The sequence below is a fragment of the Barbus barbus genome, assembly GCF_936440315.1.
Source record: "Barbus barbus genome assembly, chromosome: 17".
Taxonomy (NCBI): Eukaryota; Metazoa; Chordata; class Actinopteri; order Cypriniformes; family Cyprinidae; genus Barbus; species Barbus barbus.
In genome coordinates, this window is record NC_136745.1 from 22,913,749 (window position 1) to 23,057,927 (window position 144,179).

General features: G+C 37.4%; 8 protein-coding genes across 10 annotated transcripts; 6 read left to right on the top strand and 2 right to left on the bottom strand.

The window, feature by feature from the left end:
* Positions 1 to 8,566: 8,566 nt before the first annotated feature.
* Positions 8,567 to 13,367, top strand: LOC306883372 (putative palmitoyltransferase ZDHHC24). The gene is made up of 4 exons (XM_079438574.1): positions 8,567 to 8,711; positions 8,917 to 9,317; positions 9,460 to 9,737; positions 11,597 to 13,367. The coding sequence occupies exons 2-4, from the start codon at positions 9,013 to 9,015 to the stop codon at positions 11,887 to 11,889; spliced, it is 876 nt and encodes a 291-aa protein (XP_079294700.1). The 5' UTR covers positions 8,567 to 8,711; positions 8,917 to 9,012; the 3' UTR covers positions 11,890 to 13,367.
* A 212-nt stretch (positions 13,368 to 13,579) lies between these two features.
* On the top strand, positions 13,580 to 30,098 carry LOC306883373 (sodium/potassium/calcium exchanger 3-like; the record flags this gene model as incomplete). The annotated part of the gene is made up of 17 exons (XM_079438575.1): positions 13,580 to 13,733; positions 17,081 to 17,176; positions 18,953 to 19,029; positions 19,735 to 19,809; positions 19,887 to 19,971; positions 20,050 to 20,153; positions 20,231 to 20,305; positions 20,387 to 20,412; positions 20,509 to 20,562; positions 21,618 to 21,760; positions 21,848 to 22,014; positions 23,446 to 23,731; positions 26,657 to 26,823; positions 26,904 to 27,018; positions 27,132 to 27,244; positions 28,238 to 28,303; positions 28,410 to 30,098. The coding sequence occupies 17 exons, from the start codon at positions 13,580 to 13,582 to the stop codon at positions 28,518 to 28,520; spliced, it is 1,914 nt and encodes a 637-aa protein (XP_079294701.1). The 3' UTR covers positions 28,521 to 30,098.
* A 2,962-nt stretch (positions 30,099 to 33,060) lies between these two features.
* LOC306882992 (uncharacterized protein) lies at positions 33,061 to 34,327 on the top strand (the record flags this gene model as incomplete). The annotated part of the gene is made up of 5 exons (XM_079438033.1): positions 33,061 to 33,163; positions 33,657 to 33,758; positions 33,866 to 33,906; positions 33,988 to 34,093; positions 34,296 to 34,327. 5 exons carry the CDS (start codon positions 33,061 to 33,063, stop codon positions 34,325 to 34,327), a joined length of 384 nt encoding a protein of 127 aa, XP_079294159.1.
* On the bottom strand, positions 34,161 to 41,215 carry LOC306882991 (chloride intracellular channel protein 2-like). The gene is made up of 6 exons (XM_079438032.1): positions 40,877 to 41,215; positions 37,441 to 37,550; positions 36,906 to 37,031; positions 36,171 to 36,271; positions 35,512 to 35,681; positions 34,161 to 35,408 (listed from the first exon to the last, which is right to left on the bottom strand). Exons 1-6 carry the CDS (start codon positions 40,928 to 40,930, stop codon positions 35,250 to 35,252), a joined length of 720 nt encoding a protein of 239 aa, XP_079294158.1. The 5' UTR covers positions 40,931 to 41,215; the 3' UTR covers positions 34,161 to 35,249.
* A 4,309-nt stretch (positions 41,216 to 45,524) lies between these two features.
* Positions 45,525 to 51,185, top strand: LOC306883721 (protein eva-1 homolog C). 2 transcript variants are annotated; one of them, XM_079439141.1, is made up of 8 exons: positions 45,668 to 45,791; positions 47,576 to 47,778; positions 47,889 to 48,012; positions 48,285 to 48,437; positions 48,622 to 48,765; positions 49,042 to 49,113; positions 50,052 to 50,132; positions 50,527 to 51,184. In XM_079439141.1, exons 1-8 carry the CDS (start codon positions 45,698 to 45,700, stop codon positions 50,910 to 50,912), a joined length of 1,257 nt encoding a protein of 418 aa, XP_079295267.1. In that variant the 5' UTR covers positions 45,668 to 45,697; the 3' UTR covers positions 50,913 to 51,184. The 2 variants fall into 2 exon arrangements, with proteins under 2 accessions (XP_079295268.1, XP_079295267.1); XM_079439142.1 differs by lacking the exon at positions 50,052 to 50,132 and having other exon boundaries at positions 45,525 to 45,791; positions 50,527 to 51,185.
* A 282-nt stretch (positions 51,186 to 51,467) lies between these two features.
* Positions 51,468 to 73,019, top strand: LOC306883657 (inositol polyphosphate 5-phosphatase OCRL-like). 2 transcript variants are annotated; one of them, XM_079439029.1, is made up of 24 exons: positions 51,468 to 52,025; positions 53,256 to 53,335; positions 57,640 to 57,731; positions 58,008 to 58,046; positions 58,467 to 58,580; positions 59,614 to 59,763; positions 59,885 to 60,095; positions 60,173 to 60,331; positions 60,413 to 60,514; positions 60,998 to 61,112; positions 61,255 to 61,371; positions 61,610 to 61,791; positions 61,913 to 62,024; positions 62,263 to 62,372; positions 62,483 to 62,618; positions 62,692 to 62,802; positions 63,319 to 63,484; positions 65,061 to 65,296; positions 65,858 to 65,881; positions 67,234 to 67,350; positions 67,436 to 67,520; positions 67,929 to 68,056; positions 69,021 to 69,132; positions 69,217 to 73,019. In XM_079439029.1, exons 1-24 carry the CDS (start codon positions 51,984 to 51,986, stop codon positions 69,339 to 69,341), a joined length of 2,865 nt encoding a protein of 954 aa, XP_079295155.1. In that variant the 5' UTR covers positions 51,468 to 51,983; the 3' UTR covers positions 69,342 to 73,019. The 2 variants fall into 2 exon arrangements, with proteins under 2 accessions (XP_079295155.1, XP_079295156.1); XM_079439030.1 differs by lacking the exon at positions 65,858 to 65,881.
* LOC306883658 (desmin-like) lies at positions 71,740 to 85,233 on the top strand (the record flags this gene model as incomplete). The annotated part of the gene is made up of 10 exons (XM_079439031.1): positions 71,740 to 71,840; positions 73,140 to 73,281; positions 73,565 to 73,723; positions 73,885 to 74,004; positions 76,080 to 76,175; positions 76,721 to 76,858; positions 78,588 to 78,722; positions 83,065 to 83,175; positions 83,248 to 83,372; positions 85,135 to 85,233. 10 exons carry the CDS (start codon positions 71,740 to 71,742, stop codon positions 85,175 to 85,177), a joined length of 1,170 nt encoding a protein of 389 aa, XP_079295157.1. The 3' UTR covers positions 85,178 to 85,233.
* Positions 85,234 to 101,638: 16,405 nt separating this feature from the next.
* LOC306883425 (apelin) lies at positions 101,639 to 123,293 on the bottom strand. Its single transcript, XM_079438673.1, has 3 exons — positions 122,929 to 123,293; positions 110,417 to 110,589; positions 101,639 to 105,703 (listed from the first exon to the last, which is right to left on the bottom strand). Exons 1-2 carry the CDS (start codon positions 122,993 to 122,995, stop codon positions 110,423 to 110,425), a joined length of 234 nt encoding a protein of 77 aa, XP_079294799.1. The 5' UTR covers positions 122,996 to 123,293; the 3' UTR covers positions 101,639 to 105,703; positions 110,417 to 110,422.
* Between the last annotated feature and the right edge of the window lie 20,886 nt (positions 123,294 to 144,179).

Consider the following 144,179-nt stretch of genomic DNA (forward strand, 5'->3'; position numbering starts at 1 on the left):
AAAATTAGATATGATAAAATAATTAGGAAATATAAAATAAATAGAAAGCATATAGGACCTAAAATGTCTCTTGACAGTCAGAAAAAGAAAACTAAATCGTAAATGATATGTATGGGCAAACAACCTTGTATGATAAAATCATTAGATAATATAAAATAAATAATAGGAATATTATGCATATTAATTCACTAGTAAATGAGTTAGAAAAAATAATAGTAATGGCATCAACATGTCTTTAAACAGGCATAAAAACAAACAAACAAATAATAGCTATAATGAAATAATATAAAACTAATAATATAGGGGGATAATGTATATTAATTTACTAGTGAATGAGTTTGAAATAAAACGCATGTGTATGAAAAAAATGTTATATAAATTACAAATAAAATAAAATTATATGATAAAATTAATTCATACAAAATTTAATTAATTAAAAGTAAATTAGATATAATTTGAAAAAAAAGAAGCTATACTTATGACTCTAATAGATGTCTCTAAACAGGCAGTAAAACCTGCATAACGGCACAAACCCATTAAACTAGGTTAGTGTCCAGACATGGCTTGAGATTTTGACTGTTTAGTGCTGTTGGTGTGGTGTCTCATGGACTGAATGCTATAGCAGGAGGAAGGTTGTGACCCCCTTCATCCCCTCCTAGCCTAACCTTTGATTCCTGGGTAAGCAGGATTGTGTTTGAGTGTATGAGAACAATAGGAAGACACTGGTATTAATGGTGGACCTCCCCCCAAGCAGTGTCTTCTCAACAATGGGACACAGGGACACCCACAGCGATCTGCGCAGAAGCCACAGACCCCTCAGTGTGTGTCCGAGATTCAGAGAGAGGGCGAGACGTGAGGAGTTCAAGAGCTTTTGGGGCTGTGATCCGTTCCTGCGCAGATTATTGTCTTTAGGAGTAGGCCCGTCAACAGATTCTGCTGTATGATGATATATGATGGATGACTGTGCCGTGGCTTTCTAAATATCTGAAGAGTCTGGCTATGTGTGTATTCAGTTCTTAGCATTACAAGGGTGTGAATGTGGATTTGTAGGGTGTGAAGATGCTGTCTGCAGGTCATCAGCAGGCCAGCTGTGGATGCAGACTGTGAGGGGGATGGGGGCAGGAGGAAGGGATCTGCTGCCAGGTGACTGTTGCTGAAAGGTTTCAGTTCAGTTATTCTGATTAGTCTCATTTACCATAAATGTATAAAGTGTTGAATTTATGGTATCAAAAACATGATATTTATATTAATTTACAGTATTATAATTAAAAGAAGACTGCCAGATAGTATCTGCCAAAATCCATGTAATTTATTGAAATTACATGAATGTACACTAGCGTTCAAAATTTGGGGGTCAGTAAGATTTTTCTCTTTTTTGAAAGAAATTAATCCTTTTGTTCAGCAAGGAGACATTTAATTGATGGGTTACTGTACTGTAATGACATTTTTAATATATAAATATTTAATAATTTTAAAATATTTATTTATGAGTAAACGAATTAGAAATAAAAATACATATTTATAATACTAAAATATTCAGACAGGCAGTAAAAATGTATACATTGTAAATTAAATTAGATATGATAAAATAATTAGATAATATAAAATAAATAAAAGAGCATATTTAAAGAAGGTCTCTTAACAGGCAGAAATAAGAAAACAAAATAAATGATAAAAAAATATATATGACAAAATTATGATATATTATACATATTAATTTACTAGTAAATGAGTTCAAAAATAAAAAATAATATCAACATTAAATTGATTGGTGACGGTAAATAAATATATCAAAATTAATATAAAATAAATAAATAAATAAAATGTAACATAGATAAGCACATTTGTATTAAAATGAAAAGCTGTTATTTTATTGTAATGTTTATTATACTAATATTTCACAATACTACTGTTACTGTTAAAAAAATGAATAAAAATACATCTTACTGACTCCAAACCTTTGAACAGTAGTGTGTATGAGAAAGAAATGTATTAAAAAATCTTAATGAAATAATTTCATAAAAATATTCATAATTTATCAATTAAAAATAATACATTTAATTCAATTCTGTGTATATTTATGTACTGGTCATCATTCCTTTTAAGCTTCACACCATTTCTAATTACCTTTTTGCTTTGACTATAGTTCATTTTAAATGCTCCTCTGTTGTAACAATTTTTAAAAGCACAAAAGAAATCTGGTCATATAGGTCTGTATGCACAATAATTCTGTTTCAAACAGTACAGCATGCCACTCTGCAGGACATGTCACATCCAAAAAGTATCAACGACCCAAACGCAGAAGATAATATTTTATTTTATAAGCATTTAATCAATGGCTGCTTAAAACATCTGATGGGGGTTTTGTTCCGTTTGTCAAAAAGCTGGCATGTGATTGGCTGGAGAGTGGAAGCTGCCCTGTTGGCATGGCAGCGGCCGAACAGACTAGGCCATGTTGTTTACACAGTGGCCAGCTTTTTATTGCCTGTCTGTGCCTGCACGTCTCCGTTAGTGTCCCTCCGTCTCCTTTCACAAGGGCTCGGGTAAATATGCCTGTTCAAATAACCATCAGTCAGAGGCAGTGACAGGCCTGTACTTCTTCCCACTTCCCCCGAACCCCCACTCATCCCCCTCGCTTCAGGCCACGCTCCCTATCTGAATGAGAAAGCGTTCAAACTCTTGCTACATTTAAATTAATTCCAAAGAACTTGGGGCAAACACTTTGACTCCCTATAGGACATAAATAAAACATTGATTTAGATTTAAGAAACACTTTCTGTTTTAGAAAAGTGATACTGTTCCAGCTATCCGCTTATAAAATCTATAACTTGGCTTCTCTCGTTTAACGTCATCCACTATTCATCTCCTCTATTATTCTCTCTTCATCTCTGGATCCACCTGTGTTTGCAGAGTGACAGTGGTGCGGTTCTTTCAGGACAGTCAGATAATCTACCAGCAAATAACAAAAAAAAAAAGATGAGGGACACCCAGCATCTATTTATCCCTTTCTTTCCTCTTTCATCCTTTTGTAATGTGCTTCCTCTATTCATTGCTCGGCCTTGTGGCTCTCTGGCTGGTCTGAGCTGCTGTTTAGGGTGTGCACCTTGCTCATTTTCTGAAAGCATCCAGTTATTGCAGCTTCCGTCCAGTGTATTCATCCACGGTTGGTTTTCTCTTTCCATTGTTTCCCATCTTTATGTTCTAGTTTCTGGTTTAATCATAGAAGTGGTCAAACTCATCATCACACTCCACTATCTCATTTGTGGCTGCAGGATGGCTCTTCTGTGGTAGATTTTCTTCCTCTGAATCAGAGGGTTGATCTGGACAAAAAAAAGCTAATGCAAATAATACAAGTTCACTAGCCAAATTTGACCAATATAATGGTGGAAATTAGGATAATAAATAAAAAATAAAGCACATTCCATTTTTTGTTGGAGTAGATATGACTCAAACTGCATTAAATACGAGTTACATTTGACACTGTGTTGAGTCACCACTTGATGTCCAATGTAAAATCTGGGTCTTGAAGCAAAATGAGTTGAGAACTCTGTTCTAGAGCACATTTTAGAAATAAAATTCATCCATAAGCAGTCTTGCATACACCAAATAATGTCAAATTTAGTCTACGCCACATTTTCAATGAATGAGCAAAAATGGTAGTGGCAACAAATGTTTTTTCTATGTTGTGATGTGCATCTTAATGTAGTGGATTACTGAAAAAAAAAAAAAAAAAAAAATTTTAATAAAAAGGTAAGGCTGGGATTTGGTTCTACATCACCAGGGAGAACTCGGTTATGGTTTTATATTATATGATTTATAATATAACATCACAAAATAATTTTGAGTAAACATTACAAATCCAAATTAAAAAAATGAAACATATTTGGAAAATTTAATTATCATTTATGCTGACTTTAATGCGTTTTAAGTCAATTGAACTCAGGTACTGTAAATCTCAAATGACAAATCTCGTACGATTTACCAAATTTCATCCTATAGTTTGCATGTTTTCACTGCAAATCAGCAAGATTTAATGAGATTTATTGTACAAAATTGAACAAAATTTTACAATTTTGTAAAAAAAAAAATACATTTTTTACAAAATTAAACATACCATTTGATTGGTCTGTCTCCTTCAAATCAACCTCCCTATGTGAATAAATAAAAACAGGTTAGAGTCCCAACGAGCAATACCATATAACAAAACTCACTGCTGTGTTTGGGAGTTGACAGGGTTGAGAAGACCTTCAATATCATCCTCATCATCCTCGGGGCATTTTGTATGATCATCAAAAGGGTCTCTTGACCAGGGGTATGCTTTCTCAACCACAACCTCATCATCTTCCTCGTCATCATCTTCTATTTCTTGATTGTAAACCTCTTACTCTTCAGACTCCTCAAGACTATGCAGAAAGTCAGTATTAGTACAGTAAGTAGACGATTCATATTAAAAAATAAGTGATGAATATTCAAGAACAGTGATATTTGCATAAATTTAAATATATACCTGTTGTGAATTTCTCTCTCATCTTCTACATGTCCTTCGGTCTTTCTAGTCTCTCTTTTATTTTGAAAACTGTTATCTCTCTCCTCTCCCTCCATTGTCTCTCCTCCATCTTCACTATCTGGAATGTCTTCTGGAACATCTTCTTCCTTTTCCAGCTCTTCTCTATCACTGGGTTCAGTCCCATCTCTCTTCTCATTCCCTTCTTCATCACCTCCCTGTGCTTCATCATCCAATCCTGCTTCCTCATCTTCATCTGTGCTTTCCTCATCCTCTTCTTCAGCTTCTCTGTTACTTATTTTCTCCTCTGCCACAATGATGTTATGACTGTCATCTCCTTCATTAGAATCTTCTTCCTCTCTAATATTGAGTCCTTCAGATCCATCTTTCTTCTCAGAGTTGACTCTGATCTTGCTTTCGTCTTGTTCATCTTCATCTTGCATCACTGCATCAACATTCTTCTCTGTGAAAACGGATTCTTTGCTGTTACACTTCTTAAATGGCTTTTGCTGTATTTTGCAGATTTTTGTGTCCGAGTGACTATCTGAAGCATCTTGTGACATAGTGGAAGAGCTAAAACAGATAAATGTTGAAAGATGTTATAAAAAGATGTGTTTTGACACTGTTTCCAAATTTTAGGAAGATCTATCTCTAACATGAGGATGCATTGCAAATGGAGAGAAAATTTAAAATTTTGTCTGCATGGACTAGTAAAATTGTGAAAATGATTCTGTTCATGTGGCATATCCTTGAGATTCGTTCCTAAGAGTTTAATTTTGTCCCATCTGGTTTTTTTCTTTCTCCGTTTTTGCATCCCAGAAACTGTGACTGTAGAGAACACAGCGCTACCTTCACTACTTTCTTCATGGTTGATTGATAGACGCTCTTCAAGAATAAACATACACAGATTGTTTAGATTAGACTAATATTGTGTAAGATTTTTCCCACAGAGAAACAAATCAATGTAAATTCACCAAATTTCACAAAACAACTAACCTGGTCTACAGTCTAGCTCAGAAGAGCGATCACTCTCTTTCCCATTTCTCCTGTGTTTTGGCTTTGGTTTTGCCAGCTTTTCCTTGTCTGTCTCACTGCATTGGATTCTTTCCTCACTGGGGTCTGGTACATCCATCATACCCCATGCCATGGGGTTAAGCACAGGAAGTCGTGGCCAGGAAGCAGCTGTAGGCATAAACCCTTGCCTTATACCAGCCCATAGATGGTCCATTGATGGTGGCTGTTGCTGGACTGGAGAATGTGACTGATGGACTAAATCGCCAGGTAAAGAATAGTAAGGTGGCAAGGGATGATTTAAGGCTTGAGTGTTCTGAAGGTTTTTGTAATCCTTTGGGATATTGTTTTGGGGGAATCCGGAAATAGAAGTCTGTGAGCCAGTTAACCAAGTGGGTGGAATGTAGGGATGATGGTTGCATCTTTCAGCATTTTGCTTGATGTCTAAAGTAAGAGGGCCTTGTTAACAGTTTTCTCAAAAAAGGTTGATATGGATCATGAGAAATTGCTCAGCACATTACCTTTCACTGTTTGATGAGTGTTTAGCATGGTGTGAGAAGGCTGAGATGGGTCTGGAGAATTGGAGGACAGAAGGTGGGCACTAAATTCAGACCTGTGTTCAGACTTAATACCTTCTTCCTCTTCCATCTGCTGAATATAGCTCTTTAAGTGCTGTTGTGGATAAAAAACAGACATCACAGTCAATACAAGTGTGCTGTTTTCCATTCACTTATCAGTAACATTCAGAAAAGACCCATAACCTACAGTTTTGCTCATGTTTGTCATGACTCCTTTAAAAACGCATCACTTTCTCTTAAAGAAGCACCTTTGACTTTTCAGACACTCTTATGTCTTTGAGCCTTTGTTGCCATCGTGGGAAGTTCTCTTTCAGATACTGTTCATACTGAACCTTTTGAAGAAAAAATGTGTAGTTTAGTTCAGCACAAACAAAATACTCATGTATATGCAATGCCAATATGTAACAAATCTATGTAGAGGACAAAATCAGGTCATATGATGGATCTGCATATCAATGCATAATAATACAGGGCACATTCTCAGAAAAAGCAACGTGCAAAAATTGGACTTTTAGGGGTGCAACAGATTGTCACCCCTGCTAAACAGATTTCTCCCTGAAAGCTGCATAGTACCTTAAAGTGATCTTTTCTTCCTTATTGTGACGTAAATAAGTGAAACGGCTTCTTGAATAAGATTAAATGTAGGGTGGAACTTTGATTTTGTCTTTCAGGAACTGATTGGATTATTGTATGGTTGTTGTTTGCTAATTTTTATTTCAGGGTGACTTTAAGGTTAAATATGACTGGGTACTAATATGCACCTTTCAGAGCTAGATAAGGTATAATGTCATTCCTTTAACGCCCAGTACTGCTCCAGTAACTGACAAACCCCTGAAAGTACAATTTTTTGCACTTTTTTCCCCTGACAATGCATTTATAATCATGGAAGGCAGGAAGATTTGTGTGTTAGCTTACCCGTATAGTGTGCATGGCTTCGGTGCAGGCCACCATGTCATTGAGCGTGTCCTGTGCTCTCTGAAAGTCCTGCAGCAGCTTTTGGTTCTGAGCCCTGTGCTCCTGCTCACTGATCTCCAACCAGCGGCCCTGCAGCCAGGCAGCCCTGCTCCTATCACTACAAACACATCATAAACTCATTCACGGATGAAAAAACTAAACAAAATGAATACCAGAATCCTCCAAAATCAAGAAGAATCCTCAAAAACAAAATACAATTATTCTGAAAACCTAGAAAATTCAGTTTATCCTATAGGATATTATTATATTATTTATTTATTATTTTTCTTTGATCCTATTTTTTTTTGACGTTACATTTCAGCACAATAATACCACATAACAAATTTAATTTATCCTCAAATTCTGAACTGAACAAATATCGATGTTAAGATGTTTAATGGTTTCTTACAAGCGATTGAAGATCATTCTGGAGCTGCATTCTCCTTTGCTGACTGTATTATTATTAGACAGAGATAACCATGAGTGATGTTAAACACACATACCCAGACTTTTCTCAAAAGAGCAGTTTACTGTCATTTTGTTCCAAATCTGTATGGTTTACTTTGTTGTTATATAGGCCTATATTATTATATTTTTACTAAACAATGAATGCTGGACTATCATTCTATCTACATAGCCTACTACATCTTATACAGGCAATGTTGTTTCTTTCTTATAGGTTTCAAACAACAGGAGGTTGAGAAAATAATGACAGAATAGTCAGTTTGATTTTTTTTACAACCCTTGTGGACAGACAGACAATAGCGCCCTCTCATGGGTTTATACCTTTCTTTGGTGCTTGTCATGGTGCTCCTCCTCACCCTTTGTAAAGGATGTCATTTTAAACTCGCTCTGAATGGCAGTCTGCTCTCTCAACAACCAGCAGTGTGGATTATGAGATTAGGGATTATTAAGAAAAGGGGGTCAAAATGAAAGGGGTGGTCAAAGGAAAATCGTGGTAGTCTGTATTTAAAGATTACGTTTTACTATTAACCTCACGTTGTTTTACAACCTTCGATTATTTCACAGATACCATCGTCACACATAGAGGATTACTCAGAATACATTTTCTGAAATCTCTCCTTCAAACTAAAATTCCAATATTACTTTCAAAAATAAAAATGAAAATAAGACAATGAAAATGCTTGCATATACAGACTTTCAAAAATAAACTTTAATAAAATTCACTGGAATGTGACAACTAGCCCCGGTCTCCCTGTATTGCTTGTCGTCCAGTTCTCAGAAGGACAAGACACTGAAATGCAAAATGAAATTTGTCAGGGAAAGTCTTAAAGCTCATATTTATTTAAATAGTAAATAAAAAAAATATGTTCCACCTCGTATAAATGTGATTTTGATATTATTGTCTTTATACAATATTTGTCTTTTTAAAATATATTTGCACAGTAGTCAGATAGAATTTATAGTAATATATAAGACATGCATTATTTTATTTGCAAGGCGTTACTGTCTCTTATCTCCGTGTGGAACTCTTGTACAGTGTCATGTGTGTTAGAGGGACTGTTTCAGCTGCAACACAGACCTGTCAGTGCCAAATGTTGTTAACCTGCAGCACTAGTTCATTGTTACAGACAACAGCCAGCCAGCAGGGTATCGTTTGTTCCGCATTTATGGTCAAAAAGATATTCAGAATGGAATGACAGGTCAGTATGAATTAATAAAAATAAATCGTCCTAGCATTTTGTAGTTTCGGAACGTTCAATATCAGTTAGACGTGTCCCATTCATTACTAGTTTCAGTTCAACTTTCTATTTGTTGCCGTTTCTGTAAATGTCGTGTAATGAAACAGGCTTTTGAAGGATTTTTAATGCCTTTCTCAATTGGCCATCTGTTTGTTTTTGTGTTCAGATTCGAGCAAACGTGAATCGAGTGGATTTACAGGCAGGAAACAGGTTGAGCAGGTAAGTTAGAGTCTCACGCAGCGGATGATTTAAAGCTGAAGACATGGCACGGTTCATGAGTAGACTATGGTGTAAGGTGGAGTCATCTGGTCGTCATCTGCCTATCGTTCTGAACGCCGTGCTGGTGTTCTCCATCACTGCCGAGGTCAGTTACCTGGTGCTGGTGGAGGCTCCCCTTGAGCCAGAACAGAAGAAGACTGACTGGTCCACCATGTGGAAGGCCCTGCATCTCTTCGCTCAGTACTTCATGTTGGGAAATATAACCTGGAATGCATCGTTGTTTGTCAAAACTAACCCAAGTATTCGAGGAGTGTTTCTTGGAGGGGATACGTTGGGTCAAGGGTGGAGGTATTTGATTTGTTTTGATTGTAAAGTGTTTATTTATCACCTATTTGGGCTCTTATATCATCGTTTGAGCTTTTGTACTGTTCATGAATTCAAGAAGTGTCAGTAAACCATTATAATTTGATATTTTCCTCTTTTATGACAGGTACTGTTACAACTGTGAGATACACACTCCTCCACGATGCTCACACTGCTATGACTGCAACGTGTGTGTACTGCGGCGTGATCACCACTGTGTGTTTTTTGGCCAGTGTGTCGGTTTCCACAATTACCGGTATTTCCTGACCTGTCTGCTCTTCATGTGGGCAGGGCTGCTCTATGCAGTAGTCATGAATGCTGAGGTCTTCATTGTCATCCTGAAGGAGGGTGTAACATTTCACAGCATCATGCTTTTGCTTATGCCCTGGATAATGCTCGTCTCTGGTAAGTATGCGATTTCTAATCAGTGTTTGCTCTGAGAAATAAGTAATGTCATGAGAAGTGAATTTTTCCTCCCATCTTTTGAAATGAGAGTTGAGTGTGCTGTGGAAATAATACTGTAGATTTTATTACTCAAAACTTTCAAAATACTCAGTCTCAACAATAATGATGGTCTGAGGCCAGTGTGAGAGAGTGGTGCTTTGTTGGCTTCACATATTTAATTTGTTAAATTTTTTATACTATACAGTGGTGTGAAAAAGTGTTGGTCCCCTTCCTGATTTTTTTGCATGTTTGTCACACTTTTAAATTTAACAAATTTAAATATTAATCAAAGTAAACACAACATGCAGTTTTTAAATGAAGGTTTTTTTTATAAAGGGAAAACAAAATCCAAACCCACATGGCCCTGTGTGAAAAAGTGAAAAAGCCATTTCTAAAGCTTTGGGACTCCAGAGAACCACAGTGAGAACCGACGACTCATCCAAGAGGTCACAAAAGACCCCACAACAACGTCTAACGAACTGCACTGTCCGGCCATCTGTTCGTGACCTCAAGCTGAAGCGAACTTGGGTTCTGCAGCAGGGCAATGATCCAAAACACACCAGCAAATCCACCTCTGAATGGCTGAAGAAAAACAAAATTAAGACTTTGGAGTGGCCTAGTCAAAGTCCTGACCTGAATCCTATTGAGATGCTGTGGCATGACCTTAAAAAGGCGGTTCATGCTCAAAAACCCCCCAATGTGGCTGAATTACAACAATTCTGCCAAGATGAGTGGGCTAAAATTCCTCCACAGCGCTGTAAGAGACTCATTGTAAGTTATCGCAAACGCTTGATTGCAGTTGTTGCTCCTAAGGGTGGCCCAACCAGTTATTAGGTTTAGGGGGCAAGCACTTTTTCACACAGGGCCATGTGGGTTTGGATTTTGTTTTCCCTTCATAATAAAAAACTTAATTTAAAAACTGCATGTTGTGTTTACCTGTGTTATCTTTGATTAAAATTTAAATTTGTTTGATGATCTGAAACATTAATGTGTGACAAACATGCAAAAAAAAATCAGGAAGGGGCCAACACTTTTTCACACCACTGTATGTGTTGTGATGCCTTGCAAACCTAAATACTGTCTGTAGTGTATTAAACAGAGTACTGTTGTCGAATTGTGCTGAGTTTAATATTCCAACATGGTAATATTATCTTGGCCAACGTTTTTGATATTGCTCAATTATAAGTCGCTTGCATAAACACATCTGCTTATTTAGTAAATGTAAATAACAAAAATTTGGATATTTTAAAAATGCAAGAATGACTTTATAGACTTTGGAATTGGGAAAATGTTATTAATTTTATAAATAATTTAATATTTATATTCAGCAAGGATGCTTTAAATTGATTATAATGTAGCAAAACATATCTATTTTAAATAAATACTTTTTGATCATCAAAGAATCCTAAGTATCATGGTTTACACAAAAATATGAAACCGCACAACTGTTTTCAACATAATAATAAATCTTTTTAAGCAGCAAATCAGCATATTAGAATGATTTCTGAAAGATCATGTGACACTGAAGACTGGAGTTATGGCTACAAAAAATTTAGTTTGGCAATCACAGGAACAAATTACATAAAATTAAAATAGAAAATTGTAACCTTTAATGAAAAAGGTCTTACTGTCCCCACATTTTTGAATAGGTGCAGCTACTACAAGAAATTGTAAACTCTAAGGGCCATAAAGGTTGTGGAAAAATGGTAGTGAAAATTATGATTTTTGGCAAAAAGTAAAATTATACTTAATGTATTATATGACCCCCTTTCAAATTGTAAAACAAATAACCATTAACATCTGTTTTTCTCCAATAACAGGACAGGTGACGGCACGAGCGTTTGCCTTTGCATTCATTGCTGACACTTGTGTAGTGGGATTCCTGTTGGTTGCTGCCTTCCTCTTCTTTCATGTGGCTCTGATGCTGAGGGGACAGACCACACGTGAGTGGTACTCCACACGGCAGCCGTACAACCTAGGAGCGCTGGCCAACATCAGGGAATGCTTGGGCAAGTACTGGTACATCAGCTGGCTCTGTCCTTTGATACCTTCCCCACTGCCTGGAGACGGCATAAACTTCAAGGTGACTGGTTCACTAGAGTCCATGAAGTAGGGTGTGCACTGATAGATATTTTCTCATTGCAATTTTAATACATTGGCCCAGCTGATGCAGAATGAGCCTGAAGCAGCGGTTGCATGCTGTGCTCACACCAAACAATTAGCAGCTCTTACCAGCTATTTTTTTTATCTGAAGAACCAGCAAGACATGCTGATTTCTGATTTCACTTTACAATTGTTTTTGTTTATCAGCAGTCATAAAGTTTTTAATTGGTGTTAATTTGGTGCATGTAAAGTAAATATTAAATTTTTTTCTTACTTGTTCTATTGTGTAATATTTGCTTTTGTGAAGCAAACAAGTTTTTACAAGGGGGAGGTTTTTTTTCTGAGTGAATTGTTTTACTTGCTCTTTTTTTCTTTTCTTTTTTTTTTTACATCCATTAATGTGCCAAATAATCTGTTCAAACAAATGTGAATGTGCTACATGCGAAGCGGTCATTTTCTTTTGTCCTCAGTTATAAAACACAACTTTTTTTTTTTTTTATTGTATGGAACTGAATATTGTTTATCTTAAATCATGTTATATTTGTTATTTTGAATCAGTACCAATGCTTATGCTATCTTTCTTTAAAATAAATGACATTTGGTTTTATTTTTTATCTATTGCAGTGATATTCATTTTTTATATGTTTTAAGGATCACCCAAAAATTAAAATTTGCTGATGATTTACTGTATTTCAGGCCATTCAAATAGAGGAATCTGTTTTTTCACCAGAACAGATTTGGAGAAATTTAGCATTACTTGCTCACCAATGGATCCTCTGCAGTGAATGGGTGCCATCAGAATGAGAGTCACAATAATCCACACGACTCCAGTCCATCAATTAACATCTTGTGAATCAAAAAGATGTGCGTTTGTGAAAAACAAATCAATTTATTGATTGGAGTTTTGTGGATTTTCCTTTTTGGGTGAATTATTCCTTTACATGTCAAAGAACAATTCAGACTGTTGACTGTCACGATGAATTTTCAACACATTTACCAAAATGATTGTCAGAAAACAAATATTTTACTTTAATGTCAATTACCTATAAATTAATCAATAACTACAAAACATAATTTCAGTTATTTTCAGCTATTACTTATTACTTTTTTTACATGTCGATTTAATTTTGTTTAGTGTTAATTGAATGTAATGCAGACATTGCATCACCTACAGTAGAGTTACTGCTACTGCTCCTACTCACGAGGTGTAAAAAAAAAAGTAATTTTAAGAGTTGCTGGCCCTATTTTGTATCCTATTGGTGGAAAGTATCCTAAATACTTTTGAGGTCGGTGTATCTAGCCTTGAACCACTCCTCTGGGCTGGTTAACCCTAGCTGGATAAGGGTGATGTTATTATTGTGAACCCTGCATGAGGGCGCAGTTGTGAGTCTGGGAAGCAGTCCAGCGCCTTGTGGAGGAGGAGAGAGCGCGAGGAAGAGGGACACAGATGGAGATGGATGTGATTAGAATAAACTGAGACGATATGTGAAAACATTTGAATAATTTCGCGCTCAGTGACAGTGGAAGATATTTTCGTTGCATCTTGACATTACTAAAATTCCGGCAGGGGTAAATATCGTTGAGTGAAAGATGATAGTGTATCTATTGAAGCGATAGGATGCTGAGGCGACAGACGTGGCTGAATTTAAGCAAGCTAGTCCGCCGTATGTTGAAAAGAAAGGCCAATATAGGTGGTGTGAATGAAAGAAGAGGGCTTCTCTCTTGGATGGACATGTTTTGAGAGGTGTGGTGGAGGGATGAAGGTGGTGTTGGCATCCAGAAGGCAGCGGCTCTTCATATGTGCTGTCGGGCTCATCGCCGTCTCCTGCTTCGCTCAATTTCTTCATGTAACAGGTGCGTTTATTTATTAACAAGTCTTTACGGTGCTAATAATGATGTATATTTTGTTAAATGTTTGTGCGTATTTCCCGTCTTACCGCGGTGCATTATATAGGTTATATTTCTATATGAATATCATTGTCGTGGTGGAGATGTGGAGCATTCATGATTAATTAACGAGTTTTTATTATATTAGCCGGTGCTTACTTTATGCAATATGGCTGTGAGCAGCAATAATAGTGTGCATGATCAAACCAAATTATAAGACCCACTAGGAATCAAGAACAGGGTGGGAATAGCGTGAGTGCTTTCGCCAGCGAGGTAACCATAGCAACAGCTCGGCGCTCACGCGCATTCTTTTAGAGAACAGTGAGCGATGCATGACCCTGGAGCACAAGACCAGTCATAAGTAGGTATATTTGCAGCAATAGACAACAATACATTGCATGCTCAAAATAATCGATTTTTCTTTCATACCAAAAATCATTAGGATCCATTAAGATTTTTGTACATTTCCTACCGTAAATATAGTAAAACCTAATTTTTGATTAGTAAGATGCATTGCCGAGACTCAAATGTAAATATTCTAATATTTTGAGATACTGATTTTTGACTTTCATGAGCTGTAAGCTCTAATCATCAAAATTAAAACAAAAAAACGTTTGAAATGTTTTACTTTACATTAGGGCTGCACGGTTATGACAAAAATCATAATTGTTGATTATTCCCTTGAGATTGTAATTGCGATTATTAATAACGATTATTTTGAACAGATTTATGCCATTGTTTGAAGCTGCATGTCATATTTTTATATAAAACATGTATTTAAAAAAGGCTAAAAACACTCTTCCTGAACTTTTATTGCTTTTCTATTACATTGAGCCTCAAATGTCAATTATACATTGGTTTAGTTTCTTCTTTAAACAAAAATAGGTAAAATTATGCATGGTATAATAATGTTGTACTAAAACTAAAAGATAAAAATGGTCTACTAAAGCTATATATTTCATTTACAATTAAACATACGAAATTTCAAATTACAGTAACATATTACAGTACAATTTATATTATCAGGGCTCCAGACTAATATTGGAGAGCAGTGGCACCAGCATCTGATTTGGTAGCACTGAACATGTAATATTAAAAGTTTTGTCTTGAGTTGGGATGCAGATGTACATTTGACAGTACCATTGTGAAAACTGTAACAGCCTCATCTTTTATACATTATTTTTTTATCAGAATTCTGAGATATAAACTTGCAATTCTGACTTTTTTCTCAGAATTCTGAGATATAAACTCGCAATTCTGACTTTTTTTCTCGCAATTGCGAGTTTATATCGCACAACTCTGACTTTCTTGCACCATAGGAAGTGACTCTCCGTGTAAGGCTTTGCAGTGCTTTGTTCAATTTGTTATAGATGAACTATATATTGAAGTAGATGAATGTTGCGTCTGAATATGATTTTTGAACAAACATAAAAATGACTCATTATTCTCCATTTCTGTGTTTTGCACTCGCGGTTGGACAGGACCATTACCTCCGGGCAGGGTGCGGGAGGGGTGACGGCGCGCACAGCTTTCAGACACAACATTCTTAATTTCTTTATAGTTCTGAGAATGAGGAAGCTTCTATCGCGTTATTTTAATAACAGCTGTCAAGTCAAAAACGTATTATTGTAACACTATTATTGATAGCTCATCGGCAGCTTTATTTCCAGAAATCCCTTTATGTGCTGGTACAGCAGAATCCGACTGTCCTTCAAGAGCATTATACTTCATTCACCAGAACTTTTCTGAGTGACTTGCGAGTAGATGTTGTTACTGATTATGCCAAACCAGAACATCACTAGGCCTACTCTGTATATGTTATGCTTTATTTCATCTAGCCATAACAATCCTATAATACTTTAATAGTAGCCTAACTCGTTTTATACTGCAAAGTTTAGCATAAACCCAAATACACACGGTTCAGCTATAAATCAGAAATAAAAAATAACAAAAAAAACAGTGTTTTTGAGCAGGGTTGGAACTAAACTCTGCAAGGCTGTGGTCCTGAAAGAACTGAATTTTGCACCCCTGAGTTAGATGGCATTTATCTGGAATATAGGCTGTAGGCTTCCTGTGTTTGTACATTTTCATAAACGTTTTCCTGAATATGCGATTTTACACTACCTAGTTTACAGCCAGAACTGCACCCAGAACGAGAGCAACTTGCATTATTATTGTCTATAGCCATGATAATTTAATCACAGAAGTATATATATTATATATTATATAGGCCTGTAGCCTATATGAAGAGTTCAGATGCAAAAGCCTCTAAGTGCCACGTGAAATTTTCTTCGCAGGTACAGGTTCTTTTCATTGTCATTAAAGTGAAATAACTGAACATAAACGAACAATGCTAATTTTAGAAGAAAATTTCAGATGGCATTTAGGCTTTTGCATCTGAACTCTTCATATATAATTGACAAAAAAAAAAACGTATTTAAAAATAATGAATCCTTAATTTATTTACAATTTTCATCGGGGATGTCTTGCTTGGTCGATATCTTACAACATTAAATACAGGAGATAAGATAATTCTATAGCAAGAACATAGAGATGAAAGCGAGAGTGAAGGAAATCCACAACAGAGTGAAAACGACTATCAGTTAGACAAAATGTCTTTTATCCAGTGTGTTTGAGTTTATTAAACCTCGCGCTGCAAACACATCTTAAGCACACAGAATAATTCAAGTGGGCATTTTTAATTGTTTATTTTTGTAATTGCGGCTTTGAACGATTATGTAATCGTGGCATCCATAATCGATTAGAAATTCGATTAATTGTGCAGCCCTACTTTACATGTAATGAATCTAAAATGTATGAAAGTTTCACTTAAGTTACAAGAAAAAATGAACTTTTTCACGATATTCAAATTTTTTTAGATGTGCCTCTAGACCATAACATAACATCGCCATCACTGCTGTGGCATTGTCTACATGTTTACATTCTGTCTACATATTCTAATATGCAGGCAGTTAGCCTATCGCAGTTATATTTGGAACTGATTAGTTTGCATATGCAAATGAGAACTATCTTTGCCATTTGGTTCTGGGGTAAACCACACCCTCTCTGGGCTCAAATCCAGTTCCACACCACTCATTAATCACTGCTTTTGGATCAGGTTTCCATGGGAACTTGAGAGGAGGGAAGGAAGCATTCTGATTGCCTCAATCTTTTGCCTATTTTTAAATAAGTTGGGGTTCAGGTCTGATACAGCGTGTCTTGAGCACCAGCATATGTGCCAATGTAATACTTTTCATAAAAAAAAAAACCTTGACCACTAAAGATAAAGGTCTATGTGTTATGAGTTTTTACAGCCCATTCCAAAGAGGATTCGGACCTGACTTGGGCCCGGCGTAAACTAACCCAGCAGATCGTAGAGGAGAACCAGACATCCAGTACACCCAGAGCTGGTGAGTGAAACCCTGAGCAATTCTCTCTCTCTCTCTCTTATTATTCGCCTGTCTCTCTGTATCACATCTCTCCATATCTCGCTATCTTTCCCCCTGCCTCCTCATTCTGTGAAATGATGCAGACAGGTGCCCTCTTCATAGTCAAGCCCCCTTTGAGGCTTGTGTTACTAAGCAACAGAATCCCTCATTTCAGAACAGAGTATAGTCTGTTTTAAGCATTCAAAGTGTGCTACTTTAGAGAGATGCGTCATATGCTCATGCCCTTTTTTCCTTCAATCAACTCCACAAATCACTCATCCCCAGCTGTTTCTCTTTTTCATTTATTAAATTTTTTTCTTATCCACTCTCCCTCTCACTCACTTTCTCATCTTTAGAAATGAGAGATTTCACAGGTTTTAGTGATCAAAGCTTGTGACAGTTCTGATGTCCCACAACCCTTGTGTGGGACTTTTATACATGATAATATAGTCTGTGATGTTAATTAAATTGCAATAATTTTTCAGACTGCATATGATTCACTTTAATAATGTAAAACATTTTTCATACTTTAATGCAGAGAAAAACATTGCCAATGGTTATTTGCTTGCACTTTTTTTTTTTTTTTTTTAAATTGTCATTTAATAATTCATCTGTATATGTTGTTATCCATGCTTTATATTATTTATTATCCATATATTATTACTATTTAGTGAAAGTTGTTTGTAATGCTTTTTGGAAAATAAATGTTTAAAAATAAGATGTCAGCGGTAGTGTAGGCTGAGCAGATTGATTTTGGATGACAAATGTAATAAAATGTAATGCTCAAATCATTACACCCCTTTAATTATTTATAAATCCTGTTGATTTATGAAATTCAATAAGGAAGTCCTTGGTAAATTTAATCTTAAATGTAACTGAGCAGCTATTGATTCCAGCTATACATCAAGATAACAGATTTAATAGTGTTGCTCAGATTAATCAAGACAAATTTTCCATTGCATTTGACAGTATCTAGTGAAGTAGCCTTTAAAAATAAGCAAATGATATGTAAATTCTATACGAGAGAGCTTTAAAAACAGAAAAGCTGTGATTGTTGGGTGTCATTTCCTCCCTCTTCTCTTTATTTCATGGCTGTGTATTAGACAGCTGGCCTCTTTAAGGCAGTCAAAGCAAGAACCAAGTCTTTACGCTGATTGCATCTCAAGAAGCTGTGGGCTGAAGTATTACCAGTCCTCTGATTTAACTAGGCCCACTCTTCCTGGCCTCTCTGCACTATTACAGATTAGCTAAAAGGCTGGTCAATTCAATTCCCACTTAGTTACCATAGACAAAGGCTTCGTAACAACCTTAAGTTAAATGGAGCACATTGCCTTGATAAGGACTACTTCAGTGAAGTAAGGAAGTACAACACTAGATAGATCAGTGTTCTCATAGATTAAATACAGTTTGCTTTGCCTTTTTTGATTGTTTGTTTGTCTATTTGTTTTTTCCCCTTCCACAATATACATCTGAATATGTGGTTAGATCTTACCATGACAGTCACATTTTTTAGGGTCATAAGAAATGCTTTGTTAAGCAGAATAAGGTTTAATAGCAACTGCGCTATCAGATGTGAAACTTTTATCTTATGTGACCTTTAATGTAAGCATTAATGTGCTAAATGTTATTATGACCATGCAGAGCTGTCAAGTTTGTCTCATAGTGTTTGAAAAGTGCGCAAAGTGTTAGCCTTGCTTTATTGATTGCTTTATATTTCTGGTGGTCTCTGTTCACAAAACTTTTCACTTTTCCACTCAGCTATCCATGAATTTCCAGAGGACATCTTCACTAAGGGACAGAGGAGGCATGGGGCAATTCTACTGCATGTGTTTTGTGTAAGTATACCATAGTACAGTGAGAAATATATACAGAACTGTATGATGCAGAGACTACAACAACAACAAAAAAACTTTTAGCACTTTGCATTATTTAGTCAAAGTATATGTACATAATATGAGTTGCACAAAAATAAATAAATAAATAAATATGCAGCTGTTTTCAACATTAATATAAATATGAAGTGTTTCTTGAGCACCAAACCAGCATATTAGAATTATTTAATTTTAAAGGATCGTGTGACAGTGAAGACTGGAGTAATGGCTGCTCAATATTCATTTTTTTCCAAATGTATTAAAATAGGAAATAGTTATAATTCATGGTATAACGGTCTGTTTTTATGACAATATTACCATTATCACTTTTTTTGATCAAATAAATCCAGGCTTGGTGAGCATCATAGACTTTTAAAAGAGTTAAAAAATACTATAAAAACGTTTGAACGGTAGTGTACATTTCCTTTTTTATTTTAAGGGTTTTAGTTGAAGTTTTTATTTTTACTTGAATTCTAGTTTCACTTGTAGAATTATTGTAATTTGTTTACTTGTAAGGATGCATAGCAATATTCAAAATAATGATATTACTAAAAATGAAAGACATTCAGTACAGTCTTTGATAGCACTGTTATTGTTATCTTGTAAAATTGGTGTTTGTAAAGGTTAAATAAAGATTCTCTGCTGCACTGTGTGCTCTTGTGACCACAGGCAGTTTACATGTTCTATGCCCTTGCTATTGTCTGCGATGTCTACTTTGTCCCCTCTCTGGAAAAAATCAGTGAGGTGAGTGTACTTTTATACTTACTGTTCCTTACTGTGAAATATCAGAGCATATGCTGAGGTTGAGTTTGTATTTTCAGAATCTGCACCTCAGTGAGGATGTTGCAGGTGCCACTTTCATGGCAGCAGGCAGCTCCGCCCCTGAGCTTTTCACATCTTTGATTGGTCAGGCCTTTAGCAATGTTTTTCAGTAAGTTGTTGCTGTAAATAAGTCATCAATAAATAATTGTCTCTTCATATCAGGTGTGTTCATCACCAAGGGGGACCTGGGGGTGGGAACTATTGTGGGATCGGCTGTTTTCAACATCTTGGTCATCATCGGAGTTTGTGGAATATTTGCTGGACAGGTAGAATATGCATATTTATTACATTAAATATGAAACATTACAGATTCTCGTGACTTTCCACCGATCCTGCTTCACAGACCATCACTCTGACCTGGTGGCCGCTCTTCCGTGACTCTATCTACTACATCCTCTCAGTGTTAGCCTTGATTCTGGTAAGCATGAGTATGACTGTCTGAATGTTGAATTTATAGTCACACTTAATTCATTTTTGTGTTTGTTTTTGTGCATTTCAGATCATATATGACGAAAAAGTAATTTGGTAAGTGTGCTGAAATCATAAAGGAGGTGTAATAATGCTCACTGACATTTAAATGAATTGAGCTTATAGCATAATCATATAATATCACTGTTGCAGGTGGGAGACTATAATGCTCATATCAATGTATGGAGTTTACATCCTTATCATGAAGTGAGTATCTAACATGTTTATTTATGTTTATTCACAATAACAGTCAAAATGTAATTTATGTTAATATGTATATAATATATATTTATGTATACAATCACAGGCCACTTTATTAGGTACACCTTGCTAGTACCGGGTTGGACCCCCTTTTGCCTTCAGAACTGCCTTAATTCTTCGTGCCATAGATTCAACAAGGTGTTGGAAACATTCCTCAGAGATTTTGGTCCATATTGACATGATAGCATCACGCAGTTGCTGCAGATTTGTCGGCTGCACATCCATGATCGAATCTCCCGTTCCACCACATCCCAAAGGTGCTCTATTAGATTGAGATCTGGTGACTGTGGAGGCCATTTGAGTAAAGTGAACTCATTGTCATGTTCAAGAAACCAGCCTGAGATGATTTGAGCTTTGTGACATGGTGCATTATCCTGCTGGCAGTAGCCATCAGAAGATGGGTACACTGTAGTCATAAAGGGATGCACATGGTCAACAACAATACTCAGGTAGGCTGTGGCGTTTAAACGTGTGCCAAGTGTGCCAAGAAAATATCCCCCACACCATTACACCACCACCACCAGCTTGAATGGTTGAGAAAGGCAGGATGGATCCATGCTATCATGTTCTTTACTCCAAATTCTGACCCTACCATCTGAATGTCGCCGCAGAAATCGAGACTCATCAGACCAGGCAATGTTTTTCCAATCTTCTATTGTCCAATTTTGGTGAGCCTGTGCGAATTGTAGCCTCCGTTTCCTGTTCTTAACTGACAGTCTGGCACCAACAACCATTCCACGTTCAAAGTCACTTAAATCCCCTTTCTTTCTCATTCTGATGCTCGGTTTGAACTTCAGCAAGTTGTCTTCACCACATCTAGATGCCTAAATGCATTGAGTTGCTGCCATGTGATTGGCTGATTAGCAATTTGTGTTACCAAGCAATTGAACAGGTGTACCTAATAAAGTGGCCGGTGAGTATATATTCATTTATTTCTTTATTTTTAACATACTTGCATGTAATTTTCTCATGATATAATATGTTTGTGTGTTTCTTTCAAGGTTTAACAGTCAGATTTGGGGCTGGGTGGAGCAGAGGTTTGGTATTCCAGGTCAGCCGTGTTTGGTGAGCAGTCTGTGCAGAGATGTGTCGGTAGGAGAGGCAAGCCCACACTGTGACACCTCCATGATCCTCTTGAAGAAAGGTGCGTGTGGGTGGAGGGTGGAGCTGTGTGGATCATACTGAGCGCTTGTGCATTTTAAAGTATCACGTCTCTCTCTCTATCTCTCAGGTCAGAATGCGGGTGGCCAGGACTCCCCGGTGGTGATGGTGGATGAGTTGATGAGTCTACACCCTCACCAGTTCTCTTTCTCAGAGGCAAGCCTCCGTGTCATGATCACGCCCCACTTCTCCCCCCGCACTCGCCTCAGCATGGCCGGACGCATGCTCATCACTGAGGTACTGGCTGGATGCTTGCTCGCTTTGTGCACATCTGGATCGGACAACAGCACCTCCGTTTCTCAACCAAGAATATAAACTATCAAGCTAGGTTGATGTACAGTATGGATTATAGGAAGCTATTAGAGTTCCTATATGCTATTAGAGTTCCTATATGCTAAACAAAAACTATAAAATTACAGTAAAATATCTTAATTTAAATAAAGTGCAAAAACAATAATTTTACAGAAATTTTTCTTAAATGTTTTACAGAGGAAAAAAAAACAGTTATTTTACAGATTTTTCCTTGTGTCAGTTACAATAATTTACTTTAATTTTCCAGTTTTTGTTTGGCAGCCATAGCTGCCAGTCATTTGACCGTTTCTTTACAGGACTTTTTTTTACAGTGATCTTTACTGTCACTTTTAATCAATACAACTTTTTATGAATCCTTGCTGAGTATTTCTTTAAAAAAAAAAAAAAAGCTGACCCCAAATTTATAAACAGTAGGTTATATATTGAATTTTTTCTTTCTCCATTAACAAATAGCTTTTCTTGTTTTAAGCATAAATCAAAAAGTTCGAGAAAAACGCTTCTTGAGGTTTATGCTTAAAATGAGAAATTATTGGTTTTGAGATAGGAAAACACATTCAATACACATTCTCATTAAGTCTTATCTTTTACAGTTTCTTATCTTGGACAGTTTTTAATATCTCAAATAACTTGTTTCTTGTTTAAATTATGATTCATATAGATTAAGAAAGACAATCAGTGCATCTAAAATTAGGAAACATAAAAATGGACACAAAGAGAATTGATCACATTAGTAAGAAATATGAAATACGATTTTTGTTCTCGAGAAAAATGTGAGAAGCAAGACAGTCAGTTTGAGGTCATTTAATGTCATTGCTGTCTTGGAGAATTATTAAAGAGATTTCATTTATGGTTTCTCCTTTATAACGACCCTTCTGCTGTAACTTCTGCAACAGGTAGGATTTGTGACTGATTCAATCCTGATTCAATCATCTGCTGTCATTTCCTGTATAACTGAAAGTTTACTCCTCAAATGTCAGCAATAATATTTCTTCCTAGGTGTAGGCATCCTCTGAAACTACTCCTGATTTCTTTTTTTGTTGAGACCCCTTTAACCTTATGTAGCCATTCTGTTGTTTGTTTGAGCAAATGCTTTATTCCATCTACAGTTGTTCACATGACTTGCTTGTTGGCTTGACTCTTGCAGCTCTTGCATGTCATCTCTACGACACTCTAATGGACTGTGCTTTACCTTGGTCTTGCGATGTGTTCAGCCAGCTTGATTCTGAAACTCTGTTCTTCCCATTTCTCATCTAACCGAATCTCATTCATTTGAAGGGGTTCACATTGGGCCTCCTCTTCTCCAGCTCTGCAGTGTTTGACTGTGCATCTCTCACATCTTCTGTCTGTCTTCAACAGAGGCAGAGACTGATTAGAAACAGGAGTCCTGGAGACAGCAGTGGCAGCGGAGCAGGGGACACTCCTGGCCAAGATTGTCCAGGCATGGAGGGGGTTCCTTGGGGTCTGGAGAATGGAGGGGCCCTTGAGAGTGAAATGCAACCCCTTGAGGAACCTAGGCAGAAGGGCCAAGGAGGGGATTTAGAACAAGTAGCAGACATAGAGGACACACAGCCTAAAGATGACGAGGAAGAGGAGGAGGAAGAGGCAGATGAAGAACAACTCTTCAGACCTCTTACTGTGCCAGGTGGGTGAATATTAAACAATTTTGGATCAATCATAAATAAATAAAAAATGTCATAAAATAAAGTCATGAATATTTTATTTTATTAAATTAATATTTTTTACATACGTGTGTGTGTGTATATATATATATATTACGAATTACAAACCGAACGATTCGTTGGACTAATCCTATTACAGCATTTTATCCTATTAGGTTAGACTAGTGCGTGTGCGCATAGAGTGCATTCTTTCACTGCATGATTCATTCTGTTAAAATGCATTTGGAATGATCTCAAAATTCAAGATATGGAGGCAGAAAATGTATAGATTTACATAATTTCATATAGTTAATCAATATCACAGAAGAGTGCCGTTTTTTCTCTCCAAAACTCAGCATGATAACATTATTTGTACAACGGTTCAATAAGCAAGAAGTTAATTAATAGACTTAAGTTTTAGACAGCATATTGCCCGTTTTTGCTCAATTTCACCACCAAAAATAATTCCAAACACAGCCACAGCACTGTTTTGCGTCTCTGAGGAACATGACAGTGTTTTGTTCCTGCATGAATCACCCGTTAAATGATTCGGTTCAATCGTAATGACTCACTAACTTAACATTGACTTGCTGCCACATACTGGCGGTTTTAATTTCACATTTAAAGTATCTTTTTTAATTTTTTGATTAATTTCAAACATCAGTTGCCAACGTTTTATGTTTAAAATATCAAAACATTATTAATGCATTTGTAACTGCAGGTTAAAGCATTGCATGTCCCGCTGAGCTGCATTAAACCGTGTGTAAAAGCATCTAAATGCCATTCAGATGCAACTTCTATGTTTCCTCTGCATTGCAAAGATGAATTTTGTCTTCATTTGCTTGGTAAGAGTCCAAATGTCTTATTGACTGATTAAATGTAATAAATTTACTCAAAAGGTGATGCACTCTTTATTAAAAAAAAAAAGGCTTTATATGACAATAGGCTACATCAGCTGGAATACTTCAAACCGAAGATGTTTATATATATATATATATATATATATATATATATATATATATATATATATATATATATATATATATATATATATATATAAAAATAAAATTGTAGTCAGTAACATGATCCATTACATTACACATTTTGGGTAATATAATCCGATTACTTTAGGATAATCTTGTACCGTAATTATATAAAATACAAAGAGAGAGAAAATTCATTTAATTTTAATTAACAACCTGAAGTGCATTAAACATATTACATCAAGGTTTCCCAAACTGGGGTTTGTAAAGGAACTGCAGGGGGTTTGTGAGTTTAATGAAAGGCAAACATGTAATTAAATCATAATGTAAAATTAAAATAGATAATTTTAAAATAATCAAAATAATTCACTTCCTAAAAAAGAATAAATATTTTGTTTACCTGCACGCCATTTGACCATTAACCAATGTCAGAGAACCGTGAACATGCAAATGTCATACTTAATTATTAAAATATTTATTTTAAAATCTCAGGGCTACTTAAAGGGGTCATTGACTATGATTTTTAACTTTAGTTAGTGTGTAATGTTGCTGTCTGAGCATAAACAACATCGGCAAAGTTACGATGCTCAAAGTTCACTGCAAAGGGAGATATTGTCTTTTACAGAATTGCTGATTGACCACCCCTTTAAAGTAAATGTATCAGGTGAAAGAGGTTCAGATGACAAGAAGTATGAAAATGTCTGCAAATAAGAAATAATGAGAATTTGTGCATTTTAATGAATTTGAAAGACAAAAGCCTTTCAATAATACATAGCCTAATAATACATGCTTAACCTACTGAGTGATAATTTAAATAAAAATGAATGTGTTCATCAGTAGTTCATCATGTAATATTGAAACACTTTTTAAACATGAAATGATTTTTGAAATCTGAAATCCATTGGTGAAATGCAGTGTCGCCACCTGACTAATGATGACTAGTCTATGTGTGAATGTCCACAAAATTGGACTTTCTGAGAGTATATAAACGATAGACTGTTTTAGAAAGGAAAATTTAAAAGATAAAAAAGAGGAATTGGAGAGAATTAATAAATTGATTGCTATTGTGTGAATTATATGTAATCATGTAATCAATAAAAACTCTTTACTGTTGCTGAAAAATTTGATTCATCCAATTTAGAATTTGATTACGACTCTCTGATTCAAAAACAAATTGTATCATAAGGGGCATAAAGTCTCCCACCCTTAGTGGATATGTTTATAAATGGTTCCAAAACATGATATAAAACCATAATTCAGAATAACAGGACAACACATTGAGTTTATTGTGGTTCATCTGTCTCCAATTTTTTTCCACATCCTGATTAGAAGAATGGCCCTCATTTTTGGCCCCTTAAGGACCATAATCCATTAGTCTGAGAGCCATTTCTAGATAATGGGGGCATGCATTTTAGATTCATGCTCTAGTGTTATGATTATAGAAAAGTGATGAGAGGTCTCAAACCTCTCGGGGCTGATGTGGCTTGCAATCAGATGAACTTCATCACTGCTGAACAATTGAACATCTCACTGAAGATGACATTAAGGGTGAAAATTGCTATTTGAAGAGCTCAAAAGGAAAACATTTGAATAACAAAAGGCAAATAAAGAGAGTTCATGAATACTGAATTCAAGTATCATTCGTCAGTCTTTGTTCTGTTGGTGATATTTTGTATATGTATACACACAGAAAAAAGGTACAAAAGCTGTCCCCGTGGCAATACGCTTTACCTTAAATGTACATATCAGTTCCTTAAGTGTACATATTAGTACATAAATCGTATATAATTAGTAGCTTTTTGAAAAGGTACCGCCCTAGTGAAAGGTTTTATCTTTTTACGTATATGTGATACTGTCTTTGTCCTGTAGGTGGTGTTAAGGAGCCTAGTATGAGGTAATGATTTAATGAAGTACTTTTATCCACAGAGGGGCGCTGGGAGCAAGTCAGGTGGGTGTTTTCATGGCCCTTAGGCTGCCTTCTGTACTACACTGTCCCCAACTGTGTTTTGCCTCGCTGGGAGCGCTGGTTCATGGTTACCTTTGTGGCCTCAACACTCTGGATTGCCGTGTTCTCCTACCTCATGGTGTGGATGGTGAGATCAATGCTTTGTCATGTGGGAATGTCTCAGGATATGATAGGGTGGGCTGTTAACACACATTATCTTTGTTCAAGGTCACCATTATCAGTTTTACACTGGACATTCCAGATGTTGTCATGGGTATTACGTTTCTAGCAGCAGGCACCAGTGTCCCAGACTGCATGGCTAGTCTCATAGTTGCCCGTCAAGGTGCTTAGATCACCCTACACTTCCTCTTCCTGAACACATATAGATGTAAAAGATCAGTGTGTTTGTAAAGTTGAGTTGATTGGTCAGATGAATGAATGTGTCTGGTGCTGCAGGTATGGGAGACATGGCGGTGTCCAACTCGATTGGCAGCAACATCTTTGACATTCTGCTGGGTCTTGGCTTCCCATGGGCTTTGCGCATTCTAGTGGTTGATTATGGGTCAACGGTGAGTTTGTATTTATTTTAACTAGGGACTGGTCATAGTGATCACTGAATGTATTCCAATTATTTTTCTAATCAATAAATTAAATTAATTTAAAAAACAAACAAAATAAAAAAAATCAAATTAATAAGATCTGCTCTGTTCCATTTCTTTTCTTTTAATTTTTGCTTTCTATGTTTTTATTGACCGTTTAAACGCAACATATTTTGCGTTTATGTAAAGTGTTACCTTAGAATTATTTATAGAATATTTTAGATTTTAATAATTTTATTTATATGGTATTTATTAAAATTTTAGTTTACCTTTTATTAGTGTTTTTAAATATTAAGTTTAGGTTCAATTTATTTTTATTTTAGTTTTCTAACATTTGTGATTCAACTTCAACCTATTTATGTCTAATTTTCTAATCTTTGTTTAAGTTTTTTGTTTATTTCAGCTTTATTATTAATGAAAAATAGTAAATTAAAGCAAATTAAAGTTTAATTAAGCAAATAAATATATTTACAGCACTTATAAAAATCATGAGATCACTTTTGTTTCATCCCTTACCTTAATTTACTATTTCTTTCCTTTTATTTTTTTATCGGTTTTTATTTTAGATTTTTAATTGGCCTTATCAATGCACCATTTGTTGTGTTTTATGTAAAGTGTTATTTTGGTGTTACTTATAGAATATTTTGTCATATTTATATACTTACAGTAATTTTATTAATATTTTGTTTAATTTCAGTTTAATTTGTAAGACATTTTAATCTGTTTTATTAGTTTCTTTAAATATAAAGTTTAGGTTTCATTTATTTTAATTTATAGTTTTTATCTATTTGCAGTTAATTTTAGTGCTTCATTTTATATTAGCCTATTTTTCTTTTCTTTTTTTTAGTTTTGGTTTTTATTTTAATTTTAGTTAAAGGCAATGAATCTGGTTCTGTGTACTAAATTCAAGTGCCCCCAAAAGATGAATTTGATTCTTTGATTCTTCTCTTGGTCTTCCTCCAGGTCTTCATTAACAGTAAGGGGCTGGTGTACTCAGTGATTCTTCTCCTTGCTTCTGTTTTTCTCACTGTAAGGTTATCATTTGAGAAATCTATCTTGATCTTATATTTATGCTTGTACATATTTTGTAATCTTTGTCTCGTGTCCTATTTTCTGTCTGCCATTGTTTGGACAGGTACTGAGCGTGCACCTGAACCACTGGAGGCTGGACCGGAGGTTAGGCCTCTGGCTTATGTTCCTGTATGCCATCTTCCTGCTCTGCTCCATCTGCTTTGAGAGACTCTAGATCCTGCTTTCCTTGTTTTGCTTAGCTGTAGGGTAGATCTAGACCTAGATAGCCAATTTTTACCCCCAGTCACTGCCTTATTAGTAGCGGTTATTTCAGCAATGGTTTGAGGCGGGAGTAGTGAGTGTTAGATTTTAAATTGTGACTCTGCTCCGGACGGTTCTACACACACCTTTAAGCCAGTCACCTGCAAGACAGTGCTGCCAAACTCAAGGAGACTCTACTTCATACTGTACCTCTGAAACATTTCTACTTAGCATACAGAGCTTCTTTAAGAGAACAAAAATCAGTTTCAATTATAAGGTGTGATGAATTTATACAAGCGGTATTAAATGTTTACAGCACACAGGACACTTCCTCTAGCCTCGCCTTTTGTATTATATTCTGAAATCTTAGTCACAATCAAGTATGATATGAAGAAAAATATGACATTGCAAAAGTGTTACTACTAAAACGAGTTCTACTAACTCTTGTAACAGAGATCACTCAATTTATTGCATTATTTGCCTTATTTATTTTTGACTTTAGGTCTGTAAAAATTTGTGCTTTAGGGTTCGAGGATTTTCCTGTTTCAGTATATTTAAGAGCAGATTGTTATTTTTTGTGTTGTTCCTTGAAAAAGAAAGTATTCTGGGATTTTGGAAAGTGTTTCTTGTAGTACTACTGATTAACCAAAAACATCCCGTCTTTGGTAAGTGTTTACATACCAAACATACATAGTTTTATATTAAGTCCCACTTAGAGGTGTCTGTTGCACATTTTGATATGTTGTAACGAAGTGACTTTTGTGCCCTGCTGCAACACTATGAATATGAACATGAGAAAGTAATAATCAATTACATCTTTAACAATGTGTAACCATTATTCACAAATAACTGCTTTATACACAGGCCTTTATCACGTTAAAAGCACCAAATGAAGATGTTTGGAATTTCAATACATGTTATAATATATTTTTTTCCAATGATCATAGATTGCATACTGTTTACAGGACAGATAATGAATTATAATATAATTTAAATTCATAATCAAAGGTTTCATAATCAAAGAATTTGGTACAGCAGTGTTTTAATTGTTGTGAAGTTATCTTTAAAATGATTTTTGACACACATTTGCTTATGTTTTAGTTCTGTTGTATATTTATTTTTTTTAAAGACATGTATTGCTTAAGTCCCGCACAGAAAAATTTAGTTGCTTGTGGTTTGCAGTTCTCTTAGTACTAATGAGCAAAATGTCAATTTCATTTGTCCAGAATATTTTCATTTTACCACTCACAATAAGAAGTGTTTTAATTAATGTAAGAAATAAATTGTGAACGGCAAGTTACAGCTGGAGTAAACATCTTATGTTCCTGTTCAACATCTTCCCTGTTTGTTTTCATTTTAGAAGTCACAATCAAGCAGCTCAATATCTCACCATTTGTTACAGTTCTGTCTATATTCTTAAAGATATTTGTATGTTGTTGAGTGCAATAAAACAAGGTCTGTGCAATATCCCCAAAACATCACTGTAAGGAGTCATTTGCATTCTTCCCCTTGAACTTATGGAAGTATCACAAATAAAGTTTCATTTTGTGAACATTTGAGATGCTGAGTTATTTTTAGGAATCAGTTAAGCATCAATTGAGAAACACGTTTTTAGGAAAGAAAGTTTTGTAATTTTTACATTTACAATGGATTAACATTTACTACAACAGCTTATATCTTCAATTTGTGCTCTTCAGTCTAGCAATGTGTGTTGACCTGGTCCTTAAATAGGCCCAATAATTAATCAGAATTGAATCTTGAACTTTCTATTTATCAAAGGATTCTAGAAAAAAAAAAAAAGTTTCCACAGAACGTTAATCAGCACAACTGTTTTCAAATTGACAATAAGAAATATTTCTTGAACACCAAATCAGCATATTAGAAGGATTTCTGAAGGTTCATGTGACATTAAAGACTGGAATATTGATACTGATAACTCCGCTTTGCATCACAGGAATAAATGGCATTTTACTGTTTTTACTGTATTTTTGAACAAATACATGCTGCTTTGGTGAGCATAAGAAAAAAAAATGATTAAGAATCATACAACCCTAAACTTTTTAACAATAGTGTAAATTTATTGACATTTATTAACAAAACCAATGATCACCCCAACCATTCACTGATATATAAAGGTTAAATTTAGTATAGAAGAATTTCAGTTCGCTTAACATAGTTTGAGGAAACGTTGTCATCAAAATCTTATATAGCCTATACACTCACTTTATTAGGTACACCTTGAATGGGTGTGTTGTGGATGGGGTCTTTAAAACAGGTCTATTCATTTATACTGTTATCAGCACATGTTGAAGTAGTCTCTTGTCGTCTCTGAGAGAATATGCGCTGTTAATGCAGAGAGTTTTTTTTTACTTCCACTTTCTGTATGACTGAAGGACAGTCACCGGCTTAACTATTGCGCAAAGTTTGCACGTTGCTTGTGTGATATCAATCGGCTCGCCTTTATGGTTTAAAACAGAAATATTTCCAGTATTGCGACGTAACCGCAAACCCCCATGCATATGTATCTCAAAAGCAAGGATACAGAGGAAACAAATTGGTATGCCAGGCTGTCTGAAACATGTCTCTATGCTTGTGAGCGCTGGTCCTTATATCACGGATCAACTGCGATCCGTTTAAGCCCTAATAGTCTATATGACAGATCAGAGCAATCTTTTATTTACTAATTTAACATGAAATCGTCAAATTGCATCTCCATATCAATAGCATACAACGAAAATACAGAATAGTTAGAGCAATCATTTACGCACAATAAATAAACAGAGCGTCATATCTATACACATTTTCACCGAACGTTCTCGCTACCCGGTAGGAATTCTTCCACGGCCCGGTAGTGGGTCGTGACCCGGTGGTTGGGGACCTCTGGTTTAAACGATGCTCAATTGGTACTTAGGGGCCCAAAGTGTGCCAAGAAAATATCCCCCACACCATTACACCACCTCTACCAGCCTGAACCGTTGAGACAAGGCAGGATGGATCCATGCTTTCATGTTCTTTACGCCAAATTCTGACCCTACCATCTGAATGTCGCAGCAGAAATCGAGACTCATCAGACCAGGCAATGTTTTTCCAATCTTCTATTGTCCAATTTTGGTGAGCCTGTGCGAATTGTAGCCTCTGTTTCCTGTTCTTAGCTGACAGGAGCGGCACCCGGTGTGATCTTCTGCAGCTGTAGCCCATCTGCTTCAGGGTTCGACGTGTTGTGCGTTCAGAGATGGTATTCTGCATACCTTGGTTGTAACGAGTGGTTATTTGAGTTACTGTTGCCTTTCTATCATCTCTAACCAGTCTGCCCATTCTCCTCTGACCTCTGACATCAACAAGGCATTTTCGTCCACACAACTGCTGCTCACTGGATATTTTCTCTTTTTTGCACCATTCTCTGTAAACCCTGGAGATGGTTGTACGTGAAAATCCCAGATCAGCAGTTTTTGAAATACTCAGACCAGCCCGTCTGGCACCAACAACCATTCCACGTTCAAAGTCACTTAAATCCCCTTTCTTCCCCATTCTGATGCTCGGTTTGAACTTCAGCAAGTCGTCTTCACCACATCTAGATGCCTAAATGCATTGAGTTTCTGCCATGTGATTGGCTGATTAGCAATTTGTGTTACCAAGCAATTGAACAGGTGTACCTAATAAAGTGGCCGGTGAGTGTATTTGCTTTTCTCCAAAGTACACCCAAAATAAACTATGTTCTTTACTATGTTCTTGTTGTTTTGTTTCTTTCTGTTTTTGAACACAATGTTTCATCAAAGACGGTGGAAGTTGAGAGATGTTAGTCCAATACTTCCACCTGCAATTTCGGGAAAAACAGAGACACATAATCCATCACCGTGCTACACTGTTTGTTCATTTGGCACCAAACCTTTGTGTCACATTACATACCTTTCACTTTGATAAATACAGCAAAAGAGAAACCAGTAGCACTGTCCCAGGACACACGTCATCTGGTGCGAAAGAGGGCCTCTTGAGTATTCATGGACTGCTGTGCATGTGTGACAGTATCTAACTTTGAATATCACTGAGAACAGAATTTTCCAAAAATAAACAAAATCAAATGCTTGTTATGCAATTAGCTCGGTCCACTTAATAAAAATGCACCGAGTCATTAAACAATTGGGACTGAACAATAAAACATCTGACCAAATTTAGATAAAAAATAATACAGCATTTTTAAAATACCTCATGCAACATATGATGTCAGACATAAAGAATCTGAGGCAGAGCAGACACTGATGGAAAGTGAAGAGTAAACATTTGTTAGGGGTCTCTGTGCAAGCAGAGATAGGCTCTGTCTGAATTGACAGCACAACCTTAATTGTGTCTATGACGAAGGAACCATCACGTCAAACCATTAAGACTGAGATGGGGTGACACAAGCAATATTGATCCCTTCAGGATAGATGGCCTCTGAAGATATAAAACTGAAGATCCTGGCTGGGGTGAGAGTACTGGAGACTGTGAAGACTGGAGTCACCTGCCAACCTCTCAACATGTTGTCACTGGCACTGCTCTACATCCTGGCTGTGGTTTGCTCTGCGCGGAGAACTCATGCACTGCCTCTTTATTCAGACACAGCACTGCCACAACAGGAAGGTAAGATTAGCAGTGTGCTCTTGATAAGTTGGCAAGCTCATGTTTTTTTGTTAAGGCTGAACATCAGGCTAAATGTATGGCAAATCCATGTGTAATAGACATTGGGCTTATTGCTCAACATGCCTTCTGCTTTCAATGTAAATGTTAAAGGGAAAGTGGTGAATGCAGTATGGGAAGGATTTGAGAAAGACCCATAAGTTTGATCAGCGATAACTCGATTCTTCTGTAAACATAAACAATTAACTTTGAAACAGATGAGTTTTTGGTATATAACACTATAACATTTTCAAAGTTGTAAATAAACAAAGATTATTAGAACAAGAAAATAGAGTTTCAGTATTTCTATTTCAATTCAATTTCATTTCTATTTCTATAGTTTTTTGTGATTGTGGCACTGACTAGCAATTTCTCTGAAAATTGTTTCACCACCGACTTTTTTTCAGAGTAGTTTTCAGTTTTTGTAGTTAATAAATGTATTTTTTAATCTTTGCAGAACTGATTCAGAAACTGGTGGCAGAGGTGGAGGACAGACAAAATAATGACTTAACGGAGCAAAGGGACATTAAAACTGTGCTCCCTGTCTTGCTTCAGAGAGGTGAGACTCTTGGGTACTTATTATTACATAACAGTTGTCATGTTATAGAATGGATACAATTTTCAACTTTACGTTGCTTAATCATGTTTTTTTTACTTTCCTTCTAGGTGCAAAAGAGACTTTGCAACAAGACAAAATAAATAACATGGTATAAGCCTAGTCTTTGTTCTAAATGTACAGTTCTTCACATAATTAAAAGTGATAATGAATGAGTATGTTCTGTCTTTAGGTGGATGATTTAAAAGCAGTCGTCTTGAAACTCGCAGTAGCTGATAACCTGCGTTCTCGAGGCTATCTACGATCTGAGCAAAACTTACCCAAAAACAATAAGAGAGGTGAGCAATTAAAGTATCTAAGCAGAAGTTTTCATATATGTAATGCAAAAAATAAAAAAAATCAATGAATGTTTAAATTTTTTAATTGTAGATAAGTACATACAATTATGTAATGCAGATAAAAAATGTAAAAGACAATACAATGGCTTTTTATTCGTCTTATATTGCATTACTAAATCAATTTTTGTCCTTCCTTTTACAGCCTGTTTTTGGAAATATTGTGTTACAAACTAGGAATTAATCTGCTGAGATGAACAGAGGACCAGCCTAACACACCTTATGTACAAACTAAAATGTATGCTTTTGTTTTTCCCCATAAAAATTCCACCCAGCTGCTGTTTGACATTGTGAATATTGTTTTATATATAGTAATTTAACAGGAATATGAATGTATTTTTTATCATGAATGAAAACTGACCTAGAACTTCAACTGTAAAATAAAAATATAGTCTGGGTAAAACAGATGAGTTGTAAGATTTATGTTTTTAAACCCATCTTTCATCAAAGCTCTGGAAAGACAAACGTGTGATGTGCATGATATTAATTTTATTTGTAAGTCAAATCTGAAAGAAAGCAGTTTAATCTCTTTCTTAAACAATCTAATAATGGTGTCTGTGAGACTCATACATCCATCACAATAACCCTACAAAACAACCATTACTGCCACATGACTCACTGACTCCAGTTCTGCGCATGATTTGACTAAACTTTTATCTCTACAGTGTTTTCAGCTCATTCTTCTTCCTTCGTTCATCCTTTTTAGATATACATTACATATAACCGAATACACCCTAATGAATGTAAAATACATATATACACAAATACGCACAAAAAAATATGCAGTTAAAAGCACAACTCTGTTGACTGTTGTGCTCAAGATCATTTGCAAAGGATCCTATAACCTCTAAAACTACCAGAATAAAGCCTCTTTGACAGTAGCAGTCACTCAGAAGTATTCTAGTGTATCTAATGGGCTTTGAGATCACAGGCACAATGAAAGTACATTAGCAAACTGTGTGTGGTGTGTGTTTTTTGGCTTCACTGTAATAGATACCCACACCTGTGAACTACAAATATGTAGATGGCTATAAACTTAAGAACTTGTATTTACACGATTTAAATATTTTATCACACTGTTGCTATATTAATCTGAAGTTCAGTTCCTGTTGGCCACACTCAGATAGGCTCTCTCAATTTCAATTTCAGCTGGACAGGTCTGGCTGAACTCTTCTCTCTCATATGCATTCTGCAGGTAACGCCACACTCCAGTGAACGGAGCAGGAATCTCAAAATTACAGTACTTTTTGGCAGCAACCTATAAAACCCCAAAAAAACAGAACACATTTATAAATATGTATTTAAAATGAAGTAGCTTTATTAAATCACCTGTGAATGTATAAACTACAGAGGTGTATCACCTTGATGACGTGCAGCTTTGGTAACAAGTTGCAGTCTGCCAGTGTCAAGCGGTTGCCATCTAGGAACTTTCTTTTGGATACGCTGATGTTTTGATCTAGCTCATCCTGAAGCGGAGTGTTCAGATAGTCATCCAAGCGCTTAAACTCCCTCAGTAAGGCTTTTCCGTGGACTAAGGAATCAAAAAATAAAGAGAAAGAACATTTAAGAGTGATATAGTAGCTGCTACATAATAACCTTATTGTGAAGCCACAATGTCTATATGCACAGGAATACTTAGATACTGATTATGTAGGCCTAAGTGTCAAGTAAATTAATAATAATTATGTAGCTAAATATTTTCTAATATCATCTGGATTCAGCTTTACTTATACAAACAGTGAACATCTTCATAAAACTGTTTATTACAGATCACCCACTGTCTGTACTGGGCAGTTCTAGTCAGTCTGTTTATTAATGGTGTGGAATTTTAATGACTCTTTTTGCAGGTCACATCGTTACAACAGTAGGTGCTGACAAATAACAGTCTTAATGAGTAATTCAACCATTCATTCTTTGAACCGATTCGCTTCAAAAAGCTGACTCTTCTAGACTGTTATTCTGAACGAGTCACTGAATTATTCACTGAACTGATTTTTTCAAAACACTGAATGAAACTTACAAGCATTGTTTGGGCTGTTCTTGATGAACGCCGAGAATTTGGCAAAAATGTCAGCACCAACATCAAAAGACTCTTTGTAGCGGGGGCTGAGATGAGGATAGCTGATAGGATCAGAAAAAGAGAGAGAAATATTTATAACTTCACGCACCCAAAAGAAAAACATTCACACAAAAATACTGACATTTAAAAAAAGCTTGAGCTTGTTTATACACATAATACATACATAATTACATAATTTAATGTTAAATATGCCATAGGGTTTTAAAAAATATTTTGTCATAGGCACACTATTCAAAATTTTGGAGTCTGTAGGAAATTTTAATGCTTTTGACAGAGTCTCTTATGCTTATCAATACTGTGTTTATTTGGCCAAAAATACAGTAAAAATACAGCTATTTGATCATAACTACAGTAACACGGTTTCTTTGATTAATAGAGAGTTCTAAAGAACAATTTAATGCATGTTTGCTGAATAAAAGTTTCTTTCAGTGCTGAAATTCTAATATCTTTGGAACCATCAAGATAAAATAAGTTAGCAAGAACTATTCTGAAAGTCTTTGACGTGGATAATATATTACACAGGAATGTCAATACATCAGATATTACTTAAATAAGTGTAGCTATTTGACTTTATGACAGAATAACACTAGAATAATATGTTTATGAAACTTTTTGTCAAAGTGAAGACCATATGTTTAATATGGCATTACATGAGCTGACAGACATGCACAGTACCGGGGAGGGGCGAGGGTGGTCTCCAGGAACTCTTCGATCTTAATGAAGTCAGTCTTCAGTGTGCCATTGTACAGGAGGAAAGGTGGGTTGGTACCTGGAGCTAAGTCTTTTAGCTCTTCTGGCTTCCTAAACAACACAGGGTGGATTGAAGCAGAGGGAGTGTAAACCACAGGGTGCGGACATGGTCAATATGAAGTCATTTATTGTATACAGAGAGTCTTTGAATGAGACCTAAAGTGATTAATGCTGCTTTAAAACAATATTAAACTCAGTTTAATCACTCAAAGCACACGGATATGGGAGTGTCCAGCTGGTAAATGGGTGAAAGCTGCATTTGCTTTAGATGGGAACAGTGCAGTTGGAAAGTTCTCACTGCCTTGATCATGTTTGTAGTACATTAACCGCCCCCACCCCCAGTGTTATCAAATTGAGTCTGGTGCTGGCCCACAGTTCCTCAGATTTCTCTATTTATCTACTGAATTCCATTCCATTATCATCATGTTTCAGAGATATAAAAGTTTAATTTGACACTCACTTCCTCATGTCAACAGTGGTTACTGTGAACCTGACTCCTTTCAGCCAAAGAACCATGAAGAGTCTCTGACAGAAGGGACAGTTCCCCACATTCTCTCCATCGTGACCGGCCTTGAGACGAAAAAAAAGAGAAATCCACAGTCAGTACATCACATATGCACAGACTAGACAAGTCCCATATATGTAGACAGAGAAGCATACACTGTAAATTTCCTTAACCCTCATGTTCTCTTAAGATTAACTTAGTGTTTTTTTATGTTTGGAATCCAAGAGACTCGGATTTATAAAAATAGTAATAACCCATTTGAAATTAACCTTTATTTTCCCTTTAAATATGATTTTCTGATTTAGATCACCCAAAAAAATAAGTCTGTTGTCATTTACTAACCCTCAAGTGATTTCAAATCACATCTTTCTTCCTTTTGTGGAACATAAAAAAGATGTTAGTGTACAAGAAGAATGTATCAGTGTCAATGAACCTAAAGTCAGTGGAGTTTTTCATTTTCTGGAAAGACATAAGGGTGAGGGTGAGTATCACATAATCCTTCAGAAATCATTCTAATATGCACTCAATTCTTTGATGAATAGAAAGTTTAAAATAACAGCATTTAACATTATGTCTTTAATCAATGTAATACATCCTGTCCTGTTCCTTAGGAAAAAAATGCTAACTCCAAACTTTTAAATAGTACTTTATACAAGTGGTTTGCTTTCTCCACAACTTTCCATTTCTTTAGTCGCAGGTTTTATCCACGCACGTGTACTCTTCAAAAACGTGTAAGAATGTCTTACATGAATTTACATGACAGAAATCCAGGTTTGTTAAACTGTTTGAGAAAAAAAATAGGAAGAAAAACAGAAAGTTATTGGCAGGTACTGGTTTCCAGCCGGGACATTATTCGGACATTAAGTTTTTGGTCATTTCCTTTAACCCTAAAACACAACACAATGCAATTCATCACTCAAAATACCGGTAAAAAAAAACTTGTGAAATTTTTTTTTTAGAATGTAGCATAAGGAAACAGCATTTGTGTTTACATATTTTTTTCCCTGCACTTCACACCAGTTGAGATCCAGTTGCCATCGATTGCTGAAAGATTGCTTCTGTCTGTCGTGCTGCATGAGAGGTTTACGATTGTAGCTCCGTGTAGCTTCGCTTTTCTGTTGAATCTCTATCTTACTTTCACTCTCTGTTGTTTAAAGTGATAATATATAACTTAATTCCCACCATATTTCTGGTATTATCTATCAAACTAATTTGATCTTTAGCTTTTTAAAACCGTGAGTGCAGCGCATCAGCCAGTTAGCTTGTCACTCGCAGTTCCATTCGCGTTTCTATTAGCGCCTATTATTGTTTTCTTTTTTCTCGCTCTGTTTTTCATGAGTTCATCAAACAACAGTGGTAAGCGAATCATTCTTCAGTCACGGTGAGTAATGGCTTCTTCTCCTGCTATTGTTGTTTGCACTGTTTCCCACATGTATAGTTTATCTCTGTCTGTCGGTGACGAGGGATTCACATGTGATAAATGCAGGGAAATAGTTAGGCTGACAGAGAAGATTTCAGAATTAGAGACACGCATCCAAACTTTAGTTGAGGACAGTAAGAATGTGAGGGTTGTAGATACTGCTTTGGATGCGACTAGCTCAGGAAATCCTGTATATTGTTCGGCTCAGGTTGAGCCCGTGCAGCAGGGCAGCTGGGTGACTGTGAGGCGGCCTAGTCGTGGGTCAAAACACCGCTCTTCCGTTCCGATCAGAACATCAAACAGGTTCTTCCCACTCAGTGACGCACCCACTGAGAAACCTGATGAAAGTGCTCTAGTTATTGGCGATTCTATTGTACGGAACGTGAAAATAGAGACACCAGCCACCATAGTCCAATGTTTACCGGGAGCCAGAGTGCCTGACATCTTGGCAAATTTAAGTGCTGGCTAATGCTAAACGTAAATTCAGTAAGATTGTTATTCACGTCGGCGGTTATGATGTTCGACTTCACCAGTCGGAGATCACTAAATATAATGTTAAAGATGTGTGTGTGAACTTGCAAGTACGATGTCAGACACTGTAATATGGCTATTACACACAGGCTCTGGTCCGCTCCCTTCTTACCGGGGTGATGAAATACATAGCAGACTGTCGTCAGTCAATGGCTGGATGTCTAAGTGGTGCCCGCAGAATAACATAGGTTTCATAGACAATTGGAAGAATTTTTGGGGCAGACCTGACCTGTTGAAAAGAGATGGTCTTCATCCCTCTTGGGGTGGTGCCGCTCTTCTCTCTAGAAATATGGCACATAGTCTTATAGTTCATACTTGACTAACTGGGGCCCAGGTCAGGAAGCAGACAGACTGGCTAAATCGACCGTCTGCTAGCCGCCTCACGTCACAGAAGTCAGTTAATTCTCAGAACATAGAGACTCTTTCAAGCTTTATCCAAATAAAGGAAAAGCAGGAATTGTCTAGAAGAGGGAGATAACAGATCTGCACAATGCTTCTATCGGCCATGATGCACATCTTTTCAAATAAGAACATAAACAAGTGAATTATAAATAACTTGGTGACCATCTTCAAAGCTTTGATGATCTTTGGGATCTAAAGGTCACCACTCATCCATATCCTACTCATTTAGTTCATGAATTGTATCTAGACTAGTAAAGCATGGTAATGGGATCTACAGGACAGGAAATGCAAGCATGTTTATGGGTGTGACGACAGGGAGCCAAGAGCTGTCTTTCTCTGTGTGTGTGTGTGTGTGTGTGTTTGTGTTGATAAGATGACCTCAGTCCTGTCTGTATGTCAGATAAAGAGCAGTGTAAGAGAGAACAGTTATATATCAACCATACTATCCAATTTTCAGTAGTACATGTGTTAACTGAGTTGACTGTGAGATGTCAACCTCTGATTTATGGTGCCAAAATGAAAACCTTCCCAAACAGAAAGCACTGATAGAGTGTAAATCCACCATTAAACCTATTTTGCCAACTGGCTCGAGAAGTCACAAGCAATATTTTTTATTTAGTCTGTAAGAGTGTGAATTACATTTTTCCCTTGTAAATCAGAAATAAATTACACTGATTACATCATAAGTGGACAATAAGTGGCGAGATGTACATAAACTATTTTATTAACTACAACAATTCAATAAAAAGTTAGTAGCCTATAATTCAATGAGTTGAGGATTACATCACAGTTTACACGTCCCCACCTCAATATTCAGATTTAAATGGTTGATTTTTAAATTCTTATTATTATGAATAAATTATATATTTTTTATTTTCAAAATATATATTTTTTTATATATTATAGATATTATTTTACATTTATATGATATCATTTTACATGATGTAATATTTATATTTAATATAATTTGAATTTGAATATTATTTTAATTAGCAATAACAGTATCTGACCAACTAAAACTAAAGTTAAACAACTGACCTTTATGAAGAGCTCAATTCGTGTTTCTTTATCTGAGTCTTGTCTGAGTGCCATTTTCTTCAGCAGGAAAACGACTTTAGTTAGTCCAGACCTCCGTGAAAAGTATTCCACAAATTACCAGAGGGTTGAAGATCCCCGAAAGATTGGTAAGCAGCTGTATTGTGTGAAAGTTAGTCAGACTCTTGCTGTTTGCTGTCTCCCTCCGGCTACAGACTTTAAAAGTCAGGAGGGAGGGAGGTAAGAGAGGATGGGCGTGACCCCAACTATATAACGCTGCCGCCAGAATGTGACAGAGAGCTCAAAAATAGCTTTTCATGTTATCCAACATGCATTTACACTGGGGAGAAACATCACAGTGTTATCTCAGATGTGAAGCAGGGGCCACTATTAACACTTAACACAGATGTGTGTTTCTGCTGGAACTGACCTCTTACTAACATTCCTCCCTCCTATATGTTCAATCACAATGTGCTTCTTTCAGCGGTGTAATGTAGGGGCTGTTTTACTATAAATCAGTTGATCCACTTTAACTTCCACTTTAAAGAAAACTTATAATTGCTTTCAGATGTCAGACCACAGAATAATGCCACTTTCTCTTCTCTGTGTTTGAAAGATTCAGTTCAGTTCAGTTGTGATTCTGACTCATACTATTCTTTCATATTATCTTCTCTGGAATTTTTCTAACTTCCAATAACCCCTGGTAAAACTTTCAAAAACAACCCGATGTGAAACAACTCAAAATGTAAAATACATCCCTTGGGGAACATTCAGGGACGTGCTCAGTTGGAATAATGATTCATAAGACACACATACACACTGCGGTAGTAGGGTGTATGGTACAGTTAGTCTATAAATAGTCCAAATATATATAGTCCACTGTAAAAAATCAAAAGTTGAGACAACTTAAAAAGTTTAAAGCAACCAGCTTTAGCAGATGTTTTGAGTTTTCTCAATTTGTATTCAGTTTATACAACTAAAAAAATCTCCTACAAAAAAACTCAAAAATCTGCTGAAGCTGGTTTCCTTAAACTTTTAAGTTTTCTCAACTTTTTTTATTTACAGTGTAGTTTATATTAAACAACAAAGTCTGTTACTCAGATACACAAAGTTGTGTGTTAATGGACAAATGAGGGTGTGGGTATGTGATCACTCTCAAGGGATTGGTTCTTTTTAAACAAATAGGTAGTTCCCCTCATTCCCTGTGCAGTCCTCTTGAGTCACAGACGCGGTTTGAGTCAAAGGAAACAATTCTGTCATCTCATAGCTTCCCCTCATAACTGCGCATATTAACATAGAAACACTCAGAATAACTTACACCATAAAATGAGTCTCTTATACCAACTGACTAGAAATTCATCTAAATTATAGTGACTGTCTCATTCTTAAAAAAGGTTACGTATTTGTTTTGAACCTCTTAAATAAACACTAATGGGAAAGAGTTTCATTTCCTTATTCAGGACACAGATGTTATATTAAGGGTATGTATTGCATCATTTTGGGGAATTCACACTAGTTTGAAACAATATTACCATAAAAAGCAGACACCTAACTATTTTATGTAAAAAGACCCCAAGAAAGCAAGAAGATGTTTTGTTCGTTCTTCACAAAGACTTTTAAAAGTGGACCATTTTAAAGGGACAGTCACCCAAAAATTAAAATTCATTGTTTAATCACGCTCGTGTGTTTGAAACCTATATGACTTATTTAGTAGAATGTCCATTCTGTTTTTTTCCCATATAGTGAAAGTAAATGACCACGTTTGTCTAGCTAGAATTTTAAAGCCTAATTTTTTTAATATAGCCACCTTATTTTTATTGTATAAGCGGACGCAACCATTTGTAACTTGAATGTCAGGCTTCTGATATCATCCGCTTCCAGTTATTTTTAGCTGTACAAAACAGCTTGTTATGCTGCTTTACATTTACATTTACTTGTATTTCTTATCATATTTTTTTATGTATTAGTGTAACTGTAAACACATTGGTTTGTAGTGCAAATCATTTTACCAAGCGTCATTATTCTTCTAGATATTTAGCTAGTTATTAGTTGCTAATGAATCAGAATACAAGTAAGATCAAATAAGGTGAATAAATAATATAGTGTACAACTAACTGATAATATTAATGATGAAGCTTGTCAGCCCATGATCCCTGTATTTGGAAGATATTTCAGCTCTGACCTTTAGATGAATATCCTTTTTTTTGTTCCACAGAAGAAAGAAATATGTTTTCAATGCCTTAAGGATGAGTAAATGATGTTATTTCTTTCATTTTGGGGTGAACCTTTCCTTAAAGTATAAAGAGGCTGCATGGTGATAATAATGTACTGTATATATACAAAATAAGAGCCTGACATGGAAAGTCCTAACAAATCCTGGAAATTAAGTGAGTTCCACTTCGGCCAGCCTAGGAAATGAGCCATGCCAGTTTACCCAGTGCACTTCCTCCTCCTGGAGCCAACAGGATACTATGAGTAACAGATCCGAGCTGTGAGCTGTTTAGTGCACACTAGCATCTCATTCCCGTTATACTGCAGCGCTGCAAAGAATTTACCACCAAACAAGAAATCACTATGGAGATGATGAGCTGTAAGGATGCAAGCCTAAGCCTCTAATCTGATGTTACTGTCGCAATCACTAAGAAAACATGTCAAAGGTCAGCACCTTTGTACAGCATTTAATTCACAAACATTCCTATCAGGCACTAGACCAGTCTCATATATGGGGGTGGAACTTTCTTTGACTCGGGGAGGGTGTTTGTATTGGCAGATTGCTGAGAAAGCTAAGACACAGCATATAGAGAGTCCTACACGTTTCTGTCTTCTGCTGAATAGGCAGCACATGTTCAGATAACACACTGTCCTTATAGCAGACTGGCACAAGACTCATATTTCCAGCTATATGTATTTAGTTGCTATGGAGACAGAGTTGCTTTTTCTGGTGTTTCTGGGATACAGAAATGTGATGCACTCACTAACCACTGACCTCTCTTCTCCCGGCGGAGAGAGGAAGCACTTATCCTGAGATGATAGGCTATCTACAGGACATCCAGCAGCTGGGAACACACAGTTGGAAAATCCTTGTTTATCTCCCGAAACAGGACCCCTAATGTTGATTATGAGAGCCCACTGCTGTCCCCGTACATCAGCACAAGCAAAGAAAACTAAATACTCAAGCTCAGCAAAGATCATTTCTTGTTTTCAGTTTTTTTTCTTGGAGAAAAATCTGATTTAATGCATGACAAAAATGACCCCCCCCCCCCCCCCCCCCAAAAAAAAAGAAAAATTAAAACAAGATTCACTCAAGAAACACAAGTGTGTAAGACAATAATACTTATTTTCAGAGAATATTATTTTATGTACATTACCCTTCCAAAGTTTGGAAAGATTTTGTAATGTTTTTGAAATGCAGCAATGTTTTACTGTATTTTTGGTCAAAGAAATTATATTTTATCAAAAATACAGTAAAAATAGTAATATTGTGAAATATAATTACAAATTAAAATAACTGTTTTCGCTTTTAATACATTTTATAATGTAATTTATTCCTCTGTTGGCAAAGCTGAAATTTCAGCATCATTACTCATTTTATTTAAAAAGAAATCATTTGTAACAAGTCTTTACTGTCACTTTTGATCAACCAAATGCATCCTTGCTGATAAATATACATTTTTCTTACCCCACTAGCAAATGTTTTTTTTTTTTTTTTTGGTTTTGTTTTAAGTATATCATTTTAAGTCAAACATTATATTATATTAAATTATATTTCAAAAAGACTAAATATTAGATGCATATTTTGTATTACGTATAATATAAATGTATTATATTATTAAATACATTTTAAGATATATTAAAACATTTGAGATCAAAAGTTCAAAAGTTTGGGATCAGCAAGATATTTAATGTTTTTTAAAGAAGTATCTTTTACTCATCAAGGCTGCATTTATTTGATCGAAAATAGAGAAAAACAGCAGTATTGTGAAATATTATTACAACAGTAATGAAATAAAACAAAAACAACAGTTTTCTATTTTATTATACAATATACAACATTACAATTATACAATTTACAATAGTTTTCTATTTTATAATATAAAATAAAATTTCACACATGTCTTTCAAAAATCATTGTGATTTATGACCAGTATGCTGATTTATTATCAATGTTGGAAACAGCTTTGCTGCATCTTTTTTTTTTTTGGAACCTGTGATACTTTTTCAGGATTCTTTGATGAATAAACAGTTCAAAAGAACAGCATATTGAAAATAGAAATCTTTTCTAACAATATGTATCACTTGTTTATCAAACATATCTTTGCTGAATAAAAGTATTAATTTCTTTAAATTCTTAAAAAAAAATTTGAATGGCAGTTTATGTAAAGTCTTAATATCTTACACTAATGTTCTTTTCTCGTTCATTTAAATTGTAACAGATATTTTTTTACTTTTATATACATAACAGACTAGACTTCTGATTTAGACTGCATTACAGTATTACTGAACACTAATCTGTGCTGCACTTTTGACTGGAAACTAAATTTATTATCATCAGGGTGGTTGCTTATTAAAAACAGACGTGTGAACTCAGTCACCTCCAGAAAGCCCTTTTGATAAATAAATGGAAAACAAGCATGAAAACTGTCTAATTAGTGCAATGACACAAATGTGTGTCAGTGTCAATGCTGTTGAATGAGCTCTTGTTCTCCTCTCAGCACAATGCCACCATTGACCCCTTTCTCCTGGTCAGAAGTCAGAGGGCAGTAAACAGCCAAACAACTTCTCCTAGTTAAAAATCACAGCGCTTCGTAATGTGCGTTGTGCACTATGTCTCCATGGAGCTCTTGTTGGTATTGGTGTTTCCTCTCCTTCGCCCTAGCTGTCAACACACGGCAAACCTCGTCAGCTCCAGATTTCTCTGGTAAGTGTTTTTTTCTGATTTTGTGGCTGTGATAGAGGAAATTCAGCATGTTGTCTTGGAGCGAACCTCCGAAAGGAAAGAGAACATTCTGTATTTTGTCTTTCACACAATCCTTGTCAACAATCTGTAGTGTATCAGCTTAAGAGAGACGGGTGTTAGGGTCACAGAACTGTCCCATCCTCCTCCATTGTTTGAGGACGGTCCATATAGGAAAGGAAGGCAGTTATTTGCATTAACCCATTCTGAACCAAAGACAAACATTTAGTGTAGAATGTAGGCTGAAGGAGTGCAAAATACACTATATTTTGAGCTTCAAAAGAAATCATCAAATATGAAGCCAACTGTGGTGTTTATGTGTCATAGTACCATAAAAGTCAGCATTTAAGTGTCCCTGATAAATGTTGGCTTCGTAATTCAGTTGTCCTTTATAGTGGCTTCAAGTAATAATCAGGCAAGAATAGCTCATTGTGTTTATTTGTGAGTGTGTCTGTGCTTGGCACTGCATAACAGTGGGCTCTACAGATGCAGAATGGCCTAACCCGAGAGAGCGAGAGGTACAGGCCAAACATTACAATTGCCATTGATCCAGTTCCTTCTCACTGAAATGCTTGTGGATATGGTCCAGTGAAGGAATGGACACATGCATGTTTAGAACAGTCTAGAAACCTATGCTGCGTGGAAAAGTGGAGGATAAGAAAGAGAAAAATGGAAATTTTCTGCAGTATCCCTCATTTATGTTTTCCACTTATGTTCTCCAAGATTTAAATCCCAAGTTCGCAGTACAGTGAACAGGAAGACCTCTTTCAAATCCTGTTGGGGTCATTTCCTCTGACTACATGGCTGTCTTTGACCTCTGCCTGTCTTTTTCAATGCAATTTTCTGATAAAGTTCCTAATAGCATTTTTAAAGGAAACATGTCCTTAACAACATAATTTAAGATAAAAAAAAAAAAGAAATTCCTTTTCTTTTTTCCCCGTTATTGATAATGTTGTTTTGTGATTGTCTATAGATCTTTTTAGACTAATCCCCAAAACAAAGTATTAATAAAATAATGCATAATGCATTAATAATAGAAATAAATACATAGGCTTACCAATATTTTTGTTTTATTTTATTAGTTATTTACCATTTTCTTCACCCAAATTACATAAATGATTAAAAATTTGTTTTTTATTAATAACTGCATAAGCCCACTAAAGCGATTAACGTTTGTTTTGTCAACTTTCCATTTTCCCATCCCAAATCACTGAAATGTATTATTAATAAATTTGAATTATTAATTATTTTTGTTATTTATCATTTTCTCCTTCAAGATCACTGAAATGTCTTTATTTAAAAAAAAAAAAAAAAAAAGGTTTTATTAATAAGTGCATAGGCCCACCAAGATGCAAAATAATTAACAAGATTTTCATTTTATTTTATTTTATTTTTACACTTGTCCCCTCCAGGGTTCCTGACAAGTTTTAAATCTCTATTATTGTATTTGTAAGATTGAAACAGCAGTTGTGGTAGAAACCTGAGAAGAGCTTTCTGCATCACAAAGTTTTAATGTCAGCCACACCTTGCAAGATTAGATAAGTGAGGGAGTTGGTTTGCCCATTGTCATTCTGCTGGATCTGCACTACAACAGGCTTGTAGAATCAGTGTACATTAGTTATGGTCTACAATGCTGTTTTCTAAATGCATTCACAATGCCTTGTTTGTACGCTGAGCAGTGATAGGCCTTTATCTCGGCAGTTGTGACGTTCAACTGATTGTTTTCTCTGCATATATTTTCCTCTTAGATTACCTCCACAGGATCCTGAAGAACCACACTGCCCATGCGTGTGATGGAAAGTCGCTGTCCATCAAGTGCCCCACCAGAACTTCTGTGGCTGTTCTCTCAGCATTTTATGGACGCCGTGTTCCGAGTCCATATCTGTGCCCACACGCAAACCCAAACATAACAGAGGAAAACACAGACTGTACATCAACCACAGCCATTCAAGTATCTTTGATCTAGATTTACTCATTCTTTAACTCCAGAGACAAAAAAAATATTTGGAACTCATAAGAAATAATGAATTTCAGTCAGAATGTGTTTGTTTTTATGTCTAGAAAGTGATGTCTGAGTGCCAGGATCGACGGGAGTGTCAGATTCCTGTGGTGAGTCCTGTGTTTGGTCAAGATCCCTGCCCTGAAACCAGCAAATACATCATTGTCTCCTACAAGTGCAAGCCTGGTGAGACACCTATATTTGTGCTTCACCAATATTTTGTAATCAAACAGAACATCTACATTTACATGCACCCAAATAATCATATTGATGGCTCTTTGGATTAAAAATGCTTGTAAACACCTCAGTCAACTGAGTTTGATCCAAATGAATTTCGATCTATTTGAAAGTGACCTGAAATAGTCTGATCAATAGGAACAATAATAAACAATAATATTTTCAATCAGATTCGTAATATCTTGTTTTTCACATAGCTAATGAGTTTTTCTTCTCCACAGAGCATCATCGTTCGAGAACGGTGTGTGAGAATGAGCGACTGAAGTTGGCCTGTAAGAATGACACGGTTTTGGCCATCTATTCAGCCACGTTTGGCCACCTGGAGCATGACAGCCTTGAGTGCCCTCAAGAGGCTAAAACAAAACCAGACATAGGTCTGAGACTGAAATAACACACTCCTCCCATCTAGTGGGAAGGTTTTGCAACAACAGTAGAGGCACCAAATGATGTGTTCAAATCCTTTTTTCCTTTGTACAAAGTAGAACAGAGATCATCATATATTTTTAAAATTAGTCATTCATTTAATGAGATTATGCTTAAATGCTTGTTTCCTGCTAGAGTGCTTGTCTCCATCAGCCTTGAGGAGGGTGTCAAGGAAGTGTCATGGCAGGACGAACTGCTCTGTACTGGCTGATGCTCAGGGATTTGGAGACCCCTGTTTCCCTGGGACCAAAAAGCACTTGCGAGTCTCCTTCACCTGCGGTGAGTTTTAGAAGGTTTAGAACAGGGGTCACCAAACTTGTTCCTTGAGGGCCAGTGTCCTGCAGAGTGTAGTTCTAACCCTAATCAAGGTCTTGCTTGGTATACTTGAAACTTCTAGGCAGGTGTGTTGAGATAAGTTGGAGTTAAACTCTACAGGACACCAGCCCTCCAAGACCGAGTGTGGTGACCCCTGGTTTAGAGAAACTACAGTCCAGTACCTTATTCATTAACGTTGAAACAATCATAAAAATATTTACACTGTTGTTGTCCATTTAGTACCACGGTATCTACTAGAAGATGTTGGACGTGGAAACCTAGATCCTTTCTTGCTCTCTGATTATACACATGGTAAGAAATATAATTTTATAGTGCAAATTCTCTTCATTGCTAATCTAATTTGAATTTAATAAGATATCTTGTGTTAAAAATATGTCTTTAACCTAATAACTGAGACTCATTCCATGTTTGAGTATTGCATATGAAAAAACAGCAGGAAAGTTATACAGTTGCAGGAAAGTTATACAGTTGTGGTCAAAAGTTTACAATCACCTTCTAAAATCTTAATAGTTTTAACAAAATAAAAGGGAACATACAAATTGCATGTTTATTTATTTATCTTTTACTCTACAGATGTATACTCTACATCAGGGTTCCTCAAATCTTTCCCTGGAGGGCCAATCTGCTGCAGAGTTTAGCTCCAACCCTGATCAAACTCACCTAGCTGTGATTTTCTAATGATCTTGAAGACTCTGACTAGCATGCTCCGGTGTGTTTGATTAGGGTTAGAGCTAAACTCTGCAGGAGTGGGCCAGATTTGAGGATGCCCGCTGTACATATAGTCCACAGAACAAAATAATAGCTACATTTTTGAAGAAGTTTACGTACTCTTGATTCTTAATACTCTGTTGTTGCCTGGATGATCCATGACTGCATTTTTGTTTTATGATAATTTATGAGTCCATGTTCTGAGCAGTTAAGCTGCCCTTTGTTCTTTTACTTACAAGCATCTTCTCATCTTACCATCTTTTCACACTGTTCACACATAAACAATTATTACAAAAAAGGCAACACAAGGCATTAAGAGATTAATTTTACTAAATAAAAATGCATTTTATTATCCTTGTTATCTTGTGTGTTAACATTTTGCAGATTTAAAAAAAAAAAAAAAGCTATGTAAACTTTTTACCACAACTGCAAATGACTACTTTATATAAGAGAACTGCCAGTCATTGGTTTTTGATGGTCTTGCTGACTGCTGGATCCAATCCCATCTTCCCCCTTCACAGGAGGGTGGTATACTGGTCCCGGTGTGTCCAGACCACAAAACATTTTCACCAACTCTCTGGAAATCTTTTCCCAAATCCAGGGTATGTCAGATGTGTGGTCTGATCCCAGAATGTTCAAATGCTTAGATGCAATTTTTTAGTTACTATTATTCATCTTTCTTTTTTTTATGATCAACTTTTTGTTTAATTTTAAAATGTACACAATCTTATTATATGTAGCATACTTGTATATATTTTATATGCATGTATGGTACTGATACAAGTGCCAAAGCCTTAGAGAACAAATGAGTATATGAATGAATATATATATATATATATTTCATCAGTTTGCTAACATCAGCAGTCAGCAATGGCCTTCTCATATACTAAATGTGGAAGTATCTACTTGATTTATCCTCGTTTTTTCTGTTGTTGATTATATTGTTTATAACATTTTATTTTCTTCATCTTGACCTCTCTTTTCCATTTCTCCAAGGTCTTCCGGAGACAGTGGCTTTATACTTTGTCTCTGGTATCTGTGCTGGTCTGTTCTTCTTGCTGTGTTTGTTCGGTCTCAAATCCACCCTGATTAGAGATCTGAAAGACCTTGCCTCTGAGCTTGGAGATGAGCTCAAGTCCTCCCACAGGACACATGGAGGACTAATAGATGATTTTGATGATGACACCTCCTTACGGTCTTCTTTTCGCCACCTTGCGCGCCCTTACCGCACACCAGACGTGTTCAACCCAGAGATGATAATGACAGTGGTGATGGAGGAGAGGAAGGATGAGGACAAACCTGAGATGCCCAATGGAGACATCTGGCCTCATATCAACTCCAGCCCTTACGCCATGCACAAAATCAAAACCTCATCGGCTTAATTTGAATGCTTTCTTCATATCTGACTGTTTCCCCTATTAAAAGAAACACTAATTATATGATTTAACATGAGTGAAGTCCAAGATGAGCTTTTCTTAAATGTGTGTTGTGAATTGTGACATTGGGATCAAGCCTACCTGCTTATGTTTTCTGAACTGTATTCATGCATTTTCATATATAATTCAGTTTTTTAATGATTGGGGTTGGAAGTCTGTGATCTGATTTCTTTGGAGTGCACATTACAAATAAAATAATAGTGTGCTTATCAAACCATCCAGGTGGAATTTGGTTTGAATTTTTATTATCTAAAAACAATCTGTAATCTGTTCTGGGTGGTAGGCTACTGTAATAATACACGTGCAACACACACACAAACATAATGCAACCAAAAGGACAATATCCATTTTGACATTTAGCAACAACTTTCTATCTGATTAATATCAGGGCGTTTAACGGAAACTCTGCAAAGTCAATATTTAAAGAGTGCCGCATACTGTGTTTACACACAGTAATGCGAAAAAGTTGAGCATCTATGATGTCCCTGAGCAGTGCATAACACCCAGTGATGTTGTTGCGTCCGGGACAGCGCGGTGATGATGACCTCGGAACCCATACTTGACCGATAATGTCTTGCAACATATTTTACCAACGAAAACCCGAACATCACTCGAGATGTCATTGACCTATTAACGCGACAACACAACTGGCATCAACCGTGAACTCTGTTTAACCTCAAATTCGATATAAGTTACACGTATTCGATGGGTGTCGTTTTCTCCGGAGTCACTCCGAACCGGCTCACGAGCTGAATCGCAGCACTCTTGCGTCACTTCACAAGAGTGGGTGAACATTGATAATTTTTTCCCCACCTGTGTTTATTCAAAATCCGTTTTTACGGGCTAAATTCTTCCCGAGCGAGCGATCAATCGTCTCTCAATCGCCCGGAAGAAAGTCCAGCAGCACGGCGCGCGCGGTGAGGGGTGGACCCTGACATGAGAAAACAGTCTCGCTGAGTTTAGCCTGTTAGCTAGCCGCCTGACGGCTTTAATTCAACACATTTAACAACATTCGTGATGGAGTCTTCACTCGGGATATCCGATAGCCATTGCCTGGCCGTATCCTTTACTTGAGAGCTCGGCTGGTCATTTTTATTTTGTATGGAGCAGTAGCTGTCTCTTTTAAAGTCATTTAGCTGTTAGCCTAGCTGTAATGGTAAAAATAACATGCATTTTCGTTTTACCAGTGTGTTAAAGAGCCTACACCGAATACAAATGTTTGCTGTTTTCTCTCTGCTGTCAGACAGAAGTTACGCGAGTGTCTCGTGGAAAGCGTTTTGTTTATCTAAACATAGCTTTATTTCTTATGAATAACTTGTGTGGCAAGCCGTTTTGACTTTTATTCCTTCTCACGATATGAATTCTTGATATCAACAATTCAGTTTTTACTAGTTAAAATGCTAATTCTTGATATCAGGAGTTACATTTCCACTAGTAACAATGGCTATTTTTGATATAAGCAATTACATTTCCACTAGTAACGATGTTAATTCTTGATCTCAATAATTAAATTGTTGATATCTGTAATTGTATTTTCACTAGTTAAATGTCACCGTAGGCTGCCATTCAAAATCAATTGTTGATATCAAGAATTTATTTCTTACTAGTTGAAATTCCAATTTCACAGAAATACAATTCTTACTAGTAAAAATGTCTATTCTTGATATCAACAACTAAATTGTTGATATCAACAATTTAGTTCTTGATATCAACTATTGAATTGTTACTAGTAACAATGTTAATTTCTGATATCAAGAATTAAATTGTTGATATCAGAAATTACCCTCCCAATTGTTGATATCAGAAATACATTTTCAGATATCAGAAATGAACATTGTCACTAGTGACAATTAAATTGTTGATATCAAGAATAGACATTTTAACTAGTAAAAATTGAATTGTTGATATCAAGAATAGACATTTTAACTAGTAAAAATTGAATTGTTGATATCAAGAATTCATATCATGTGAAGGAATAAAAGTTAAAACGGCTTGCCATATAACTTGTATATCATTGCGTGACATTGTCATGTCACTTGATATGATGTGTTTGTAAGGTATGACATTATAGATGCTACAGCGGCAGTTTATTATGTGAATAGCGCTTTTAATGGTTTTTACACATCTTGAAGTATGATAGGGATTGTTTTATGACTTACCTAATGAACTTCTATAAAGTCCAATAAGTTTTTTGATTGGGAGGGAGGAGAGCCATGAGGCGTCACACTTTCCACCCTTTTCCTCTGCCTCCAGCTATCCAATTGAATCCTTGACAGTGATTTTTTTCAGACTGTTAGAGGACATGTGCTCCGAAATGGACAAAAAGAGCCAAGACTCCTGTCCCTGTTAGAGTGTTCTGGACAGTTCAAGTAAGTAGACTCTGTTCGATCTCAGTTTCACATGTTTTTGCTGTTAAACTAAGCAATGTGTAAAACGTGATTAGTTGCAAAAGTTAATTTTTAAGCTTGGGAAACATGAGCATCAGAGCAGTTGTTCATTCTGTCAGGTGGTTCATTGCTGCTGCCTGTCTGTGTTATTACATTGATGATTGTGTTGTCGTTTTTGGCCTTTTTGACATGATTAGCAACCAAACACACCAACACAGGCCATCTAATTGCTAGCTATCTAATGAGCATCTCTATCTTGAGAATGCAGCTGGCTTTTAATAGCCTGCTATTTGTTTTTACATCCGATGGTTTTTACTTTGTCAAGTCAGTATTATTTGTATAGCACTTCTAACAATGCAAATTGTGTCAAAGCAGCTTTACATCGGCTTGATATAAAGCTGGGTGGCTTTATATCAGCTTCACATTATTTAGACGGGGAAATAGTTTGTCGAAATAGTGTCATTCTCCTCTGGCCAGACAAAATCAGCAGTTTAAATATAGGCTAAAGCAGAATCATACTGTGCAAAGGACTCATCTGGTTCCTGTGGTCTTGTCCTGATGGCCGTCTTGGAGACAGGGTCTCCACTGGGGATCAATCTCGGGCTCATCTAGGTGTCCTGGCTGTAGAGGTCATCTCTAGGTGCTGGTCCACCATCTGATCTGGATACAGTCTGGATCTGGGTGGCTACGGTGACCTCGGAATAAGAAAGAAACAGACTAATATTAGTGTAGATGCCATTCTTCTAACAATGTAACAAGTGCATCAGGTGTTTTGGGAAGTGTTCCCGGTTCCGGTTGACCTAATTAATGCAGCCTTTCAATCCTTTAACGGATTTGAATGATAGAAATGCAATAGTGTATTATGTGTAAGCCAGGTTAAAGAGATGGGTCTTTAATCTAGATTTAAACTGACAGTGTATGCCTGCTTCCCGAACAGTGTTAGGTAGATTGTTCCAGAGTTTGGGTGCTAAATAGGAAATATCTTTGCATAAGATATTTACTAGATATATCTCGTTCTTTCAAGCTGATGTATGTTATTCTTGATTAGCAGAGAATTTCAAACAGGAAGTGCAAAGTTCTCACGCAACAGCTCCAAAAGTAGAACAATATTTATTTATGTTCTCACCACAGGTAACGTTTCGAGCCTAAAAGCTCTTCATCACACATGTCAGGCTCAAAATGTCACCTGTGGTGAGAAAATAAATAAATATTTTTCTACTTTTGGAGTTGTGGTGTGCCAACTTCCTGTGTGAAATTCTTGATTAGTAGCACTAAATCTTAAGCAATTCTCAAAGATCTCGAATACATTTATAACAGTATATTTTGTGTTATATTTGCATTAAAATATATTGGGATTTTTGAATTGCATTAAATAGATAACACAGCTGCAAGGGTGTTTCTAATACACTGGCTGAGGAAATGGCTGTAAATTTGACATCTTTCTGCAGTAATCATGCTCTTTTTATTTTTTCCTCTTTTGCTAAGTCGTGGAAACACTATCATGGATTTTTTTCTTTTGCTGTTAAAGCAATTGAGAATGCAAAAATCATATTTGTTGTAGTCTCTTTTTCACTACTGGTTTACCCAACTGTGACAACTTCTGCTTCTGAGAACCCCAGAAATGTGAATGTGAAAGCAATGTGAATTATATATTGCCCTAAATGCTGGTTGCTATAGATTTGAGAAGACTTTGTGAAAGATTGTGCAATGAGGCAGTGTGGCTTTCATTGTGTGTGTGTGGTGGATGCCAGCATGCTGCCCATTATTCTGCATTCCACCTCCGTGTCCTAGAGCCTAATAAGCCTCACATGAGCACACAAACTCTTTAACTGACTGGGCAAGAGAGGTCATAAATGTTATTTGTTGAATCAATGTGTAATGAAAAGGATCTCCTAACAATAAGAACAAAGTACACAGTTGATATTTCAGACCTGCATGAGGAAGCGTTCATTGACTGTGATGTATTAGATGTAAAAGTATGCATTGAAATCTTTTATGTAAATTACATCTGCACTCCTAATTCAACTTCAAGACCTCAAATGTGTGTGTCAGATAAGAAAAACTTCAAAAACATGCAATGTTGGCGTTCTCCAGCACTAGGATTGGGAACCTCTAAGTTAGAGTAACAAATGAAGTCTTTAAAGTGATAGTTTACCTAAAAATGTATTCACATATAAACATTGATCATCGCATGTGAGAACAAACCTCTTTGGTTATTGAAGAAACTCATGCATGCTTGCGTGACACGCAAGTACAAAACTTAATTGGTTCTTGCATGTCAGTTTACCCTTACCATATTTGATTAGTTCTATGATCAGTGTTTAAATGTCAATAAAATGCCCTAAATGATATCTGTTGAAATCTTAGAAAGCAATTGTGTCTTCAGAAGACCTGAATTTTGCCACTCAATTCATATGCCCCCAGTTTCACAGACAAGGCTTAAGACTAGTCCCAGACTAAAATGTAAGTCTGAGCTGGTTCAACTGAAAGAAACTTGCACTGACTGATCTTTAAAAATATCAGTGCATTTGTTTCGTCTCAAGATGCACACCAGTAATGTTTTTTTCCAAAGCACGTTCATAAAAAATACTCAAATGTCCTAATTGAACTATGGCCTAATCCTGGTTTAGCCTAAATCCTGTCTGTGAAACCGGGCCATGGATTACTTTTTTTATCACTTCATGAACTTTTGAAGCTTCAAAGTTATGGTGAAATGTACCTTCAGTAGTGGGACAGAAATCTCCCACGTTTTGGGTTTCTCGCAGGTTTGTGTTGTCTAGATGAACAAAAGTCTTATGGGTTTGCAACGACATGAGGGTGAATAGACAGAATTTTCATTTTTTTGGTTAACTGCCCCTTTAACATGAACTGCAAGAGCATCTTTGTATAGATCATTGAAAGTGTAACCTGCTAATAAAGATATATTATGTTTCATTTAGCCTGACAGACCTTTGGGGTGGATGGGGAGTGCTTGAACCACATAACAATTTTGAGCTGTGTTGTCAATGAAACGTTAATGTGGCAGCGGGTCCCACAGTTAAACCTCAGAGAATAAGGAAATATTTTTGGCATTAGCAGATTATAACCATCATCGCTACACTGGGCTATTATTTGTATTGATTGAATATGAGATTGCTTAGTAAGTCTAGGCCAAATTTCCCTTGCTCATGAGTGCTGCGTTTCCTGGCAACAGCATCCATTACAGCAATTATCGTCTTCTGAGACTGAATGAGAGGGGCTCACTGGCAGCACAGAGGGGTTCTAGTCTTGCCTCCATGCGTTTGCATGGCACACTCAGGCAGTGAAATCTGAAGGTTTTTCCAGTAATCCACTGTAATTGAATTTCCCATGGAGAGAAATGGAGGTATGACCACGTTGAAAGGAACCTGATGCCCTGGAGTTGGCACACTTATTGTCAGAGAGTGAAATATGGTCTGCAATTAGCCCTCCAATATGCATTTAGCCTCCTGCATTTCCATAAGCTTCCCTTCACCCTCTACATTCTGAAGCTACATTTTTGGTGAGATAAGATTATGCTGGACCATAGTGGAAATATGAGAGATATAATAACGTTCAAAAGTTCGAGGTCCGTAAGATTCGTCCGTGTTTTTGAAAGAAGTGTCTTGTGTTCACCAAGGCTGCATTTATTTGATCACAAATACAGTAAAAACGGCAACCTTGTGAAATATTCTTACTATTAAAAATAAAATTTTCTGTTGTAATATATTTTCAAATTGAATCTTGTGATGGCAAAGCTGACTGCTCTGCAGCTATTACTCCAGTCTTCGGTGTCACGTTATCCTTCAGAAATCATTCTAATGTACTAATATGATTTGCTGCTCTAGAAACACTTTTTTTCATTATTATTATTATTATAAATGTTAATCTTTTTGTGAAAACCTTGATATGGTTTTTCCAGAGTTCTTTGATGAATAGAAAGTTCAAAAGAACAGCATTTATTTGAAATGGAAAACTTTTGTAACATTATAGATATCTTGTAATATTATAATGTCTTATACATGTAATTGATTAACAAAAGTATTAATTTATTTAAAAAATAAAATCGTACTGACCCTAAACTTTTGAATTATCGTGTACTATACTGCATCTTAAACATAAAAATGAACAAAAGTGGTGATATCACTGTTTTGTTTTTATTTGTAAACTGAGCGTTTCTTTCAGAAAACTAAATATATAAACTGACTTTATGAACTGATAAAGGAAGTCTTGTGACACAGGTTATGCATTCTTGTATGACATTTCATGAATGAATCTCTTGTTGTTAGGTTGGATATTCTGGCAAACCCTGAAGCAATTGTATTAAGCCCAGTGTCCCAGCTGTCCATCCCCATCAATAACCATTTTCAGATAGTTCGAGGTAAGCTTCTAATGACTATATATAGTTTTCAGAAAGTCTTTGTCACAGTGTAAATGCATTTGCCCTCACTATAATATTTTTCTGCCTGTACAAACTCACCTTTGGTCTCTAACAGTGAGGCTTGGATAATAAGCACTGTTTTGAATGATGAAATCTCCCTCTCCTGATCAAATATTTGAAAATCATTTGTCACCATAGAGGGCAGGTTATATTTTATATTTCCTGGTACAGTCCTCTCAAAATCTGTTTCTGACTTTCTTTAATTTCCTATTTTAGAGGCTGAAGAAGCGCTCCTTATTGACTTCTCGATTAACTGTAAGTGTTAATTAGCCTTTTGTTATAAATTTTTTTTTTTATTCATAACCATTTTACGTCTTATTCAGTTGCATACAGTGTGTTGGGACAGTTACATCAGCATAGAATACAAATCAAGTGTATTTCAAATAATTGTTTCATAACTTGTTTCATGGCTGTAAGGAGTTTATTGTTACAGCATTCAGATTAAGGAGCTTATTGCTACTCTTATCTTATTAATTTTATTTCTATAAATTATATGTAATGGTAGGAGCTTATATGCACATTTTTTTAGCGATTTGTATACTTGGGCAGGTTTCTTAATGCATATTGCTTTAATAAATAAATAATGATTAACTTGAGCAAAGTGCTTTCTTTAAAGAATAAAATGCATAGCTGTGATGTTTGGATGTGAATATATGACAAAATATTTTTCAACAGCGACAATACGGTATCGTCTTCAAGGCGAGCGAACACCAGAGCTTCTGCTGGAGCTGCAGGATGACATTCACACTCAGTCCTTCTTGCAGCATGTGACGAAGGCCAAACAGCAAGGTGATACCTCTTTTTCCCTGCACAGGATGCAGCCACAAACATCAAGCCACATTTCTTATTTATTAACTACTCTAATCATTTATTTACCAGGGTAACCAACACCAAGATTTATTGGTTTGTCTTAATGAATGCTTCCTGGAAGAATTTGACCTTAGTGTCGGGCAGAAAGTTTGACACATAACACTTTAGTTTTGGTTTTCATTGTTACAACCACAATCAAGTCAAAGGTTAGGCCACTTGCTGCATGATTTCTCTGATTTGTTACCTCATTGATAGAAATTCAGCTCAGGTTAAGTTTGTCTTTCAAACTCTTACCTTAGAGGCTTCAATTCTTGACATCGTCCATTAACATTTTACAGGGTGCCAAAGTCTACGTAAGGTTGGAATACACTACACAACGTCAAAATGAACAGATATTAAAACAATAGGCATCATACAATTGCTGACTTTGTAAATGGTTACGTAGAAAACCTGGGCATCACACACTTCCAGACTTTAAAGTTGCTCCTAACACAACAGAAACATTGCCTTTGCTAGAGTTTTTCAAGTTAGTGGTGTAAAATCATTTTGTATTAAGGCATCTGGTTAACTAGATATTTATGAACAGAATTGCTGCATCTTTATTTTTCTGACTTTTGTCCATGAAACTCTGACTGCCCAAAATCAGCAGACTGACTTGGACTTTCGTCAACTAAGCATTCTCCAGGCTGCAAATTGGGACAAACATTGTGTAGTGTATTTCCACCTTTACAAGACACTGTCATTGATACTTCAAAATTATTAATTACTGATGGTAAGATAACTCAAAAACATCATGTAGAAAAAATGTGTCAAAATTGGAATCAGTCAAAGATTTTCATATTCGTTTTATAAGGAGATTTAAAAAAAGGAAGATCATGTCCAGATTAGTAGTAGAGTTGCCTGTACTAAAATTATGACAATAATAAACATTCTCCACTGCTGAAGACATTTTGAAAACCATTCACCAATGCATAAATACATTAAACATCACTGTTAAACGGTCCATCTTTAGCTGAGAAGAGGAGTTCACTGCCCAGAAAGATGGAGCCTGTTGTACCTGTTCCTGTAAAAGACTGCATTCCAGTCCCACCTCAAAGAGGACACTCCAAATCCACCTCAAATAACATCAACAATAGCACTTTAGTAAAGCCCTCAAAAACAGGTATGGAATAAAAAATGGCACAAATACAAAAGGTTACATGGGCAGATACACCAAAGTCAGTAGTTGCTAGTGAATGCTTTGTCACTTGCAATCCTGCTGGTCTGTTCCTCTCTATTTATAGACTCCGCTTTCTCGATGGCCACGGATTTTGGCTTTGAAGAGAAGAAGAACCAGCAAAACCGTATAGTTGCACAAAGAGAGCCACCTCCTCCACCACTGCCCCCTCTTCCCCCGCGGAAGGGCACTTATACACCATCGACTAACCACACGGCAGGCCCAACTACCAAAGAAAGGCCACCATCTGCACCGAACTCCACACCTGTCAGAAATGAGTGAGTGCTACTGGTCTAAAATGCAGAAGCCTGTGGATTTTCAGCCGTGTTGAACTCATTGCTGTTTGTCGTTACAGATTTCAGTCTGTAGACCGCTCCAGTTCCTGGTCTGACAGCCCATCCAACTACACCATGAGACAGGCCATGATGAGCAGCCACACAGGATCAAGGGAAGGCCTTCTCAAGCATCGCCTCAATAAGAAGGAGAAAGAATACGTGGACATTAAGAACTTCAGGTAAATGTGACATGCCTGAAAACGTGTCATTGATTTTGTTTGGACTGATTTCTGGTATTTGATCGAGTCACTATTTTACAGGTTCTTCATTGGCACGTGGAATGTGAACGGTCAGTCTCCTGACAGCAGTCTTGAGCCCTGGCTGTGCTCTGACCCAGACCCTCCAGATGTCTACGCACTGGGGTGAGTGGCAGAACATGGAAGTCCTTTGGAGCATGCAAATTAGAATTTTTAATATTCGTCGAATTAAAAAAAAAAATCCACATTTGAATGCAAAATGTTGCATTCGAATTTTAGATGTGCGTCAGGCATCCTTATCAGTTGTGCACAAGATGCGATGATGTAGGTAGGTCTCATTGCATTTTAATGCTTTTTTTTTAACCTATCCAGTTGAACCCAGCTAAAGCTAAAAACTGAAATTATGCCTTTTAAATTCGAATTTAATTTGAATTTTGATCATTTTTAGGTACAAAATTTTAATGTAGTTTTTCAGCCATTTTGACAGCCTAATGCAAATGCGGCAATGTTTGGGAAACCTGTTTGAAAACATTCATTATAGCTGCAATTTTGTTACTCCAGTGGGACAGACATTAAATATTTCACCCTTAATAGATTGTTGTACATTATTAATTGTCCATTGGTATTTTGATTTTGTTTTTTTGGCAGATTTCAGGAGCTGGACCTGAGCACAGAGGCCTTTTTCTATATGGATTCGTCCAAAGAACAGTTATGGGTTGAAGCAGTAGAGAGAAGCCTCCATCCTAAAGCCAGATACATACGGGTGAGCGAACAACAGTTTTTTTTTTTTTTTTTTTTTTTTCAGCATTTAAAATGAAAAGGTCCTGTGGTCAACTGAAGAAAGTATGTGATGCTTGCTTTGATTTTGTGTGAACCTTTAATGAGGCTCTGCATCCTGTCTTCAGATCCGTATCATTCGCCTAGTGGGAATGATGTTGGTGGTGTATGTTAACAAGGAGCACAAACATCACATTCGAGAGGTGGCTTCTGAGTCTGTTGGAACTGGCCTCATGAATAAAATGGTATGTTTGAATTTGTAACAATAGGAAGTGGTTTGTCAAAACAGGAAGTACTTTTAGCCTATCGCTTGGCATATAATATGCATATTTTATTGTATTTGCTTATTGTGTAATGTTAGAGTGGTATGGATTATACAAATGAAAGAAATGACCACAAAATGAATGATACATCCCTTCTTTCAGTAGATCGGTGTCAGTGACCTGATAAGATTAACCCACTTTTATTACTCCATTATTATAGGGGAATAAAGGAGGAGTGGCTGTGCGCTTTGTGTTCCATAATACCAGCTTCTGCTTCGTAAACTCTCACTTGGCGGCTCATGTGGATGACTATGAGCGGCGGAACCAGGACTACAAAGACATATGTGCCCGCATGAGTTTCCACCTGCTGGAATACCCCCCTCTCAGTATAGTCAAACATGAGTGAGTGTCACCGACATCTAGTTATCCAGTGTAGCCATTTTTGAAGCTGATTTCCTATGATTAGAAAACTAATGTTGGGTCAATATTTAAATAGTTAAATGGTTATGATCTCTTCTCTAAGTGTGGTGATTTGGCTTGGAGATCTCAACTACAGGCTATGTTTGCCTGATGCTGGGGAGGTAAAAAGACTTATCGATGATAAAGAGCTACGGAGGCTTCAGGAGTATGATCAGGTGAGACCTTGCAATGATGCTGCTTTCTTATAATATTTTAGTTTTTTAATAATGTTAGTTATTAATATTTTTAATTAAAAAAAATCACAGACGTGTGTTCATCTGTGGTTTCCTTTACTTATGCACTCCTCTTTTCTTTTTTTCTTGTATATGGCCTTTCTTTCAGTGGTAGCCAAATATTGACTGACTTCCGTTTTTTTGTTCACACTTAATAGCATCTTCTGTTTCACTTTGCCAGCTTAACATCCAGAGAAAGACTAAACGTGCCTTCACTGACTTCATGGAAGGGGAGATTAATTTTATCCCAACTTACAAATATGATGCTAAATCAGACCGATGGGACTCGAGGTAAAGTTCTTGGAGATTAGGACCTCTTCTTTCATACATCATTGTTTGATGATCTTACAATGAAAAGAATTAGGTTTGACACATCATGATTTGGGTTTTGTCGTCCACAGTGGGAAGTGTCGAGTCCCTGCCTGGTGCGATCGTATCCTCTGGAGGGGGAGCAGCGTGAAGCAGCTTCACTACCGCAGTCACATGGACCTGAAGACCAGTGACCACAAACCTGTCAGCTCTCTCTTCAGTATCGGGGTGAGGTTTACTTCTTTCATCATGCTCCAGTAAAGGAGTTGAGAGCATCACATTTATTTTATGTGTGCTGCAGGTGAAGATGGTGATTGAGCAGCGCTACAAAAAGGTGTTTGAAGAGATCGTGCGGGACATGGACAGGATGGAAAATGACTTTCTGCCCTCTTTGTCCCTAACACGACGGGAGGTGAGTAATGACAGAGAACCAGACAGGGGAGTGTATCCTCTTGACAAATTCTCTCTGCATCGATCCACTGGCCTGCCTCCAGTCTTTCTGAGATCCCATTATATATATTTCAGAAGAGGATCGATAATGTTTGCACGATCTTAGCATTTCTCTGGACTGTGAGTGGATTATGGGCTGATTATGTGCCATAATTGCTTTTAGATTAAATTCAGATTGCACCGGTCTGTGTCTTTAAAATAAAAGAAAAGAGAGTAAAAATAAATTGATCTGCATCACCCTGAGTCAGTGCACACTGAGGATATTTTGTAGTACATACATTAATGTAAAATATATCATAACATCCACAAGATGTCAAACAGGACAACTATTTTTAACATTGATCATAAGAAACGTTTTATGGGCCAAATCAGCATATTAGAATGATTTCTGACTATTCAGCTACTCCAAAAACTTTTGAATGGTATTGTATGTTCTTACTGCCTCATTGTCATGTTATACCTGTTCTTTATCCCATAGTTCACCTTTGAGAATGTGAAATTTCGTCAGCTTCAGCGTCAGAGTTTTCTCATCACTAATGACGGACAGGTCCCTTGCACCTTCGCCTTCATTCCCAAACTCAATGATTCTCAATACTGTAAACCCTGGCTACGTGCTGAGCCCAGTGAAGGGGTATTAGACCCTAGTGAGTATCTCATACGGCATCAAATGAAAATTACTGTTGTAGTTGTTGACAAGTACAAAGTATTTGATAATGTCTTCATTTACTTCCTTTTTTTATGCAATTTCATGGCTGGACTAAAAAATATATATATATATATATATATATATATATATATATGTATATATATATATATATATATATATATGTGTTTAGATGAAGTCAGTGTATTTAATTTGTATCCACACATTGCTCATTCCAGAAGGATCACAGAATTTTTAAAAAATGTGAAATTTGTTCACCTGAAATATCAAGAAGCAGCTTAACTTTACTATGACTAGTTAATGGCCTGTGAACACCAAACCTCTGAACAGCAGGCCAAGTTCAGATACCCAAATTTCATTTTCAAAAACTTTATTTTTGTTTGTTTTTCTTTAGCCAAAAACTAATTTCATTTTTGATGAAAAAATTACTTTAGTGCATCCTTTTTTGTTTTGTGAATGAGTCATTTGCCAAGAGAATCAATTAATTCGCTTTTTCTTAAAAGATAGTAAAGTGTCATGTCAGCTGCCCAATTTTTTTTGGAAAAACAACGGTAACACTTTATAATAACTGCCTGCTATGAATCATTAGGTAAGCATTAGTAAATAGTCAGTTTATAAAGCATTGTCCCAAAATTAATAGTCATTAGTAAGCAGTTTATAAATACAGCTATAAATGCCTTGTTCTTGATTTATAAGCTATCTATTACAAAGGAGATTTAAAGGCTCCGTTATCTTCCTAACAGAAAAAAAAACAAAACACAGAGGATACAGAAATCAGAAATTTATTTCAAGATGCAAAAAAACTGTACACTTTATTTTTTTGTTGTTGTTTATTTTTCTTTCTTTTTTATCAAGTGTATAGTTGGACAGTTTCATTTTTTACATCTTGAAAAAATATTTCTGTGTTCTGTATCCCTCTGTGTTGTTTGTTTAACTTTTCTGTTTTGAAGATAAATGAGCCTTTAAATCTGCTTTGTAAATGCTTTATAAGGTATAAATAGTCTTCACTTTAGATGAGCTCACAAAAATAGATGGCTGGCAACTACTAAATGTTTTGTAACTACCTGACTTAATCATGAATTACAGCAGGAATATGTGTAAATAAAGCATTTATTAACACACTGAGCAACTATTATCATGTCTAAATAATACTATTTATAAATGTACATTTCAATAGTTTATTATTCATTTACTTACACTTTCTTATCTTATGAACCACTGACAACTCCTAAATTACTTTTGTAAATAAGATAATAATTTAGAAATGATAAATTGATCATTTATGAAAATACAATTATTAAACATTATAGATATGCTCAAGAACAAAACATTTATAGCTGTATTTATCAATTGCTTACTAATGGCTATTAATGTTGGAACAATGCTTTATAAAGGATGAATTGGCTATTTACTAATGCTTAACTAATTATACATAGTGTGCAGTTATTATAAAGTGTTACCAAAACAACATATGATGTGTGATTTTAAATAAAAATTTTGATCCATGCGCAGACTGAGCATCCTCTACATTGTCTGTATATTACTATTTCTTGCAGATGAGACAATGGAGATCTTTCTGGAGGTGTATGTAAGTAAAGACTCTGTGACGCTGCTAAACTCTGGTGAGGATAAAATTGAGGACATCCTGGTGCTTCATCTGGACCGGGGGAAAGACTACTTCATCACTGTGGCGGGAATCTACCTGCCCAGCTGTTTCGGCACATCTTTAGAGACTATGTGCCGTATGAAGAAGCCCATCCGTGAGATCCCCATCACCAAACTCGTCGATCTGGTGAGACACAGGCCGAAGCTTCTTTTTATTAGATGGATTATAACCACAGGATGGCTGACATTGCAAAAGCGAAAGCTGTCTGCTTCCTTTCCTTGCCAGTGGAAGGTCATGACAAACAGTGGCAAGGAATTTTGCCCCCTGATTTTAGATAAAAGACTTTCAGGTTTGACTTGATTCTAATTTGAGGCTAAAATGAGGAAGTCATGTACAGAAATAAATGTAATGGGATGCAGGTTTTTCAGTAGCAATAGGTCATCATGCAAACCAACCACCCATGCTTTTCGTAACTGTTCCATTTGTGGCTATATTCTCAAATTATGATTAGTTTTTCATTTAGAGAGAAGTCAATCATCTTTAGTTATTTTCTGTTTCTATCTCTCTGCTGCTCAGTGATCACCTTTGATAGCTGAAAGCTGCTTATCTGTGATTATGCAATGCTGGCGCTGTGTTCTCACTGATTACGCAATGTTTCTCTATTGTCTCATCTCCTCCCTTCTTTTACTCTTTTCTTCTCTGACTACTTCTTTCCAACCAATCATTCTGGGTCTGCATGACTCTCAGGGAGAGGATAGCTGCATGGAAAAGGTAAAGTCCCTCTTCATCCACGGAAAAGACTGTTATGTTACACAATAGGACAGCTGCACTTATCATGGCCTACATGTATGATTGAGGGTGACTTTGTCCTGTTTTTAAATGTTTGTCCCAGTGTGACAGTGTCTCGATGTGCTTGCCCATTCCTACAGGTCAGCTTGCTGCAATCACTCTGCTGGTTCAGGCTAATGAAAGTCACTGAGGCTTGAATCTCTCAGCTTGAATTCTGCCCCTCCTTTTCCCACCCTGCTCACTGCTCACCAGCCAGCGTTATTAGATTAGTAGAGAGAGAAAGCAGCTCACAGCATGGTGAAACCAGCCTCACAAATCAGTGTTTGTAATTTGGAGTCGACTGTCCTTGTTGTTTTTGCCTCTGTGGCTCAGCATGAGTTGCGTTCCTACTAATTGCATGAGTCCCCTTATATTGTTCAATGGTCTTGGGGCTGTAACTGTTCTCTACGTTACACGTTTCAGTGTGTATAAGAGAGAGGAATGTTATGTCACCCTTTTTCAAATATCACATGGATGAATTTGCTATGGCTGTTATATACTTTAAAGTTTAAACAAAGTGGTCATTCTCCAAGTTGTACTGGAACCATCTTAACAAACGTGCATTTTTTAAAGCACTTTCCACAAAAGGGTGTGAATTAAAAATAAATAAAAATAAAAACATTGCATTATAAATTTGACACTGTATATAAGTTTTTAACTATAATTATAATTAATGTTTCTTGAGCTGCAAATCAGCATATTGGAATAATTAATTTTTTTTGAACGATCATGTGACAGTGAAGACTGAAGTAATGACTGCTGAAAATTCAGCTTTGCCATCAGGAATAAATTACTTTTTGAAATATATTAAAATAGGAAACAATTATTTTAAATTGTAATAATATTTCACACTATTGCTGTTTTTTTATCAAATGAATGCAGCTTTGGTGAGCATAAGAGGCTTTAAAAAATATTTTTAAAAAGTAAGCATTTAAAAATTTCTAAACCTTTAACAGGTAGTGTATACAGTATAAGTGAATGATTTGTTAGTGTTTTCCCTCTAATATTTAAAAAGGTTCTGCAAATGATGTTAATTCTGGCTGTGAGAATTAGAAAAATGCAAAAAAGCATGCAGTTTCACTTAACTAAATATAATTTCAACTAAATGTCAGTGTTTTATTATTTTAACTGTTGGATACAGTTGAGAGAATCGTTCAACAAAAAGTACACAAGTAAACAAAAGTATAGGATCTAGTGCTTTAAAAAAAAAAAAGTAAATAATGGAACACCAAAATGTGCTGTATTAGTGAAAAGTGCTACAATATATAGATTGTGATCATTTCTCAATTTCGCAGGAGAAATCCCGGATGAATTTCTTGTTGGACAGTGCAGGAACAGATGATAAACCTCTGAAGATTCCTAAAGAGGTCTGGTTGCTTGTTAATCACCTCTACACCAAGGCATGCCAGCAGGTAAACAAAATAAAGCATGAATGCACCAATGATTAACCATCACATCTTAAATTACTAATGAGTTTTTTTTTTTTTAAATACACAGGAGGACCTTTTCCAGACCCCTGGCCTGCAAGATGATCTACAAAGTATTATCGACTGCTTGGACACCAGCATTCCTGAATCCATCCGTATCCTTTCCCACCAAAAGATATATCAATGTGTTTATATATGGAAAGGACAAGTTTTTCCCAGGCCAGCAGATAGATTACTATTTGGTACAAACCTCTTTAAAGGGCTCTCAGAGTTACGAAGCATAGAAATGCTAATGTTTGTCACTTCAGTGAATGTGGCCAAGTGGCTCCCTTTAAAACTGCTCTGACTGGCTGGACTCTCCCCCACAATTCATCCCTGTGCTGCTGAGAAACTGAGAATGTTTCCTCTGTCCTACTGTAATGGTGCTGGAGACATCTCTAGAGACGCTGTGTATATTCTTATCTCTCCTTGCCTTTTCCTTTTTTTCGCTGCCATATTTTCTCTTCCTGATGTTAAATGTGCATTCTCACTGTTCACCGTGGTTCTCCTTGACTGTTGGTTAGCTGGCTCTAATCACTCAGTTGCTGAAGCACTATTGATCTTCTTGGAGGCTCTTCCTGAGCCTGTGCTGTGTTATGAACTCTATCAGCGCTGTCTGGAATGCTCTCATGACAGCCGCCTGTGCAAACAGGTAAACATGCATGCATGGCAGTAAGTATATTGGTAGTTTCAAGACTGTGTGTTTAATATGCTATTTGTGATGGGACTGGCAATCTATTCATGTTCTTGTTTCAGTTCCTATTCACAAGCTCTCCATATGATTCTTCATTCAGTGTGTTTTGATTCTGATTAATTTGGGTGTATTTTGTCCATTTTGCTTATATGAAAGAAATAGTTTCTCAGCTGTTGATGTAACTTATACAGAATTAACAATGGGGTCTAAACTATGCAGTTCAATTGCTGTTTATTTGTGATAATCCACAAAAGTAAACATTAAATAGCATTTCTTTATATAAAACTATTAATATAACTGTGTAAAATTATTATACTATTATAAACTCGGAGATATATAAATCTTACTGACCCCAAACTTTAAAACAGATGTGTAGGTTTTTTTCGTGAAAATTTATACATTTATTAATATTTTTATGCTTTTAATTAGTTAGGGTGCATTTAATTGACCAAAAGTGACCAGTAAAGACAGTATTACAAATAAATGCGGATCTTTTGAACTTTCTATTGAAAAAAATATATTGAATTTTAAAATAGAAAACAAATAAGTGTTTTAAATTTTAATAATATTTTATTAATAAATAAATACAGATTTTATTAATAATAAACATAACCAATGGTTCATAACATAACATAAATATATAAAAATGAAGAGAGCAACTATGTATTTTGCTGCCTTCTTCTGCCCGTCATTACTAAGCAATGGGGTAAACAACTGCTGGCTTGATGACGCAAACAAACTGCGGTTAGGTCCCAAATAAAATAATATGAACACAGTCCAGCAGGGGGGGGGGAGCAGCAAATGAACTTTAGTTCGGACCAGGCAAACGAACCAAATGTGAAAGCACCCTAAGATTCTGAATTTATTTTAAACCAAGAAATAATGTTTAATGATTAATTCTTTGTTTTACTCTAAACGGCAGCTAATATCTCAGCTCCCACGAGCCCATCGCAATGTGTTCCGCTACCTGATGGCCTTCTTGAGAGAATTACTTAAACACTCGATTGACAACAACCTGAACGCCAACCTCCTAGGTGAGTCTGACTTTCTCAAGTGCCAGCAGACTGCAAACATACAGGTGCGTTACTGTTGCATCTCTTCTTGTACCTCTTCCCCAGCTTCTCTCTTCGCAAGCCTCCTCGTTCGGCCTCCTCCCAACCTTGCTGGCAAACAGACGTCATATGACCGTCAGAAAGCCAACGACTTCATACTGGGGTTCCTAATGAGCGGCGATGAAGACTGAAGAGGAGGACCGCAGAACGAGGTGTCATGCCTTTTCTCAGAGGTGTTCAGGTGGAGCAGAAAGACACTTGAGGTGTGTTTGTGGCTGGTCTTCTGGGAGATATTTGGGCCACCTTGCACTAAGATGGCTGACTGCCTTCGTGATGAAAGTTTGGCACTGTTGGATAGTGCCTGTTTTGCACAGACGCTGCCCATTGGTTAAGTTTCGTTATTCTACACTTTAACCCTTAAAAACCTCATCTTTTTGTCTCTAATGCTATGTGCAACCCCACTTTCTTTGGTTTTGTCCTCTGGATCAGAGTGCTGTAATGCCAAATCCAATATTCACGATCAGAATTGACTGAATGTGTTAGATGTGACTCACGGGCACTAAAAAAAAAAAAGACTTTGTTACACTAAAGCAAAGCCATGTTGTGGAGATTGTACTGACTGCTGCTGCCCAGGTTAAACACTCCATCAGAGCACCATTTTCCATCTGTCTCATGCTCTCTTCCTTTTCTCCTTCAAAAATGACCTTCACAGAGAATTGTCTCCTACAAGGTGACTTTGACAATCAACTACCTTGTGGAGTGTAGGAGAAGTCTGGACTATGATCTTTACTCAGTTCTATCTGAGTCATGATGAATCAGCCAGCATTGTCCGTTGTGGTGTGCACATGTTATTTATGTTTTCCTGTCTCCTACACATTTGTCCTCAGCGTTGGGCATTTGGATGTCCTCCACAGATGAATATAAGTCTGTTATCTGTCAGAAACATGCTCTCCGGTCTCCTCCTCAGTCCGTTATGATGGCACAACCACACCCATAATTATTAGTCACCTTGAATAATAGCAACGAGCGGATGAGGTTGGCTTCATTAGATCTGGACTCTGGGTCTGAAACTTATTCTTTTGAGGTCTTACTCTTTTACAGCTCTGTTCTGGATCCTGCCATGCTACAGAGACATTAATGTTTTAATGTGCTCAGTGGGTCTTTTATCTGTCTTGTAATGAAGATGGAGTCGTGGTCCTTCTATTTATATGTATGTTGAGTGTTATACTAACCCAGACTGGGATAATGTTGTGTACGTTTACAGACTTTGTGTCCTTTATTGGTGGTTTCATGTTACATTTACATGTTCTGTTTCCGTGTTGTGACATACTGTTGTACTCGTATTAGTCATCACCCCAATGCTAAAATATTATTGTAGCACAATCCACCAAAGCTGTTTCTCCTCAATTCGTTTGACATTGTTGCCTCTGTCCTTTAGCAGCGTTTCCTCAAAATCTCACAGGAAATATTTTGTGTGAGTCTTGCAACTTGGAAAAAGAGTTGTAAGCAGTTTCTGACCAACTCGTTGTTCTGCCTTCCCTTACTGTCATTAGAAAAAAAGTGCATAAATTGTGGTTTTAGCTTGTGACAGTACCCTTAAAGGAGAAACTTTGTACCTTACCTAATATGTACCTTTTAAGTACCACTGTGCACCTTTAGGGGTAAATAAGTTACAAAGATGTCCTTGAGGTATTGACCCAGTAACAAGCGGTTACAATTTCTGCACATTTTTCCTGAGAGTTGAAAACTCTTAGTAGTGATGTTCTGTGAATGATATTGGCTGTGGTTTGAAGTCATCCGATGATCTCAGATGCCTAAATCTCTTCACATCCTCTGCCATGTTTACAAGCCCCCTGTGTCTGAGATATCTGTTGGGCTTATTTTTTTTTTTTCTAATTTCTGCTTTGGAAAGGGCCATCATGGAGCTTGAATGTCTTATTCAAACACTTATCGCCTGAAATCATTCTTTTCATTGCCAATAGATGATGTTTTTGGGAGGACCTCATTGCAGGAGACTGAATCAGAGGAACAGAAATGCAGATGGCCATTACACAGATTTTTGGTGTGCTGTGATCACCACCCTGCCTGTTTATTGTTGTGACCTGTCTTTCCATCAATTCAGTTTTTGTAATGATGTTTCTGGTACTTTGCAGACGGGTTCTTGCACATACTTTGTTTTATTTGTGGAGAAGGGCCGGGCATCTAATTTATTCAATGAAATAAAGACATTATGATGATATTATGGGCTTTTTGGAATATTTTTTTTTTTTTTGCTTAGTCTGTATTATTATTATTATGGCTCAACCTTGTGCAGAGAAGTTTGTTCAAATAATAAGTAATACTAGTGCAAGCTCTTCAAAGCTGAACTGTCATTGTCCCAGTATAACTGCTTTCTGAAGGAGTGGCCTCCAATCTCTAAATTGTCTCTGCTCCATGTGAAAAGCTTATCTTCTGATGCTGTTCCTCTAGTTAGTCCACCTTGTGTTCAGTGAGAGAGCCCACCGGTGCTTGTGACATTCTCAGCACCTGTATCTATAAAGACCCAAGGTTTGTGTGGTTGTCATCTTTTCTTGCGTTCCTGCTGCTGTCATGGCCCTGCTCAGAGTGTCTTCCTACCGTAAGCTGTTTGAGGAGGCGCGGTGGAGCCAGGCTGCAGGACACTGTGGAGTCCAGGCCCGCTTCACTGCCAGGTCAGTGCTTATAGATCTGAAATGTGATGTTTTAAACCCTAGATTATGAACATATAGTAGTCAGCATAGAATTGCTATTTTGGCATTTCAGAGGATTCCTCCATATAAAGTCCCAGTTAGAGCAGGATTTCATCTTCATTCAAAATGTCTTGCTATGATTCTCAGATAATTAATTTATGGTTCACACCTCAAACCAAGAGTAGAAGTTGTTGTTGTTGTTGTTGTTATTATTATATGTGACCCTGGACCACAAAACCAGTCATAAAAATTGATTTATACATTATACTGAATAAATAAGCTTTTCATTGATGTATGGTTTAAGATTGGACAATATTTGGCTGAGACAACTGGAATCTGAGGGTGCAAAAAATCTAAATATTGAGAAAATTGCCTTTTAAAGTTGTCCAGACGAAGTTCTTAGCCATGCATATTACTAATCAAAAATTAAGTTTTGATATTTACGGTAGGAAATTGACAAAATATCTTCATGGAACATGATCTTTACTTAATATCCTAATGATGTTGGCATGAAAGAAAAATAGATCATTTTGAGCCATACCTACAAATATACCCCAGCGACTTATGACTGGTTTTATGGTCCTGGGTCACATAAGTAAAAGTTATGGTTTAATAGTTTTTTTTTTTTTTTATGTTTTAAAAAATTATCTTACATTCACCAATGCTGCATTTATTTAATCATAAAAAACAGCAATATTGTGAAATATTACAATGTAAAGTTACTGGTTTCTATTTTAATATTGTAAATTGTAATTTATTTCTGTAATGGCAAATGAATTTTCAGCAGTCATCACTAAAGTCTTCACTGTTCCATAATTCTTCAAAAACTAGTACTCTAAACATTTGAATGGTAGTGTATACAGTATGTACTGTAAACTACATAGGAATAATAATAAAAATATGACTTTTATACGTTTTGATATGATATTTACCTACTGATTGTACCAGAATAATTAGATCATGGAACTGGGGGACTCAAATGGCTCTTGAAAAAAGGTTATCTTATAAAACTATGGGAGGGAAATGGTTTTCTTTTTTTTTCTTTTTTATACTGGCAACCAGGAATTCGCATCCATCCAAAATCCTAAACTGAATCATGTAAACAGTGACTTCACTCTTTCTTCTTACTTTGAATTCTAAATAAACTACATAAACATGTTATTAGTTAAGCTTTTTTGTGTGTCAGTATTTCCTCTTTTCCTTCAGTATTATTTGCTTATGCTTGCATAGAAAATAAACAGGCCATTGCAGACATCGGAAAGCTTTCAGTGTGTTTGGCAGGGGTGGAGTTTCAGTGCGTGAATGTCCCGAGCTGGATTTTGCTGCGGCTCGTGTCCTAAACAAGGAGGGTGTGGCTCGATTTGTCTATGAACGCTCTGTCATTGCTGGCCTCAACGATCCCCTAGCCGACCTTATCGACATGGTGAGCCATATGAAAATTTTCACATCATACACACCCAAGGTTCTGCTGGGTAACAACCAGCTGTGCTCATGCTGAATCTAATGGGTTCCCTGTGTGTGGCCCAATTATCATATTTCCATGATGTTTAATGGGGTCAGTCATTTGCCTGAGGGTGTGGAAAATCATATTAAGGCCATGAAGATGCTGCAGTCACAGTGTCCTCTACTGCGTGGTATAATATGATACAACAGCTCTCAAATTGCTCTTATACGTTACATGTCCTCTACTTTTGTGACTATTGTAGGTTCGGTGTCTAGAAGAGGAGAATGAATCTCTAGAGGCTAAGATTATTGAGCTGGAGGAGAGGCTGGGGTCAGAGCGGATCTCTACCACCACCGTCAGCATCAGTGGTCCTGTGGACTACAGTCTGGAGGCTGTGATAAAGAGGCTACGGAAAGAGAAGGTACCTCAGAAACTCCGGCCTGGGTGGTGCTGGATATTTATGCCTCACTTGATGAAATTAAATTTAGTCGTGTGTGTTTTCTCCTCAAATGACATAGTTTCTTTAACACTTGATCTAATTTATTGGTTCTTTCATTGCTGCTAGCCTATCGTTTCCCTTAGGAGGAGATTTTATGCAACACGGAGGAGCTCAAGGGTGAGCTGCGGCGTCTGCAGATGAAATACGATCAGGTGGTTGAGCACAAGAGACTCATCCAGCAAGAGCTAGAAGATGTTTCTGTGGTAATGCCATGAATACTGCAGATGTTATTTGATATGTGGTGTATATACAGGCCCCAAAAAGTATTTGGACATTTTTGCCACATTTAAAGTTGAATTTCACTGCTTTTTATAGATTATTATATCAAATCAACTCTTTTGAAGAAATGATACGCGGCCTTTTCTCAGAACTAACATTTTTACTTTCACTTTTCTTGTTATTTTTGCTATTTATTTATTTTTAGACCAATTGCTCCAAGATCATTTTTAGTGGATGTGTCAGTTTCCCATTTCACACAGAATAAATCACTAGAGTATATAGTATATTGCTGGTATATTTTACTCTATGGACACATTAACTATGGACAAGTTTGACAAACACAACATATCCAGTAGTGTTTTATTTCTATTTACTGATACTACTATTATTATTACTATCATTATTAGCATTTTAAGTTATATTAAGTTTATTTTGTAGAGATTTTGTCAGTTTGTTGTCTGTTTGTCTTTCATTTCTGTTAACCTTTAACTTGTTTTTTTATCTCCGTTTTTGTAATTTGAGTACTTTAATTTATTTATTTTTTTGAAGTTTAAGCTTTTTATTTAATATTTTATTTTAAGTTCAGTTACCAAAAATGGTTTAAGTTAACAATAACAACACTGATTCAATCAAAAATACCCACATACATTTAGTCTTAATTATGTTTAATAAATTAAGTTTAAAATAAACGTCACATGCCTGATTTGATATTTTAATGCATTTGATATTTTCATACATTGAGTGTGGCTTAAGTGTCCAAATACGTTTTGGATGCCTCTTTGCAATTTTGAACAAGATGACATTCAACCTTTTTTTTTTTTTTTTAATCCAAAGCAACTTAATACAGAAAAATGCACTTCTTGCAGGGCAGTAACATTTCTTGCAGTAACCTTGTTCACTATGCCAAAGCTTCCCACCAGATTAAAATCTATACATTAATACACCAGGATACAATTAACTTTTAAATGAACTTTTGCAAAGTTCTACACTTTCCCCACCACTAGATGGGAGTGTTAGCCTGTGTTGTGGGTGGGGTGGGGTGTTCTGACTCCAGTGGAGGTGTGTGAAAGTCCCTGGAGTGGCACAACACAGCTGCTGCTCCCAGATCCGCTCTGGAGAGTCCTGATTACAGGCCCTGCTGACTCCTGGCCAGCGGCCACTCTGAAACCCGAGCTGCTTTCTGTAGAAACCACTCCGTTACCCCACAGATGTCAGAGCACATCTCCAGTAAAAGAGCAGATGTGGGAAAGCTTTCACTGTGCCTAATAATTCACTCATTCAGCCTCTCATATCTCCTAGATGCAACATAGCAGGGCTTAGCTCTCCGGCTGGGCTGAGAGGAGAAAGGAGGGTTGGAGGGAAAGAATAAAACGGGAAGAGAGCCGAAGAGGTAGTCACTAGGATAATATAGAAGTGGGGTTACAGCTGTATAAATAATGTACTTTAGAGACATAAACGTGCATTTTTGTATCTTCACTAGTTTGAATTCTCTAATCTGGTGTTAACTGGCATTTTAAAGAAGCGATGATAATGAGTAAATGAAAAGAAAATGGCATGAGAAAGCATAATTTTAAGCATCTAGCTGGAATGCATCCACCATAGTGAAGTTCAGCCTTTCGGCGATGTGGAATAGAGGAAGCAAATCGGCATCGAAACGCTGTCTAGACTCTCTTCAGTACTGGGCTTGTGTTCACGCTGAGATAACGGGAACAGCGGCGACTGTGCCAATTCTGGGCTCCAGGGAAGCATGTGTGTGCAATGCGCTTCCTCTGCCGCCCAGACCCACCGTCACACTGCAGCATTCACATGCAAATGCTTTCATTCTGAGTAATTGAATTCATCGGCAATTAATCAGGCACTTAAGATACCCAGATGAGCCGAATAAAGCACAGCTTTGTCTGAACGTTGGATGTCGGGCTGCATATGTGGATCTCTTCTTTCCTGCATTGCAGTCTTTGCTGGGGCAAAACCTGGTAGCACTGCTGATGCTCAGGATAGAAGATGTTGAGGGTAAGTGCTTGGTGTTTGAATTGACCTTTATTTCCGTCGCCTCGCTCAGGAGGTTGATGCAATTACCACTGACTGCCTGGCCCTTCGAGAGCAAGTGGCCATCTATAAGGAGCAGCTGGCCGCCATGGAGAGGCAGCACAAAACGGTAAGGCCATGCAGAATATTACGTCAATAACACTACTTCTTGTTACTTCTTAGTTGTGATCAGGAAAGGTAACTTTACCTTAGACCTCTGAATTCTTGGAATGGTCTTCTGGGGGTTTCGCCATTTAAAATGTCTCCTCTGATTGTAAGGGGAACAGGTTTTGCGGAATGGAGACTGACAGGAAACATGGTCCCTCAAAACATAAAATGAAAGAATATAGTATATGGGGAGTCTGCGGGTACTCAAGTACTGGAAGCGGAGAAATATCCGTTGACCTCCCTCTGGGACGTGCGGCATAACTCACAGTTCAGGCGTATGAAATGAAAACAGAAGTTCTTCTTGTTTTATTAACTGCTATTATTATCTTGATACATCTGCCGCTCTCTCATTATTCATGTTGAGGAGAACAAGCTGAGACTTGGACTCAATCTCCTTTTCATGAACACTTCATCAGGCTCAGATTAATGAACGGCTGCCCTTTCTCACATGGGCAGATATTGTTACCTGAGGAGAAACCGAAAGTCGTAATGTTGTTTTGTCCACAGAGGCTGGAGAAATTGTGTGAGCTCAGGACTCCGGATGAAGGTTCTCCTACTGTATCCCTGCAGTTCCCCTCCTTTGATATCACTCCAGCCATCATGGACATCAAGGAGTATTATGGCACACTAGTTGAGAGCCTCAAGGTGAATTACACATAGAGACATAGACTCTGTCAATGACTATTAACACTGTGAGTTCAAGCTAAATTGACAGCTTTTCTAGCAAATATGTTTGTTTTTTTTTGTTTGTTTTTATAAATTTATTCAGCAAGGAAGCACTTTATTAATTTAAAGTGACAGTAAAGACAGTGAGAGTGTTAATAAATGAATGCTGTTCCTTTGAACGTTTAATCCATTTTAATCATGAATTAAAAAAAGTGTCATGGTTTCCACAAAAATATTAAGCAGCACAGCTGTTCTCACCGATAAGAATACGAAAGGTGTCTTAGACACCAAATCAGCATTATTAGAAAGATTTATGAAAGCTCATGTGGCACTGAATACTGGAGTAATGGCTGCTGGAGTTGCCATCACAACAAATTAAATTTTAAAATGTATTAAAATTGAAAACACTTATTTAAAGATGTAATAATGTTTAACAATTTTGTACTGTAATTTTTTTACTTGCGATCAAATAAATGCTGCCTTGACTCCTTTCAAAGAGAAAAGAAGAGTTAGACTTAAGAATTAGAGTAAGGCAGTTACAAGTAAACAAAACCAGGCCTAAATGTGAAGCTCATTATTTTTTAAAACACTTAAATGAAGTAATTAGTTTAAAAATATATTATTTGAGCTTTAAAGATGTCTAAATAAATATTTATATTGTATTTATAATTTTTGCAGTGAGACTATTATTTTGTTTTATTCTGTCAGTTATTTAATAATTATTTTCTGTGGTAATCAACATTTTCACATTCTGTCAGTTGAGTTTTTATAAACTTCAAACATTTCTTTTAAAGGATTGGTTCACCAAAAAAAGTGCTTTATTCCGTGGCACAGAAAATGAGAAATGTAGCATAATGCTCATGCTGCTCTTTTTTCATATTACAAAAGTGAATGGGGATGGACACTATCAAGCACTGCAAAAAGATCTAGAGGGGTCAAAAAGCCCCATATGCCTTGCAAATGATGACAGAATCATCCTTTTGGGTGAACTGACCTCTTAACACATCTCAGTGTAGCTGGTATGCTTGTTTTTTCCTTCCTCTTTCATACTTTACTTCAGGGGACAGTTTTGTTTGACAGAGAACTCTGTCCACATCTAGCACAGAGCACTATTGTCCCCTCTGTGTCGTTTGAGGAGTGAGGGCTGTCTAAAGGTCATCCTACAGCACCAGTGCCTTTTAACCCCATTTACCCCAAGAGTGGCTGCTCTCGACCAGGGTCGCGGCAGTAATCAGAGCTCTGGAGCCCTTCCCAGGCTTCTATGCAGAATGAGTCTGGAGAGGAGAAGAGAGCACTTTTACAAGAAGACACTGGAGAGCCTCTATAGGCTATTAGAGACTTCTAGTGTGTGTTTGTGTGGGTGCAAGATAAGCAGGCCAAGAACAGCTCCTGCTCTTGTGCCAAAAGTTGTACATGCACAAAAAAACGCTCACACTTGCACAATCACATCCTTTATCATCCTTTACGCACAAGGTCCAATTGTTTCTCTCACAATTGATATTGATTGGGATTTGGGGGGAACAGTAATTGGAGGCAGATTTTTGACTGGTTGCACCTGCTCACCTGATGGGCCTTCATTTGCTCTTCTTTCTTCTGGAAATAATCAGGGATTCATCTTCACTGCCTGCAGTCTGCAGAACTTAATGGGTGGTAACTCTTCTTCAGAGATGGAAAAAACTTAAAGCTGTGATCTTTTCCTGCTTTTCAGTTTGAGTTCAGAGCCTCGAGCACTGCCGCCATCGATGCCGCAGCAAAGGAGGAGGAGGAGCAGCTGGCTAAGTTGACTGGAGGGAAAGCGAAGGACGTCTTCAAAGAGACTGATGTGAATGTCCTCAAGAACTTGGTGAGTGAGTTTACCTTCAAGGACACACTTCTGCTTCAGTGACAGCTCTAAACCATCAAAAGACTCTCCAGGGCTCCAAACTGCCACTAAAATGGTCGCAAATTAGACAAACACAACCTTTGGACAATAATTAAAATTTTAGTCACCTTTGGTGGCAATCAACAAAACTTAGTTTTAGTTTAGTTTCCTCTATGAAATAATGAACACCATCTGATTTACGAACACATTTTTTCTTATGAACCAGTACAGAATGGTCTTGAACTTGCATGCGAGTTAGCAGATTGAATCAGACTCACTTAGTGAATCGATCAGGGCTGCGTTTCCCAAAAGCATCGAAAGCCTAAATTGATCGTAGCTCCGTTGGTTTCAATGGGTCTGCGATGTACTTAAGCTTGCGATGCTTTTGGGAAAGGCAGCCGAGAACTGTTACTGAACTCACAAAAAACTATTATTCATGATTCTAAGCGGACTGGGAACAATTTGTTGTAATGAAAAATATTTTGGTTACAATTTAAAAAAACAAAACAACAAAAATAGTTCTGTCGTTATAAATTAAATATGCTAAAAGTGTCATTGATTGCTAAGTGTAGTAAGATCCAATAATGTTGAATTGATTGTACAGGAAACTTTGTTTGGTAGTAATATTTCACCTCTAGAAAAAGTGCAACATTCAAACATAAATTTCACTCTTTCTTTTTAAAACTATGGTGTTTCTGCCAACTTTACACTGTCTTCATCAGAAAAGTAGGCCGAAATGTCACTGTTTTTGAAGAAATAATGTTAGATTTATATTTGTAGGATGTGTTGCACTATTTCTAGAGATTTAAATATAAATTATTTTTTTATAATTTATATATTTTATACAAACAGGCAGAAATGTTTCTACAAAGCAGAACAATTTATGTCACAAAAACAGTCAGGATTGAGTTGCACTGAAAGGTAACCAAATGCTGCTGACGAACCATTTGAACTATTCTGTAGTTTGTAAAAGAAAGTCATTTGGCTCTTAAATGTTTAATTTTAGGACACAGAATCCCTAGTGAGTCTGTTATTGTGCAAACAAAAACGAGCCTTTGAGGGATAGAGGTACTTGTCCATATTTGTCTTGCTGTTTTGTGCTCTTGTAATCTCTGTGGTCACAGAACAATCATTTAAGGGATTTGGGCCTACATTAAAATGCGGTTGTGACTCTCAAACCTGTGCGGTGTGTACATGGCCACAGCTTAACTCAAACGATTGACCTGAACACCCAACAGCTCAGCATCAGATGTGAGTTCCTGCGTCAGCCCTAATGCTGAAAATCAGCGTTTAAGAGAGCGTGCAAAAGCTGAGGAGTTTTTGTGGGGGATGGTGTTTCACAAAGACTGACAGCTGAGGAATAAAGTAAGAGAGCTCCCGCTGCCCGGAGTGTTTATTCTGAGAGATAGGACCAGGAGCTTGTGAGGAGTGTATCGTCTCTAACAGTGTTTATCTCGCTCACTGTCTTCCATTATGAACAATACATTTCACAGTCTGCCGACGCACTCTCTCCCCCAATCATAAACATCATACATTCCTGCAGTGCCTCGGGAGACAGTAAATCGCACTGAGCCGTAGTAATAAAATCTCACCTGTCAGCCTCCCTCACAGACAGGAAGAGAAACTTTAGGTTGAAAAAAAAAAAAAAGAGAGGCAGGGAAGAAAAAGTGACAAAAGGGAAATCATTCAGGATTTATGTTTGAAATGATTAGGAGCCATTCGCTGCTTTAGTTTACATTTTGAAGAGCAAGAAAATCGTTGGTCAGCCACAACCGACACCTTTACATCTGAGATAACAAACAGGGTGGTTTGGTTCTAATTATTGTGGTTCTGGTCATTGCCCCTCTCTTAAAATAAACCGACCGTCTTCAAGCACTGCTCACTCTCAGAACACAGGATCCTGTTCCCTGATCAGTGATGGACAGTCTTGCTTCCTCCTCTCATACTACATTCTCTCTCTTCATTTCTCTCCTATCTGTTGTGTTTCTTAGCTTGTGTCAGAAACTTTTGCAGGATGCCTTCCTACCTTGGAGGCATGTCGGAATCCAGTGTTTATATAACATCCTGTCTACTAAAATCCCTTCAACTGGTCAGTTTTTGAAAGCAACATAGATGTCTTCTATATGATATCCAGTTCCTTATGTGCATTTCAGTGGTTGGCAGAAAGAATAATGACTTCTGAAGCCAATGATCCCATTTCTGCTGGGAAATATGTATTGTAGTAGAGAAATATTCAGTATTTATGAAACTCACTTGAATTCATGCATGTTGTCTTAGAAGCCTATTTGAAGGGTCAGTGAGAAATAAGAGTGTCCAGGATAAAGAAAAGGCAAATATGTGACCCTCTCGGTGAAATCCAGGCTGAAGTTTCAAAATCTAATTATGAGATAAGCATCAAAGTTTGATTTCAGCCATTAATTTCACTATGATTTCAATCTTTGACTTGCTCTTACACAGACAATATTAAAGATATGAAGGTGACATTTTCACAGAATGTTCTTTAACTTATGAAGGATGATTTTATGTTGAAAACAGTAAATCACACACACACACAAAAATAAAAACTTTTTAGCTGGGTTTTTACAGCCAAGGTCACATATCTTTTGAAATACTAATTTTAAACGTGTGCTAATTTCTTAGAAATGTGCTCTATGTATGTATTCGTTTCATATGGATTTGAAAAGCTTGAATTGAATAAAATAAAATAAAAATAAAAATAAATAAAACTTGAACTTAATAAAATAAATATTTAAAAAAAAAACATAGTAAAAATTCAAACGTATTAACACATTTTCCATACACCTTGAAGTGAGTGTACACATCTTAATCATTATTTTCAAAAATATTTTCAGTGTATTTTTAGAAAAATAAAAATGTATTTTATTTCATTTTATTTTACACATTTTATGAATTATTCATTCTTAAATAGTAGGTTTTTGTAGGGTTGGACCACATGACATTTTACAGCCTGAGCTAATCTTGCCTTGGTGTCAAATTAACTGATATTTTAAGAAATGTATTGACTTTGGCACATTTGTAATGAGGCTATAATATCAGGGGGATTTTATTCCATGCCCCAGAAATGTATATAAATAATGATAATTTAAATAAAAAATACTCATCATAGAAGAGCAGAATTCAAATCATTATATGTTTAAATGACATGGTTAATGTAGTTTGAAGTAAATTAATATATCAAGACAAAAATGAGAGCTGTGCCACTGACCCACAGTTTTCTTTAAATGCTCTCTGATTTTATTTGTATTTTTTTTTGAGTGGGCAGATGTCTTTGGTTTCGGACACATCCCTAATATACTTGTCGCCCTATCTCTCCTGCCATTAAGGATGGATACTAGTGATCTTGTTGCTCTCTGAGACAGTTTGCCTAAACAAACTGTTGGTGGTGAAATCCGGTCTCGTTTAGCTGTACATTACAGCAGAGACATGGCTAGTTTTCTCTGGTGGGGGGGCGACGGGCCAGACCGTCTTACTCTCACTCAAGACCCAGACCACAGTAACAACCATTTTCATCGGTTGACGTATCATCAGCTTGTTAATAACAGCGCTCGGAGCCTCCCATGATCTACCTGAAAGAGAAACAGAGCGTGCAATCTCCATCCATCTCTGACAGCTGACTGTTTAACTTACCTGATTACAGTAATTACTCACAGCAGGGCAGCTCGTGCACAGAGGTGTGGCTGACAGTTCTCTGCGTTGTGTTTGTTGATGGGTGAATATGCAACATGAAACGTCAACTGTTTTCAGACATGTTCCCATAATCGCTAGTTTAAGACCAAAAGAGCCATTAATTACAACATAATGTTATGTTAAGCTCAGCTCTGTGTTGTCATACATTGTGGATCTGCATCAGTTTATGTTTATGCACAGTGAAAGTCTTTGTTTGGACACTCACATTCATTTTTTTTATTTAATTATTTACCATTTCCCTCATTGTAAAGTCATCAAAACTATAAAATTACACAAAAGGAGTTATGGAAATTATATAGTGATGATAAAATGTTAAACAAATAAAAATGTCTTGTATTTTAGCTTTAAATTATCCACCCTGTGTCAACATTATAGCTCTGCACACTCTGGCCAACGTCATGGGGTGCTTTTTAAAGAGTATTGATGGCGCTCCCAATATATGCTAGATGCTTGTTGGCTCTGGTATAATATCTTGCCTCATTCATTATTTATTTTATAAATTTTTAATAAATAAAAATGCATGCATCAGTTCATCATTTTAAGTATTTAGATCACATGCCTTTAGATCACACACATACATTCGGTCAGGTTACTGGTGTTGTAAATGCGATTGTAGATTGCAGAGCTGCAGAAAGAGGTGGCAGAGCTGGAGAAGCGTGGAGACAAGTTGGAGGCTGATATAGAAGCCAGGAAAGCCAAATACCTGGAGGAAATAGAGAAGCTGGAGGTACACACGCTCACTGTTCATAATCTACTGTAGCAGTTCTCAATATCTCACCACTGTGCTGTCTATGTTCAGAATTACATTTGTCAGCTGGAGCAGGAGGAGGCTGATCTTCAGTTCCAGATGAAGGATCAGAGTGGGGACTATGAAGAACTGCTGAATCAGAAGATGAATCTAGACATAGAGATTGCTGCTTACAGGTATGCATGTTATGACAGTCATAACTGCAGTGCTGTGTAAAGGCAAGGATTGCTCAAACATTAACATGATACACTAACATTCAAAAGTTTAGGGTCAGTGAAATATTTTGGTAAAAAGTCTCATGCTCCTCAAAGCTGCTTTTTATTTGATCAATAATATAGTAAAAAGTGAAAATAGCTTTCTATCTTAATACATTTTAAAATGTCATTTATTCCTGTAATCCGAAGCTAAATTTGTAGCAGTTATTACTCCAGTCTTCAGTGTCTCATGATCCTTCTGAAATCATTCTAATATGCTGATTTGGTGATCAAGAATTAGATTTTTTATTATTAAAACAATATACTGCCTAATATTTTTGTGGAAACCATGATATTTTCTTTTTCAGGATTCTTTGATGAATAGAAAAGTTTAAATAGCAGCATTTATTTGAAATGGAAACTTTTACATGATAATGTCTATGATTTATTCTAACTTTTGAAAAATATTAATATTTAATATTCACTTAGTAATGTGACCCCCCCCCCCCCCCCCCCCCCAGAGGAGAGTACTACTTCCAGTTTCCTTATAAAAAGTCAAAGTCTGTTTTAATTAAAAAAAATATATATTTTTTTTTATAATTTCCTCCTCACAACAGAATAAATTGTTACAATCTATGTATACTTTATAGAATGTAATAATGTATAGTTTGATTTAAAATGCTTTATTATGAAAATGGTAAATATGAAAATGATAGAGCAAAGACAAAAATAAATATATAAATAAAAACAAAATATCAAAAATAAAAATCCCATGTCTCTTTAAAATATATATATTTTTTATAGTTTAAAGAATATATGTGTGCGTTGAATTATGTCCTTGCACTGCAGGGTAAATGAGTGTGACAATGCATGATGAAGACATACCTAAGAATAATGCCCTCATTCCTGAGGCCAAGATGGGTCACAGGAAGCGCATCCCCTTACAGTTGCAGAAACATGAAGTAATTTCCTGCTTTCCTTAAAATGTTGTTTTTTTTCATGGCATCACCGGATTGAGAATACTCCCTGTCTCCACTGATGTATGTGGCATGACGCATCCACCACGTACCCTTAATCCTTTGAAATGCCCTAAAATAGAGCTTCCTGCCCCTAGATGTTTAGGAAGTGACCAGTTTACAAACAATAGCTCATTAAAATGGACCGAAAAAGACGGTTTTGTATTAGTCGACAGGCCAGGCTGCTGATGCCTTCTGGCCCTTGCAATAAGATATACTAATTTTTCTCAATATACTAGTTTCATATTACTGCTGCTTTCTCATCCTTGATGAATAAGAGATGAATGCTTGGCTTGTATGTTCTTGCAGATTTTAGAGAGCTGTCTGCTCCACAAGCCCCTAATGGCACTGTGCTGCCATCTCCATTGCCATTTGGCTTGTGAAAACTCCCAAATGTAGTTTTTGCCAGATGCCGGTTGTTGTGTATCTCTGATGCCACATTCAGCATCATTATTATTTTAAAATGTATTAGACTCTACACCATTGGTCCAAGCATCTGTGTAGCCAACAGTTGCTTAAGATTATCCTTCATTTTGTGCTACATTGAACCCTGTGACAATGAGATTGGGATTGTAATAGTTGCCCTAACTCTTCACTAGTGCAGATGAAATTTTGATTTAACATTGCTCTTTCTAGGGTGTTCAGTATCAGATGCCTCAGGCTAACTTTTGGGTCAAATAAAAGCAGACCGAGGTTTTTTTTTTTTTTTTTTTTTTCCTCATCTGCTGGGGTTTGGTTGAAGAAGAGGAGGAGAGACTGAGCTGCCTGTAAGATGCAAGAAGAGGTGATGCTCTCTGGACTGAAGCAGACACAAAGAAACACTAAAACTTCATACAATTCAACCCTTAACAGCAAGTCTCACAAATCAGGAAAGTAAAGAAAACTGCTGTCAGACACACTTAACCTTCTGAGCAGATGTAAACCTTCACTGACAGATGAACTTCAGGGAGTTCGTGCAAGCTCATTGATAACGGGTCACTGGCAGGTAACCTCGGGTCTTCAAGAAACGCTGAATCTGTTTTTTTTTTAATCAAATAAATGCAGACTTGGTGAGTGTAAGAGACTTCTTTAAAAAAAAAGAAAATCATTCTTATGGGGCTTATCAACCCCAAACTTTTTAAATGTGCACCCAGGAAATCCTTGTGCTCTGTTGAATCTTAACATTTCCTGTACTGTCCAAACATTGTTTTAGAGCATTTACCTGCACTTTAAAAGTTTCAGTCGGGAATAAAAAATCATTTTTCTTATTAAAATGCTTTAGTCTGACTGAAATTGCACCGGCCCAGTTTTATAGTTCGGACTTCTAAAACTTACGTAGGTAATGAAATTGTTGCTTGATTTCATCCACCTTATATACACACTACCAGTGTATTCAATCCTTCAGATATTCAATTACATATTGTCATGTATATATGGACAGAAAAGGAAATGTAGCTTGACTACCCAAAAATTATGCAAAAAAAAAAAAAAAAAGTTGGATACAAACTTGCCAACAGACAAGTTAGACAAGACAGCTAAAATTCATTGACTTGTTGGATATTTTGCCTGTCTGCAGCTCATTTTAAATTGAAAATACTGACTCTCTTCGATGCAGCAACTAACAACGTTTAAATAAATATTTGCCTTTGAAATCAATCAGTGTTTTTCCTCATCTTTCTGAACTCTTAGTTCAGTGCATTTCACTTTTATGGGAGTGTTATGTGCCGACATGGACTTGAAAGAGACCACAATCGTCTTTCTGTCAGTCAAGTGCCATATCGTTTCACCACCTTTGAAGTCTTGAAATGGAGCACTGTGGAGTTTTACCCAGCGAGCCCTTCAATCTATTGACCTTATTAACTTATTAACTGTTAACCCATCAGAGGCTTGTTGTTATCTGTGCATTTAAGATGAAAAATGAAGCTAATAATGGATTAGATAAGATTATACAGGACCGTGAATTCCTGTTGAACTGAAGCCCATCTGTAAGGCCTGTGGTGCGGCTGAACTGACCTGTGCAGCCAAACTGACTCCTTTAATTCGGTGGATATGAAACATGGGCAGCAGGAGAGGAAGTCGCTCTGTCTTTGGGGCCCTTATTTTCACTGCTGAGGTACTTAGTCATTCTTGTTGCCCAAGGGCACCAGATCACCCTGAACCTCCCCCTCTTTAAATACACTCACCCAGCCCAAAGCCTTCTGGGTGCTTGTGATGAAGTATGGGACCGTGGGCCTGGTTCGCTGGCCTGTGGGGATTTTGGTTTGCTTCTGGCCTTTCCTGAGGTTTGACAATAGAGGAGGGGAGGATCTGACATAAGCAGGGGGGAGCAAAAGGTCATGCGGGAATATTTGACAGGGCATTTTCTTTTTGCTCAATGCTCATTGTCTTTCTTTCTGCTTTGCGTCTTTTTTTCCAGCTTGTTTCTGTCTCTGTGATGAATATTGTGTTCTCATTAGTTGCTAATTTGTTTACTGCGTGCTGATGTACCTCAAATTAAATTTGATCAGTTAAAACGTTTCTTAAACACGGGTAATGCATTTTTAAATCAATTTGTGCTACATTGTTAATTTCGTAGGAATGGTTTATGAGTCATTTACAATTTCGTAATTTCAATTTTCTCAATTTGAAAAACGTATCCAGACTGAAAACAACTGATTAGAACAAAAACAACTCATTAAAACAAGAACTGAATGATTTTGATGATGGCATGGTTGGACATGATGTATTGGGGTGGGAGTTTCAGCCCTCGTTTTGACCCCCCTACCCCCTTATGGGACATTTGAGGGGCTATTAACCCCTTGTAGACCAGCAGTGACATTGAGAGGTCAGAGGCCGGTCTTCGTTTTAGCTTTCAGACCTTGACAACTTGGCATTAGGGGTCAGTCATCAAAGCTGAGGTTTGGGTCAGCGGTCAGTGACACCCCTGGCCTTTTAATCCTGATGGCCTTGATGAGAAGTGAAAATGGAGGCAGAGATCGACGGAGACACATCTATGAATAACAAAGATTAAACACCAGCTCTTAATCTTTAATAATACTAATGCTTATGAAAGTTTACACACCTGAGTTTGGTTGGACAGTGTTATTGCTACCCACATGTCCAGCCTTTGTGTAAGCATGCATGAATACACTGGCATTAATAAGAAGGCTTAGAGTGAGAATGATGGGGTCAATCGCACCCATTGTCAGATAACAAAAAATTAATTAAAATAAGGAATTATATTTTGCATAAACGAAACAAAGCGTTTATTTTTTTTATTTATTATGACTTTTTCATGTAATTCACAATATTCTCAATGGTGATTGCCATTATTCTCATAACTGCAAATATAATATCATAGTAATATAGCATTTTTTATTGTCATACTACAGTGATAATATACATATTTAATTAGAGATAGATAAATGTATTTGTATATAATATTAAATATTTAAACAATTCTACATATAATTTTACATTTTTATAATATAATTTTTTTACATAATATTTAGTATAGTTTAATAGACATTTTATTTTTATTTTAAGTTTTAGAAGATGTATAACAAAATGTTACAATGGAAAAAAATCATAATGGTACTAAAATGAATGTCTGACTTTTGATTTTGGTGTGAAATGAGACCAAATGTTTTGTGGGATTTACCCAAAGAGTCAAATAATGTAATTTGCTAAGCAAGCAGCTTTCCACACATGGTACAGGGAAAGTTCACATGAAAAATGGACATCCAACCTTGTATAAAGTAGTCATTAGCAATACCTTATGATATTTGAGCCAAACAGAACATGTCGTTTCATTCATGAAAAATTGGATGAGGAATTCAAGGTAATGTTCACTAGAGAGCAACACATATGATTCAATCCAGCGATCACCTCTTGATGGACACTCTTAGACATTTTATCCCAACCTGACCGACTGAACAAATAAACACAGTCCCTTTGAAAGAGAAAACTCATTTTTAAGGTTCACGTATGCTGTGCCTAGAAACAAGACCAAGCATGTTATTATAGCAAATAAACAAAGAGAGGGAGGGGGGAAAGAGTAAAGGAAGAAAATAATGACTGTGAAAATATACAAAAGTGAGTGTCAATTGAGAAAGTATTTCCATAATAAGAACCGAACAAATAATAAATTACAGAGGCCGCTCTCAGCTGCAGGGAATCGGCAAGATGTTGCCAGCCGAAGAAAGAAGGCGTCACTCTTTTACCCTCTTCTACTAGGATGATGGAGCTGCCTACATACTAACACTGAGAACACCAAACAACATCATTCTAGCTCAAGGTTGTCTTTATTTTTTCATGTTCATTCTTCTGCATAGGTGCAAAATATTTTTTGGGTTCACATTTGACAGAATTTCATCATCCACAAAGTAACCTTGGTATGACAGTCTGTGTACTGTATATTTTCTTAGTTATTGCAACATTTGAATTTAACTGGGATGTCGTAGGTTAATGATTTTTCACTAAGTGACTTTGTCAAGGTGCTGCTTTCATGTAGTTAATGCTTCAACATCATTGGATAGATTTAGATCCTGACTTTGGCAGGTTTTCATGTGTGAATTAGCAGTAGGCTACTTTCATTCTGTCAACCATCTTTTTGTCAGAACTTTTTGTCAGTTAAGTCCCGTTCGAGATCGATAACTATACTAGTGTGGCCGCACAAACTAATGATAATATTCTATGTATTATAAGCACAAGCTGCAGTCATGTCATCTTTAAAGGCATAGTTCACCCAAAAATGAAAATTCTGTCATTAACAATTCGTCTCCGCGTGACCCTATAGCGCAATTTTGGAGAGTATCACATAGGTAAACAACGTATGTACGCGGATACATTGTTTACATTCAGATCAAAGAGTAAACAACATAAACAGCGTATCCGCATATGGTGCTGCTGACACAGAACAGCATACGTTGTTTACGCATTTGATACTCTCCAAAATGGCACTATAGTGTGGAGAAGACGAATTGTTGAATAAAGTCGTTATTTTTGTTTTCTTTTGCGCACAAAGTATTCTTGTAGCTTCGTAAAAGGTGTAAAGATCCTTGCTGTCTATGAGAGGGTCAGAGAGCTCAAGCTCTGGATTCTGATTGACACACATTCATCAGCTGGAAAAAAAATTCTGAAAATCATTCCAACAGTATTGTTCCTCTTTGTCATTATCATTATAGCTATGATGTGATCTTCCGTCCTTAGTGAACGGCCTTAACGCCACAATAAGCAAGGCAGCATGTATCATGTACATAGGCATGTTTACCCATAATGCTCTGCTTAGTGTCATACTTAAAAATGTTGTCATCCTTTTAGCTTCATATGCAGTTCTAGCCAGTCTCATTAATCCCTTGTCCTATGATGAAAATAAATGCATATACAGTGTACATAAAACATTCTCATTCTGTTATGTTAAAATAAACTCTTTCTTGTAGCACCTTTTATCATCACAGCAATTATTAGTATTTATATGGAGTGAAAAGCAGGATATGAGTTGTATAAATCCCTAAATATGGGTTTGCATGCTTCTTTCTTCATCCTTCGAAGCCATTTCCTTTCTTTCGTCTCGCTGAGTTTGATACAGCGTTAGCCTGAAGGTATGACTGCTGCTGGATCTTAAACAGACTCTGAAATGATTTTCCACTAGTTACTCATTCATCTTACTCCATATACTGGTCTGGTTCCTCTCAAAGCTGACAGGTCGAGCAGGTAACCAGAAGGCAGTTGTAGTTTGTACTGACTTGAGTGTTAGTATTCAGTTTGGCAGCTGAAGCTGGCATGAGTTGGCACCCTTCTATTCTTAGTAGATAATGTTACCAGACATAGGACACATCTTGTATACTAAAGAGATTATGGTAGGCATTATATCCCCTTTTATCAGAGTAAAGCTGCAGGATAATGTTACGAAGGACATCACATAACAACATATGGAGCTTATAGTGATTACCAACAGATGAAAAGATACTTACCCTCAACCTCTGAGGTTTATGCAATAGCCATGTGGTTTGTAAATATTCGATAAAAGGGTTTGATGAGGTCAAAGTCATCTGTAACCGTTATGTTTTGGTGGAAACTGTGGTTGCCGATCTTTAGTGGTTACTTGCTGTGAAGTGTTGTCAACTAGCAATATCCAAACTCCGTTTGGAGACAAAACAATCTCACCTCGCGTTCGAACAACATCTGCTGCCCATTTGGGAGCCATTCCCGCAGTCGGTGCTGTTTAATATTCACAAAGTCTCTGGAATCCGGCTGGTGCGAAAAACAGGAGAACGACCTGGAGGAACACCCAGAAATGAGGGGGTTAAACAGGCATTTTTGAACTCTGGTAATTTGGACGGATGGTAACAGCAATGGCGCTCGGGACTCTTGGGGGGCCCAGAGGCGAGGCCAGACCCGAGGGTTAGCCACACAGGAAGTTTACACAGCAGCATGCCAAATCAAAATCTATTTAATCATCAAACCGAACGAATAGAAGCTGTCCACCAGACACAGCTCAGCAGCTGCCTCAGATGAAGACAAATGTGCTGCGGGGCTGCTAGAGCAAAAGCTAAATGCATTCAGAGCCTTCATGAAATGGCATAGCGTAGGTGCATGCTTCGCAAAGTAACTCGCCGAACCCTTTTAATACAAATTGAAGCGCTTTTGAATGCATTTAATTGTTAGCATATGAGCATTTGCAAAGAGATATTATTTTGCCATTGTTAAAGAAATTGCAGAGTTGATTCATGCTTTATGGGAATTACTTGCATGTGGAATTGTGACAATGTTAATTGCCGTTTTTAAACTGCACAAACACATCCCATATGTTTTACTGTAAGCCAAAGACATTAACCTTATTAAACGCACTAGAGTGGTGCAGTATGACTTGAATATGAGAGTATGTAATGATTGATGGGCATGATGATGAAAGTTGAATTCCAAGCAATAGATGCTCATTGTTTCATTTCCATGTAGGATGAATATAATTTGTTTACGCATATGGATGTCTCTCAAGAGCGCTTGTTTTCTTTGCATGCTGTGTTTGGTTTTCTCATGAATCTGATATCCGGGTTTAAGAATGCGTGTCTCCCAAGAGACAGCAAATAAAGAAAGGTAACCTAAATAATGCAACCGGTCTGAAATGTATAGACTGCAAGTTATTTCATATGCATGAGAACATCATCTCTTTGTCAACAGCTCCAGTAGTAATCATCAGGATGGTATTAGGCTTCTGGGTGGTATTGTAGCTGAAAAAATCCCTCTTTGGTCCTCAGCCAATGATCATCGGTTATCCTGCAGAGAAGAGAGAAGCGCTTGTGTATGTTCGACACTGATGCTATAATGGTTGTCTAAACCTGAGGGTGGTGAAGATCATTAAACACCTCCTCGGTCTCTCTCTAAAGGACATCTCTCGTCATGGCAAATATAAACATCACACACTTTCTCCCGCAGGGTAAATGTGGAAGGAGCATGCAAAGGTGCTACTTCTGAAGTCCACTAGGGACCGGGACTCTGTAAAGTTGAGATATGCAGAGTCAGGCTGTCTAGGTGCTTGTGGGACATTATACAGTGATATAATTTCCTGTTTAAAAGAGAAAATAGGCTCCACAGATTGTTCATAATTTAAAAAATCTGAGAGCATGTAAAGAGAGAGTATTTAGGCTCCATGGTTTCATACTTTTGAGGTTGGTCAGTACAACAAACACCGTAAATTACATTACCGAATCGAATTATATGACACAGGGACTCGAATTTGTGAATCCTTTTTGTGAATTTATTCATTCATGTTCTGACTGAACCGATAGACTGAATCTTACGTGAATAAATCAGGGTGCGTCCAAAATCGCATACTTCCCTACTATAAAGTATGCAAGAAAACAGTATGCGAGGCGATATGTCCGAATTCATAGTTCATAATCTTAATTCAAGTGATGAAGGACTAATCAGTGTTGAGTACTGTGAAATTAACCCTGTCTGGTTTATATGATTGAAAATGATTAACAGTTGAAAACATTAGAAATTTAGAGAAGTAATCAAATGTAATCAGTTACATTACTTTAGTAAAGAATTTAAATAGTTACACTAGTTAAGGGGGCAATCGTGGCCTAATGCAGAGGTGCCGGGCCGTGAAAGAGTTCCTACCGGGCCGCAAGACCGCAAAATGACACACTATTATTTAATGTGCGTTTCCCCTTTACATACAGCGCTATTTCAGAAAAACGTCGGTTCACACTTTTTGGTTCAGCTAATATTAAAATGAGTGGGAAACAAACATCTCTCGGAAGTTTCTTAAGTGGAGGAGGTAAGAAAAGAAAAACTGATAATGACAACGAAGAGACAGCTAATGGCGAAAAAAGGGGAAAAAGAAAGCCGCCTGTAACTGAAAATATGATAATTCCTATCTAAAATACGGGTTCGTCTCTACTGGCAGTTCACATGCTCCAAACCCCTTGTGTATAATTTGTGGAGAAAAATTATCTAATGAGTCAATGAAGCCCTCAAAACTGCTACGGCATCTTGAAACTAAACACCCAGCACTGAGAGAAAAACCGTTGGATTATTTTGAACGGAAAAAACGTGAAAAAAAGGGGCAACAGCAACTATTAAAAGCGACCTCATCTACAAATGTAGCTGCACTGAGAGCATCCTACTTGGTGGCTGACCGTATCGCTAAAGCTAAGAAGCCCTTCACCATTGGGGAAGAATTGATTTTGTTAGCCGCTAAATACATTTGCCGTGAAATGTTCGGTGAAGCTGCAGCTAACAAGATAGGCCAAATTCCTCTTTCAGCAACCACTGTCACACGGAGAACTGATGATATCGCTGAAGACATTGAAGAGCAGTTGTTAGAAAGGGTTAACGAGTCACCTTGGTAAGCATTGCAGGTCGATGAATCGACGGATGTTGACAACAATGCAATATTACTGGTTTATGTGCAATATATATTTCAAGACGATGTGATTGAGGATATATTGTGTGTACGCTCACTGCCAACTAACACAACTGGGGCAGAAATGTTCAAGTCTTTGAATGACTACTTATCAGGCAAACTTAACTGGTCATTTTGCGTTGCAATATGCACAGATGGGGCTGCGTCTATGACCGGACGGCTGTCCGGTTTCACGATCCGGGTCAAAGAAGTTGCGCCCGAATGCGAGTCTACACACTGTGTCATGCACCGGGAAATGCTAGCAACACAGCCTGCCAGTGTAAGAATGTGTTTTGCCAATGATCCACTGGATCGCAACATAGAACTAGACTTAAACGTCGGGGTGTTGTTATGCAATAACAGTGTTTACATTAATGGGATGCGTTGTGACGATGTGCAATTTTTCTGATCGTATGATCAAATCACAATCATTCAGCAGCATTAGAAGTGCTTTGGCTGGAGAATGACGTTAACTTATTGTGACAGTAAAACTAGATTTTGGCTAGCAAACAGGTCACAAGTTAACACAGACACATTTAATTGATTCAGCCATGCTGCACAATGTTATGCAGAGAGTAAAATCCTATTTGAATCCAAAAATCTGTGATTGAATCAATGCAGCTTGGTAGCTCAGTGCGTTCCTTACTGGCATCTCCCGGCGCAACCCATGCCAAACAGACTTTTTTGTTGTTGTTGTTCCGTACTTCAGCTGCTACGGGCGATCATATCATTAATTTGTAATCATTACAAGAATACCAAAATCGTGTAATGAGCAAGTGCTATTAGACAGCTTAATATCACGTCAGTTTGTGCTTTCAGAATCGGCGAATCTGCAGCGATCGTCCCATCACATCTGGAGTGAAGGACCTGAACCAGGAAGTTGGTCACCAGATAACACGGAAACCAGTTCAACCGTAACACCGGCCTGTAGCCAGAGGATCTGGGGTCACTTCATCACTCTGCCAAACTGTAGTCATGGCAACAACCGCAGTGATAATCATGTGTGATCATGCTTTTATAATCTCAGCTGCCTATCTATCAGTGCTGGATCAGATGCCAACTGTTTATTATCATAAAATAATTGCAGCACTCTCAAACAGGTGGAAGTGGTTTGAAGATTCTCTTGCTTTCTGGGGTCCTGGCTGAACATCACATTAAACAGTTTACTGCTGTTTACTTATAGCTTAGCCAAGACTCTTATCCAGGCAAAGAACACTGGATTGTAATTATATGCCTCAATCTAGCTTTAATAATGGAAAACAGCACTGTTTTCACTGAAAGAGGATCTACACTACCATTCAAAAGTTTGGGGTCAAAAGTGACAGAAATGTTACAAAATATTTATCTTAAATCCTAGTTTCCAGAAAAATATGAAGGGGCACAATTGTTTTTAGCATTCATAAGAGATGTTTCTTGATCATCATATCAGCATGTTAGAATGATTTCTGAAGGATCATGTGACACTGAAGACTGGGGTAATGATGCTAATAATTCAGCTTTGCATCACTTATTTAAAATGTTTAAATTGCATTGACATAAATGCATTCATTTTACCATTTGAAGGCACAATAGTTTGTGCTTTCCCTGATCAGTGCAAAGTCATCACAAAATAATGATTCATACTGATATTGTTTTCAGACTATATAGCATAAATATGTATTTATTGTCTTGTAGATAGCAGTAGTGACCTGTAGTGGTCAGATTAGTTCGCACAATATTTTTTGGATTTCAGATGATACAAGAATATTGCCCTTAATAGTGAAGTTTGACACTGTAATGATATTGCTTACACTTGACTTGATCTTTGGAAATCAGGGTGTCGTCTACATTTCATTATGTATGTTATTACATAATATTATTTTCTTATTATGTACATTTCCTTTCTGTTTCATGTTTCATGTTTCATGATCCTGGTGCATGTTTTGGTGCTGTTTACTGCATGCTGTAATCCACACAGCAGGCTCTCCAGACCAGGACAAGTGGTGGAGGTCCTCAGCACCACTCTGCCAGTGAGTCTCTTCTTTATACTTCCCTTGTCTCTGTTTACAGGCTGTCTCGACCAGACCACACACTCCAAAACACTAGAAAGGAAGGTCTTCGGGTTCATGTTTAATAAACAATCCAGTGAAAAATAATTAGCTGATAAGGCGCCTGTTTTTATTCAACGTGGAGGTGAAGTTTTACATATCTTCTCTAAGCTCAGCTGCATTTTTAATATATATGCTGAATATTTAATGCATTTACAACCTAAAGGAACTGTGATGAAATGCAGATTTATTCCTCGGGGAGAGATGAGGTAAGGACAGTGCACATGGATTTGCATATCTGTCAGCATCACTGCACATCTTGACTTCCTCGTGCTACTCTGCGTGTGCATGGCACGATACAGGTCCCTGTGATCCGCAAGACAACAGGTTTGCTCCAGATGTGCTGAGATTTAGTCTGTGGTGGGGCTGTGTCTCTGCCTGGTGGTTTCGCTACAGACTGTGCCAAGAAAGCCTGGCTGGTTGTTGAGCGGCAGCGTCTGAGACGGGCTCGGCTGTGCTAAAAGATAAGAAAAAGAGAACAGAAAGCTCTCCCTCTCTTTCTGTTTCTATCCATTTCTCTCTCTCTCTCTAAAACCCAGAGGAGCTGACCTGCATTAAGACATCAGGAAGAGTGGGGCGGTTAATAGGATGGCTACAGGCAAACATCCTCAGAAGCTTGTTAAAGAGAGCAGCGTTGGCAGCGATTTAGAAAATCAGCTATTATAGTTTAATGGGGTTCATCAAATCCGAGTTGGCAAATTATAGCATTCTGGCCCCCTCCCAAAAACCATCTCTTTTGCTCTGTGACATCTCCATCTCCGTGTACTAATGCCTTTATAAGCTGTGTAGAATTCACAAAGGCAGTCAGTATGTGAGCCTTATCACATGAATGAAGCCTCCCTGGCCAAGATTTTCTAACCGTTACATCAGAACCTCCTCCAGCTCGGAGAAGTAAAGGATGATATAGCCAGTGCCGTTTCTGCTTTAATGCGCCTCTCCTCCAAAAGCAGGTCTGTTTCTCATTGAGCACAGTTTGTTGTGATGTTTCATGTATGACGTATGTAAAGATTTGAACTTGAACTTGCTGCACTCCCTGATGCTTCTGTTCTTCTTTATGTTTGCCATAGGACTATCTGAGGAATTTCCACATGCAATTTTATGATTACCCCTGCACTTCAAAGCTTATGTATGCATATACAGTGTACCAAGTAAGACAACATACATATATCATATGATCTGAATCGGGGCTGCTCCTGGTTTTTTTCTCATTTTTTGTAAGAAAGGTTTTAATATTATATAGTTAGTGTCATATGGCAAGTTGACAACATAAGACAACATGCTGTTTCCCAAAGTAAATAATTGGCTTTTATGTTGCCGCTGCACTATAGTCAAAGACAATTATTAAAATTGTTAGAATAATACTGAGTAATGATGCATAAAACCTAATATATCACTTTTTTCATATTGACTGACCAAAAATTAGATGTGAATGGGTGATTTCTCAACATTTTAGACTAACACTTCTTTTCCACAATAATCATGCAACAATTCGAAGATACAGATTTTGTCAGAAGCTGTATCCAGAATCCTTTTGGCTGAAATATCTTTGAGTGAACACAGTGCTTCTGCTCTGAATGCTTTGTCTGAGCAGGCTTTGCTTCTGTGTGGCCACGTCATGTCTGCTTGTATCACATTATCACCAGGTTCAGTTTATCTACTTTTGCATAAGTTCTAGGTATGGGAATTCACAGTAATGTTAATAATAGATTTTCATTCAAATTAACAGTCAATTAATTGATTAAACACAAGCACTGCATAAAAAATGTGGAGAAATCCTAATTTTATAGCAATGGCTGAACGATAACCTACATATACTGTATCTGTACAGAACAAACAGATATGGCACATACAGTGATGACACAACTTCCATGCATGGAACCCAAAAACATTTTTTTGAAGCAACCGAGTGCATATGCTGTAGACTGATGCTGCATCACGTCTTGTTATTTTCTACACTTCTTTTGTGCGATGAGCGGTGTGGTGATAAGGGTGCCACGCAAATGTGCTCTTCACATGACTATTTCTCCATCTGCTCATCTGAACACAAACATAAATGCCTAAAGACAGAGTGTACTCACCTCTGACACCTCACTCACAGCGCTCATTTAAACTGACAGAGAAGTGCTTATTAGAAATAGAGATGCAGAATAACATCAACACTGTAAATGTTGTCATGATGTATTCTAGTATATGATCACATATTTGTAGTGCACATACTCTTTACTTATAAGGAAATGCTCCAGCAACATTTGTTAGTGAGCCTGTTTCAAGCAAGCCAAGAGTGCACATTTGTGTAGCGGGCATGAAATACATGCATCACCAGTGTCGGATGATTTTAAAGGCAGTGTTTTTGCCATCTGTTTGGATGATTACTGGAATGCATTTGAACTGAAATTGATTAGACAATAGACAATCTAGTCTCTATAGGAAAAATATCATAGTACCACTTTATACATTTGCCTCTTTCATTGAGTTGATTTTAATCTTACGGGCTCATATAAGAGATCATTTCAAAGGGTCAATTGAAAAGTTGTATCTAATTCCTCTCACACATAGCCCTGTTTTTGGATGGTGTGGTGGCTTCTCAGGGCTGGTAACTGGGAGGGTCCTGGTTTAATTAGGGCACAAAACAGTTATAAGGTACTTGATCCTGGGTTGCTCCCTGAGATTGTCTCTGTTGTAAGTTTATAGTCTTGTTCTGTGGTTACATTATATGAAAGTTGTCGAAATAGACTATCTACCCCATTCATTTTTAAACCCTATTCTTTCAACATGAAACTTCTCACTTAGTCAGAACAAGGAAAAAAGTAAGTTCACTGCACTGTCAAGTTCCTACAACTCAATCTACCCAACTTTAGTTAAGCTGTGATTATGGTAAACTTCACTAGGTTCAGACAAAACAGTCTTTATTCTTCTCTGTGAGCAGAAGGAAGATTAATTTCCCACTTGAAAGATTAGTGGAATATCTTGAGGGTAGCGACTCGTGCTGCTGTCTGTCAGTTAAAGCGGTGGCTGAACCATTAACGTCTGCCTGTTTGCGCTATAGCCGCAAACCACAGCCCTCCCACAGTGCCCAACATTTCCTTCAAAATGTAGCATCCACCTACTGATAGTTACTTTCCTTAGCAGATAATAATTTTGCACTTGTTCTACTATAAGCTGGCAAGCGCGCTCCTATGCTTTTTAGAGGAGCCACACCACGGTGCCCCTCAATGGGGTTCATCAATGGTCTTTCCTGGATCAGGATGTTTAATTGTTAGCTATCTGACAATCTCTCTGGTGCACAGTACTGATAACCTTCTCTCTGGGGTTACTCCCTTATAATCCGTTTCCTTTGGGCCCTCATGCAACTTCTGCCTGGGTGTAAAATCACATTAAGGGCTAGTTTACATTTAGAAGAGGATGCAAGCAGATGCTGAAGTTTAAAATGTTGCCATAATGGATTTATGTGCAGGCAAAGGCAACTGCAAATTTTAAGAAACTATGTTTTTGAAGTGACTGCCCAGCACAAGCCCTTGCTCCATTTTACAATGTCACAGGATCCCCGTGGGGCGAGTCTTGTTTACTGCCTGAAATGCAATCATAAAGACTGAGGTAGAGCTTCCAATCTTCCCCACTCCCAAAACAATCTCAAACCTCCCTCTGTAACACTGCTTTGAAACTGGAGACCACTGGAGGTCCATGAAAGATTGGTCTGAGAGTTGATTAGTGAGTTGATAAGTAGAATTGACCAAAAATTTAATTAATTGACTTATTTATCAATCAACTCCATTATTTAACTGACTATATTAATATTATTAAGACATTGAAGGGGACAGCATGTAAAACTTAAGTAGTTTATGTATTAACAACTTCAGAGATGTACAAATGCTTTTGAATCCTTTTGGGATCTGGAATGTTGAATACATGGAAGTCATAGGTTGATTTTATTGTATTTATTCAGTAATATTAGTCAGTTACGTTCAATGGCATCACATTTATATGACACCTACTGTAATGTGATGTTTTTATTAGTTTAATTCTTTTCTGTGTGATTTCTGGTTTCAAAGGATTCCGTCACTTTTCACAAACCTGAACTATTTGTTAAAATAATAGAAATTGTCATTATTTAAACATTACTTGAATATTTAATTTATTATTTTGTTAGCAGAGATATAAAAATACAGAAAAAATATTTTAATCGATGTTGACAAAAGTTGTGCTGCTTAATATTTTTGTAGAATCCTGGTAGTTTTTTCAGGATTCTTTTAAAGAATAGAAAGTTTAAAAGAACAGCGTTTATTTAAAATAATAAATGCAAAAGATTCATAAAGATTTTTAGGTTTAGATGCTGTCAGTAGGTCCATATTGTACTTTACCCTGTATATCCAATGTATGTACCTATGAATACTAATGAGGTCAAGCTGAAGCCTCTCCCTGTGTGTTTAATCCCAGGCGATGGTTTTTGGCTCAGTGGTGAGACAAATGAATCCACGATGTGTTCCACCTCTTTTTGCTCCCACTCACCTTCTCCATCAGAATAGGTCCTTCCCAGGGGGCTCTTTGAGCAAATCGCAAGAATTCGGCACCATGATTAGAGCAGTAAACGAACTCAAGGCTCTGACTACCTTCTCAAAATGACACAGACGCTCCTACACAGCACCCTGCTGGCTCGCCACAGCCCCCTCACCCACAACACTTAGCATTTGTGCGGGTTTTTTTTTTTGTTTGTTTTTGTCCACGTCAATGATCCATTCCCTCCCCAGGATGGCTGCTGTTAACACAGCTGAGGTGCATTAGGCCTGTGTTGTTCTTGCTTCTTACCTGGCTCCAGACTCTGTTTGCAGTCCCTTGTGTTTTCCTTCCACTTCAGTACAGCCACAGACCCCGCGCAGGAGTCCAAGTGGCAGCTTTTGGAGGCTGTAATGTGCTAAATTGCCCGTGATGTTGTTCTTTCTGCAGTTTTGACGTTTGGAATGGCAGTGATTTGACAATGTGCTGTCAGATCCACTATGTATCAGTGTGGCTGATGAATTAGAAGTGACTGAGTTGGAAAGCAGAAAACACCCACTGATATTACCGCTGGTGGTGCTTTCACACAGACAGGTAATAATAAGGCTTTTATGGTGTGGCAGAAGATACCAGAGGCTTGTTGCCAGGGCTGCACCAGATGTTACTGCTGTGTCTTGGCTTGAAGTTAAAGTTGTAACATCTCAGCTTTTATTTCTCCTTCATTTAGAACACCATGTGATAACTAAAACATCTTTACGTTTTCATGGGTCCAGGGTTGTCAACTCAATCCATAAATTAGCTTTAATGGGAATCGGTGACACCTTTTATTGCAGTGAGAGTGAGCAGACTCCTTGCTGATCTCTGAGCAGTCTGGGGTACATAACTGCCTCCCCAGCCAGATCTGCACTGTAACTCTAGAGCTTCATTGTCACGCTCCATATCACCTCACTGACCCCCGGGCCAATTATACAGCTGACACAGGTTTGATGACATAACCTCTCCGGATCAGGGTGCGATCACCTCGTGGGGTACCCTACAGCCTGTCAGGCCATGTCAGCTCACCATGCTAAGCAGACACTTCCCAGAGCTCCTCCCAATGGACAGAGCAGCAATGAGGGCCTAAAGACAGAACGTATAGATCTTTTTTTCTCTCTCTCTCTCTCTCCCTCAGTTTAAGCTTTATGTCAAATAATGAAGTAGTCACAAAATTATTTGTATTTTGATGGAAATTTATGTTCCTGGGGCAATTTCCTGTTATTAATTTCATCGAATACAATGAAAGCCATTGCGGTTCAAAACAACATTAGACCCCACTGACTTTCATTTTATGGACAAATTGTCTTTTTGTGTGTCTTCCACAGAAAAGAAAGACATACCTGGCTTATTTAAGCAAATTTTGGCCATATAGGAAAAAAAAAAAAAACATGCTTTGATAAATCATAATTATGTCAAAATGTAATTATGGGACAAACTGTATTCTTTTGTGTCCCAAAGAAGAAAGTCCTACACATGCGAGGGTGAGGGTGCGAAAATGACAGAATTTAATTTTTTGGGTCACTATCTAAGTCTATCCAAGTCTATCCAATCAAGATTTCTGAAGTAAGTGACCTATCTGGTTATCAAACCATCAGTGTTAACTAGATCCTAATAATTCAGCTTATCATGTGTTAATATCATAATGGGGTAGAAAATGTATCTTTTTCAACATAAATGATAAAAATGATTATGAATGGCAAATTATTTTTGTTGATCTTTTTAAAGAAAAAGGACAAACTCACACTTGTTTCTTAAAATAAGATTTTTTAATATTACTTATTATCATAAAGATATATTTACACACTTTACAGAAATAGAAAATAAAAACACAAAGCTACGCATGAAAGGAAAAAAAATAAAATAAGTACTCCAAGAGCTAAAGCTTATCTTTTATAAATTAGAAACCAAAAGTTCAAATATGTACACAGTATTTCAACCATTTCTGATATACTTGTTCAATTCATTTATTTATTAATTTGTTTTTGCCCAGTTCAACATCAAAACAGAGACAGGGACTGTACATTTGGCCAGGTGAGTTTGATGAGCACACACCTCCAACAGGAATAAAGAGGAGGAATAATACCTTGCCGTTATGCTGCTTTTCTTGTGGCCAACTAATACTGTTGAAATGCCAGGCCTGACTACAGATTTTGAGAATTGAAATGGATGGGTGTGCTGAACAAACAGGCCATGAGTATGGATGCGTGTTTTGGATAGAGGTTAGAGCTCTTTATGGGTGTGAAGTCTTGTTCGAAGCAACAGAATAATCAGATCATTCTTAGCGTCCCAACCAGTTGGTGAACATTTGTGAACTGTTGGGATTGAATTTCAGTTACTCGATCTGTTCACCGCATTTTATATGCACCGTGACGAGCTAATGGAAAACAAACGGCCAAATGGGCATTTTCTCTTTGTGTCAAATATGAAAGCAGAACACTGTCTGCTAATGAATGTCTTGCAATGAATCACAAGGGCAAAGGGGAGTTTTGTATTGAAGCCGTTGCTTTTATACGTCAATTAAGACCCGAGGGGAACGCATCAATCGTCACAGCTCTGTTTTTAACATACAAAACAGCTTCTGGATCCCTTTATCCCATGAAAAGGTCTGTACTTAAACTAAAGACCTCTCAATGACTATGTGGAACGTGCGTACAAGTGCATAGGACTTGGGCAGAAACACGTGATATGGGCAGAAACACGTGATCGAGTAAGAATGAGTTTCTCATGTGAGAGAAAAAAAAACATTTATAGAAAGTGATTTGTGCTCTGTAAGAATAATGTGTGTGTTTGCCATTTCAGTTTTGAGTCTGGACATGCTTGTTCTCTTGACACCACAAGCTCCATTAACCTGATGTGCTGACAGGGACGACGGCCCAGGTTTGACGGCAGAGGAGGGTGAGAAAGCTCTTTTGTGTCCACGACATACTGTGCAGCAGACTATATTTTCTACACTTTTATACGACCATACACACAAAAATAAAATACAGCTTTCCACACTCTATCGAAAAGTAGGCTTTGGACAACCAGCTAGACAAGAATCAGTCAATTTAATTGTCACAAGACACTGGAAAACCATTACATGCCAAAAGACTTGCTTTCAGGATTTACTTTTCCAGCAGCATAATGGAATTGCAAAAGTGCGGCCTTGCATGTCCATACAGAGAGGTGTTGGAGAAAAGCCAAGTGATTGATAGGGGTCTCTGCTATAGCAAGCTTTGGATTTTGTCTTATTTGTCTTTGGATGTTTGATGAAACGATAACCATCTCCTTCGGTGGGAAGGGGGATTGGGGTCGGTTGTCGTATGTAGCAGTGACGGGCTAGTTTTTCAAAACTCAAGGCTTGAACTGAACTGAAACACTGCTCGACGGCCGTCAGCTCAGCTCTGGTGAGGATGGTGAAGATACATTCATGATCAACAGTATGGATACAGGCATTACTCTGCACCTCCAACTCTTCAGATGAAGTGTACTGCAACTCAGCCGCCCAAACTTGGATCTTCTCTGCGTTCTGACCTACTGATCCATGAAGCAGAGCTCTCGGGAGCACTATCGTTCTGAGAAAGCGTTAATGAAATCCACATCTCTGTCTGAGGGTATAAAATAATCATGGCGTGACTGGAATTATTAGTATTCACAGTGCCCTAAGATTCAATACATTTTTAATCGAAGTGAGCTTGGCTGGGTTTTTAGGCATTCTCTTATAAAGAGCTGATTTTGCCGCGAGGTGATGTTTGTGGATATATACGTGATGACTTTCATTTTTTCCGTAACCACAGAGAAACGTCAAACAGGAAATGGGGGAGGGACTCAAATGCTAATTTGCTGCAATGTCCAATTAACCGTCAAAATTATGAGTCTAGCTAACAGTCTCATAAAAGCCTCTCATCTCAGCCTCATAATTTGTATCTTACTGAAAGGTTTGACGATGCCTAAGCCAAGGATTGCTCATTTTTATAGATTATTACATCATAAATCAGTTGAACGCTAAGGTGGTGTGGTCTTTCTATGCCAATTTGTCTTGTGAGCTCTATCGGACTTGAAAGAGATTTTAGTGATTCCAATCTAAAACCGATTAGCAATGGGGTTTAATAACCAGGCTGTGGCCACCTGTGCCAAAGAGGCTCAAACTCAAAAGGCAACTGCTCCCAATGGGGAGAAAACAATAATGGCTTGTAAAAACATAGTCTGAATATGCAGCTAAAAAGTGGTGGATACATAAGCATGAAGCTAAATGGTGTGAATACAAATAATGTGTGTTTCTTAAATAAATGCATGTAATATAGACCATACAGGCTTGTGTCACAGCACCCTGAGAAATTAACTGAAATATAACAAAAATAACAACAAAAGAATGAGAAATCATTTCCAGTATGATGTCAAATAAAGGCATAGAGTTCTGTCAAAGAATCCGGTCAAGGGGAAAATCATCAGATCTGTAAGGAAATTTCTTTCTCTTTTTTTTGGTCTAATGTCTTGAAACCATGCTACCGTTGCCTTTACATTGAATGTTCAAACAAATGGCAAAATGCGTACATATGGTTAGATGTTATGCTTCCCCCAAGATAAGAGGTAACATGTTTACTTTTCTTCTCCTGGCAGCACTGTGGAGTAGATTTGCTATTTGGCACTTCATTAAAAGGAGAGATGGTCCGCCGTGTAAAGCAGATCACCCTGGCCAGTTAACAGTCATGTATCTCTGCTGTAAAGCAGCATGTGTCATGGGGGAGGAGAAGAGGGCTCAGGACGATGATCTCACGCTCATGGAAGTGGAGTGTGATTTTGATAATGAGACACTGTGGCTTTATCCTTAAGCTTCAGATGGCTGACAACTCTTAGGCTCATTGGTAGGATGATGTATAATGACCATTGGACAGCACGATGAGATGTAATCAAGCTGTTTTAAATAGATGTGCCAATGAATTATATAGTCATTCAACATATTTAGAGGTAATTATGTAATCAGTAATTATAACTGAACCCTATAACACTGATTGCATTTACATTACAATCAGCATTGTGGATGCTTATACAATGTGCATACATTTTGGATACATACAAAACTTGATGAGTTAAATGGAATTTATCTCATTAAGAACTACTTTTTGGTCAAGATTTTACGAGAAACCATTTTTGATAATTGCATTTGTGAGCCGTTTGTCATGTAAATGCAATCAGTGATGCCATTATTAAGCAAACTGGCCAATTTTTGCTGTAGGTAGATGGTAAATTGTGTAAGATGTAAAATATTTACGTTGCTGACATGGCCATAATGGGCCTGAGCATTTGTGCCTTTACTTTAGATTCCCTGCCACTTTCTTCCCTCATAAACGCCATTTATAAGCCAAGAGTTGCCAACACGTAGCAATGGGACAAAGCGCTGTGGTCACCTTCACACTGGAGGGAATGGGACTAGCACACCTCGGAGAAGAAACTGACGCTTTCGGACTATAACTGTTTAGACCAGGCTCCCCACTGCTCACACATCATGCAAAGTGTGGCCATGAAAGGGCTCTAGAAAGCAAATGAGGAAAACCACAGGAGGAGAGAGACAGACAGAGAGAGACAGAATCTGATAGCTCGGGCTCAATACCCCCCACCCCCATTCCCGGCCCACAATTCTTCGTTGAGCTGAGGATGAGTGGCTTGTCCTGGTTTTTTTGTGGACAGAAGAAGAGTTGCTTGAAGAACCAGCAGGTGCTATGGACATCACTCTTCAGGCTGGGCTAGCAAAGACCCCTTGTTGCAAGGCCCCCCAAGGCAAAGGAAGAGCATAGAAATCAGAACCAAGGGGGAGGGCACTCTAAGCTGTGCCTGTGGACAAAAGAAAAGACACATGAATAAGGTACAATGCAGGAACCAACAGTGTTTTTCTGTAGTTTTACTAATAAGCACATGTCCACTACCTGTACTGAACACAACAGCTAAAAAAAAAAAAGAGCAAGTCATTAAATTTTTGATAATCCTAAAGCTCATTAAAAAACATCAGAGTAGATATTACAGTTTACATTATGGATCATAATTGTGCATTCAGATTAAAAACTACAACAACAACATTGGACCCCATTGACTTTCAGTGTTTTTTTGAGGGTGGAAAAATTGATATTTTAAAATATCTACAAGACAGTGCATGCTTGGAATGATAAAAGGGTGACAGAAATTTAGTTTTTTTGGTAAACTACGAAATTGCTAGCAAAATTGGTGAAGGCAGCAGTATAATCCATTGGGACAAGCTGAAAAATGTGTGTGTGTATGGGGGGGGGGACAAAATGGCAGACAAGGAGAGGGAAATGTTTCATTCGGTATTCAAAGATATCCATTTAAATAGTTCAAACTAAGTAAAATGTATTATTTTTCCCGATATTTGTGTCCTGTACTATAGTCCACCCAAAAATTTAAATTCAGTCAGGATTTATTTACCCTCACGTTCTTCCAAAACTGTATGCATTTCTTACTTTTGTGGAACACAAAAAAAAAGAAGATATTTTGAATAATATTGGTAAGCAAAAAGTTTTGGTTCCCATTGACTTCTATCGTATTTTTTTAACTGACTTTGGTTACCAACATTCTTTAAAATATATTTTAATGTTCCAGAGGACAAAAAAAGTTTTACAGATTTGGAATAACATGAGGGTGAGTAAATGATAGAATTTTCCTTTTTGGCTGAACTATCCGTTTAAGCTATCACACTTTTAGTTCAGCAAAATGCTAATGCAAAACTACTGAAACGATTTGCAGCTTCAAGTCTGTCACTTATGAGATTCCATGATGATTAGGATTCTGCTTTTATAAACTGATATGATGTATGCATTTAGAGCGCAACACTACAATTCTGTTCTTACACTTTACTTTGAGCAAGGAATCTATGTAAACCAGTGAAGTCATCTTTTAGTGTTTGTTTCATGACTTCACAAAGATTTCAGATAGCTTTAGATGTCAATGAGCTTCATTCTTCCAGTACAACAGTGCCCATTGAATGATAAGAACCATGTTTTTATTCTTTTCTTACACCTGCATAGTGGTGCATTTGAGTCATGTACAGTGCAGCAACAGAGATTCTTATCTAAACCATGTTTTGTTTGTAACTCATGTTTATTTGTTTATGCTGTATGACATCATGTCAATTGTCAGCGAGTTGCGGGCACTTTAAAAGAGGAACTTTGTCTCAAGCAGTTGCTTTCTAATCATCCAGTGTTCCCCTTGGTACTGAATGAGGCAGATTTCCAATTTCTAGCGCTGTGCAATGCAGTGCCTTTGTGCTAGGAAGTCTTTGAAGAGGAGGTCCCTCAACATGTGCTGTTCCTCTTATATGTTGTGGCATCTGGATCTTGTAACGGGTTGTTCATTCTTGTGTTGCTTGTGTTCCATTACCACAACCTTCAATTCTCGTAATCTTCAGCTGAGGTTTTAACCTCCTTTTCAGTTTACTTTCTAGAGCATTCACAATGAGGAAGCCTTATCCAACATGTTGTTTAGTTAGATTGGCCGTTCATATGCAGGCAAGTTAAGGTCAATCAAAAGCACTTGTGGCAGAATGTACATTTACCACAAAAATGACTTTTTCCTTCTTTTGTTTAAAAATAAACAAACATTAGAGTGAGAATTTACAATTGAAGTAAATAGGGCCAATCTGTAAATGCTAATATACTCAGTGTTTTAATGGTATAACCAACAGATGTAAACAGTATGTTAACAAGATTTCAGTGTGAAAAATGTTTACTAACTATTTCTGTATATACAACTTAACAACAGTTTATTGCCAGGACAACATAGTGCCTAGAATCATTAAATGATCAAAAAAATGACAAGAACAATTTAAGCTTAAATAATGCGCAGGTTTTAACAGAAAAATTAATAGTTTTAAATTCTTAAAAAATTGGCTATTTACTCTTACTCTTTCCTTTAAAAAGAAAGAAAGAAAACAAAAATTGTCATAAATGCTGTTGACTGAGCTTAAAGTAATAGTTCATTCAAAAATGGAAATTATATCATCATTTACTCACCCTCCTGTCGTTCCAAACCTGTATCAGTTTCTTTCTTATGTTGAAGATATTTTGAGGAATGCTGGTAATCAAACAGTTCATGGTCCCCATTGACTTCCATAGTATTTCTTTCCCTATTATGGAAGTCAATGGGGACCATGAACTGTTTGGTTCTTCAAAATTGTTCAAAATATCTTCTTTGATGTTCAGCATAAGAAAGAAACTACAGGTTTGGAACGATGTGAGGGTGAGTAAATTATGACAAAATGTTCTGTTTTTAATCTGTTTTAATTCACAACAAGCAGCTAACGCCATTTGATTTGAGTTGCTAATCATACAGCCTTGAAATCATACAGAATGTGTAGTGACTGGACGACATGAGGCGTGAGACGCGAGTTAAATTTTTTGTTCAACTATTCCTTCAACTGTGAACTCTGTAGATTCCTTTAAGGATACTAAAGGAATTTTTTCTAGAACGTTTTTATCAACACTTATCCATCCCCTTGGTGTTAACTTGTAAGCTCACAATTCTACACTAGCAATGATTTCCTTTATACTCTTGTATGAAAAGAAGTAGTTAGTCAAGCTTTTAACGAAGACATCCTTCTCATCTGCAGGCAAGGTGGTGCAGTATTAAAAAAAGAGAGAAAGCCTTTCAAGTGCCTCCACTGTGGCCTTGTTCGGTGGTTCTCTGTCTGTTATCAGCCCTTGAGGAGAGTTAATTGCTCCGGTCAGTCTGTGCCCCGTTTTAGCCATAGATGATGAAGTGTGAGGCTACGTTTCTCACACTGCACAAAATGTGAGATGTTGTACACTAGCCAGATGCAGGTCAAACACTTTAGTGGGAGCCCCATCTGGGCCATGGACTGATTTACTGTACTGTGTCCATACAGTAATTATGACAACATGTTCTCTTTAGCGATAAAATGTCTGTCAAGGAAATGAATATAAATGTAAATGTATCAGATTTTGGAAATAATGAACTGTGAGTGGATTAAAAGAAAATTTTTGGGGGTTTGGTACCACAGGCTTGATTGGCACATTCGTTGCCTCAAATGGACTGGTTTAACAGACTGGGCCCAAAGGAATGTGGGTGAATGCGCTAAAAGACGTGAACTTTGAACCCTCGTAAGGCATGAAGGGAGCTGAAGAAGGAGCCGAATGAAAGAGAAATCTTCGTCTTGTTTGGGGTTGAAGTGCTGTTTGTGGACTCCACATTGTGAGTCACTGAGCCGTTCCATTTAATGGAGCTACACAACTTCTGCAGCTCCCCTCATTGTGCTGCCAGTATGCTGGGGATCAAAACAAGCATTGACTGCCCAACTCACTCAAAGGATCTGTGCGTTTTATTGGTCGGGATGGGAGTACATGCACAGACCTGGCTCTTTGTGTCTACCTCTGTGGATGTTAAGATGGTGTTTTCCCTTGGATTGATGAAGTATATGAATAGGAATTGTTTGTCAAGAGGGAAAAATGTAATTCACTATAGATTGTAAAACTGTGGTGGATTTGAGGGTTTGGGATTTTTTATTGCCCTCATGTCTCATGATTAACTATGCCTTAAAGAGCTGACTTGTCCTTCTCGATAGATTCTGTTCTTATATAAGGTTAATTTATGGCGAGGCTTGTGTTGTGGTCTGTAGGGACATTTTACTCAGTTCAGACATCTTACTGTGTGGACTGTAACAAAAGCTGTGAATGAGTCTCTCTGCCATCCACAGATTTTTTTCTTTAAACCACAAAACTGTGTGTCAGCATTTTAGTGCGAAGACTAAGTAATCAAATGTAAATGTGCTGATAGGATCTGTCAGATACAGTTCTCTTTTATTTATTGACATTGTAACTTGAATGTTTCCTTAATAGAGTCCATATTAAAATAAAGTCTTTGGTGCTACATCACTGGAAATTTCATGGAGACAATGTTTGTAGACAGAGAAAACACTTTTATTAGACAAAAAGATTAAAGTGCTTGCCTGAGGAATTGTTTATCTAGACATTAAGTTAAATATCCTTTTTTGATGCGAAAAACAAGCTGAAGCAGTTCAAATGAGATTCACGAGTATTATCTTTGGATAGGGAGTTTAATTGCCATTATTAGGATAACAGAATCATGTTGACTCAGATATAATACAACATTGACAATGTATTATATTCCACTCTGTATGGGTTTTGTAGATCTGCTGGAGGAGATTGGAACCACAAAAACCAGCAATCTAAAGTTTGGATATCTCGTAAAGACATGCAGTTTTTGTGTGCCGCTAGTAATCTATAATTCATGGAAGAAGTGAATGAGCAAGCGGGTTTCTGTCAATCACAGTCTCCCTTTCCACATGTTATTCTCCAGAATTCCCAGCCTTTCTCAATATGCACTCAACGAAACTTCAGAAATTGAGACAGGTGCTGCTTCCCTCAAGGCCTATCCATGTCCATTTATAAATGAAAATTTAATTAGAATATTGTTTTTTACACCTCATATTAGTTACTCATATTCTGTTGCGCTCTTATTTTTGCTTTCAGTCTATTGCGTTGGTAATGTCAAACTGACCTTGCTCTAAAATGGCATGGGCCCCTTATGGGAGAGGCGGGGTCGAGGGCGTCTCCTCCTCCAGCCAGAAGGTCTTTGGCTCCGACCGGCTCGAGCGGAATTCTGCCGCAAAGGAGTCCTCATGCTGCCCACCTCCTCTAGCTCTTTGCTATGCTCGGTGGAGGCCATTGGACCTGCGAAACAGAAAGAGGGTATGTGAATTATGAAACCTAACATAAAACATTCACTTTGGTTAAAGGTGAAGTGTGTCACTGAATTGCAAAAAATAATGTTTCCAAACAACCCCGACCCCAAAACCACACCATTGGCTGAGCCAATGTCTTACAGTTAAAGTTGATATAAAACAAAATATTTTAACAATTTATATTGAATATTAATTTGAGATAAGTAAAACATACGCATTTCACCTTTAAGAAAAATCTGTAAAATAATTTATTGCAGCAGCAACTACCAAAAATCTCAGCACAGTCACACACACTGTTTACATACAAATCTTTGAACTTCTCACATCATGTGAGAGGTGCCTGTCTCAAGAACACTGGGGAGACACTGCTCGATTGTGAGTGTGCTCAGATGTTTCCAGTCATCTCTCAATAAGTGTGAGTAGATCCTTTAAGCCCGTCTCATATCCACAGCTTGATCCACATCAGTGCGTCCCTAACCTCTCACCTCTTTAGAAAAATCAAACAAAGTCCTCCGGAGAGAGCAAACATTCTGGGAGGTTTTGGGGAGACCTTGATCAGCACTATCTGATGTCACTGATCTCCCATTCAAGTCTTGAATTGGCTTTTGAGTGCTCATAGGGATTGGATGTCTTTCCATTGGAAAGTTCCCAGTCTTCCTAATGACAGAAGCTAGAATCAATTAGACTTGTCTTTTCCTACATTATAGAAGGGGATGAATGGGTAAACGTGCTTGGTCAATCATCAGTTATGATTTCCGTTTCAGGCCACTGCTCTCCAATCCTTCATTCCTCACTATACACATACATGCTATCCTCTTTCCTCTGAAGCGCATGAAGATTATTCATGCGGTTCTTCTAAATTCATCTTCCTTTTATGCATACGTCTTTCTGTCTTAACATTTTTATCTATGTTTGTCTTTAACTCCAACGCATGCAAAAAAAATGCCAGCAGAAATGTCTTAAAAAAGGAATCTTTCAGTGAGAGCTCAACAAATGCCTATCCTACAGAGTAAACAGAGAATCCCATTAACCTTTTCCCAGCAAGAACTTGAATGAGATTACTCTCATTGGGTCAAGACATTCCTAACATCTCCGTGGGGAGTGACAGACAACATATATTAAGAAGTCTACAGGGAACAGCTTTTTTTTTTTTGTTGGAAAATATCACAACACAAGCAATTGTTGTGAATTAAACAAAAAGTTGCTGTGAGAATGAGCTTGATATTAGATCTTTTAGATATTTGGTTTGAACAAATAAATGCAGTTTTCTTGTCTTCTCTTCACGACAATCTGTTTTTAATTCACAACAAGCAGCTAACGCTATATGATTTGAGTTGCTAATCATACAGAATGGCTAGTGACTGGATGCCGTGAGGCTAAACACGTTGCCTGTAAGTCTGCTTATGAGTTAAATATCCTCAAACTATATTTTAAAATTCCTGACAGCTCAAATTACATTTATAAACTAATCGCCTTTAGTTGACACATTACACATTCACAGTAGACTAATTCGCCGAACAGTGGACTAATTCATTTGCCCCACAGAAAGACTTTATTGCATATTTCAGTGTCTCATGAAAGACGGAAACCACGCTAAAACCCATCTTTCCACCAGGCCTGCTAATCCAAGCATTATCCTCCTGTTATTTCTCCAGAAATGAAGCAAGTTTACACATTCTGTCTGCATTCAAGTTTTTTTTTTACATAATCTGAAGGGTTTAACATGTAAAAAGGCTCCATGTGGTCAGAAATGTCCCCTTTAAAACACTCAGGATCAACTTTGAGAAGTCTTTTTTGCTTTTCCAGTACCATAATCACTCAACCAACATATTGTTCAGCTAGCGTGAGGAATAGTCTTGAAATCTCTCTGAGGGGGCAAAAAGACAATGTTTTTGGCCAGGCAGGCAGAAGAGGCTGTAATTACACCTGGCTGAGCTGAACACAGCACATCACTGCGGCTCTTCTATCGGCATCTGTCATAAACCTCTCCGTAATGACACAGTTATGTTGTTTCATGCCATCACCATCTGACAGGCAGCATTTGCTGCCCGCTTAGCTTTGAGGGGAGCAAATCTCTCAGAACACTGTCATCCTAGGCCACAAACAAGAAGAAGGCTGCTAAAAATAATTTCTGGTAGTGATGAGAACAGCGTTTATGAATGAACTCAAGACATGCGTTGGACTGATGAAGAGGGAGGTCTATTTTAAGCACTCAGAATCACTTCATTGTCTGTTTTATGACTCTTGGCTTCTTCTCAATCTGCATAGTTCCTCTGCGGGCTGTATCTTTCCACGCTGTGGCGAATACAAAGTGACAAGAGCAATAACCGTGGATATACTATAATAGATGGCATATGCTGATGATGGGATCTTCCCTAACTTGCTGCTTGTTTACTAGACCTTCTCAGGGATAAAAATGCTCTAGCCTCCTGATTGCATTAGATCTGATGGTGCTGATAGTGGGCCTCCTTCTCACCGACATAATTTCTTCCAGGTTCACCATCTAATGACAAGCAAGTCAGGAGGTAATATTCCAATATATGTTTCTCATGAAACCAAGAGTCTTATTTGAAGACCTTGATAGTTCCTCCAAACATGAAAATTCTGTCTGTTCTTTCTTTTTTCTGTGGAACAGTGGTTATTTTTAATTATTTTTCCATACAATAAAAGACAACGTCGTCCGGTGTGGTTTTGACTTTCGTTGTATAGATAAAAACAGTTTTTCAAAAAATATTATTTTCTGTTCCACAGAGGAAAGTCATAAAGGTGAGTGTAAACCCTGGCGACATTTCTGCAAAATATTATCTTGTTCCTTCTTGCACGTTTGGCACTTTCATAGACAAAGTGAAATTTTCAACTAAATTGTCGTGCTAATAAATCGTGCTAAAACTGCTTTGAAATATTCTTTGAAACAGATGACCATGAATCCGGCTATTGGTTGGTGGTTATTATACATATCTGGCTGTTGGCTGGTGGTTATTGTACATATATTGTACATCATATAAAGTACCACCTACACTAAACTTAACCAATGGAGTTAACAAAAGCAAACGTGCCATAAAAACACATTTGCTGCAGCAACTATACAATTTTAGCGTGCTTCAGCAAGTCTTTGAGCTCTTATTGCAACTCGTGTTTCACAGGACCTGTACCCTAGTGTGCACTTTACTAGGTGAGCTACTGAGCAAGTTTACTACTTCATATATGTGGAGCTTGTTATGTGATGCAAATGTCAAAATATATTTGTTTAACAATCATGCATGGTAAAAGTGTTTTTTGAGGTTATAACATAAAATTGTGCAATTAATAATCTGCCCATGTAATCATAATTTGTGTGAAAATGCCGTGAAACTGCAGTGAATTGTATGTATAGGTAAGGTTGTTGTTTTGTTTGTTTGTTTTTTGGAGTTATAGGCACGTTTTTAATCAACCTATGTTGTAATTTTGGTTTTGTCATTTTTAGGTGAACTATCCCTTTAAGCATCCTCTAGTACCACACTCCTTGGGTGCTATCCATTATGTTGAGTTTTTAACACGACTGCCTCGCCGTGCCTTGCCTCCACTGGACACCTTGTGTCTGATAGTGTGTCCCTGTAAATCCCAGGGCTGCCTCTGAGCCGAGAGAGTTATCCATCACCCAGCACTTTCCTGACAGGGAGAGAGAGGCCCAAGGTAGGCAACGTTTATAAAGAGACGAGCACAATCTGATGAATGGTTTACCGAATGTCTCAGACTGGCCTAAATTTACAATACACTCCCTGTACAAACACACTACACGACAAATAAAGAACCGTGACTTCCAATAGATACAAAGTTTAGGCTAGTCGGAAGACCTTTAAGCTTGGGGCACCAGATGGATCTAATCTTTTACTCACTACTCCAGGAAGTGAGAGATTAGATCTACTTACACGCAAAGCAGAACCAGGTGAGGAGAGGGCAACCCTTATTTATGGCTGGTTGTACTACATGCATTATCTCTGCTTAAACATTTGCCCTTCTAGCACCTCCACCACCACCCATCTTAAATCATCCGAATGCAACAACCAATCAATGTGTATTATAATTGCTCCGTCTATGTGAATCAAAACAGTCTCGCTTGGTTAGTTTGTTTGAGCAATATTATACAGGAATATTTAATTAATTGTCATTGTTTACTGAATATTCTCCTTGACGCACCCTATCTATTTATTGTGGAGACACGAATGCAGCGGTGGGTATGATGAGAGGATCGTGTTTGTCAGACATCCAGCCTCACTCTCTCCACAGCATGAGACTGCAGTCATAACAGCTCTTGTAAGGGCGTCTCCACAAACATGCATAATGAATACCGGCAACACAGCCACATCATAAGTCAAAGGTGACACAAAGTGTTATGGAGGTTTGTGTAATGTCTTATCTTTTGTTTTTAATAGCAGTCTGAAGCTAATGAGGTTTTGTGTGAGGCTTTAGTGTGAGAATCTGTGCATGTATGAACAGAAAAAGTTAACAGGCCTTTAGAAGACTTTGATTGCACTTACAGGCATCTTACATTTAAAAGCAGGCAATGTGTAGGGTCATATATTAACTGGTTTATGTAGCTGTTCCTATAAAAAATGTGGTTCTGGCACACATGCAGTTTTGTATGTTTGCATAGACAGTGAAATGTATTATTTACATACTGACAACTGCTAGAATGCATTTTTTGAATGAACAACTACAGAGAAATCATAAAATAGAATTAATTGAATATTACATTTTTATTAGTCAAGTCAAAAATATCTGGCGGTATATATATATATATATATATATATATATATATATATATATATATAAGTTTTGAGGCTGGTAAGATTTATACAGTAAAAGACTAATATTGTGAAATATTATTGTAATGTAAAATAATGATTTTATATTTTAATATATTTTTAATTAATATATTCAGTTGTACTGCTTTATATTTTTGGACACCATTTTCAGGATTCTTTGACGAATAAAAGTTAAAAACTCCATTTATTTAAAAAAGAAATCTTTTGTAACAATATCAAAGTCTTTGCTTCCTTTTTGACTAATTCACTGCATCCACTACAACAGTAGTGTATGTAATTGTAAAGTAAATATATTTATACTAGTATATTTATAATAAAAATAGAAAGGATTTGTAAAGATTTTAAGCTGGGTATATGTACATATTTTTATGTTTTAGATGTGTACAAAATGTCCAGACATACAAAATGTTGTGTGAAAACATTTGATACCAATATCTATAAATGCTAACAAGATCAGGCTGGTATTTGGTACAGTATTTGTCCGTTAGCCCAGTTGTATTCTAAACTGATTTTGATATACATGTAAATGCACTCGTTAATGCTTGGCTGCACATGAATCCTTTTCATCTTATGTATGAAATTGCACACAGAAAGGTGTGGCTTTTATGCTGTGTGTGAGTAAACACTGCATTCTAATAATTTCCATTCAGACCAAATAATTCCCAAAAGAATTTGGTGAATGAATGTGCATGTGCGTGACTGTCGATGCTTTGTTTTGCCTTGCATATGTGCGAGAAGAGGTGTGGAGTCCCATGAGGGTGTAACCATAGCTGACGGTGTGTGACGTCAGAGGCGTGATCCCCAGTGTCTCAGAGGACATTCATTCAATGAAATAAGAGAGAGAGAGCTCCACACTTAGCAGCTTTTTTCTCCGCCACACACGCAGGCATGCCAATTTGATGCCCGCTAAGACTATCCTTTAGCTAGTCACACTTGATCATGAGCATTATGCCTAGAATGAGACACGTTAATTAGCATGAAACCCCAGTATGAATCACTTGCCTAGCTCATAAATAAGACCCTGTTACACAAAATTTCCTAACAGTGTGCTATTATGTCCCTAAATATACTACCTCTGATATGGAAATGAAGTTAAAGAAGCCAGTAGGACTCCCAGAGCGGCATCTGAAATCAGCAGCCTGGCCTTTTGAAGCCTGGAGTCGCTGCTCTGCTTATCGCATGCTTACCAGTAGCGCAGGGCCTTGGCATAAACTGGTACCAATCTCTAACGTGCTCTCAAACCACGTTTCCATGGCAGCCGCTATGAAAGGCACTCACTGAGGAGCAAGAGAATGACATTGTTAGCAGGAATGGATCAGGTTTCCCAGTTTACAAATTTCAGCATAGGTCCATTATTAGAATGAGGTAGTCAGTAAGATTTCTTAACCCTTTCCCTGTCCATCAGATCAGCAGTCATTTGCATTGTACTCCATTGTAACGGGGGCTGTTTGATATTCAGAATTGTGCTGCTGTGATAGCACGCGGCTTGCAGGAGGAAATGAAGGCGTGCATTGTGTTCTGCAACTCTGCAGAGGAACAAAATAGCATGAAAAGTTCACAGACTTTCCCACACCTCCACGTTGAGCTCCGTTACTGAAAATAAGAGTGGCGCTCTGATAAAAGTGGCTGTAGCTTCTTGTCACCGCGCCGTTCTCTGATCGTTTCTGACACTCTCAGATGATGTGCAGCCTTGCAAGCAAACTACACATGACCCAAATTAGTGCTAAGCTATAATAATGTGGTTAGAAATGGCCCGGTTCCGAATGATCAGAGAGCTGCAGGTTCAAAGCGCTATGGCTGCTGCCTTGACTGCTAATGATGTGCTGAGAGAAAGAAAAGATGAAAAAAAAGGGGAGAAGGCTGATTAAGACTTGCTCAAGCTCTCGCACCAGCTCTTCAGACTTGTAGGGGTGAATCGCTGGGTAGAGGTTACTGCAGGTTGGACCTTTAAGTACAAGAAAATCAAGAGAGCCTATCATGCAAAGCATCTTAAGTGCAATTTCTTCTGAATTGGCTTCCAGGGAAAAACAGCATGCAGTCTCAAAGAGGATTTGCCTCGGCGGTGATCGAGACCCGAATATTCTCGTCAGCAGTGATGGGCTCAAACTCAGCATGTTGGTAATCATCAAGAAAACGCTAGCTCTTTAGAGATGGGATTCTCCGGCAGTCTATTTCCAAGGGCTCTCTAATCGGTAATGACCTCCACCCCTTACTATTGTGCTGTCAGCTGTGAGCCCGCATGCATACTGTCTTTAAAGTGGATGTGTGACGACGTAGCTTCAATTCTCCTGCTTCGGGCCCAGTGCCGAGGTACTGAAATGAGTGTCAACCGGTGCATGCTTGGATTTATCCAGCTGAGATCACACCAAACAATCAGTCATGAAAAGATACACGTGTGTCATGTGGACGAGAACTGACTGATGGTGCGTGATTAACAGCTCAGATGTGAATGGCTGCTTTGTTGCATGATGGAGTGTTTTTGTTTTAGAACATTTGCCCTGGTTCTCACAGTAACTTTGTGGGTCAAGTTACAGGCCGTTTTTAATTACTGACAGTTCATTTACCTTTTTTGTTTATGTAGGCTGGTATATTAACCATACTGTTTAACCCGAATAAGATTAAATGTAAAGCTTCACAATCTTTGAATAAACTCTCTGTCTGAATTGTATATGTATTTCCAGAATCCGGTTCAAATTTCTACATGCTAGTTTAACAAACAAGACTTATTCGTCAACGCAACAGTATGTTTTGTTTCCTATGGGATATGATATCAACTATCATGCATATACCTCATCCATTCTATACTGAAAGACAGGAAATGATAAAGCATGCTAAGATTTGCTTTGACACCTAATATCTTTCAGTTACGAATTGTTCCTTCTGGACATTTTAAAAACAAATTTCTTATTGTATCAGATATGCAGTGTCTGGATGACATTCAAATATTCAGTATACTTATCAGAATAGTTCATAATAATTGCTTTATAAGGAAAATATGTATAGAGGTGCTACATTTAATGTGCATTGCCCTGTATTACAGAGATCAGAGAACACATTGAGGCTTGGGCTTGTATTGGTGGCATAATATTTAGAACAATGAAATTGAAGGCATAACACAGATATCTTGTACCTCAAGGCTTGGAATTATGGGTAGTCCCAGTGGGGGCATCAGTAAAGTGTTCCAAAAACTCTCAAACACGTCTCATAAACAGTCCAGTCAGTTTCTCACATCCGTACCGCTCAGAGCAATCATAACCCGGCTCTGTGTGATTTAATGCAGCAGCAGAAGCCTTAAATCAAGCTAGGTTTGATGTTATATACTTCTGAAATAATCTGGGAAAGCTCGCTATAGAAGTACAAACAACAATGCGCTATTCTTCTGCGGTTAAATACGAACAAAACCAGGCCTGTGTGCTGCAATTGTGTTTTTCATTCCTTGCTCTTCAAATTGAGCATGAAAATAATTAAAGCACATTTACTTGCCGACTTGAAATATTTATACAGCATTTTGCCTCGCTGTTCATAAAAATGTCCACTCTGATCATATCTGATCAGCAACCACAATAAATGTAACGTTTAATATTTGAAAAGGGAGCCATAAATCAGGTTAATACCGGGCCCCTGTGGACGCAGCAAGGCGTTCGGTGTATCTGGCTTTAATTAAAAAGTTGGGGAAAGAGAGGGAGATTTTGGGGGTGTTGAGGGGATATGTTTTCTGATGTTTAGTGGAAGGGGCCTAGCTAATGGTTCGTCAGCTTGCTTGTGGGTGCAGGCGGCATGTAGCTAAGCCAGATGAGAGAGAGTAGTTAGCAAGCATCCATTTGAATAAATTTTGGCATCAAACCCATTATATTCCCCACATTTGTCCACCTGCAAATATGGGAAGACCACCTGCTGTGAAGTTTTAAAGACCTTTTAATATTTTAGCGGCTGTGTTCCTCACCACATCAGAAGGCGGAACAATCACTTTTTTCTTTTCTTTCTCCTCCATCAGCACTTTTCAGGATTTCTCCTCTGCATCTGTTTAAGTCTGATGGTGGAGGTGATCTGATTTATTCAGAGTGCTCTGAATTGCGTTATGCTGGCCTGTAACAATCACACGTCAAGACATCCACTGTCCTGCCACTGGGGAGCTTTTCTCAAAGGTTACCCCATGTCTTTACCACATGAGTTATAATAGAGCTCAGTAAATGTACTCCGTTTTATAAAGGGCACTGTTTTATTGGTTCTGCTCTGCCAAGCCATGTAGCCGGAAAAAATAACCACTTCCACATCTCCAGGCAGATATTTCTGAAGTATTTATAAAAGGGTGCAACAAGTTGGCAGAGAGTGCAGATGACACTTTGTTTGATCTATTTGAAAGGGCATTATGTATTTTAAAGAAAATTCTATGCAACTTTGTACATTATATAAAAAGTAGTAATTGTTCGGAGAATTGATCAACTTCATGCCACCTTCATGTCTTCAGTTACAAACTTTTTTGATTTTCTTTCTTACGTGAAATATTTAAATTTATCAATTAAGCAGTCAGTTTAATCCAAAGCAACTTTTGTCAGTTCATGCAATCTCTGGGTATCAAACCTATGACACTGGTGTTGCTAGCGCCATGCTCAACCATTTGAGATGCATGAAGTCTTCTGATGCCACATGAAATTAAATGTAATATTCACTGATAATCTTCTCCTCTACCGCAACTCTTTCATGTTTGTTCATATGTAAACATGACATATGTGCACATATTCAGATTGCAAGAAATTAAAGATTTTTTATTTAAATAAATTTGTCTTTTCATACTGAGCTAGGCTTCAGAACACTTGAAATGCAGCAGAAAAGTCATTATTGTTATTATATTGTGATATTACTATTACTGTTATAATAAATTCATGGTGCTTTGTTTATTTTTGTAGTTTGATCACCTTCTCACTTTCATTGCATTAAAAAATCAGCATGAACATCCAACATTTTCCATTTGTAGTCAGAAGCTGAAAAAAGTCATGCGAGTTTGGAACGACATGAGGGTGAGTATATCCATATTGGTATATCACATTAAATTCTTGTTCGCAGTTTATTTGCACATCCCTCTGTGTTGCAGTCTCTGATAAATTACGCTGCAGTCCTTACAGTGAAACCATAGAGGATATCCAGGTTAGTCATAAAATAGATCTGAGTCACTGACCCCCTGTATGTGTGTGTGTGTGTGTGAGCATGTGCACGTGTGTGCGTGCATGCTTGTGAAAGAGAGGAACTCAGCCAAAAACCTATCATGCCTTAAAGCACCGCTGAATGATTCTCCATAATCCTGTAATGACCTTTCTGTAGCGCTCATCTCCTTCATGCTGTTCGGATACGATTATCATGTTATCACAGGACATCTGGAAAAGTTTGGCTGTTTGTGTACTCTCCACGGCCCCTATAATCAAGTGCATAGCCGCAAACACCTTCTTCCTATTAGGTGGACGCATGGAATTATGATTTAATGCTTCCTGCATGCTGTTAGCACAGGGCCACTAGTGTTATTTCACAAAATATCCTGCTCTTTCCCCTCTTTTCTTCTTCTAAAAAAACACTGTGCCTGAAGATTTCCTAATGAGCCCTATATTTGTTTTACAGGGGTCTCAAGCCGACCCAGGATGCACGACAAGCGACAAGCCCGTGCAAGATCTCTAACGCTACTTCAAATTTTAATAGCAAATAATAGCATTGTGGACAGCTTGCATGAAATCGCCCTTTTCCAAAAAGCTAATTTCAAACAGATAAAGCCAGAGATCTGATCTCTACACCCTCACCTGGACGAAGAGGACAAACCAAGTAGCTAAAATGATACCATCTCAGGATTTATGTGCATGCGTGTTTGCTCTCGAGACTGTATTTGAAAGGATTCATCCCGCGCTTCTGTGACTTTGAAAGATGATGCGTCGATACCGGACTCTGACTGACAACTCAGAGTGGCTGAACTGTTTCCACAATATGAAGTGTTTACATACCAGACTTGAGAGTGGAAGACAGATTGCTTTCAGGATGAATTATGGACGGCTCAATGCGCTAGAGATTTGCCCATTCTTGAGGGGAAGCCCATTACAAGGCGAGCAGATTGAGGTATGCACAGACGAGATTAGCAGGGCCGCAGCCGTTCTGCTGAGTGACACTCAATGCATGCGGTAGTGAAGCCGTTGTCGCCTGTTGCACCATGACTTCTCCTCCGCATCCCCACCCTCTTTCAACCTGAGAAAAAGCAGTGCATAGATCACCCCCATCATACGGTTGAGACGGATGCCAATTTCCAACAAACTCCCAGTGTACTGGAAAAGCGTTTGTCTGAAGATGAAAGGCTTCACACCCGCTGCCTACACACCGAGCCGCTTCCAACACCTTCCCGCGACAGCACGCAGCTCCGGCTCCCCACGGCTCCCTCACCTCCATCTCTCCATCCTAACTACTAATAACGACAAGCAGGCAGTCTGACCCGGATCAAACATAAGTAGCCGTAGCTACTGAGCCTGATCCTGTCCTTCCGAGGATCAGGCTCAGACTCCACACACATGCAGGGAGAGTGAAAAACGACACTGACTGTAATGCAAGGTAATTGCTTCCCATTTACTCGTGCAGAGACCAAAATAGCAGCGTCTCTGTAACAAACGTGTGTGGTGCAGGGTGTAAGGGGCAGTTTGATACACAGAGTAGCCACTAGCCAGCACCCTTCAAACACACATGCTTCCCAGCAGTCGGACTTTAGAGAGATGTGAGCGTTTACACAAGGGTCACAGTTGTTTTTTAACATGAGCCTGTTACCTGCATCACATCTGCAGGGTGGCCACTGGTCACCTGACTCGAGCTCTCAGTCAGAGCTTTGAGACTTGTGTGACACCCTTCATAATAGGTTTTATTGTAGAGGCAGATGAAAAAAGCCATGGTGTTTGAGCACCAATTACATAACAGTACAATAGCAGATTGTTTCTGGAATAAATTATAGGAAGTCTAATCTATGTAGCTTCAGCCCTGAGAATTCATCCATGATGTGGCACAGCCCAAAAGAAAAAGAATCATATACACCTTTAAAGAGATAATATTGACGTTTTCGTTGTGAAATGCAAATTATACAACCATCTGCTGTTTTTAACACCTCATTTCATGCACCACAATACCGTATAGACATACACCTTACATTTACGGCATCCAGGAGTACATAATCCTAGAAAGCCAAGCGTTACATGACACCAGGAAGAATCATCAACATCATAACCATTGCTGTTATTTTCCTACATATGTCACGGTAAAGTCGGCAAGCAATTCACCAATGGCACAATTAACTTCATTAAACGGGCACAATAACAAGCCAAACCTCTGCAGTGCAGTACAGCGCGCAGCCAGGTGCCGTTTCCCTCCTCTCCCCAGCCCCAGAAGGCTAACCATGCTGGGTAACTGATCAACTACAGCTGCCCATTCCCAAGCCCAAGACTAACAGCAGAGAGAAAAAGATAAACACGGGGAGGCTCCGAGCAACAGCCGTCACGCTCCCGACTTACCAGCACTGGCTGAACACAGCAGAGAAACCACCAGCACAATCACCAGCGTCAAGATCTTCACATTCATTTCTGCTCTCCCCTCCGTTTCCCTGCCAGTCGCTAGCTGATATACTGTAGTGGTGTGCGTGTGTGGATGGGAGGGAGAGGAGAGTGGGTGAGCGAGAGAGAAAGAGAGAGAGAGAGACTGTTTGCTCTTCAGTGTGTGTGTGTGGCTGAATGTGTTTGTATATCTGTGTGCAAGTGTGTGACAGCGCCGCTAAGTTTGAGGGCAGGTTTCTGTCGGAGTTCTCCTGCCGTGATGTGCGCGTTTCTCTTTTGTGAATTGGAAGTCCGGTGAGTGTGAAGAGAGTCGGTTTGTCTTGGATAAGGAGCCCAAGTCCCTCATGTTGCTTATGTATCCCTGACTCTGGGGGGACCCCCCCTTCACAATCATCATTAACCCTCCCACTGAGAGAGAGAGGAAGAGGGCAGCTTTCTGAAATTAGCCAAACAGATACCCTTCTCAAAATTGTTTAGGTGGTGCATGTCAGGAAACAACATCACATGAAGGAAAGATGGTTTTCTTCTCTTAAACATCTGCTCATACACGTTGACCAGTTGAACAGACCCACACAGTTCATTTCCATAAACTGGGTGGCACATTTTCTGTCTATTTTGTGTGTGATAGAGGAAAACTTATCAGTTCTTTCAGTGTTTTCTTTGATTTGCTGATTCTGAGTCATTTGTTTTGCACTGTGTATAGATTTCCATTCTCTGCAAGAACAAAAGGCCTGATAAAAATCTGAGCAGAGGTACACTGGGTACTGCACAAATTTTCTGTCGTCCAATAAACAGGAAGGGTTTCATTTCTCATATTGAATGGTGAGTGATATGAAAAAGCCTTGAAGCAATAAAACATTTCTTGTATTGTCCGTGAATTATATCCATGTAAAGTTTGTGTATTGTAAGCTTATTCCATTAGTTTAGTTGTTTTTTGCTTGAAATATTTGTTTTCATTTGTATTTGTATTTAGAAACTCTGGTGCCATTAATCTGCCACGATTTAAACTGTTTATGGCACCCTATTCTTTCTCAACGCCCAGATGGACATTCCCATAATCCAGTCACTAAGAGAATTAAATACAAATGTAGCTAAAGGCCAAGAGACTGGGGCAGTTGAGGACGGATGAACGTATTATGTGCTGCAATGTTGTCAGAAATGTTTTAATCAAGATGCCTGCCATATGGTTTTGTTACAAAAATATCTTCTCATTACTAGTTCAGTGTTCATAATGCATCATTCTGTGTCTTTCAAGACTAAATATGAGGATTCAAAATACTTTGTGTTAAAAATATTTTGATCAAACAATTAAAACCACTGTTGATGATCTTTTCATTTCCAAGAGTCTGAAAGATGCTATAGTCTAAATTCCACTGATGCTTATTCAGGAATGAAATACATTTTAAACAAACGAAGTGGCTTCTCAAGGCAACCTGAATTTTGCTCTCTTAAATTCTCATTTGTGGGGCCGTGGCTCCATGTGGAATTGTTTCCTGTGGTCATCCGCCCCAGGCAAGCATGTCTGTAACACCCTCTTCAGACCTAACAACATGAGCGCCTTCCATTTTAGCACGGTCCACTTGAAGCCTTCGCTCTTTGTGAAGTAATCCTCTCGTCTGGTACTGTCCAATGCAAAGTCTGAAGGTGCTTATCCTCAAGCGAACTAATTTTAGCCAGGAGATAATTTGTTGAAGAACACTGTCCAGGTTTTATGTTTGGCTGGTATCTACTCAAACATGCCTCAGTCAATTTAGTCATTTTAATGAAAATATTAATGTAAGAATTAATATAAACAAATATAAAACAAAGATAAATTTACAAAATGTAACTGTAATTTCCAGTAGAGTATGAATGGCATGTTGTAATGCTGGAGAAAGATACATAAGAGCATGCATGACTTAAGTGTGGTTGTAAAGTCCCCAAAAATTGCACCAAATTACTTTTAATCCTCTTTGTGTGTGACATTTTAAGTACCTTATGCTGTTTATTCTCATTTTAAATTCAGAGCTGCAAATTTTTCCACGTTGCTTTGTTATAAGACATGTTCATGATGCACCTGGCATATCTGACCTCACAGGAAGTACTTGGATGTTTACAGGAAGCGCTTTGAAGGTAGGAATGTCATGCACGCTGCCAGTCAGCTACCGCTTTCACATGCCGATGCCATTCATCATCCAAAACCCTTCCTGATTTAGCGATTTATTAATAGTGAAGAGTGAATATCCTCCCAGTTAAATTGAATTCAGTCTGGGTCATAGAAAACAAAGCTGACGCCCACTCAAGTTTAGTGATATCTAGCAATACAGAAAAATCAACAGGTGTTTTTTCATCCGAAGCTATAAATGGCAACTTATGACATGAAATGTTTACCTTATGATTTGCCTGCATTCTTGATTAATGCTCTTCCTGTTTGTTATCCGCCTCTTAATTGTATCTGTGTTTAGTCCAGGCATCAAACACAGTACCTGAATAAATGCGGGCGGATGTTTGTTAATGCTGTTGAGGGATCTGCTGGTTTCAAATAGTCGGGCTACTGAAGCACACCATCATATAGTGAGTATTGTTTTCCAGGCCTGTAAACATTGAAAAGCCAAGAACTACTTAATGTTCTGTAATGTTTAGCTACTTTTGGCAGTGAAGCTTAATTAGTGAAATATTGAAATATACACACATTCCCCATATCAAACATCAGATCAATGGATTAAACTTTCATCCCATAATCTTGTCTAACCAGCCATGGCTATTCAATATAAACCAACCATGCAGTTCTCGTACTGTAGATAAGGGGTTGATTTTTTTTCCAGTAATTTCTTTACTAATGTGCAATTAGTTTTTTTTCTGGTGCCGTGAGTTGCTTTTATGGAAATTTATTGCAGAGGATTTGTGGCTAGCCAATTATCTCCAGTGAACACTGGCTCCACTGTTGCGTGACTCAGCAGCAGCTGTCTCCATAATTCTATGTGAATATATTTTAAAATGCAATTTGGTTTTCACCTTTACATGTAAAGAGTTGCATTGTATATAACTATTTTATTTGTATTTTTTTATTTAGTACTAGTACGTTATTTTGACCTTTGCATGATCAATATGTTGACATTGATTCATATTTTATTTTATTCATAGAACAGGTCAGATCTACATATTTTTTATTTTATTTTATTGGTCTTGTACAAGACAGTTCATATTGCAGTTAAAGGCATGTTTCAGGAAAACCCTATGGTCCTTGTGCATAATCAATGAGCTGTCTTGTTTTTAAACCGAGATGTCTTGATGCAGTCTGAAGCCCACATACTCTTTGTCATAGGTTTACTCCAGAAACCTTAAAAAAACAAACTCACAATAGCATTGACTGTACAGCCAGCATCTAATCAGAGATGTGCATCTCTGGGATAGTTTCACAGGTGCCAGATAATGCAAGCGCTGATTTTGAAGTCACCCGGCTGTCTGTGTCTCAAAGGCTCTAATGAATACATCTCTGGGATTCTTTATAGCCGTGTGCTTAGTGGACTTTTGTGTGCACTGGAGATACATGCCAACTTTTCTCATGGTTCTTTGGACTTCTAATGGTGCTGTTGTTTTTCTATATGCACTGCTTTCCAGATCCTTCCTTCCTTTAGCAGTGTTTTTTCCTCTCTGCTTTCTCTCCTGTCTCTGTCATGTTAAAAAAAACTGATCTAAAAGAAGAGATATGCGGTTCATCCAGATCCAGAGTTCATTTATTGTAGCAGTAAGATGAAAAGAAGTCAAAACAAATTGAGAGGTCATAGAGAAAGCCATAGCAGAGCGTGTTCCCTTTTCCTCCCCGATGATATTCTGCTTATCGGACTTGCGATCAATTCACACCGTTGCACGCAGTTTAGAAACGGCCGGCTTGGTTTGAATGGATGCTGGTTGTAAGTTCTCAGAGTTAGAAAGTAGAGTGTCAGGCTGGCTGTGGATCAGAGTCTGTGGAACTGATGCAAGTTGAGAGATAAGAGACTGCTTTCAGGATGAGCGGTAGCGGCACACGGGCTTTAAGTGTTCCTGAACAGGACTTTGAAGTCGGACAATGCCCACTCGTCCATCATCTCTTATGATCTTCATCTTCATGAAGGATCTGCAAATGACCACGCTATCCTTTCTCGAAAATTTCTCCTGTTTACAGTTTCTGCTGCCAGGCTAATCTTAGATTCCATTAATGTGCGATAACCGATATTCCAGGTGTTGCACACTTCATGTTTAGTCTGGAACGTGTCCGAAAATGTGAGGTTGCAATCAGTGGACATGAAAAACAACAACTGTTGCACAGAAATTGTGAACCGACAAAGGAAAGTGCTAATTATGCAAAACAAGGTGTTATAGCACGTTAAAGATTTTCGTATTCTAGTCTTTTTTCTGTCCTCATTAGTGGCCTGCGTTTTTAATTTCATCATTAGCATCAGTTAAACGTCTGCCGTTCTCTCCTCTGTGTATTGCTGCAGCAGTCTGCCAGCACCAGGGACTTTTGCAGGAAAATTGCAGTCATTTTCATGAAGAGGTCATTATTTGCTCTGATGCAATCAGGCCAAGGTGAACAAAAGACAAGGAGAGGAGTCAATAAAGAAACGGATGTATCAAGTGCAGTTACAGGGTCATCTGCTGTAAAAGAAGCAGCGCGTTTTTACCCTACATTTGCCATGGCTGCGCTGATGGATTGCTGTTTCACTCACTATCCTCAAAGTCATTGTCAGAAGCTCAGTCTGTTATTTTCTGGAGGTGACACACAGTTTCAGAATTGAAGGGAAGAATGTGAGGTGTGGAAAGGCAGTGGATTCCCGCTTTTGGCTTTGAGTGAATAGGAAATAAAAAGCCTCCATAAAAGCTATGGTGGAGTGGCAGTGTTTTGAACCCGGTCTTTGTTTCTTATCTCTGTGAAATTCGTCTTTGATGGACTGACACCTTCCCTGTTATGAATTCTCTTTGCTCTGTCTGTGAAGAATAACAAAACAATTCACACTCCACCGTGTAGCGTTGCCTTAGTGCGCAGAGCCGTAAATACAATTTATTTTGTGTCATGCATAAAGTCCAAAGCAATAGTTCTCGAGGTGCAGCTGCGTATTGTTATCAGCTAAAATGGGCAAAAAAGGCTAATGACCCGTACTACTTAATGACCAGCTCAGAGGCTGCCGAATCCATATCATAAATCGTTCCTGTGGGTCGTGCCTCGGTTTCCACCTGTAAGGGGGGAGTGCAAGTTCGGGTCATTTTTCAGTGTGATCAGGGACTCATTAGTGGTGGTGTTGTTTTGCTCTCATAGCAATGGAGAACATATGAAATCTTTTTCCTATTGTACAGAGTTCTTATTAGTGAGGTCATTCAAGGAACCTTAAGTGGTGATTTTTATGTGACAAAACTTTAAAATGAAGAAGAATTTTCATATTATCATATCCCTGGTGTCCCATTCCTGTGTTTAGCTAACATTTAACATCTCATGTGGAATTTCGAAGTTGTATTTGTGAACTTTTTGTAAGATTTAGGGACAAAGATAAAGGTTAAAATAAAAGAAGGAAAGGGGGGTTAGAAAGAAACGGTGAAAGGAACAGGATCTAGCAGTGGATGTGTTGTCCTTTGTGCGTTTGGCATGTTGGCAGCACTTGATAAATGGACTGTTCTGGAGGAATCCATTCACCCTTCACAGTGCCACTGACCCTTCTGTGTTACGTAGCAACTAGACCTTCAGTGGGGGAATCAGTATCGTCCACATAGCACACATTTAGAGGAATATATTTAAAACACTTCTTATGTTTATTGACATGCATGCGTGTGTGTGTGTGTATATGGGATGTTGTTTGTTTGCTATTTCCACCAAACATTTATGTATTCTTCTTTGTCATTCTCAGGTTGCATTCTTGCTGAATCCCAAAGATTCATCTCTCTCTTTTTTTAGTATTTTGACTGATACCTGTGATTTAAAGGGTCAGACTGAAATGGTTTGCTTCACATTGTGCAGATTTTTCAATTTCACACTAGTCAGCACACAATGTAAGCTGCTGACCAGCATTTCAAAATAGTACAGAGAAATCTTTCATCTGTCTCATGTGGTAATTTAGCTGCTCAGACACTTTTTCTTATCTGTTATCTGTGATTTTCTATCTTCAGTACTTTTTCACAGCTGTTTTACCACAGACTCTCGAAGGATCTGCAGCCAAAATGAAAGAATTTTATGATTACACTCATTTAAAAAAATAGCATGAAATGGCTTTTCACATGCATTTAACCTTCATAATGTGATGGATTGGATTGAGATTGCAGGCATATGTACAAGTGTGTGTGTGTTTGTGTAAAGTATATAGATACATAATTGGTACATATTTGTTGTTCATATTTATTGTATATTTTGATTTTTAATTTATTTTTAATTTTTATTAAAATTTATTGTAATTATGGCAAATAGCCCACATTTATAGCAGAAAATAGCTGATTTCAGATGTGGAGAATATGACATTTTAATAAAAGCTCTTAGAAGATGTTGGACATTTCCTACAGCATAACATTCACTAATGAAGTGTGTATAACCGGGACATTCATGTAGAATTTCAATTGAGAAATTCAATTTTGGTTTTAAAGCTGACCTTTAGATTTGAGTCTAGCATTGTTTAGATCTTTCTAGTTCATGAAGTGTGGGAACCTGAATTCATAGTTTGGGTCCGAGATGCGTATTTTGTGACCCAAACTATGAATTCAGATCCCCACACTCACTTTGTACTGTGATTGTTAGTACTGATGTAATGGAACGCCCAAGATCCCTCAGATTAATCACATACACATGGACACTCATTTGCAAGGGTGTGACTCTAAATCTTAAAATTTCTTATATAATGTGTGTGTGTGTGAATATTTTCAGTTGGTGCTCATAGTGTCCACTAATCGCTCTGCGTCGGATTACAGACATAAGGGCCATGCCTCATTCTGCCTGGGCCAAGATGGCATGTGCTTCTCTGATTCAGAATATTGCAGAAGAGGCACTCTGCCATCAGCCCACTTGATTGTAATGCACAGTTTGTCCACTCATAGCCTGCAAATGAACTTCAGTGTTTGGTTCAGTCCGGATCAATCAATTTTTCCTAACTGTCCCAGTCTGCCATAGAAGGTTTGTGCAGAGGGACAGAAATTTTAGTGAGGGATGTGCACTGAATTAATCATTATGTCAGTCAGTTCTGGGTGATTGATTGTGTCCTTAGGCTTTCCTAAGGCGCTATGTGCCTGGACACCAACCCTACTGACAGCTAGACCTGACCCAGAAGAGAGCGAAGCATGACATTACAGAGCACACTGTGCCCTATCCAGTACAGGACAGTGGTAAATGCTGAGTGGCTCAAAAATGGGAGCACATTCCCAACTCTGATCATCACATTAAGAGCTGCCAAAAAAGTCTGAGCCAACGGGAGGTACTAACAGCATATCATCATCTGTGAGTGCCAAATATGTCATGTAAAGCTTCTCAGATCTCAGCGATTAGAGAGTGGCTGAAACAGCTTTTTAATGTGGGAGGTAAAAGACACTCACAGCATAAGAGTGGAGCTATCTATCTGAGAAATGTTGCTGTGGCGTTAGGTTCAGGAGATCTTCTCACTTCTAAAACAGCAGCTTGAGCTTAAGTAAAAGTACTCTTTTAGCAATGCAAGTTGCCTAAAATCAAGCATTGAACCATGAAAACCCCATTAAAATTTTTAGTAAAGTGCTGTGTACATTTTTTCTTCCAGTATTACAATGCAAGGCCACTGGGTTTCTGAGTCTGATTTGGAAGAACTTGACTGGTCCTCACAGCCCAGACCTGAACCTCAGCTGTACACCTTTCGGATGAATAGGACCACCGACTGTGAGCCAGGCTTCATCACCCAACATTACTTGTTGGCCTCACTTATGCTCTTGGGTCTGAATGTGAGTAAATCCTTGGAGCCATTTACAACATCTAGGGGAAAACCTTCCCAGAAGAGTGAGAGCTATTATAGAAGCAAGGGCTCCTGGATGAGTGTTTCAGGTACCCTTCATTGCACTGTCAAAAGTGACTTTTATTCAGCTGTACATAAGAATGTCTTTTTGTTTTAGATGTCAAGAATGGACTTGGAAACTTTCATTTGACATTGATTAGAGATGGCACAAATATATGAAATATTCTGACAAGAGACTTCTCCCAGTCCCACGAGTTAACAGCTGGTAAATTGAATGATTTGATAGAGAATACACTACTGCGTGATGAGAAATTAGATCCATTTATCAAGCACATAATTTGCACCTCATATAGTATCCTCATATAACAGGGTAAATAACCTGCATATAATTTCACACAGTAAATGAATTTTTATTTTAATGTATATCTTTCTCGAGTCTGAGTCCCCTCTTAAGCAGTTTTTTCCCTTCTCAGAGGTTCGTTTTACTTGCTGTATTTAGAAAAAGGGTGTTATGTTTTGTTTTTTTCTCCATCGTGCAGATGAGCAGAGTGACAAAATATTTCAAAGAAAAGAGGATCATCAACACCATCACAAACAGTCAGGTTCAAATCTGTTCTGTGTTGTAACGCCTCTAATGTCACTCTACACAGTTTGAAAAACAATTGGATGCATTTGTAAAATTGTGTGTCAAGGTTGTTTATGAAATATTTTGACAAAGTAAGATCATGATGCACCTTTATTTGTTTGCTGCATGAAGGGAATTATGTACTGTATGTGTGGGTATGCACACACTGCAGTCTCCCATTTAGTTTTTTAGTTTTTATTTTTTTGCAAATAATATAAAAACAGTATTTATTTCCAGTGCAGTCAAAGAAATTAGTCCATTTCTGTTCATAATGACGTGATGCAATATATGAATGTTAGCTTAGTTACAGGGATAGTCCACCCAATAATGAATATTCTCTCATTTACTCACACTGATATTATTCCAAATAGGGCTTTTTTTCTGCAGGACCCAAAATAAGATATTTTGAAGAATGTTGAAAGCCAAACAACATTGGAGCCAATTAACTTCCATTAAATGGACAACAATCTCTAAAATCTTTTTTTCTTTCCACTGAAGTCATATAGGGAGGGACAACATCAGGGTGATTACATGATGGCAGAGCTTTCATTTTTTGTGAGCTATCCCTTTCATTTTGATCAGCAATCATTTGTGATTCGGTGGCGGTTTCTTTAAGCAATAAATATTTAGAACCCAACAAGCAGGCAAAAAGAACTATATCCAGAATAGCTTTTTTGAGAGCAGTGTTCTTGAGATAGTAAATTAGATCCCATATGCAAGTGCTTAGGGGTAGAAAAGAAGAGAAAAATTGCATTGGCCATCTGTGTGCTATTTAGATTGATCCCAGCAGCCATGGCTGTTTAATTCAAAAACTGTCAAGGAGTGTCATTAGGTGCGGCCATTTTCGGGCTTCAGATTTCATTAGCCACAGGAAGGCCCACATTACCCTCAGGATTAATGTCAAGCCTCCCGATCCAGCTCTGGAGTGCTTAGAGGAATATCTCTGACCTTTTTGTGTAAATACACTCTGATTCATTAAAGATTATGTAGACCACGGGAAAACTCTTAAACAGCTGAAGAGTGATATGCATTTGGCCTGTAAAGTCATCCTTGCTGCTCTGGGAAAAGAAAATGTATTTCTGAAGCATATTTTCATTTAAAGAGCCAAAAATATCTACTTTCTTTCTGGATATTTTCAAAAATGTCAGTGAGTCCAATGTTGTTCTTCAGAATAATTTATATTGTGATCCACAGAGGAAAGTAAGTCATACAGGTTTAGGATGACATGAGGGTAAATTAATTTTGGGTGAACTACCCACTTAAAAAAAGTGGGTAGTTTTTTTTACCCACTTTTTTTTTTGTTCCAATCCAAAGTGTCTTTGCTATTTTTTATATTCAAAATTGCATCATGAGCTAAAAGCACAACAGCCGAGGTGATAGTGTCTCTGGCCTTCCTTTTTTCTCCTAAAGCCTCTTTCTTGCACTTATCAAGAGGAAGAAGCGAGGGGCTACGTCAAGGCCAAAGCCAACAGCGAGCATGATAACTCAGTGAGGATGAGAGGAGTCATTACTTTTCCTGTTTTAATTAGTAACATCAGCTCCTCAACAGGCAATCATGTCATCTGCTTCCTTCCAGGCGTTGATTATAGAGTGAGGACTGCGTCACACAGACCACACGGGTAAGATATGGTGTGTTTTTAAGGCTAAATGCTGTTTTTTGTTCCCAGTTTCGAGTGAAAGATATTGCACAGAACCCGGAATATGATAAATTCAGAAGTGCAATATTCTGGCAGCTGCAATAATGGAATACAATTTTCACACGGGCCCAATTGAGACATAATCAAGCCCTCACTCTCTAACCCAGGCTCAACATGTTGATGTTTCTAGAAGCTGGCTGAATTACAACCCTGCTTCCACTCATGGGGTTTTGATTTTACCTGATTCAGGAGGTTGTTAAATGTGCACGATCATGGAGTCATTTATCACACGCTCACTGTGCGCCGGTCCCAGTCCCAGTATGCAGTTCCAGGTGCACCCTTGCTGCGCACAAATCAGGGAATGGTCACAACTACATGTGATTCAGAGCCGTCTAGATGTCATATAGAATATGTATCATGCTTCTATTTTAAGGTCAAGCATATTCAAGGTCTGAAATTATCTGTTTTGCTCCACTGAAATGTGTGCATTAACCTTACCCAGGATCTGAAAACCTTCAAGAGTACAACCAATATATATACGTCCAGAATGCTTTTAAAGGGAAAAGACCTTTTGAACTGTGAATTTTCATCTTTTTTCAGTCATTTAAAACTGAAGACTACTTGACAGGTTTTAAACAGAACAAAGGCAAAGCTGAAGAGAAGAGCTCTACTGAATGTTCACGTTGTTCTTTCAACTGAAATGTGGGTATGTAAAGTGTTGTAAGAGACTTATAGTTGTGTAAGAGATCTAACGTGTGTAACGTGGCACATACAGAATCGAAAAGAATTTAACTGTTCTAGTTCAGATTCTTCTTAACAATTCCTGTTCCGGATATTTTCATCTTTTTAATGACTTTTTATTGCTGTTTTTTAAGGTGGTATAAATGTAATTTAATAAATAGCTTTAAATATACAATATAACAATAACAAATAATTTTCTGATTTATTTTTAGAAAATACTACTGAAAGAACTCAATGCGCATCTTTAGCTACACATTGTCTTATAAACAACCAATTAGTGACTATTGATTTAAGTCAGTGGCTTTAGCTGTAAGTTGTATGTGTTTGATTCACTAATAAGAACCAGTTCATAAGAGTCATTCATTGGGAGTCAGTACAACGCTGGCTGTGCTGGTTGTTTCTGATTCATTAAAAAAAAAAAAAAATTAAAGGCGTGCTTCTGATTACAAAATTTAAATGTAATCTTTCCCAATTTAAAAAAAAAATGTTTAGAATCCAGTCATGCCTGTATCCTAGTTAAAGCATGTAATCTTCATGCAATCTGATCATATCACCAGCATAATACTACTTATCCACCTTCTCTCAATTCAAACACTGACTTTTATTAATCAGAGTGAAGTTCTGTGAGCATCTCTGCACTTGAATGAATTATGCTCCATGAATCCTGTGTATTGGTATTATCAGTTTGTCATAGGTCATGCTTCCTGATGCTGTTTTGAGAAGCTGTCAACAAGTGTTGTTCTACATCCTGTGGTGGAAAAAGTCTGATGATGACTATAGTTAACGCTGAGCAGCTTATTGAGTTTCCCCCAGGAAACCTCCCCCGTGAATCACTAAAAGCGGTGCTGTAGGCAGTCACTGTGGAGACTTCAATTACTGCCGTGTCCCAGTCGGTTGATTGCTAACTGTGGCCAGCAACTTAGAAAAAGGAGGGAGGCAGAGAGAGAGAAAGTAAGAAAAACTGAAAAATCATTTGGAAAAGGTTGGTTTGAATTTTGGACAGGACACTACAGGGGACAAGTTTCTGGTTAGAAGTGGAGAGGCAACCTTTGTTCATACTGTATGTTGGCTACAGGCCAGACGTCTGCACCATAGGATTCACTTCATAATCCTGTGTATGACTGATTTATGGCTCACATTATCGACTGTTGACTAAACGTCCCCAAATGAGTCTTTCTTCTTTGTAGAGACAGGTCTGTGAAAATACAGACAAAAATGTCCTACATATTTTCTAATTTAGGGCAGCACACTTCATCTTCAGTGTAATTGTGTGGTTTTTAAAGATGATTAGGGGAGAGTTCATTGTGGCAGTAGGTTATTAGTCCCTCACAGTAAAACTGTACATGAAGCAGTCTACCCTGAACTGGCTTGTTTGTAGCTTTATAGACTTCTAGAAAATGATAAATGTGTTAACTTAAGTAAGCAAAAGTTGTTTCCATTTAGTGGCTCAAAGCATTTTGTTATGGTGATCCTTTAACATTTTAACATGCAATTTAAAAGTCTGGGGTAAGATTATAATATTACAATTTCAAAAGATTATTTCAAAATATTATTTTTTTTTACTGTATTTTTAATCAAATAAATGCAACAATACTACAAAGTGCTATAAATGCTACAAAGGTTTGAATTTTATTGTATATATTGCATGTTTCGCAACATTATTTTTCTTTTGTCTTCCACAGAAGAAAGTAAGTCATTTGGAATGACATGAGGGTAAGTAAATGATGACAATATTTTCATTTTTAGGTGAACTGTTCCTTTAAGAACACTGATGCTGTGTGAGGGACAGCTGTTAGTCATCACTACTTACTTGCAAGATGACTTGCAAGGGTTTCGGCTTTTATTAGCTTTAAATAAAGCCTAAAGCATATACCTGCACTCCAATTCAATTATTTTTCCATAATCTGGTTAAATTAGTGTAATTGATGGTATGTCTTTTAAATATGTCCAATATGCCCTGTAATTAACTTTTCATGAAAATATGGTTTGAAAATACCACTTATTTTAATGAAATCTCAACTAAAACAGCACACCTAGCTATTTATAGTGAATGTTTCATAGTTTGTGCTGCTTAGGATACAGTCTGAAAAAATAAACGTGGTGTTGCTTTTTCAGTGTCTTCTTGCTCTACAATGATTTGTTTTTAGTGCAATTCTCACTGTATTAGTTATGGAAACATAGTAGGCAGCCACACATGGCTGGTTCTGTGAACCCACAGCACTCCTCTGTCTGGATTGGAGGATTTTTGGTAAGGTGTTGTAGTGTTAAGGCATGTTAGCTTAGTGAGGGCCAGCAGTTACTTACCTGCACTAAAATGTGAGATTTTTCCAACAAAAGGTAATCAGGATTTTCACCCTCTTCAAAGCACTCGTCAATCTGACCCTAACGATTGGCCCGGCATAGCCGTACATCTGGTGCAGATGTAGCAGACTCTCTCTCTCAGGATCAGGAGCGCTGGATGTCTGCCAAGCAATGAATGTGCTTCCTGGTGTCTGTGGCCAGCAGAGAGAGTAAACACACACAGGTACTAGAACTTGAGCCAAAAGCCATCAGCACCCATAACTGCAAGAGGCCAGGCCTCAGTGATGTGGGTGATCACTTCAAACAGAATCTAAAGAACGTGTAAAACACATGGCATTCAATCACAGGCGTTTGTGACCAGGTGCAGAGAGGTGTGCAGTATTACAGCCCAGTGCCAAAACGCTGATTAAACCTATGGAACATGTCAAAGATCACAAGCATAATGTATAAGACAGATTCAAAAATCAAAGTCAACCGAGGTCAAGCTCATGTCACCTTTGAAATGTTTTTGCTTATTGAGTCACATAGCCATGCAGTGAGGTATTTCTTTAATGTCACTCAGGTATACAGCACTGCAGTATATAATGTAATTAAATATTTCATGTTATGTAGAAATGTCAACTTATTGCTTAAAATGTGTCAGATGTTAAGCATTTACATATTCATTCTCATGAGCATATGCTTTTATCCAAAATGACTTCTGTTATCCAAAGTGACAGTTAGCCTATATGTATATAAATTATACATTTTATATAGACTATTTGCCAGTCATTTTAAATAGGTTATTTGACAGTTATACATATATGATATCTGACTGTTATACAACTTAAATTTATGTAAATTTACTTACATTTGAATTTTAAAGAATTTGAAATTGGAAAGAATGTACGCATGCGACTATTAGTATGTGTGAAATATATAAATTAAAATTAAACAAACTGTATATAAAAATCATATTTATTTGTGACAGTTATACACCATTTATATGAATGAAATTTTATCAAACTATGTGTATGTGTATATATATATATATATATATATATATATATATATATATATATATATATATATATATATATTAGGGGTGGCACGGTACATGTATGCGTACCGAACCGTTACGGTACAGACATCTCGGTTCGGTGCATGAGGCCTTATGATGAATACAGGCCATTCACCCCCAATCCAGAAGGTAATCCGCAGTAATGCAACGCTGTCTGATAACCGCCAGCAGAAGAACAGCGAATGTCGTGCCCGTGAGTTGCGCGCTTGAAAGCACCCTCAAACGAAATCAAAAGCACCCTCAGTTAAAGCTGTAATAATGGCATTTTATTGCAGATTTGGCAAACTATCCAGAGTGTTATGCGCTCTGGAGATCGGTTTCTATTTCAACGTGTTTTTGCAGTGTTAAGCATTGTATCCAATCACGGACATATCTGTTGATTTCTTGAACCTAACAGCAAATCAGAGGCGTTTAAGAATCCACTTACCGCTTAAATTGGACGTGATGTAAATAAGCGATCCACTGTGCAGCGTAGAGAACTTCATTAATTATAACGCAAGTTTGTGAGATCGCAATGAACTAAGATGAATGACAGCCTTTTAGTGATTTTAAGGGAGCAGCCTGTGTGTGTGTGTGTGTGAGTGACCCGTGCTGGCAAATGAGTCGGTAATGAGAAATTTTTCAAAAATGATTTCTTTTTATTTTCACATTCTCCATTAAAATACCTTCAAAATTATATATGATTTGTTGGAATCTGTCAAAAAATGACTGAGCAAATGATGAGTTTGAAGGCGATAGAGTCAGAGTTGATTCTGAGAAATATCGAGTTTAAGTTTTCTGAAGATTCCTAAGCAAAATCACCAAGCAACGTTGCATATTTTCCTCCTATTCTTTTCTTTAAAATAATTACTATATTATTATTTATATGGCTATTTTTATTTTATCGTTATTGAAAACAAGAACAAAAATGCAAATAAACAGTAGTTTAATCAAGAGCAACGAGTGATTCCGTCTTTTCTTTTAATGTTTGATTATCACTGAGACAGATCTATATTATGCACTGATCCAATATTACACATCGGAGTTTCATACTTTTAATAAAGTTAGAAAAATACCATTACAAAGGTCAAAACAAAATTCCCTGTAAATCACTTTTAAGGAGTCAAATATCACCTCGTAACGGGAAGGTAAATTTTTGATCAGAATTTTTGATTATTGATTTGAAGGTGCTCCTAAATTTTTGACCGTGCTGCGCTCCTAAAAAGAAAAGTAAGCGTAGAGCCCTGAGTAGACTAGAACACGTGGATATGTTGTCATTCTTAAACTATAATACTGAACTTTGATTTCAGTGATTTGGACTATGAGCTAGACACTTGCTTCTTGCACTCTGTGTTGCACTTTACTTTTGCTTTAAAAAAAAGGATTTCATAGAAATTCGGATTTCATTTGGTTTAATAAAATATTAAGTAAAATTGTTGATTGACGGTGTAGACACTGTGTTACTCACCTATCAGAAAAAACAAAGCAACCTTGGCGTCCGATCACAGGCCTTCCGCTCCTTGAGTTCTCTCCAGTGCTGGAAAGCTGATCCGATATTTACACGGGTCCTACTTCTTGTCTTATCGTTCCGCAGACGTTTTCCTCTTTTGTTTTTTATCCGCCATCTCTTTCTGTCGCTCGGCTCGGTGTTCACTGAACGCTCTCTCCTCCACATCACGAGTAGACACACCCCTTACTGCTGATTGGCTACTAGTTTGTTTTGGTACTCGGCCCCGACTCAGTTTTCTAAAACGTTTTTGAAAAATTGCATGCACTGCCTTTAAAGGCTTGCGCACTCAACTGTTTGCGAAATGGGGCTTTGTGCTCGTGTATCGTACCTCTCTCATTCGTCAAATCCAAATATTCCATAATATTTCCATATTTGCGATGTAACGTATCTGAATGCTAAACTATTATTTATTATGTAAATGATAGGCTTTGTACTTCAGTTGCGTTCCAACGGTGACACAGAGGTGGGTGCGCTGATGTTTGGCTCACTGTATTTTATTTTGATAAAGTACCAACTGCGCTGTCAAGTTAGCATGTAATAATAACATGTAATATATTTAGTATTTTCACATCTAGATGGAAAAAATTGTAATTTGCACTACTGTCTGTTCAAAATAAATGAAAAGAAACTGAGCATAGTAGATTTATTTATTTTTTCTGTTGTACCGAAATCGTATCGAACCGGACCCCCGAACCAAGGTACATACCGAACCGTGACATCTGTGTGCCGTGCCACCCCTAATATATATATATATATATTTTATTTTATAAAATTTAGTTTATCCCAGAATATACATACAATTATTACAATTTAATCATTTTTGTATTCAATTTAAAAATAAAGTTTTCTTTCCACTCAAAACAAAAAATGTTACTAAGTAAGTTAAGTGAAAGGTTTTCTTTGATTCATGTAATTTTTTTCTTGACCTTCCTCTTTTCTTCCTTCTTCCTTTATGACAAAACAGCCTGAAGATAGGTGACATTTTGTCCTTTTACCCTGGCAGACATCACAGAGGACACAGATGTGATGGCTGTTTCAGAAGATCAAGAGACTGAGAAGCCCAAAACACTGCTCCACAAGCTCCAAAGCTCAACGGGGAGCTCCTCATATGTCTACATGAAAAACCAAGGTTGCTGGTGAGCGCTGGTCTTTGTGATTCAGTCTGTTAGATTCTGAGATGCCCCATGCCTGCAAAAGATCAAATCGTTTCCTCCCAACCCGATTAGACATGGTAGCAGGGGGTATGAAACACACTCACAAGCTTATATTAAAATGCCTTCATCTCTCTCTGATGAGCCTCTTTGAACGGAAGAACACTGACTGAATTAACCAGTGTTGAAGAATCTCAGAAGAACTAATAAAGAATTTAATGGAAGATTTGCTTCCTTTTAGGAATATAAATATATTTGTATGCTATTTTTGTCCATTTCTAGTAGGCTGAACTTGATGCAGTGGATCTCAGATGATGTATGATGATCATTGTGTAGGTTTGAGAGAGGATTTCATGCTTAAATCTGTTTGAGTATGTGCCCCATTTAATCTGACTGAGCAGAGCAAATGGAGTTCATCTAAAGACATCCCGACCATTGATCCCTCTTACATGAGTAATTGCCTAAATCTGATTGGTGTGAACATGCTGTGTGCCATTCATCTGAAACGCCCTTGTCCTGGCTTGAAAGGTGAGGCCTGGTTCAACATTCATTCACATAACGCGTTTTGTGTTGATAACCAGATACAAACCAAAGCTTTGGTGAAACATCACAGCATATGTTGGATAATGAGGCTCAGCTGTCCCGTCGGTTTCTCTGACATACCCCTCTTAATCTCATGATGGTTCTGAGGATAATGGGATATTTCGCTGTAGATACAGGCAGACAGATAGCGGGCACTGTCGCAGGCTAGCACTAGCCAGCAAAGTTAGCGCTCGGGGTGGGTACCTCCGCATTTGCCTGCCATCTGTCGCGCAGGCAGACGTCCAGCAGTACGAGAGGGCGCCCACCTGGGAAGGTAGTTGTGTGCACCATCTCTGTATGTCCGTGGATACTCGCCACTGCCCCCTAGTTAGACCTTAATTCATTTAGACGAGGGTTGTCCAAATCAACATATTTTCATATTTGATGCGTTCACAAGTCGTCGCACTTTATACAATACAGATCCTTTCAAAGCATCTTCACAGTGAAAAACAGGAAAATAACAGTGTTAATAGTGCTAAAATTCATCAGTGTTAAAATTCATCAGTTATGAAACAAATTCAGTTTCAGCTGTAAAGCAGCTCTACTGGAGGCAAGTTTAGTGTTAATTAGGATCAGTTCAATAAAAGTGTCAATGTTACAAAGTACACAAGTCCATAAAAAGATGTACAGAGCGCAACAAAATTAATGAGAAACATGTTTAATATAAGTGTTTTTAGCTTGACACCACAAAATGACAATTTGCTGAAAATGTACTCACCCTCAGGCCATTCAAGATATAGATGAGTTTGCTTTTAATAAAAATTAGTTTGCTTCCAGCTACAACACTCCTCAATCCATAATGTTGCTTTCTCCAGTGAAAAAAATGTTTCATCTGAATCAGGAGAGAAATATGCACAGATCGAGCACTGTTTACAAGCGAAAAAAAGTCCAAAACAAAGACTTCAGTGGATTTTCATGCGAGAGGACAATAGGAAATTAACTTTTTGACTGGAGGAAGTATGGATTATGAGCTTGTATTTTTGGCCAGAAGCGAAGGTTTAAAGTTAAAACACGTTAATAATGGGCAGCTTTTCTCGTCACAAGATATCAACTGATGGACTGGAGTCGTGTGAATTACTTGGATTATTATGTTTTTTATCAGCTGTCTGAACTCTCATTCTGACGCCACCCATTCACTTCATCCATTCAGAAGGAGCAAGTGATGTAATGCTAAATTTCTGCAAATCTGATCCAATGAATAAACAAACTCATCAACAACTTAACCTGAGGGTAAATACATTTTCAGCAAATTTTCATTTTTGGGTGAACTATTTCTTTAATATGTGCTAGACACTGGAAAAAATAGCACAAGGTGTCTGCGTGTGTGCATGGAGAAACATTTAGCAAATATCTTTTACTTTCCTTTACTGCTCTAAAGCACAAAAAACAAACTTGAGAATAATGACGACATGGCTCACAGCTGGCAGTCTGACAGTAATTGTTTTGAAATTCAGTGTTGGAAGTGGTAAATTTGTTTCACAATTTCTGCTTTAAAGGTAGTAGAAGTGTTGCTGTAAAAGGGATGAGAACTCTGCTGACAGCTACACTGCTAATAGCACAGCATGCTAAAATTTGAGAGACTGTCTCTAAGGCTTTCTGTCTCCAAGTTCTCACAAAAATGACTGGTAGGTTCTCTCATCCATAAGCAAACAGTGTTTTGGATTAATTTAGTGTAGATTTTGGAAACTCTTCTAAGGTGAAGACTTTTCTGTTATGCATGTGGACAGGTGAAACAGAGATTTTGGAATAGAAACATGATTTTTGACAGTGGATGTTAGCCATGTTATGAATGTTAGCCATGCATAGGAATTCGACATCAATGGTGGAATGCTGGGTTGTTTTGTTGTGGCTTAATTTGGATGATGTGTGTACAAGTGTTTTTGGTTTTATTGTGTTTGACGTCAAAAAAAAAGAAGAAACTGGCCATGATATTCTTCTTTGGTTTTTGATGTAAAAGCTTTGCAGAAAAATATCACATACCTGGCCTGCCATGGTTACGTGAGTGTGATGTGAGCATTTTTGCATTGTGTGCATATGGACAATAAATGTGGGCAAGTCCAAATCATCCCCTATAAAGTGCCTACACAAGACCATTTACTTTCTCAAAACATCTGCATTTATGCTCCACATAAGTCATACAGGTTGTGGCATGAGGTTGAGTTAATGATGACTGATTTTTTTTTGCATAAACTATTATGGTTTTTAAAAATCTCAAAAATATACCATTTGTATATCTCTTGTTACAAAATGCAGTCATTGAAATATAGTGAAGTTGTGTGGTGGGTAGTTGAATTCCATGTCTGCTCTTAATTTCCTGTCATCACCCTGCTTTTCTCTCTGTTGATAGGACACAGGTTTGTTTGGCTATGCAGTCCTCTGCTGCTTTCAGTTGCACAGCAGTGTATATGATATTAGCACATACCTCCTGAACATCAGAAGAATATTATGAGAGTCAGTGGAGTCCCTTAACACAGCCTCAATATAAGCTCACCAAAGTTCCTCTTGGTTCTGTCACCTCGTGGGGCATCATAAATCACTGTCAGGCACGGGGTCGTTAGCCTCACGTCTCCCCTCAGCAGCCATCACTTTGTTGTTTTCTTCCAGGAGGCTGCTAGTGTGTTCCTGAAAGTGTGGCATGTTCCCTACAGATGATGTTGCGTGGGAAGCTGACTCAGGGCTTGGGCACAAAGCGCACTGTCAAAAACCCTCCGTGCTCTGGATGGTAATGTTTTCATGCCTGAGCATGTGTTAGCGCATTAGATATGCTTTACAGGTTTAGATGCAGTATGTATACATTTTAATGCCATTACAGAATTGATTTTCGGATGAACCACATTTCAAAGGAGGTGTTTTAAATCATGCAAAGCATGACACACTTTGTTTGTTTTACTGCGGTTTAGTTTACATTATTTTCCTGGCTAAACAGTGGTGTAAGTGTGAGCATGCATAACCGGGATTGCTCTTAAGTCTCTGGGGATGGGTTCTTTGATTTGGATCAGGTGCCTCTTGGCCAGAGCTGTATTGCAAAGGATTCTGAATTGAGCTGTAAATTGATTAAAAAGCTTCATTGAATTAATTGCATGCCAGATCATTTAAATGAATATTGTCTTTTTGTTTTCAGTGTCTTCTGACAACAGTACCATATTTAAAATGCTATGCTAAAAGTAGTTCAGATCAAAACCCACCTTGAGACCCTGAAATTTCTCCATTAATATACGGTTGAGGGGCCATGGTTAATTGATAGTTAACAAATTAGTAAAAAAACACATTTTTAATATATCATTTTAATAGCATTTTTTTATAATATTATAAATCTTAAATAATTTAGTCAATAGGCTATAGGCATGATTAATAATAAATAAAAAAAATGAATTGAAATATTATTTATTGATTGTGTTACCAGTGTAATTTTAGTATCATTAAGATACTATTATAGTATTTATTAATATTTGTAATGTTTTTATTTTTATTTTTTTAATTTTCATTATTTATATTTTTTAAATACATTTTTTGTATGGTCATTTTTATTTTTGTTTTTTTAATGTTTCTATAGTTTTTATTAATTTTATATCAGTTTTTGTTCTTTTAGTGCATCAAGTTAACTAAACTCAACTAAATAAAATTAAACTAAATAAAATTGAGAAATGTTGCTTTGGCAAATAGCTGAAGTTTTATTTTTATTTTATTTCAGTTAACATTGTTTATTTTTAGTTAAC

What these genes read in the sequence shown, in the direction of transcription:
- LOC306883372 (XM_079438574.1), top strand. Translation starts at nt 9,013, where the DNA reads ATGGCACGGTTCATGAGTAGACTATGGTGTAAGGTGGAGTCATCTGGT. An exon ending in ACGTTGGGTCAAGGGTGGAG is followed by an intron (nt 9,318 to 9,459) that starts GTATTTGATTTG and finishes CTTTTATGACAG; the next exon opens with GTACTGTTACAACTGTGAGA. An exon ending in CTGGATAATGCTCGTCTCTG is followed by an intron (nt 9,738 to 11,596) that starts GTAAGTATGCGA and finishes CTCCAATAACAG; the next exon opens with GACAGGTGACGGCACGAGCG.
- LOC306882991 (XM_079438032.1), bottom strand. Translation starts at nt 40,930, where the DNA reads ATGGCACTCAGACAAGACTCAGATAAAGAAACACGAATTGAGCTCTTC. An exon ending in GAATTGAGCTCTTCATAAAG is followed by an intron (nt 37,551 to 40,876) that starts GTCAGTTGTTTA and finishes TTTCGTCTCAAG; the next exon opens with GCCGGTCACGATGGAGAGAA. An exon ending in CAAAGCTGCACGTCATCAAG is followed by an intron (nt 35,409 to 35,511) that starts GTGATACACCTC and finishes GGGGTTTTATAG; the next exon opens with GTTGCTGCCAAAAAGTACTG.
- LOC306883721 (XM_079439141.1), top strand. Translation starts at nt 45,698, where the DNA reads ATGTCTCCATGGAGCTCTTGTTGGTATTGGTGTTTCCTCTCCTTCGCC. An exon ending in TAAAACAAAACCAGACATAG is followed by an intron (nt 48,438 to 48,621) that starts GTCTGAGACTGA and finishes GTTTCCTGCTAG; the next exon opens with AGTGCTTGTCTCCATCAGCC. An exon ending in GCTCTCTGATTATACACATG is followed by an intron (nt 49,114 to 50,051) that starts GTAAGAAATATA and finishes CCCCCTTCACAG; the next exon opens with GAGGGTGGTATACTGGTCCC.
- LOC306883657 (XM_079439029.1), top strand. Translation starts at nt 51,984, where the DNA reads ATGGAGTCTTCACTCGGGATATCCGATAGCCATTGCCTGGCC. An exon ending in GAGTGTTCTGGACAGTTCAA is followed by an intron (nt 53,336 to 57,639) that starts GTAAGTAGACTC and finishes TCTTGTTGTTAG; the next exon opens with GTTGGATATTCTGGCAAACC. An exon ending in TCACCAAACTCGTCGATCTG is followed by an intron (nt 65,297 to 65,857) that starts GTGAGACACAGG and finishes CATGACTCTCAG; the next exon opens with GGAGAGGATAGCTGCATGGA.
- LOC306883425 (XM_079438673.1), bottom strand. Translation starts at nt 122,995, where the DNA reads ATGAATGTGAAGATCTTGACGCTGGTGATTGTGCTGGTGGTTTCTCTG. An exon ending in GCTGTGTTCAGCCAGTGCTG is followed by an intron (nt 110,590 to 122,928) that starts GTAAGTCGGGAG and finishes TCTGTTTCGCAG; the next exon opens with GTCCAATGGCCTCCACCGAG.